General features: G+C 47.4%; 3 protein-coding genes across 3 annotated transcripts; 1 reads left to right on the forward strand and 2 right to left on the reverse strand.

Moving 5' to 3' along the window:
- Positions 1-15900: 15900 nt before the first annotated feature.
- CHRNA4 (cholinergic receptor nicotinic alpha 4 subunit) lies at positions 15901-38257 on the forward strand. Its single transcript, XM_054392079.1, has 6 exons — positions 15901-15961; positions 17460-17611; positions 19971-20015; positions 20108-20217; positions 31316-32702; positions 38132-38257. The coding sequence occupies exons 1-6, from the start codon at positions 15901-15903 to the stop codon at positions 38255-38257; spliced, it is 1881 nt and encodes a 626-aa protein (XP_054248054.1).
- Positions 38258-43508: 5251 nt separating this feature from the next.
- On the reverse strand, positions 43509-90377 carry COL20A1 (collagen type XX alpha 1 chain). Its single transcript, XM_054391978.1, has 39 exons — positions 90305-90377; positions 87872-87982; positions 85981-86124; positions 85602-85760; positions 84350-84550; positions 82287-82442; positions 81486-81605; positions 81160-81324; positions 79452-79616; positions 77998-78170; positions 77645-77774; positions 77001-77146; positions 75226-75349; positions 74107-74246; positions 73368-73497; positions 72710-72852; positions 71489-71621; positions 66760-66902; positions 65846-65975; positions 65285-65341; positions 62509-62547; positions 60240-60378; positions 57927-58069; positions 57441-57550; positions 56529-56687; positions 55507-55584; positions 54839-54925; positions 52285-52338; positions 51242-51337; positions 50695-50748; positions 50318-50371; positions 49924-49977; positions 48478-48549; positions 47956-47991; positions 46638-46704; positions 45953-46141; positions 44587-44664; positions 44258-44413; positions 43509-43531 (listed from the first exon to the last, which is right to left on the reverse strand). Exons 1-39 carry the CDS (start codon positions 90375-90377, stop codon positions 43518-43520), a joined length of 4422 nt encoding a protein of 1473 aa, XP_054247953.1. The 3' UTR covers positions 43509-43517.
- Positions 90378-97291: 6914 nt separating this feature from the next.
- On the reverse strand, positions 97292-119261 carry LOC128974985 (DEP domain-containing mTOR-interacting protein-like). The gene is given in 9 exon segments (XM_054391766.1): positions 97292-97417; positions 98430-98534; positions 99980-100050; positions 100365-100505; positions 100961-101146; positions 101775-101944; positions 103117-103249; positions 111616-111794; positions 119176-119261. Coding segments are annotated over 9 exon segments (1197 nt in total).
- Between the last annotated feature and the right edge of the window lie 12242 nt (positions 119262-131503).

A 131503-nucleotide genomic window follows, 5' to 3' on the forward strand; every position in this document is an offset into this window, starting at 1 on the left:
CACAGTGTGGCCAGAAGCCAAGAATTCCTGGGCTTTTACCCTGGCTTCATCCTTTCAGTCTGCACAGGTTTGGGGTGAAGGTTTTTCTTGGATCAATGGCTCATAGATGACTTAGCCCTCAAGGGGAGTAAGCAACTGCTCCACCACCATGGAGCCATTCATCCATCAGTGGTTGGCTATGCCTTCTTGTTGAGTGTTGAGCCTGGTTTTTCTCTCCAGGGTTCAATTAACATGCAATAGGAAATGTACCTAAGTGGGATGCTAGATTTGATAAGACTCTTAGTACAACCTGAGGCAGGTTTTGGCAGTGCTTTGGTTAATTTTATACTTTCCACTTTTTGTACCCAAGAGGACTGGGTTCTGCTCTCATCTCATTGGCAGGAACTAGCCAGGGAATTCCCTGTTCCTGCCTGCCAGAGGAGTAGTGCAGAACTTCACCAACTGTTGTTTCTGGAGGCTCCATTTCCACTTAAGTGCAGGTGGGTTGCAAGGAGAGAGGCAGTGCTGTTGTGGGACGTCACCAGATGGTGCTCTTACACATGGCCGCAGTGGGTTCTTGCCTCCTGCTGCTGCAGGAGAGGGCTGGTCTGCTGGCTAAAGCAAAACCATCCTTAGGATATGTAGATCATCTGTAGGATGACTTCACATTGTGGCACTTGTCTAAACTCAGAAGTTGTCTTCTCTGGCCAGATGCATGCTGTGAGCCCACAGACCTTTGAGATCACAGAATCAATAAGGTTGGAAAAGACCTCAAGAATCGTCAAGGTCCAACCTGTCACCCAAGACCTTATGACCACTAAACTATGTCACCATGTGCCATGTCCAACCCCCTCTTGAACACCTCCAGGGATGGTGACTCCACCACCTCCCTGGGCAGCACATTCCAGTGTCTAACAACTCTCTCTGTGAAGAACTTTCTCCTCACCTCGAGCCTATCCTCAAGTCCAACTTCTCACCTGGAGCTCACAATCCCACCTGTGCTGCTAAGCCACTGCCACTCAGCACCACATCCACCCATGAGTCTTTGAAATACCTCCAGGAATGGTGACTGCACCACCTCCCTGGGCAGCCTGTTCCAGTGCCTAAGAATCCTTGCCAGGAAGAAATTTTTTCCTAATATCCAACCTGAACCTCCTCTGGCACAACTTGAGGCCATTTCCTCTTGGTCCTGTCGCTTGTTCCTTGGGAGAAGAGCCCAAGCCCCACCTGGCTCCAGCCTCCTTTCAGGGAGCTGTAGAGAGGCAGAAGGTCTCCCCTCAGCCTCCTCTTGTCTAGGCTGAACACCCCCAGGTCCCTCAGCTGCTCCTCCCCAGCCCTGTTCTCCAGACCCTTCTCCAGCTTTGTTGCCCTTCTCTGGACTGCTCCAACCCCTCAATGTCCTTGGAGTGAGGGACCCAAACCTGACCCCAAGATTCAAGATGTGGCTTTAGCAGTGCTGAGTAGAGGTGGACCACCGCCTCCTTATAGACCTCTCTGTCTGGGGGTGTATTTATATAAATGCATAAATGGGTTTTTCAAATGAGACTTCAGAGAGTTTCTCCTGCCTGCTTAAAAATAAACAATCTTTAGGGAAAATGCCATCCCAGAATTTCTTCTGACAGTAAAGTTATGTTTATTTAGCCTATTTCCTGGGCTGACTTTCAAGTCTTATCCCAGAGAAAAAGCTCTGCCAATGTGATATAATTTTTTTTCACATCTTGGACATTAAAGAAAATGATCATCCCTGAGCTGGGGGGGAATGTTTGGGGGTTTTGTTCAGATCTTAAGCAACTTTAAATAGCATTTTTCTGCCTTCACCACAAACCCAGCTGAGCACAAGGAGCAGGAACACCTCATATGGCTCAGGCATTTAAACCCTCCTTGTCAACAAACGATCTGAGCATCTCTGCAAAGTGTGCTGGCACTTGGCTGCCATCTGTCATCTGTCACTCTTCCTCTCCTATACCCATGGAGAAATGTCAGCCCCTGAGTTACGTTTCACATTTTCCCTTGTAAAGGAAAATCCTGTTAGGATACAAATGAGTTTGGTGACTCCTGCTTAACTACAGAGGATATTACTTATTCCCTTGCAGTTCTGTGTAATTCCTTCCTACCAGCATGTTCTGGTTGTCTCTCTCTCTCTCTTTTTTTTTTTTTTTTCCTTAGCTTATTGTCTTTTTGTCTTAGTTTGCAGGGGGTTTTCCCTCCTTTGTTTGGGGACTGACTTTGTTTGTTGGGGGCAGTTCTTTGTTTGGGGGCTTTCTTGGTCTGTTTTTTTTTTCTCCTTAGTTTGGGGGGGTTTCTTTGTTTTTTGTTTGTTTTCTCTGCTTTTTGTTTTTTTCCAGAGCTATATCTTCTGTTCACTTTAAAGCAGAGCAAATGCAAACAAGATTCAGCAAAATTCCTAACTGTTTGTTGGTACTGGTGGGAAGATGCTCCTGTGGAATCAAAGGGCTGTGGATGAGATTAAATTGAAGCGGGGAAATATTATTATAATTACTCAAGGACAGCCTCATACTCCCAAGATTTGCTTTTGGCAAAAAAGTATCTTAAAAATTAGCTCCACTTACTGTGGGGTAAGAGCTTGCATCTGAGCAGAGCAGAGGAGCTGCTGTGTTCAGACAGAGATAGGCAGAATTAAGAGATCCTTTCCATTTTGAATCTAAGGAAGAAAAGATCTTTTTACAGCTGTATGTTGAAATTGATTCATTCATACAGCCACTGTCTGTCCCTTCAGGGAGTCTACCCGTGGAAAATGATGGCTGGCCTAGAGGACCTCCATCCCTGGAGGTGCTCAAGAAACCCATGGACATGGCTCTTTGGGATATGGTTTAATGGCCATGGTGGTCTTAGGCTGATGATTCAACATGATGATCTTAGAGGTCTTTTCCAACTAAAACAATTTTATGGTTCTGTCACCTCCTGCTTAGGAGCTTTTGGTTCCAGAAGTGTGATGATAATCTCTGACCTTCCCTTCTCCCTGGATGCTCCTGCTGAGCTCCCCATCACTTGGCTTCAGAGCCTTGTGGGATGAACAGGGGCAGAGAGAGACAATATGGTGCCAAGAGGGAAGCATCACAATGGCTGTATTGGAGAGGCAGAAAGAGTCTAAGCGTAAAGGAATGGTTAAAAACCTGTTTGAAACTCCTCCTGTTCTTATTGCCTTGTAAATGTGGAGGAGGCTCAGGTGGGGCAATGCTTTTGCAGCAAGGTACCTGACTGCAGTCACAATGCAAGAGGAGAGCAAGGCTGGTGGTGACAAGCAGTGACCTTTCCCTCTTTAAAGCAGGGAAAAAACGTTTGGGAGCTTCCACAAACTTGTGGTGAGAGTCTCTGCCTCACTGTCAAAGGAAGATTTATGCTTTGGTGAGACAAAAGCTTTGACACAGCAGGTAAAGAGCCCCATCTGCACATTTTAGTAGTCTTCATGTGCTTATTTCTCTTCCATGTGTGTTTGATCTTTGTTCTCAAGCTCTGGAGAATCTTCAACTGATGTTGAGTGTTTTCCCTTCAGCTTAGAGAAGGTGATGGTTTCAAGATGCAATTAAAAGTATCACTCATATTGATCTATGAAGTTTCCCTGTTGCACATGGCACCAGACTGCTGCTGTAGAGCAACTGGTGCTGCTCCAGCTTTGGCAAGAGCCTTGCTTTGGATCAGCAGCTCTGAATGTGGTTATGGGGTGGAATGTGCAGTCAAGAGCAACCATTCTCTCCCACCTCAGATTTCTACCTTTCTTGGAAAGTTCTGATTTATTTTCTTAGGAGATCCAATCTATCTTCTGTCTGAAGTGTTGGGATTCACTAGAAAAAGTCACCCAGTGCCCTGTAAGTCTGTTGCATTTCTGCAAGAATTATTTTTTTTCTACAAAACCAGGGCTGAAACTCAAAGGGAACTGAGTGTGCTGGTTTGAGGCCAGCCAGAACATCTCTTGCCCTGAAAGGGACAAAAGAATGACACACGCAAACGGATTGGAGAGTGATGGAAAGTTTAAATGGAAAAGCAATTGGTGAAGCTACAGAGAACTACAAACTACAAAGCATAGTGGAAAAAGAACATCCTAAAGCATACAGAGCCCCCTCACAGAATTCCCAAAAGCTTCCCAATCCTCCCTTCCTCCCACCTGAGGGTCTACCCAATCCCTCAGGGCTCTTCCTTCCCCCCCGTTCCCACTGCTAGGCAAGTCTCAGGCTGGCCAGGTCTGAGACTGCCCCCCCTCCCCCTCCATTCTCCTCCTGGCATTAGGCCTAGTCAGGCCTAAGAGGCCTGAGATACCCCCCCGGCATTGCCCGATAAGAGAGGACATCTCCCATGGGAGCAGAGAGGGAAGAAAGAGGAAGAGAATGACTCTGCAGATGGCTTTATAGGGCGCAGGATTTATGGGTAGAAATACACCGTTTCCTGTGTCCACGCCTTTTGGGCGGGCACCCAGGACACCAGAGGTGTATCTCATGCAGCAGTGGCAGGGGGCACCCAGCCTAAACTGCCACACTGAGCAAGAGGATTTGCGAGCTGAGCCTCTTCTGCAAAAGCAGGTGCAACGTGCAGCTAAATAACAGATGAATAATCTTAGCAGGAAAATATAACACATTGCCTAGAGGAGCCCTGATGATGATGTCATCACCTCATTTCTCTGTGCTCTTTCCAACAAAAGGTGAAAGCCTGCTTACCCCTCTGGATTCCTTGCACATTGCAAATTAGATCCAGCTGAAGCTGGCTTTGGTTTAAACACCCTTGCAGTAGGAACTTCAGCAAGCTTCAGCTAATTAAACCTGCAGCAGTTCACCTTTTGTGAGCTTAATTAGCTGAGATGCTGCCTTCTCTACATTTATCTTGTGTGTCTTCAGAGATGCACATTGAAAGGAGGTTTGATTTGCAGGGTGTGTAATGACAAGTGTGCAGAAGCTGTTCTGCTCTTCTCCCTGGAAGGGTAGCTGCTGTGTAGGGGTCAGTGGCTAAGTTATTGTTGCTACAAGGTTCCTTCCAGCCTAAACTATTCTATGAATCTATGAATTAAATCTGCAGCTGGTGTGACTGTGTGATGTATATCACTGTTTGACTTTCATCCTCTGGCTCCACAAGCCTGTCCCTTCTGAGAGGCCACTCTGACCACTGGCTTCCCAGATCCTGCACGGAATGCCACACGCAGCCCAGAGAGTAAAGGACACCTTAACTCTTCCACATATCCCCAAATACTGTAGAAATAGCTCCTATTAAGATCAGGTCACTTCTCACATGGATCCTTAGAGAAGTCATTGTCCTCTCCTGTAAGAGTTAAAAACATTATAAAAATCTTCTCAGTGCCACAGTACCCTGCAGTTCTGGCAAAGAAATGCTTTAAAAGGAGATAAATCATTGTCCTTCCCCAAAGCTGCCAGGCCTCTTGGAGGCTACCTGTGAGCTGCCACTACCAAGGCAATAAATATTCAGCAAGACTTTGGTGGTATGGCTTTGGAGGACTTGTAATTACCTCTAATTAGGCTTGCAAAGCCTCCCTTGTGTACACTTAACTAATTCAGACTTTTCTGGTAGTAGTTTATTTTTCCCTCCCCTGAAGGCCAGCTCTCTGCTCATGGCATTGCTGACACACAGCATCCCCTTCTAGGAGAGCAGTGCCAGGGAAAGGGAGATGGCAAATTAAAACTACAGGAGGGGGAGGAGATGGGGGGGTGGGAAAGGGACTGTCCTGCCAAAGATGGAGGGGGATTGCCAGATAGGGGATATGTAGGAATATCAAACTGCTTCCCAGCAGTGAGTGCTGGCAGGGGAGTGTGGCTGGCATCATCTGGGTGAAAACCACAACTGAAGTCATGGATCCTTGTGGACATTATTGCCCTGCTTTGCATGGGGTCTTATTTTGCCAGGAATTAAGTGTCCCTGGGTTGATGTTGTCCCCTCTTTGGAGTTTGAATGTTGGTTTGGTGGCAACAGCAGCCCAGATTCCCCAGGAGATGCTGGTTGGATGGTAGCAGCAGCAGCCAAGCTTCCCCAGGAGGTGCTGTCAGCCTTGGTTTCACTGGGGAATCTTTACTGGGTCCAGCACTTCCATTCAGGAGGATATGGTGGGCCAGGGCTCATCTACCCTGCAAGGGATGCTCCAAGCCAGCCGAGGGCTATCTCTAGACTTGGCTGCATTAAACACCCAACAGCTCCGCTGGAGATGGGATATCAATTTAAGTTTTTGGTGATGTGTTTCCCTACCTATGGCTGAAGTCTCCACTAAAGACAGAAATGGCATCTGAGGGGCAAGGAGAGTCTTCCAAAAGCTGCACAACTGAAGGTGAATAAAGGAAAAGGATGCAAGGGACAGTGTGGCTCTGAGCCACACGCTGGGACCAACATTGCTGACCCAGCTAAAGAGAGATCTTTGCAGGGAGCACTTTTTGCAGGCAGCTGCTTTCCCATTTAATCAATGGTCATGGGTGCCAGACAAAGTATTTGAGCAAAGATGTTTCTATCTTGGAATAAGCAAGAAGCTGAGGTGCTGCTCTAGGGTGGGCCATGCCTTCCAACAGTTGGGGAATTGCTTGTAATAAGTTGTTGCTGTGGCTCTGGACAGATTTTTTTTTTCTTGTATCCTAGCAATGATTGTCTTTGACTGAAGCATTAGTTGCTACAGCTGGGATCCTGATGGAAATATTCAGACTGCCAGCCCCTTGCTGCTCTTGCACCATCTCTTCCACCAGTGGTTTCCTGCTCCCCCTCGACAAAGCTGATGGCTTGCCTCAGGCAGCGTCACTCCTTACAGCCCAGCAATTCACACCTTGCCAGAACGATTCTGCTATTAGAATAACATCACTCCTGCGTGGCACCTGGCTGGCTTTTAATCATCTGCAGGGCTGATGTGATCAGTGCTTGTGAGCCACTGGCTGTAGCAGAGCTGAGCTGCTCTCTGCCCTCAGAACCACTTCCAGTGAATCCCCCTTCAGAAGTTTCATTGATTTTGTTGTCTGCATAATCTATACTTTTGTGTTTGCCTTCTGTGAATAAAAGAGCAAACAATGGCTGGGTCTGCTGACACAGGCAGTCCTTTGAAGCAAATGGCCCTCAATGAAACGCATGAATTCCAATGCTCCTTCACTCATGAGAGAAGAAAATAAAACCGGTGCAAAGTCCATCAACGACAAAATAATAATAATAAAACAATGCTGCTGCTCTGGGGGGGTGTCAAACCTAGAAAGCTTTCCACAGTTCCAGCAAGCAGCATTTTCCAGAGCAGAACAAGCCTCTCTGAAATGTGGCTGGGGATTGGACTTTCTAAGCTTGCTTCTCTCCTGTGTTAAGTGGTCAGCCCTTTCTTCCTCCCACAAAGCAAAGCTCAGCTCAATGATTTCAGACTTCATTAAGGACGAAGATGAGAAATCTCTCTCCAGCAGAAAGGACACACCACAGGAACCTCTTATGAGGGAGATGTTTGAATACAGAGAGCAAAATGACTCTTAGGTGCTGCCAGCACAGCCTTTTCTATTTGCTATTGTTGCACTCTGCTGTCTGCAACTGTCTGTCTGATTCTCATTTTAAAACTGGGTTGCTCAAGAAGTTTCTGTGTGTATTCTATGCCAGACATCCCTAAGTCATGGGAGCAAACCCAGCTGCTCCCACATGGGAACAGCTCTTCATCCACCTAAACGTTCATCCCATAATTTGAATGTGCTCTGTGATTTCAGTTGCATGGTTCCACTGCCAGTACCAAGATGATGAAGGAGAATATTTGAGATTGCAAATGCTCTCTTATGAGCACTTTCTGGACAGGCAGCAGGAATAATTTGCCCATGCCCATCTTTCCTTCCTCTGTGCCGTTTTTACTGTGTGCTGCTCTCTGACTGCACCAAAAGGATTTCATCAGAATTAGAAGAAAAGTAATGTTAGCAGAAGCCTAGCTGCTAAGAAGGAGGGGGTTTGTTAGCTGCTGCTCATTTATCCATACCTAGTTTTGTCTGGAATACTCTGGGGAGTCCTTTTGCATTTCTCTCCTTGTCCATGATGCCCAAATGTGGCAGCATGGATGGTCTTTTATTCCTGGTGGTCTGCATAGTGCTGAGGACTTCAAAGAGAGTAAGTAGAGATACAGCATTGTGGGGTTGGAGATGGTACACAGAAAGTGTCCATTCCTCCAAAGCTCTACCTCCACCCAATTGTCAAGACTTTGGTTGAGTTTCCATCACCACAGATGAGAGGAGGTGGTAGATCTCGTGTGCCTTAGATGTGGGTTTCAAAGCCATGCAGCAGGAGATTGTTCAGACCAAGAATTTTGTCCATAAAAGAAGAAGCCATTTAATTTGTAAACCCACAGGTCCAAGCTGGGAATGGATTTTGATTCCGTCAAGTTCCATTCAGGGCTGAATGTCTGTTCTGAAAGCCATTTCCAGTTAGAAAAATGCTACAGGAGATCAAGAGAGGATTATTTTATCCCTTTAGAGAATAAACTTTTCTGTATATTGCTCAGTGTAGAGAATGTCTTCTTCCTGTTGAACAGTGAAATACAAACGACAGCGACTCTTTCCCTTTGCCAAGAGGACTTGCAGCCTGAGCCAGCCCAAAAGCATAACTTGGTATTTTCAAGTGTCAATCAAAGACACTTTCCCTTCAGCTGCTGAGGGGTCCAACAATAAGCCATATGGGATATTAAACTATGCCAAAAGAAGAAGAATTGAATCAGAAATAAAATATGTCCAAGCAGCTTCATGCTAATTCCACACTCCACTGACATCACGGTGGGAGGGGATCTGTAAGCCCTTCCATCCCAGTCATCATCCCTGGCAGGACGAGCAGCAGCACAGCTATAGATGTTGCTGCTCTTCTGGATACTTAGAGTGGCAGGTTGAGGACTAAAGGCATCATGATAAAGTCTTTTTGCAGAAAACTGTCCTGGTGAGACCATATCTGGAACACTGGGTCCAGTTCTGGCTCCCTGGGTCAAGAAGGACAGGGATTTGCTGGAGAAGGTAAAGCAAAAGGCTACAAAGGTGTCTTTGGAAGTTAGTCCAGCTTTCTGAAATCAGTGGGAAATGGGTGTCTGCTTGAAACACTTCTTCCTTCATCAGTGAGACCCTTGTGATCCAGCCAACTGACCTGCAGTGACCAACTGACCACAGATGGGGCTTCAACCACCTCTGAAGAATCTGCCTCCATCTTTCTAATCTGCCTCTTTAAGCACTGAAAGGCCACCAGAAGGTCTCCCTGGAGCCTTCTCTCCTGCAGTCTGAACCCCAACTGTCTCAGCCTGGTCTTGTACCAGAGGGCTTCCAACCCTCTCATCATTGTTGTGGCCTTCTCTGACCCTTCACCAACATGTCCATGTCCCTCATATGCCGAGGACTCCAGAGCTGGTCCTAGCACTGCAGGTGGGGTCTCAGCAGTGTGGGGCAGAGGGACAGAATCCCCTTCCTCACATGGTGAGTCTGGCCACAGCTGGTCTGGAAGCCTTCAAAAGATAATTCTCTGAACATTTTTCTTTAAGTTTTTTAACTCTGAATGCGGACTGAACAGTAGGTACCAAAGGTCATCTCAACTGGCTTGATTATAGCAGGTGTATCAGACAGGGTGGTAGCATCTTTGCAACTTCCAGTTCCACAGATTTCCCGAAAAAAATCTTTCCTCCCTTTTTTTTGGACAATCCTTCTGAAGGTTCACATCCTGAGACTCTCTGTCTCATATAAATGAATCCAGCCAGCAGTAGGGAGACTGATGTCAAACCAAGAAGCTGGAATAGAACTATCACTACAACATCTACTGGCAGGATGCTTTCAGAGAGAGCTTAAGGAAATATGTTTTTTTTTTTCATCCTAGCTCTTCCAAATTCCAGAAGGACAAAATGCTGTTGAATTCTGGTAATCACCAGAAGTCAGTATTTCAGGGCTGCTGCAGGAGCTGTGGGAAAGCTGCCCTGATTTCCTGCAGAAGCAAGGCAGGACCTTGGTGCCAATGAGCGTGAGCCAGTTGCTACTCAACTATAATTGAGATTTAAGAGCTATCATTTCCTATTGGTTAAGCAAGGAAATATTTATGGCCAAATCTTGCTGCCAAGCACAATATTTATGACCAAGTTCTTTGGACTGACTGCATTTTTTTAATGCTGGGTTTTGCCCAGAGGACACAGACCACATTCACACTGATGTGGGCATGGAACTGAAGCCTAAAGTCATGAAGATGACACCTGGGGCATGGTCTGTCTCTGGGAAGTCTCCTCCTTGCCTTCACAGCAGCCTTGGTGAGAGCACTTGAAGTGCACATCTGAAAACCTGGATTGCTCTGCTCTGTCTCCACACCTGGCTAAAATGATCTCTGCTCAGCATGCCTATACCTGGCATGGATGCTGTTCTGGATCAAGTCTATGCACTGGGATTGAGGGCTTCAAATCAGGGTGGCATCTCCTAAGATCCACTAATTCAACCAGGAGGTATTTGGAGAAGCTCCCAGCTCCTGCTCTCCAGATGGATGGATGTTGCATGTACCAGTGAAGTTCACAGCCTGGGGTGTTCAGCAGGCTTAGTTCATAGTCATACATCAGACCAAGAGTTTAGGGGAGGTGCTAACTTACGGAGCCCCTTCATCTGGCTAATTACGCTGTGGATCTCATCAAGCCTTGCTTTGCTTGCTGCAGTCGTGCCCTTAGGTTAGTGCTGGCTGGGAAGATGAAATCTGTAGCTGTGCTGATCATGGATAGAAAAAGGAAAGGATTTGCCAATGAGTCAGCTCCAAATTTCTTTAGCGTATAAAGTGGGCAGCATTTGCCCTCTGGTGAGGAAGGACAAGAGCCTAATTTAGATCTACAAAGCTGAGCAGTGAAACCAAAGCTATCCTTAGAGAACGAACTTGTCTGGAGAAATGTGCTTCTGTTCTCTGATTTGAAATTCCATCTTCTTGGATCTCAAGGGAAGCAGAAGTTGGCTTCTTGTTCCTCACAGGCTCTTCACAAGAGAGTCTGACATTTACAAATAAGACGCAGGGGTTTCATCTGGTTTGTAACATCTGGGGAGTTGTAGAGCTGGGAGCTGTAATGGATCCATGACTTGCTGCATTGCTTCCTTTCTCTTTGCAGTGGTTGGTTCACTTTGTTGGGCTTTTTGTAGCATGGCCAAAGTCACAAGTCCTCCTGTTGCTTTATTAATTATGAACCTTATCCAGAAATTCCTGGGATATGTCTGAGTGAGAAACAGGAAGAGGAGAAATCCAGAGAAGAAGAAATGTCTGGCTTAGTGCTTGTTGCTGGTCAGAGAAGATGATGAAAGATGATAACCATGTCACACAGCTGGGGAGGAGAGGTGGGAACCAGCCAGGAGACAAAGGTAAATACAACTGGATGCTTCAGAGAGCTTCACTATGGAGCTAATCCTGTAATGTGCTGAGCTCCTTTAAGTCCCAGCTCAGTAATGCATGAGAATCAAAAGGTAACACAATAGGTTAATGCATCAGAGCTCTTGTGCTTGGATTCAAATCTTCATCAGCTCACAGAAAGGAGGGATAGATGCTGCACTAGCCATACCACCATGATGGGAAGTGTATGTGTGACCTGAGCATCTCTGTGTGGCTGAAACCGTGGGGGCTGTTCTGAGTCAGGGCTGTGGTGCCCTGGCTGGAGGACACATGTCTGTGGTGCACTTGAGTACCCAGGACTAGGCTGCCAGGCAAGGGGCTGCCAGTTTTGTCTGCTCACTGTGCGTGCTTCATGGTGGAAATCAGTCTGGAAAAGAACCATCAGGGTGATGCAGCTTTGGAGCATCTCACATCAAATGATCCTGCTCTGGCAGGGGGGGTGAACCTGATGATCTCTTGAGGTCCCTCCCAGCCTCTGATATACTGTGATACTGTGATGCTGTGATGCTGTGATACGATACTGTGATGCTGTGAAATGTGTTGCTCACCACTAGTGCACAGCTGGTTTCTTGCTGTGGATGCTGCAGTTGTTGTATAGCCATGACACTGCCTTTGTCACCAGAGTTTGATCATTGTTGTGAGGATGCTCCAGGAGATAATAAGGGGCTGCAGGAGTATGGTATGGCTGGAAACCCATCAGCCAGCTTCCAAGAAGGAAAAAAGCCTGGGAGAAGCCTGGGCTTCATAACCATGGAATCATCAGGTCTCCACTTGCTTTTTCCCTGTTATTTTCACTCCCACGCAGGTGTCTCAGCTTCCCTGTATGTTCAGAAGTCTCTTAGGCAGTGAAAATGTTTGATTTAGTTAAAACTGTCTTTCAAAATCTTCTGGCACTTCAGAGCCAAGCTGAAATCCATACGAATAAATCAGAGTCACTCTGGTGAGGCCAGCAGTACCTTGCAGATTTCCCCAGAGGCAGGTCGAGCTGAGAAACAGCTTTGCACATCCCTCCACTCTGCTCTGCTCATTCCAGTGCACATTTCACTGAAAGGAGATCTCTCCCCCTTCACTCTTGGGTTTCTTCCTGCTGATTTTGCTCCACCTGAAGTCCCTGTTGATGACAAAACAATTAGAAACGGGAGAGAGAAATCTTCTTTATCATGGGAATGGAGACAAGGGGGGAAAAGTCAGATCACCTCTGAATGGTGTTGCCCAAGCAATCCATCAGATGGCTTTGTCCCCTGTGCCAAACACAAAGAGGGAATGAGTAAGGAGATATTATCATTATTATGTCCCATGTCTGTAGATTCAAATATGCAGATGACATTTTACAAGATAAGCAGAGGCCAAGTGCTTGCCCTGGAGAGCTGTCAGTGACATCCAAGACAAGATCATGGAGAGAGAGGGCAAATCCAAAGCAGACAGGCAGTCCCAGGATTCCCGTCAGTGAAGCCTGACTCTGCCTCCTTCAGCACTTGGATTTTGCCCCTGTTGAGCATGACAGGGTCAGGCACAGTTTATATGCAGGCACTCAGCTCTCAGGGACCTTCAAACCCCTTCTGTCAGTGCCTTTATCATATAAAAACTCTTGGGAACAGAGCTAAAATAAGGCTGAGAATTCCAGGAGTGCAGAATGCAAGACAGGGGATTCAAGAGTCACCAGATCCTTGCAAAATGATGGAATTCTACTAAAACACTTGAACCTGAGCTTGTTACTGGCTTGCCCTTATTCCAAGGACAAGTCTAGATTTCACTGAACACCTTGGGGGAAACATTGTCTTGGTTCTGTTTGGGTCACCCTGCAGTCTTCAATAGCTGAGACGTTTGTATTCAGTTTTGGGAACATCTGGATTTCCCAATTTATCCACTTTTTTTTTTTTTTCTCCTCAGACAAGGGAAGATAATACTAATGAAGAGGCTCAGAGCCTGGTGCCTGAGAGTCAGGCTGGAGTCACAGCTTTCTCCTACAGTAAAAAAAAAAAAAAAAAAAAAAATCATTAAAACCTTTAAATGGCATCTTTTGTCTCCATGAGGCTGAGCCCCTTGCACATGTACCAGTGGAAGACTTTGCCTTCCAAATATACAGAGGAGCTGATGGAAATTTAGTTATGGCCCAATGATGCAGAAAGAAGCTGCCAGTGAGATTTAACAAGGTCACTTCAAGGCACAAAAACCTCTGCAAAATATGCTTATTGCCAGGGCCAGGGAGGTGAGGGATAAACCTTTCACTTAGAGGAAAGGATGATTTACAATTAATTTCCAAAAGAAGGAAATCCTTTTTTAATCAAAATTATTTATAGGGTTAATCTAGAGGCAGTATTTGTTCCCAGCTCCTTTGCTCACCAGCAAAGAGAGTGAGAAGGTGAAGATGGATGGGGTTTGTCCATGGGGCTGGAATCAGCTCTGCACGGGAGGCTCTGTAGTCAAGGATACCTGGATTATTTATGGCCAAGGGTTTCAAAAGGGAATAGCTGATGTTGGATCCCTTGGGTTTGGTTGCCCAGTGTGTGACCTGTGCAGATTACCAGCCTCCTCAGAAAAATGACCATTGAAAATCCCATTTCCCACCAGCAGCCTGTGGGAAATTGTAAGATTTCTTGTATCTGGTGGTTGTTGCTGGAACTAGAGAGGTTGAAACCCAGGATCCCGTCATTTAAAACTGCTGGATATAACCTGGACCCAGTGAGGAGTGGGGGAGTATGCAAACCACTGTGATGGCCTCCTCCCTCCAGATTCCAGAGAGCAAAGGGCTCTAAAGAAATGTGGGGCGAGTTCTGGTTGCTTTATGGGTGTTCAGGAACGTGGCTGCAGTGTGACTGAGTGATGCTGGTTTCACCCTGAGGAGAAAGGATTGCCCTTCTGTTACCCTCTTGCTGGCTGTGGAGAGCAGAGGTGCTCAGAGCTGTACAGCACCTGGCTATCAGGATGCAACCCCTGCCTTCAGCTCTAAGTTCGTTTGGTCTCACATCTGCTCTTTATTAAATTAATGATGGATGGTTCCCTGGAATGAGCACTACAGATTTTTACAGCATGTCACTGTGTTCAGGTGAGGTTCAGGACACTGCAAGCAAGGCAGGAAAACCATGGAGGAGTCCTTACACCCAGCAGAAAATACAGCAGAGTTTGTCACTCGAAGAGATGGCAGCTGTTGAGGAAGAGATGAGTCAAGGGAAGACAAGATAAGACAAGTTTGATACTACTCTTATGTTATTTATAATCTCACTACAGACAATTCCTCTGGTGGCTTTAACCCTCCCGCTCTTCAGCCAGCAGTCCATTATATTGGGAAATGCTTTGGAGAGAAGGGAAATTAGTCTACATAAAATATGTAGCTAGTATTATTAGAGCAGCCTTTGATAAATTTTGCAGCTGGCAACATTACCCCTGCCTGAAAATGAAATCCATTTGCTTTTCTTGTGGAAATAATTGTGTTAATATCAAAGCTAGTTTCTAAATGAAAGGGAGAGGGCTCTGCTCCATGCCTCCCATGTGGGGAATCAGGGCTAAAATGATAATTCCTTGCTAACACAAGGAGTTACCCTTTATTTTCATGATCATTTTCAAATTATCAATTATATCCAATTATCAATTCCTTGCTAACACATGGAGTTATCCTTTTCTCCACAAAAAGCCTTCATGAATTCGGTGGAGTTATTTGGGATGTGTTTATGGTATATTCAAGTCCATAGATACATGAGTGGCCTTTTGTCTTGGTCTCATCTTTGATTTACATATTGCCTCCAGGTAGAGACTAGTATTTGTGTTTGTACAGCACCAGGCACCACAGAGCCTGCTTCTCATGGGCAGCTTCATCAGCCCAATAACTATTGACAGCAAAGATATGTGCCTGGGCCAGAAATCTCTCTCTGGCTAATTATCCTGTTAGTCTACAGGAGTGATTTGGAGAAGCACTTGGACAGCATTAAACAGACAGTTTTCGTCAATTAAAAACCGTTTGGGCTTCAGGTGCTAGAGAGTTGCCAGATGGTGCCATCCGCACCGCCTCTGGCTGCAGCTGGGCTTTGCATCTCCCCCTTTATTCCCTTCTGCTAAAAGTTTTCCTCCCTACAGCCTGTTTCCTGGAGCGCAGGAGTTCTCTCCTCCTCCCGAGCAGGAGGTGGGCAGGTCTAACTCCATTAAATACACAAACACACTGTCCTCCCTCTCTGTTCCACTGAGGGCTGGCGTGGGCATTGGTGGCTGCCCAAAGGGCTGGGGGAAGGGTGAAAACAGCAAGCAGCAGCACCAACAAATACATCGAGCAGCCAAACCACTCCGTAGGAAAAGGGAGAGGAGCAAGTAGGAGAGCCCAGAGAGGTTCTGTGCATTCTCTTTCTCTTGACAGGAGCTTTCGGCAGCCCTCAGGCATCTCTTCCATCGGTGTCCCAGGGAAGAGCATCCTTCAGGAGGAGCAGCTGGAGACCAGACAGCAGAGAAAAGAAAAATCAAACAAACCACCGGCGATTATCCCTTCCCAGAGGCAGGTGGGAGGAAGGGAGAGAGAAAGGAGTTTAGGGGAATGAAGCTGGAGGATCCAGAGGCTCTGAGAGGAAAAGTTGCCCTGCCGGGAGACTCTGCATGCTAGAGCCTGAGCTCTGCTCCACAATGGGATCTCTCGTGTCTGAAGGAAACCTCCTCCTGCTGCTGTGTGCCAGCATCTTCCCCGGTAAGTTTGGGAAAGCTTTTCTACTCCTTGCTCTACGCTGTAGCCCTTTTCTCCCTTATCTCTCTTAAACGCATGCTGCAAAGCCCTGTCCCCGTCCACAAGGAATTTCCCCCACTCCTGCATCCTCCTGCCCCATCATGGTCAGCTCCTTTAACACCAGCCTCTGCTGAGCTCTGCTTTGCTTTTCTGCTCCTTGCCTTGTTTGATGGGGAAAGGGTTAAAGCCGCGGTGGGGAAGGGGACAGGAGGGAGAACCCAGACAAGGGCTCAGCATCCTGCTCCTTGCCGGGGCTTTTCTTCCCTGGGTAAAGTGTGTTAATGTGTCTCGGGGCTACAGCTGGGGCTGGGGAGAGCACAGACAGCGCTCAGCTAATGCTTCCCTTTGTACAATCCAGGGCAGCAAAACACTAAGTAGGAGCCATATTCCAGGAGGGATGCAGGGAGAGCCTCCGGCTCCCTCTCCCACCATCTCTCTCTGTGCCCCGGGCACAGGAAAGCAGCTCCCTGGCACCCCCTGGGAAAAGGGTGGCTTTTGATTTTTAATGACCAACAGGCAGCTCTGATGGTTCCCATGGTGTGTGTGCAGGGTCAGGGGTGCTCCCCACAGCCTCCAACTTTTAAAGTGATTGTGGAAAGAAACTGTGCTCTTGTTATCCAATTTGTGCTCACCCCAACCTCTTCCTCACTTATTGTTTTTGTTGAAAATCGACTCTGAAGGTTAGTTTGAAGACCTGAATTTTAATCCAATTTTTTTCCTAAATGATGCATTTAGTGTCATTTTTATGTGGAAATCTGACCCAAAATTCTCATCTCACATCCAGAGGCTGCTTTTTCCTTTTTGTCTTGCCCTTCCAGCATCTTGCTCACAGACTTCAGTGCTAGAAACTTACAGAGAAGTGGCCAAAAAAACACAAACAAAAAAACCTCCAAAACAAAACAAACAAAAAAACCCAAACAAAAAACCCCAGACTAAATTCAGGGTAGTGTTTTCCAAAATGTTCCAGTGATGCCCCACAGGATCATAGAATTGCTTCAGTTGTAAATGATCTCTAAGGTCAAGTCCAACTGTTAACCTAAGAGCAGCATGGCCATTAAACCATGTCCTGAAAAGCCACAGGTTTCTTGAGCACCTCCAGGGATGGTGACTCCCCCACCTCCCTGGGCAGCCTGTTCCAGTGCCTGATCACTCTCAGTAAGGAAATTTTCCCCAATATCCAACCTAAACCTCCCCTGGCGCAATTTCAGGCCATGTTTTGCAGACCAATCCTTTGCTCCACAACAGGAACCCTACACTGGGACTTGTTCCTGGTGCGGGAGGAGAGTGAAAAATACCTGGCAGTGCCTTTGGGTAGCAGGGAGGCAAGTCACCAGCAGGCATCACCCTCCCCTCTGATTTGCCCTTCGCTGGGTATAGCCTGGAGATCCCCAGCAGAAAAGGCTCTGCTGGTTCTTGGAGCTGTGCTGGTCTCATGCCACCATGCCCCATGATGTCCCTACAGCCCTTGGCCACGTGGAAACGCGAGCCCACGCGGAGGAGCGTCTGCTGAAGAAGCTCTTCTCTGGCTATAACAAGTGGTCCCGGCCCGTCGCCAACATCTCTGATGTGGTCCTGGTCCGCTTTGGCCTGTCCATTGCACAGCTCATCGACGTTGTAAGTGCCACAGGCAGCCAGGACAGATGGGATTGTGACTCTGGGAGAAGATTCTGGTGCAAGTGGGGTTTACTGGCTGGTCAGGGTTGGGTTGGGGTGACTTTGCTCTTGGCAGAGAAGAGTTATCATGCAGCCAGCTCTGCTGGGCTGAGGGATGACTCATGTGAGGAGCTGGTCATCAGAGTGATGACCAAGTGATGACGATTGAAGATGCTTTAGAGGTAAAATCCCAAATTCCTCTTTAAAACCTGTGGGACTGAGCACAACAGAGGAGTGGGGTCACTGGCACGAATGCCAGAGTCCTGGCTGAGGGAAAAACCAAAGAGCTGATTTGAAACGTGAGCCAGAACTGTTAACACTGATTTCCACAAGCTAATATCACCAGGGGATTCTTCCTCTCTAGAAGACAGCTTGCCTGAAGAGCCCTCTGCAAATGGAACTTTAGAGGATTTTTAGTTATTATGGATATTAGCAAGAAAATTGTTTCTGAATGTTTGCTCAAGTAGAAGTTGCACATCTGGTACCTGCGTGCAGTGTGTACAAAAGAGAGTGGTTTGCACTCTGGAATGGTGCCCACTGGCATGGTGTTTAGAGGATTACCCTGGCACAGCTTGTTGGGGTCAAGTGTGACACCCAGAGGAGATCCCTGCAGGGCTGCAGATGCTAAGCACACACACAGGCTTCTGGCTTGTGCAGACCTTGCTCCCTCGTATTTCTCTCTCCCATCCCTGTTTACTCACAGCACTTCCCAGGTCTGTGTGTTTGTGTATATGTCCAACTCCAGAGCAAGGATTGGCCACCTTTGGAGGCTCTTCATGTGTCAGAGTAGAGTCACAGAATCACAGAATGCATCAGGTTGGAAGGGACATTTGAAGGTCATGTTGTCCAGCTCCCCTGCAGTCAACAGGACAGTTTTAAACAGAGCAGGCAGCAGGGCCACATCAAGTTTGACTTTGAATGTCTCCAGGAATGGAGCCTCCACCACCTCTCTGGGCAACCTGTTCCAGTACTTCACTACCCTCACTGTGAAAGGAAATATAATGGGAAGTGTAATACCACTTGAAGACATCACAACCATAACAAACTGCCCTCTTATCTTTTGAGGAAACAGGGCCGAGGTGGTGAGGGAAGTGGACACTTTAAGACACCAGTTGCTGGAGAGTTTCCTCTCCTCGTGCACAAGCCATCACCTTCCAGCCTTGCAGCATGGAAATGACCTTCTGTTCCCCTCCTCTCTCATAGGTCAGCCTGAGGGATCCTGGGCTCTTTGCAGTTGCTAATGTTGAAGTTGTACAGTTCTCATCTGAATAATTGATAAGACTAAAGATGAGACATTAGTGACTGTGGAAGCATGAGAGAGACTTTCCATTATGCAGCTGCTGAATTGTGGACAGGGAGGGATCGATACACCTGCTGCCTAGTGATTGCCCTGTTTGCTTAAGAAGAATTAATCTTCTTAAAACTAGCAGGCAGTGCTGGGGCTGGTGTGTATGGCTGGAGGAGAGCTCTCATCTTCTCCTAGAATCACAAAATCATTAAGGTTGGAAAAGAACTCTAAGATCATCAGGTCCAACCATCAACCCAACACCACCATGGCCACTAAACTATGTTGCCAAGTGCCATGGCCACACATTTCTTGAACACCTCCAGGAGTGGAGACTCCACCACCTCCCTGGGCAGCCTGTTCCAATTCCTGATCACTCTTGCAGCAAAGAAATTTTTCCTAATCTCTAACCTAACCCTCCCTTGGCACAATTTCAGGCCATTACCTCTGTTTCTATCACCTGATACTGGAGTGGTCCAACACACAATACTCTGAGTTCATGTGTTTGGTAGAAGGAGGAACCCTGCTGAGCCTCATGCTTCCAGACCTGTGTCCATGGCTAGTGTGCCACAGCAGAAATACTCAACAGTTCTTGCAGATGAAGCTGAGTGTAATCATCCACACACACGTCTCAGCAAGAAGATGTCTCCTTCACTCCCCTTTGAGTAAGCGGTGTACCTCCATCACTCCCCTTCCCTCAGAGCTCAGGTCTTTGAGCTGTGGAGCTCTTTCATCTGCCTGCCCCCACTGTCCTGGGCTGGATCGATCAGCACTGAAGAAAATCCTGATAAATTCAAGCCCGTCTGCTCACAGGATTGCTTAGGTGCCAGCTCAGCTGTTCAGTGGGATCAGGCAGCTGTGCCCTGTCCCATGTTAAATGACACAGACATCTGCTTTTTATTTACAGGATGGAACTTGTATTTACTGCAGAGGTGGCTTATAATTATAGAAATGAAGGACAATTAAGAGAAATTTAATAAGTTCCTTGGGCTGTTTCATCTGCTGCTGTAACCAATACCTGATGTTGCATTTCAGGATGAGAAAAATCAAATGATGACCACGAATGTGTGGGTGAAGCAGGTGGGTGCACCAGAAATATGGCTTTTGCTACGTTTCCTTTCAGTTGTGCTGTCTGCCCCCTCCCAGCTTTGTAACCCCCTCCCTGTTGGCAGGAGTGGCACGACTACAAGCTGCGCTGGGACCCCCAGGAGTACGAGAACGTCACTTCCATCCGCATCCCCTCAGAGCTCATCTGGAGGCCAGACATTGTTCTCTACAACAAGTGAGTGTCAGCACTGCAGCCCGACGCCAAACCCAATCCTTGCAAGCCTTTTTCCATTCATGGGGTTAAGGGGCTCATTGCAATTATTCCTCCTTGTTTTGTTCTCTGTGGTTGAGTTCCATGCGGATGCTGATAATATCCACTCCAGATGTGCCTTAAATAACATGGCTAACACTCTTCACAAGGGCTTTGTCCTCCTAAGGATCCTTTCTCTGTCAGTTTTGTTGGGGGATATCAGGCATTGTCTTCTCTTCATATGTCAGATGCACAATGAAGTTGGATTTGAGCTTTCAGTCCTCTTCAGCTGCATTTCACCAAGGAGCTCCCCCCTAAATCATTACCATCAGCAGAAAAGCCAATTTCTGAGCCTCAACAAGGGAACTAAGCTGAAACATGTCAAACCTCTGTGTCTACAAATTCAGGTCAGCCCCAAATCATTCTAGAGTAGTTATTAAACAGATATTTGTTCCTAGTCCCAAATGTTTTAACTCAATTGCTTTAAACAACTAATTTCTGATATGGGCACTTCTTAAGGAGCTGGTGGTTGTTTTCTTTCCTTATTTTGGAGACTGCTGATATTCTTAGAAAGCCTATCCAAGTGCCAAGGCTGTTTTCTCCTCAGCTTATCACACCGGAGCTCTCCAGCCTTCTAGGCTGTAGGATGTCCGAGCCTCCCTTCCAGCACAGCTCCAGGGAGAACACTTGCCACAAGCATCGAACAAAAGTGTCTTTGTATGTGGCAAATGCTCCACTCCAGCAGAAGCCAGGTTCATTTGTAGTGAGCAGTTGCCTGGTTCTGGTTTGATAGGATATTGCTTTTCTTCACGAAACCCAAACGGCTGTGAGAGGAACCTGTCCAGGGGACTGTGAACTTTGGAGACCATGGAAATTGTCTTTCCCATTAGCTTGTCTCTGGTCCTCAGTGGTGTGGAGTGATTGCATACTTCTTGGAACTCACTGCATCCTCAAACAGACACATTTCAGAGATTAGAGCAGTCAAAATGACTAATTCACAGGACCCCACTGTCCTAGGGGACACTCTGAGCATGAACATTATCACATTGCAGCCAAGAAAGGTGTTCACAGCTCCTACTAGGGACGAAAAAAAAAAGTCCTTGTCCTTCTCATTGGTTAATTAATGGCAATGGTAAGGATTGTTGTTTTAGGAGCTTCTGGTCTTTGTTGTGGTAGACCACAGCACTAAAGGAAATAGTGCTGCACAGATCTCCTCTGTCTAGGGGACCTTTGTCTGTCAAACCATGCATTTGCTGGAGCTGTCATCTCTTCATCTGCTCCCCTGTGATCATCCCAGGATCTCAGCATGGTGAGGGTTGGAGGCGACCTCTGGAGAGCATCCAGTCCAACCCTCCTGCTAATGCAGGTTCACCTGAAGCAGGTTGTGCAGATTCTTGTCCAAGTGGGTTTTGAAAGTTTCCAGAGAAGGAGACTCCATAACCACTCTGGGCAGGCTAATGAGCATGGTCCATGCAAGGAGAGCCTTAGGAATAAAGAGGGAGCTCTCAATGGCCATTTGTGTTCTAGACGTTTCAGGAGTTCATGTTGAAAACAGCCCCTTCAAGGTCAACAGGCACCCAGACCTCTGAGCTGAGTCTTTTACTTCTGCCCCTCGCATTCTCTGCCCTTCTGTCCTGGCTCACTGTCACTGGAGCAACCAGAAGGACTTCAGGAGGCAGCTGGCTATCTGCTGGCCACAGAATGCCCTCCTTATCCTCTTCCAGGCTGTGAGTCTTTCAGTTGCACACCTTATTGCTTGACCCAGTTTGACTTGTAGGGGGGCATGTCAGGAAGCAAATCTCTGTACTGGTGAGCTGCTGCCATGCAAGGAGGTCAGCGCCCAGCTACCTACAGCCAAGCTGCTTCCCTCTCCTTATCCATACTTACCAGTAATAATCATGCATTCCTCTGATGGTTGTCATGAGCCTATCATACATTTTTAATTGCTTACTTTGGCCATGAATTAAACATGGATGTAGGCCCCAACCATTAGCCTGGCACTAATGGCTTTGCATTCATTCTATACCTCTTTACAGCTAGCTTTGTCCATGCTCTTCCATACGGTCTGATGTAAACTTTTTTTCCCTGCCCTGGGATATATTTCTCTCTTCTACCAGTCACTGCCAGACACTGAAGCTGCAGTCAATATTTTAGCTGCATTGCTCTAACAATCAGATTTCATGGGCTATAGAGGTTGCAGGGCAAACGCAATGCATGCAAAGCAGGGAGTCCCCATCCCTGGAGCTGTTCAGGAAATGTGGGGACATGGCACTTGGGGACATGGTTTAGTGGCCATGGTGGTGTTGGGTTGATGGTTGGAATGGATGACCTTAGATGTTTTTTTGCAACCTTAATGATTCTCTGGCGCTAAATACGATATTCCTGTCTGGGATGGTATCCTTTGGCAAAGAGACTTTCTGGGCAGGAGATTATACAAATACCTCTTCTGTTTTCATCTTGGATTATAGATACAAATGTTGAAATGTAAATTGATTGGAGATTTGCATCTTTAAGGTAACCTAACCCCTTGCTGTGGGGTTATTCTCATATCTAAACTCATTATTATATAAAATAACCCTTCCATTTATCCACTTGAGAGACCTAAATTGAATCAGTAGACTCAGCTGGTTTGACCTAGAGACTCTATGTAGTTGTCAACATTCATAAGGAATCTAAAAGCAAATTAATATCCTACAGGGAAATTAATATGCTGTTGAATTTTCAGCCTTGATGAGATAAGTTCCAAGGCTCTGTAAATAGTTTCCAGTGGATGTGACAAGGCCCATGTACAACAGGAATATGAGTTAACAGTGAAGTGACAAAACCTCTTGGTGGCTGCCAAGAAGGCCAGCTGCTACTTATCTGTGGCTGTAAAAGCTCTTCAGACACCACCAAATCATTTGTAAATGAATTACCTAATCCTCTGCACTGACTGATTTTCCCATTCATGAATGGACTTTAAGCACATTTCAGTTTTCCTTTGTAAAAAAGAAGAAAAGGGGGGGACAAAAAAGGGGGGAAAATTAAATTTAAAATAGCTTTTTATTTTTATTTTATTGCCTAATCAGGTTAAAAACTCTTGGGGCTACATTTCAATTTTTTTCACTGTATTGAGCCATTTGGACCCTGCAGAAAACAGAAACTCCACAGGAGAAAACCCTGAAGCTGCAGGGTTGCAGGCAGGTGCTGCAGCTGCTAAAAGCCACCATCAGTGCAAGACCACATCCTTGAGTCCAATGGATGGGCAGAGAACCTGAAATGTGAGCTTCATTGGCTAGCTTTCAAGAGGATATCCATCACAGCATTATAGCATTTGTCTTCTCTAGCCTGATGATCACAGAATCCCAGCGTGGTGGGGTTGGAAGGGACCTCTGGAGACATCCAGTCTGACACCTCTGCCCCCCCTCTGCTAAAGCGGGACACCCACAGCAGCCAGCCCAAGATCATACCTAGCTGGGTTTGGAACCTCTCCAGAGAAGGAGAATCGACCACCTCTCTGGGCAGCCTGCTCCAAGGCTCCAGCACCCTCACAGCAAAGTTTCCTCATCTTCAGATGGAACCTCCTGGGTTCAAGTTTGTGACCAGTGCCCCTTGTCCTGTCACAGAGAAGAGCCTCGCCCCAGCCTCTTGCCCCACACAGCTCCTTTAGCTCTCGCTGAGCATGGATCAGATCCCCTCTGGGGCTGCTCTTCTCCAGGCTCTCAGCCCCAGGACTCTCAACCTTTGCTCCTCACAGAGCTGCTCCAGGCCCCTCAGCAGCTTTGTAGCCTCTGCTGGACTCTCTCCATCTCTTAAACCTGGCAGCCCAGAACTGGACACAATACTCCAGCTATGGCCTCACCAGGGCAGAGTAGAGGGAAAGGAGAACCTCCCTTGACCTGCTGGCCATACTCTTCTTAATGCACCCCAGTAGACCATTTGACTTCTTGGCCACAAGGGCACGTTGATGGTCCATGGTGTGTAAAATCTGGGAAGAAGATACTGGGAACATTCAAATTTCTTTTTTCTCTATACTTTCTGATGTTAGCTGTTCCAAAAAGTAATCCCTGCTTTAGCCTCCATAGTCTCCAAAAGAAGAGATATTCAAACACAAATTCAAACATAAATTTCTGTAATTAGGAGTAGGAAACTATTTGAGGAATTCACCCAGAGGTAAGATGTACACAAGAGGTTGCTGGGCAAGCATATTTTGAACATCAAGAGAGGGCAAAGTGTTCCTCTGAAGTCAGTATTGTAGTCTTTGGAAATATGCTCTGCTGTTTCCATCCAGTGAAGTTATGAAGTCACACTGGTTTCCTGACTCATCCCAAAGCTGTTTGGAATAGAAATACCAAAGGTGCCCCAGTCTCACCTTTACAATATTGGAAACATTCCTGACATTTTCCTTTGTGTGTCTATTTGTGGACTTGCAAAATCTTGCCACTTTACACCAGATTGTCCTTACAATAGGTCCATAATTGTTACTTACTTCACACATCATAGAACGGCTCAGGTTGGAAGGGACCTTAGAGATCATCTCCTCCAACCTCACCACTGTGGGCAGGGACACCTCTCAACTAGACTCTACTGCTTAAGGCCTCATCCAGTCTGGCCTTAACACCCCCGAGGGAGGTGGTATCCACATCCACAACCTCCCTGGACAACCTGTTCCAGAGTCTCACCACCCTCATACTGAAGAACTTCTTCCTAAGATCAACTTCTTTCTAAGATCCAGTCTCAACCTTCTCTCTCAGCTTCAAACCATTCCCCCTTGTCCTGTCTCTAGACATCTTCATGAAAAGTCCTTCTGTAGCCTTCTCTTCTCCAGGCTGAACATCCCCAGCTCCCTCAGCCTGTGCTCATAGCAGAGCTGCTCCAGCCCTTGGATCATTTTTGTGGCCTCTTCTGGACTTCCTCCAACAGCTCTGTGTCCTGCCTATGATGAGGACACCAGAAGTGGAGACAGCATTGGAGGGTCCTCACAAGAGGAGAGTAAAGGGACAGATTGACCTCTCTTGCCCTGCTGGCCACACTCCTGTTGATGCAAGTCCAGGGCACAATTTGCCTTCTGGGCTGCATGAGTGCATGCCAGCTCACAGTGAGCTTTCCTGAATCTTCTGGGAGTTTAAATGACTGTTTCTGGAGAGGAATCCTATCTCTAGATGTCTTTGAGGCTTGCTGCCAAGCTATCCAGTAATGGAGGAATTGATAGGACGAAATCTACAAGAGGGATCTCTCTCACAGGCTGTTGCTATGTTAGCTTCCAAGGACTTCTCCTACTGTTATGCTGAGGACAGAGCCAGAGTTTTGCCTCCAAAGTGCTGATGAAGATGCAAAAGGAAGAATTGAAGCAAAATGAACAAATTCAGCACTCTTAAAGCCTTCTGAGAGAGTTGTGCTTAGTTCATCAGTGTAGCACAGACATCTCTGAGACAGACTCCTATTGTACTGAGGAATAATCAGGACCATGGATTTCTAAACATCTGAAGCAAGCAAAAGCTGGGATGTGTCCTTAAAAAGTCCACATTGGTGCACAGGCTTGATCTGAGCACACTGAGGTGCTAGAGCAGGTCCAAAGAAGGGCAGTGAGGATGATGAAGGATCTAGAGCACAGGTCCTGTGAGGAGCAGCTGAGGGAGTTGGGGTTGTTCAGCATGGAGAAAAGAAGGCTTGGGGGAGACCTGGCTCTCTACAACTCCCTGGCAGGAGGTTGGAGTGAGGTGGGGATTGGTCTGTTCAATCAAGTAACAAGTGATAGGACAAGAGGAAATGGCTTCGTGTTGCACCAGGGGAGATTTAGGTTAGATTTTTAGGAAGAATTTTTCCACTGAAAGAGTTATCAGGCTTTGAGCAGGGAAGTTGAACTGGAGCGTCTCCAGAGGTCCCTTTCAACCCAACCTGTGAATTTGAAGTTGCCATTTTGTCAGCACAAAAGAGGTGTGAAATAAAATATTCTAAGTTGCATTTTAATCTGAACATTGCAGTATCTCTCTAATGCTAAGGGGGCAGGGTGCATCCTTTTAAGGGGTCTTGAAATTCCAATTTATCTTGGTTACTGCTGCTCAATGAAAAATGCTTTAAATGAGGACATTCTAGCTATTTCCATATACATACATAACTAATTTTCAGGCTTTTAAAGCTCCATTTGGATTTAAATTGTATCATCAGAAATTAAAATAAATGTGTGCCTCATTTGCATGCATCCTGAAAACATTTCATTTGGTGAGATGATGTAGCTCCCAACTGCAGGGAAAATAGAAACTGGCAAAACAAAATACAAATTCTCCATCAGGAAAGGGTTTGTTTGGTTTTTTTTTTAATGAAATAGGGTTGATGGCTGCCAGTAAAACAATGGCAGTCTTGAACCCCTCTAAGCACAGCAGATTTTAGTAGAGCAGCCTTTCTTCTGGAAATGAGGAATTAGAGGCTTCAGAACCCAACAAGACCATAGAAAAAAAAATATAAATCCATGGTTGTCTTCTCTATTCCTGTGCACTGTTGTGCTTGATGTGAAGACTGAAGAGCTCCAGCACTTCATTACTGGCAGATTTTGAGGGTGTCAGGCCAGAGCGATCAGGAGAGCCTGGCTCTTCGTTCTCAGCTCTTCCTGTGGTGCTTACCTTGCACTCGCTCCTTCTTCCAACCCCTTTTGCACAACAGCTGTCACCACAGACCTGTGGTCTGGAGAGAAGATGAAAATGTGCTATCACTCTAAAGGGAGGGCTGCAGATTCTCTGGCCTGCTATAGCAGATCTCCCACCTTCTTCTCTTAGGTAACATTGGTGCCTGGCAGTCAGAGCTGTTGGCACAACTTGGCCAGGAAAGGGTTTCCCCCAGCAAAGAAAACAGGGTCAGCCCCATCTCCTCATTGAAGGCTTCATGTGCTGTCAGCTGTCTCACCTTCAGCCCCTGGAGGAGAGTGTAGAAAGGCCTTGGGGGCTGTCAACAGCTGGGTGACCTTGTTTGCTCCTTCTCTCATGTCAAGAGGAGCAGAATGAAAGCCTTTTCCAGGATGATAGCATCTCTCCAGTCTCACCATGCATCGGCAGGTGCCAGCAAGCATAGCTTCCAATCCATTAAGCACATGCTTTGAAGTCCAGTGTGGGTGGTAAGCTTGGGGAAGGAGACAAAAATGTGTGTGTATAAGTCATGGAAATACATAGGAAGGGCTAAGACCCCTGCAAATCCTGCCTTTGCAAGACAGAGCCATGCATGGCTAACCTGCCCTGCTTACAAATATCAAACAACTCCATGCTGAGCTGCAATGAGACCTTCAAACACACCCAGTAAAGTCAGGAATTACTTCAGAGCCCTGTTAGACTGGTGAGGGAGAAGCAGAAGAATCCCAAGGAAGTGATCATCCCTCTGTATTCAGCACTGGTGAGGCCACACTTTGAATCCTGGGTTCAGTTTCAGGCTCCTTACTCCAAGAAGGACGTTGAGGAGTTGGAGAGAGTCCAGAGAAGGGCAACAAAACTGGCAAAGAATCTAGAGAACAGGACTGGGGAGGAGTAGCTGAGGGACCTGGAGGTGTTCAGCCTGGAGAAAAGGAAGCTGGGGGGAGATCATCTGGCTCTCTACAGCTCTCTGGAAGGAGGCTGGAGCCAGGTGGAGATTGGTCTCTTCTCCCAAAGAACAAAAAAATAGGACAAAAGGAAACAACCTTAAGTTGTCCCAGGGAAGGTTTAGGTTGGACATGAGGAACAATTTCTTGCCTGAAAGGGTTATCGAGGCCTGGGAAACAGTGGAGTCTCCATACTCAGAGGGGTTCCAAAGCTATGGAGATGGGGTTCTGAAGGACGTGGTTTAGTGGTGGATCTGGCAGTGCTGGGTTAAGGGTTGGACTCCATGATCTGTAAGGTCTCTTCCAAGAAACAAAATGATTCTGTGATTCTTCAGCTCCTCAGTCATTAGCTGACTCAAATACCAGAAGCTATTCTGCTGTGGTTTCAGTCCTGCTATGGCACTGTGGGCAAAATCCAGCTTGGAAAGGCATTGCCAGGGTTGTTTGCAATAACACAAGACTCTGTGTACCAGGATGAAGTCAAGTTTGTTAGGCAAGCAACTAAACAGCATCATCCTCATCAAAGCAGCAGATTATTTATGGAAACAATTGCCACAGGAGACCTGTAGCACCACATCAGTTACTCTGAGGCGTGCAGAGGAGAGACGTGTGGCTAATCAAGCAGAGACTGCCAGACAAGACATTCCTGGGAATAAAATACAATTACAGGAACTATTATTGTTCCTGGGTGGATCTTTAGCAAGAGTTTCATGCCCTTTTCCAACAGTTTTCACAAGGTAAAACAAACCCTTGTGTTGTTTCCCCAGCCACCTCCACCCTTCTCCAGCTAAGAATGAAGCACTGGTGGACACTCATTACCCCGTCTCTGTAGCACGAAACCAATTATAAGCACATTGTTCCATTAATGAGTTATTTAATTGTTCCTCAGAGATTAAATCCAGAACTGGATTCCAAATTCCCATCAACAGTTAGAAAGAATCATAGAGTGCCTTGAGTTGGAAGAGACCTTAAAGATCATCAATTCCAAAGCCCCTCAGCACATGCAGGGACCACAAGGCTGCTCAGAGCCTCATGTGTAACAATTCCAGCTGTGAGATGTCCACAGCTTTCTGGGCCACCCCTTTCAGTCCCTCACCACCCTCACAGTAAAGAGCTTCTTCCTAATGTCCAATCTAAATCTCCCTTGATCTAGTTTCAAACCATTGCCTCCTGTCCTATCACTACAGGTCCTTACAAACAGTCCCTCAAAAGAAAACCACCCAAGAGCAGCAAAGACTGGGCTGGGACTTGCTGGCTGTGTTTAATGTATCATTCTGGCTGCACATTGCAGGCAAAACCCAGGAGATGGTTTTCAACCAAGCAAGTGGTCTTGGAATGTTAAATTAGATTTAAGAATGAAGAAACAGGAGAGGAGTTGGGTGGATGGCTGCATGGCATTGCTGGATTTGATTTGCATCAGAGTAAAACACAGTGGTGGCTTTGTCCTCACCCCTTTGAGACAGCAGTCTGGGTTTGAAGGTATTTTTAGCTTTCTTGTTTGAAAATAAAAACAAAAAAAAGACAGTTTAAAGCTTTAGCAAAGTCCAGTTCAGAGATCAAAAAGCAGTGTGTGCTTTTGTGTTCTTTTGTTTTTCCTAAATCTGCCACAAAGAACAAAGGTTTTCCATTAGATCAACAAAGCAGATTAGTAAAATCCTGGTTCTCCACCAAGATTCTGAATTTGTTTTTCCCCCAGCTCACAACCAATCTGGAAAATTGTCTTAAAACACAAATATCTGGGCTGTGATCCTGGAACCACATGCCATTGCTATCCAAATACTTTGTTAGCCAAGACAGCTCACCAAGGGCCAGATCATAGAATCATAGAATCAGTCAGGGTTGGAAGGGACCACAAGGATCATCCAGTTCCAACCCCCCTGCCATGGGCAGGGACACCTCACACTGCATCAGGCTGGCCAGAGCCTCATCCAGCCTGGCCTTAAACACCTCCAGGGATGGGGCCTCAACCACCTCCCCTGCACAATCCATTCCAGGCTCTCACTACTCTCATGGGGAAGAACTTCTTCCTCACGTCCAGCCTGAATCTCCCCACTTCCAGCTTTATTCCATTCCCCTAGTCCTATCACTACCTGATGTCCTAAAAAGTCCCTCCCCAGCTTTCTTGTAGCCCCCTTCAGTTACTGGAAGGCCACAATAAGATCACCTCAGACCCTTCTCCTCTCCTGACTGAACAGCCCCAACTCTTTCAGTCTGGCCTCATAGGAGAGGTGCTCCAGCCCTCTGCTCATCCTGGTGGCCCTTCTCTGGACACCTTCCAGCATGTCCATATCCCTCTTGTAATAGGGACTCCAGAACTGGATGCAGTACTCCAGGTAGGGTCTCACCAGCACGGAGTAGAGAGGGAGATCCTATTGGAAGCCTGTGTGGTCATAGGCTGATGAGGATGAACTGGAAGCCAGTGAGGTCATGGACTGACTCATGGACTGAGGGCAAGACAAAAATACTACAATGTCTATTTTTTTCCCCTTTTGCATACAAAGTAGTTGATGATCTCCTAAATTTCCTCTTCTTTAAGTAGCTGAAGGGGCCCCACTGGATCATCCTTGAGCTGTTTATCTTGCTGCTGGTGAGGAGGAGGAGAAGTGTGACCCCATGCACACTGTCACTGTACAGCTGCTGTCAGGACACATCTGGGCGCTGAAGCAGCAAAGCAGGACTAGGGGAGTTTGTCCGTTGCTGGGAAAGTGGCTGCAGGCTGGATCCGCTCCAGCTGGGAGGGCTGGGCAGGAGCAGAGAGCTTTCTGTCTATATTAGCCTGAATAATTCATCTCAAGTTTTTAGCAGAAGCTCTCCCTTCCCTGCTCAGCTTCCCTTTTGTTAGCCTTGCAACTCAGCATCACACACAGGCTTCTTTCTCTGCATCCTTCAGCTCTGCAGCAGCTCAGGCTGGGGCTGCAAGATGGTCCCCAGCTCCCTCCCTTCTCTCTGGATGCTCTTTCCTGTTCCTGTAGATAATTTTGAGGTCATTGCTCCACAAACAGACTCCACCTGCTTTTTTAACTTTGGGGTTTCAACTTTTCATGTTGTAGAGAAGGTAGCTGTGGACTTGGCCCCAGACTTGGAGTCTGTCCCAGGCCACATGGCCTCCTCACCAGGTGTTCTTGCTGGTTTTGATGGAAGAAGTTGAAGGAGTACTCAAACCTGCTTCATTGATAGCAGCTATCACAATTAATTCTACAAAGCCCACACATGGTAGTGGTTCCTCCCACCACTCCAAAGCAAACTCAACCCTTCCCAGGGTATTTATTGGCCCCTTTTGAGGAAATTTTGTGTACTTTGAGCTCAAGGACTTGACTTATGCAAGGTGAGGGCTGACATTTGCATGCTTGCCAACAGAGTTCAAAAGCCACTGGGCAGAGTGGATGGCCCAAATGCTGGCACATGTCATGCATCTTGCATCGCTTGATGCTCCAAGTGCAGTTTTGGGAGCCAGACACTAAATATCCTATTTCTTTAACATAGTTGAGGTGTTAGAGAAGCCTAGTCTTTTTTTTTTTTTTATCATCTGTCTCTCCCCAGTGCTGATGGTGACTTTGCAGTCACTCACCTGACCAAGGCTCACCTCTTCTATGATGGGAGAATTAAATGGATGCCACCTGCTATCTATAAAAGCTCCTGCAGCATCGATGTTACCTTCTTCCCCTTTGACCAGCAAAACTGCACAATGAAGTTTGGCTCCTGGACTTATGACAAAGCCAAGATAGACCTGGTAAGCATGCATAGTCACGTGGACCAACTGGACTACTGGGAGAGTGGAGAATGGATCATCATCAACGCTGTGGGCAATTACAACAGCAAGAAATATGAATGCTGCACGGAGATCTACCCTGACATCACTTACTCCTTCATTATCCGGAGGCTGCCACTGTTCTACACAATCAACCTGATCATCCCTTGCCTGCTGATCTCCTGCCTGACTGTCCTGGTCTTCTACTTGCCCTCTGAGTGTGGAGAGAAGATCACCTTGTGCATCTCTGTGCTGCTGTCCCTCACTGTGTTCCTGCTGCTCATCACAGAGATCATCCCATCTACCTCCTTGGTCATCCCTCTGATTGGAGAGTATCTTCTCTTCACCATGATCTTTGTTACTTTGTCTATCATCATTACTGTCTTTGTGCTCAATGTGCACCATCGCTCCCCACGCACCCACACAATGCCTGACTGGGTGAGGAGGATCTTCCTTGACATAGTCCCACGCCTGCTCTTCATGAAACGTCCCTCCACAGTGAAAGACAACTGCAAGAAGCTCATTGAATCCATGCACAAAATCTCCAATACACCAAGGCTTTGGTCCGAGATCGATGTGGACCCCAACTTCACTCCCTCATCTTCCCCCAGCCCCCAGAGTAATGAACCATCACCCACCACTTCCTTCTGTGCCCATCTTGAGGATCCCACCAAACCTCAGCCTATCTGCAAGTCCCCTTCTGGCCAGTATACTGTGCTGCACCCAGATCCTATGCAAGTGACCTGCTCCTCTCCACAACCCTCATGCCATCCCCTGAGGGACACCCAGACCACTTCCACCTTGAAAGGTAGATCACTAAGTGTTCAGCAGATGTACAGCCCCAACAAGGCAGAGGAGGGGAGCATCCGCTGTAGGTCCCGGAGCATCCAGTACTGCTACCTGCAGGAGGACTCCTCCCAGACCAATGGCCAATCCTCCGGCTCCCCAGCATCTCAGAGGTGTCACCTCAATGAGGAGCAGCCCCAGCACAAGCCCCCTCAGTGCAAGTGCAAGTGCAAGTGCAAGAAGAGCGAGGCAGCTGGCCCAGCAGCTCCAGGGAGCAAGGCTCACAGCAGCAAAGAGCAGCACCTGGTGCTGATGTCCCCAGCCCTGAAGCTGGCAGTGGAAGGGGTGCACTACATCGCTGACCACATGCAGGCAGAGGATGCGGATTTCTCGGTGAGTAAGCTGCCTGCCCCTGCTCTCCTTGGGTAAGTCAAAAATCACCTGCTAAGCAAGCCCCACCAATCCTGAGGCTTATACTGAGGGTGCTTGGTGCTGTGGGCTCAGCCACACCTGTGGCTTTTGAACATGTTGGCTGCTAAAGGCTGCGGAGTTTGTCCTTGCAGTCTTGGCAAGCCCAGGGGGTGCCACAACCAGACTATAGAATAGAACGATAGGATCCTGTTGGGTGGAAGAGACCTTTAAGATCAACAAGTCCAACCATGAACCCAGCACTGCCAATTCTGCCACTAAAACACGCCCCTCAGCACTGCATCTATGTATCTTTTACATCCCTCCAGAGAAGATGACTCCACCACTTCCTTGGGCAGTCTGTTCCAGGGCTAGGCAACTCTTTGGGGGAAGAAATTGTTCCTCATGTGCAACCTAAACCTCTCCCAGTGCAACTTGAGGCCATTTCCTCTTGTCCTGTCATTTGTTCTGGGGGAGAATAGACCAAACCCCACCTGGCTCCAGCCTCCTTTCAGGGAGCTGTAGAGAGCCAGAAGGTCTCCCTTCAGCCTCCTGACAACCTCCTAAACAACCTCAGGTCCCTCAGCCACTCCTCCCCAGCCCTGTTCTCCAGAGCCTTCCCCAGCTTGGTTGCTATTCTCTGGACCTGTTCCAGCACCTCAGTGTCCTTCTTGGAGTGAATAGCCCCTAACTGAACCCAGTGTTTGAGGTGCAGACTCACTAATTCCAGGTACAGAAGGATGATCACTTCCCTGCAGAGGTACAACCACCATGCTCAGGGCTGCTCCAGAAGAATAGGATTCTCCAGCAGAAAATTGAAGTTGTCAAGTAGGAAGGAAGCAACTAAGCCTCTGAAAGAGACTCCAAAAAGCAGTCATCTGGTGGGAATGTAGCAGCCATTCTTTGTAGAGAAGCCTCTGGCAGTTGGGTGATTCACACTGTGTGGTTTTGGTAAGCTTTGACTCTGTCTAGTGAGCCTAGGAAGGTCCCAAAATAGGTTGTGGCTGTGGGACGCCTGGGGGCACTGCGAGGTATCTTTAGCTCTGTGTTCCTGGTTGCTCATTAGTGGCCTTGCACTGAGGCAGTTGGCTTTGTGCAGGAAGTGGGTGTGCAGACACAGCTCACACTTCTAAAGGGGTAAATGCAGCTACAAATAGAGGAGGAAAAGGGAGGCTGGAAGAATTTCTTCTGATGGAAGTGGTGATGCAGATACAAATGCCACATCCCTTTCACACCTCTTGTAGATCTTCCCCTGCAATACTAGAGGTAGGCTATGCTGGATAATTAGGGTCATAACGAAGGAAGCCACAAGATGTCCTGAAATGAGGTGTTCTCAGTGAAGAAAAATCTTAGCTGACTTTTCTTAGAGGGATTCCTCAGCAAAAGGCAGTGCTTCAGCTGTGCTTACAGTTTGATTTAGAGTCAGTGCAAGTCACAGTGATTTTATGCAAGAGTTCCTGGGCATGAAGAGTGTCTCTACATTTGCATTTTTCACAGCACTGAGTACTTAGCAGCAGCAACACAAGATCGAGTGCTGCTGCTCATTTATGGACTCCTTAGGTACTGTAGTTGAAGAGGTCTCTGTCATGTTCTTTGCTTCTCAACAGTCCTTCTGAGGAAGCAGCTCTTCAGTCCTCGTGTTGAGGAGTGACAGCCAAAATAGAGGAGGCAACTTGTTCAAGGTCACAGAGCAAATCTGTGGCAGAGCTGAGCTGTGAACCCCATCTTCAATAGCTGACAGCCCAGCACTCTTGGCTGGGCTAAAGCACTTCACAAGCACATTAAACTGAGGGAATTAAACTCTGCTCCAGCAACAATCACAAGTCAGTCCATGGTGCAGATGAAGGAGTATGACACCAATAACACTTCCCATTCCGAGTAATTCTCTTTCTGCTGAGCTTGTTGATATCATCAGGAACTGAGTCAATGAGTATCTTGGGCTCTTTCCTTTTAATCCATGATTGCAACTGTCTTTAAAATGAAAACAATCTTCAGAAGCCACAAATTTTCTTCTTGTATCTTCCACTCCTCTCCCCTCTTGAAACACAGTGATTATACTGAGGAGAAAGATATTTCCAGCATTAAACATCAAAAGCAGAAGAAAAGAAGCAGCTTTGAGGGCTCTGAGCAGAGCTCCTGCCAGCCTAGCCTGCAACCAAAGGAACCAAGAAACTACCCAGGAACAGGCAGAGAAGGGTCACCCCCATGACCACCAACACATCAGGCTCTGCAGGCTATTTTCTGCTCTAGCGCAGCAGTTGTGGTTGGCATGACAGAAATGAGGTTTTTAGATGTAGGGGAATAAAATGCCTCAGATGCCAATCTAGAGATAATACTTTCTTTTTCTGAATGCAAATAATGCCAAGAATCAGTGAATCAGAGAATGGTTTGGGTTGGAAGGCACCCTAAACATCATCTAGTCTGGTCCCTCAGGAGGGAAAGCCTTTTGTTTCTCCAGGTGGAAGCAACAAAGAAAAAGGAAATGTGATCATCTGGAATTGAAATTCACTCCAAGGAGCAGAACTGATCTAATGAAATGAGAATTTATTGGGGGAAAAGGATCAGTGCTTCAGAAATATGCTTTCATCTTGAAATCAAATAGTGGCATCCATTTCTTCATGGATGCCTTCAACCAGCCTGTCAGCAGGCACCTCAGATGCAGCTGCAGCCCCTGAAACACAGCTCACTGTCTCCTAAGTAATACTTTCAGAGACAGGCACCTTTCCAGAACCAGCACAGAGCTTTTCTGAGGTTTTTGTCTTCTTCTTTTTTTTTTTTTTTTTTTCCTAAAGCACCATTGCCAGAGGGGCAGTTCTTCTAAATTAAAAGTAAATAGCTCATTTAATTAAGTGCTCCAGCAAAGAGAAAATGGGAAATGCAAGGGGCAGTGGTTTGTTACAAAAAGATATCTGCAAACAATAGAAGCAGAGTGGGACACTTGGGGGGAAATGCAAGATGGGATTGTCCCAGTGCATGGTAGAAATGCCATCAGCAATTAATTACAGACTGAAAAGAAACACAAGTTGCACATCACACACCAGCCAAAACAACCAGGCACCATCAGCTCCATCTGCAAAGCCTTACTGACCTCATGCCTGTGTGCATCTTCAGGCTACTCTAATAAGACTTTGAAGACAGTTTAAAAATAAAATGGGAGGGAATGGAGCTGGGGAGGGGAACTACAGGATAATCCAGCAGTTTATTTTTAACAAAGGACAATAAAACCTCCTGAGAATGCTCTAATCTGTGTTGCAGGCTCTGGGTCCTGGGGATCAGATATCACAGAGGTACCTCAAGCCTCCACTTGTCCCCTGGGGTAGAATGTTCTGATCCCGATGCCCAGACCTACAAGGAGCTGGGACAGGGAAAAGCTGCATATTCCTTCATTCTTCAGGAATTTGGGGGTGGGGGAGTCATGTGGCTCCTGGCCCTGATCCTTTCCCCAAAATAGTGAGTGAGCTTCTCAAAAACTAATCAAAACATGGCTCAGGACATGGACTGGCAGATGCTGACAGCTGCAGAGAGGTTGCCAGAGAGGCCTCTGTGGATCCTGCTCCACGTGAGGTGCTAGGCCCCAGGAAAATGCTACAGTGCTGTCAGAAAATAGAACAAAAGGGAAAAAATCCAGATAATTGTCTTTTTCTCCTCCTCTTTTGTTTTCATTGTCTCTCCATAATTCCCAATTTCATCCTTTATGCTCTCAGGCTAAAGCTGGATACTGATCTTGCAAACATCGGATGCACTCCCATCCATCCTTTTGGAGATGGATTGAGTGTTTATGCATAAGGTATCATTTTTGAAAGCAAATTCCTGATGAACTTTTCAAGTTGTTCTTCTCCCATTTCTTCCTTCTTTTCTCAAAGAGAAACTCATCTAGTTTTGTTTCACATGACCCAGCACTTGCTAGCAGGAGTACTCAGGCAAAGCTTATTCTGCCACTAGATAATCATAGAAACATAGAATTGTTTGGTTTGGAAAAGACCTCCAAAATCATCCAATCCAACTATCATCTTGAGATCACCATGGCCACCAAACCCTGTCCCCAAGTGCCATGACCACAAGTCTGTTGAACACCTCCAGGGATGGTGACTCCACCACCTCCCTGGGCAGCCTGTTCCAGTGCCTGATCACTCCTGCAGGACAGAAATTACTCCTAATCTCCAACCTAAACCTCCCCTGGCACAATTTAAGGCCATTTTCTCTCTTTCTAATACCTGATATTGAGGAAGAAGTGACCAACCCCCACCTCACTCCAACCTCCTCTCAGGGATTTGTAGAGAGAAATGAGGTCTCCTTAGCCTCCTTTTCTCCAGACTAAACAACCCCAGTTCCTTCAGCTTTACTGCTCTTCTCTGGACATGCTCCAGCAGCTCAGTGTCCACCCGCTCCATGCTGGGATTCTGTGGTTAGTGATAGATATTTTTCTACTGTGCTTTTCACTGGTGACCCAGGCCAACCTACCTGGCTGCTCTGGGCATGTTGAAGCCACTCTCTGCTCAGGGTCACAGGTTGGTGAGTACATTCAGGCAGCCCCAGCATGGCACAGTTCCCTTCTCCTTACCCCTCCACTCCTGGCTCGCTGCAATCACAGCCACCAGAGAGGTTCGAGCTGGCTCCTGCTGAGCTGTTTTCCCTGCAGAGTGAGGCAGTGTGCCAAATTTCAGCCTCCCTGGGCTATTAATCACCAAGTGGTGTATTGTAGAAAATTATAATGGGTGCAGCCATATCAAATAAAACCTTGCCATCTGATCAGTCCTATTCCTGGGAAAGGAATTGATAGCAGCAATGAAATAAAAGAGGTTTTCCTAAGTATATGGTTTCTCAATGAAATAACCATTTACAACTGATGGGATTAATAAATACTGGACCTCCCCAGAGAGGAATTGCTGGAAAATCCTCTCACAGAAGGACAAAACTAGGGAAAAAGCAGGGTGAGGAAGACCATTTCTTTTATTTGCTGGTTCATTTTCACTCCTGTCTGAGCCAAAGCTGTAAATCTCTTCACAGAGCTTGGCTTCATTAATCTGTAAGCAAATCTCTTTACAAGCACGGGGAGAAGAGTAATTTCTTTCTCTCCACCCTCCCCCAGCTCAAATGACAGCCTCATGTACACAGCTCTTGGAAAATGGGATAGTGAGTGTACAGAGGAGCTTAATTATCCAGGGGGTATATCCATGGGGAGGTGTTAACTCCACATGCACTTCCACACAGACTGGGAATCTGTCTCCCACATCAGGGATTTGTAGAATACACCTTTGTCGTCATCCAGGACCACTAAAAGTAAGTGAGACCTTCCCCTCCCACCCCTGGATTGAAATGAAAATATCCTGGTTTGGGATACAGCACCAAAAGGCTTCATAAGCTTGAATCTCAGCTCAGGATTAATAACCAGCCTTTGATCTCTGCGTTCCCAGGTGAAGGAAGACTGGAAGTACGTCGCGATGGTCATTGACAGGATCTTCCTCTGGATGTTCATCATTGTGTGTTTGCTGGGAACTGTTGGCCTCTTCCTTCCACCATGGTTGGCAGGAATGATCTGAATATAAAAGCCCTGAAGGAAGAGAGTATATCCCACTCTACAGATTTTAGTTCAGCTGTAAGGAGAGGACAGGAGCTGAGAAATGGAGGCAGCCCTTTGAATAATTCACTGTGTGTCTGTGCTTGAGTTGCTCCAGAGCTTCCTGGAAATACTTTCCGGGAATACTTTCCGAGGTCATGTCACTTTGCCAAGCCATTTTCATCTCCTCCATCTAATTTAGGGGGGAAAAAAGTTCTTATTAAAGTCTGTACATAGCATGGTGGCATTCATTGGCATCTCCTCAGCAGTGTAAGACCACGAGATCTTGTTCCCTAAACCAGCACAAGAAGAGGCTTCACATCTGCAAATCAGTTAGCTCCAGTTGTCTTCAGAGGTCTCAGTATGCCCTGCCCAATCAAATACTGAAGTGGTTCAGGACCCATGTGTCCCTGTATGAGTCATTTGCTAAATAAAGGTGCAGATCTGAGATACCTGTGCAGGATGTGGTCTGAGGTCAGCTGGTAAAGATGGACAGACTGGGAGGGCTGAAAGAATTGCTTAGGGTAGCTCAGCCCCAGAGGAACAGTGATCACTGGCATGGCAGTCATGGCCTTTCTACTGAGAGATTTCACCTTTGCCCCTTCAGAAGCCATGGAGGCCACATCTGAGGGTGGAATATGCAAATGAAGGGAGGATTTGGGGTTAAGATTTGGGCTGTGCTGGGTGCACTTTAGCATTTAGCATTTTAAAGGAAATTCCCTAGTTCCAAGTTATAGCTGATGAGGGTCATCCTGGGCTCTAAAACCCTTGCTGTAGGTGAAGAAGGTGCTCAGACATGAGGAAGCCACAGCAGAAATCCAGGGCAGCAAAATAAGGAGAGGTGCCATTATATGAGGAAACCCAAATGGGACACAAAGCCACACTTGGGACCTCACAGTGCTGCTTTGCCAAAATCACAGCTAGTGTGGCCTTGAATTCCACCAGATGTTCCAGCAGCTGGGCTCTTTCCAACTCTACCCAAACAAAACCAACCTTTTTTGCACATCTTGTCCTTGCAGAAGGGCTTCCAAACATGTGTAAACAAAGGCAGACAACAGTAAAATTACAGGTTTCCCCCAGGACCTGCCATAACCGTGCAACTCAAAGCCCAGGCTGGCAGCTGAGAGGTTCCGAGCTTCACCCATCATCTCCTTCACACCTCACAGGTGGAATCAGCATGCACAAGTCTGTCTGCCCTCTGTCAAGTGTACTGCTAGGCAGGTCTGGGTAGCTCAGAGCATTGAAGAGGTCACACTGCGAGAGGCAGGAGCTGCCTGGAGGCCAGCACAGAAGGCTTCCTAGAAGCCAGAACCTGGGGTAGGTGAGACCAGTGGCATCCCTACATGGTAGCCTGATACATGAGGCTTGCTCATACCAGGTGGCTCAGTGAGCAGCAGAGACCCGCACATGATTGTGACAGTAATGCTGGAAGTGAAAACCTCTGGAGCTCACCCAGTCCAACCCCTGCTCCAGCAGGGCACCCACAGCAGCTTGTCCAGGAGCACAATGGCTGGGGGGATTGGAAGCTCTTCAGATAAGGAGACCCCACAACTTCTCTGGGCAGCCTGCTCCAGGGCTCTGCACCCTCACACCAAAGAAGGTTCTCCTTAAGTTAAACCTCTTGTGTTCCAATTTGTGCCCATTGCCCCTTGTCCTGTCCCTGGGCACTACTGAGAAGAGTCTGGCTGCAGTCTCTTGCCCCCCACAGGTCCTTTAGCTCTTGCTGAGCACTGTTCAGATCCCCTCTGGGGCTGCTCTTCTCCAGGCTTAACAGCCCCACAGCTTTCAGCCTTTGCTCCTCATATTGCTGCTCCAGTGCACTCAGCAGCTTTGTGGCCCTCCACTGAACTCTCTCCAGTGTTTTCCTGTCCCTCTTGAACTGAGAAGCCCAGAACTGGACAAAATACTCCAGCTGCAGAAGCATAGATCAGAGGAGGAGAACTTCCCTCAACCAGCTGGTCATACAATTCTTCATGCACCCCACTGGCCTCTTTGGCCACAAGAACATGTTCCTGGCTCACAGTGAACTTGTTCCCCACCAGCAGTCCCAGGTCCTTCTCCCTAGAGCTACTTTCCACCAGGTCACCTGTACTGGTGCCTGGTATTGTTCCTCCCCAGTTCCAGGTATTGCCCCTGGCAGAGTCACCCTGCCACGCAGGAAGAGAAGGAAAGAACACTGTGCACCTGCTCCATTAACACATCCAAAAGACAGGCATGATTAGGAGTACTAAGGACCTGGTTGTGTCCTTAAGGACCTTGTTGTGTCCTCAAGGGGTCACCACAACCACAGGATCAGAGGGTGTGGCAGGAGAAGATGGTGACAGCTGAAACCAGTTACAAAGGTGTTATTGGTGCATGGGGAGAAGCTTGCGGGATGCAGATCAGGGGCAGCCTTGTTTTGTTAACATCAGAACATCTTCCTTACAGCAGCAACTCCCTTTCTTCTCCCTCCCATGGCATTGGGAGTTCTCCAGTTTGAAGTTCAAATAAAGTCTTACTTTCTGCTTCTGATGCACCTCCTTGTAAAATCTAAGGGGAGAAAGAGGAGTTGAGACCTGCTGCTCTTTCTTAGCCAGGTTATTCCACCATGGAGGTTGTGAAGGAGGATGCTTTCTGTCCATAGGATTCAATGATCAGAAACTGGAATAAAACTGGGACACAGACTAGAATATAACTGTAGAATAATGGATAATTCTGCAATTCCAAACCCATGAAACACAAAGAGGGAAGGTTTTAGCATATGAAAGACTCCAGGAAAATGCATGCAGCCAGGCTGCTAACATTTTCAGTGTTCTCAGCTCGGAACTGATTCCCAGGACTCGCCTAAGCAAGCTGACATCAGAAGAGAGGTGAGGAAGCAAGACTGGGATACAGCAGGAGCTCTAAAACTGCTTTGGGAGAGGCTCACAGCAAATCAGCTGGATTCAGGAGTGCAAAACTAATCTGAGAGATCCCAAAGACATCACAAAAAGCAGACACAGATGCTGATCTTCTGTTTTACTTGTCAAGGAGAGATTGTGTCCTCACCATGATGTTTCATGTTTCCCTACCACTACAACTCCATAGACCAGGAATGGAAGAAGGCCAAAGGCATAAGACCCTGAGTGAAATAACCTCAACACCATTTTCCTGGGTTTCCCTGCATTCTTTTTCTCCTGGTTGCCAGTGCTCCCTTTGTGCAGGTCATCTTCCTAGCCATAGGGCACACAAGATATTTTATCTGGCTGACCTTGAATAGCTGCAGGCAGGAGGCATCCACAGCCTCCCTGGGCATCCTGTTCCAGAGTTTCACCACCCTCCTACTGAAGAACTTCTTCCTCAGCTCCAGTCTAACCCTGCTCTCCCTCAGCTCCAAACCATTCTTCCTTGTCCTGTCTCTAGACACCCTCATGAAAACTCCCTCAGCAGGGAGTTCCTGTAGGATCCCTTCAGGTACTGGAAGGCAGCTTTAGGGTCCCCCCAGAGTCATCTGTTTTCCAGGCTGAACATCCCCAGCTCCCTCAGCCTGTCCTCGTAGCAGAGCTGCTCCAGCTCTTGGATCCTCACTAGCAGGGTCTCCCAAGCTCCCTGCATATCCAACTGTTGAAATCTTCTCCTTTTGCTGTTTAATAGCAAGCAACATTCGTTACTGGATTAGGACACTCTCAGTGACTAAAATCTCCCAGCAGAAATGCTCCTTGGCTTCCAGGAACTGGGTTACAAAGTCCTTGCACATATGCTCTGTGACAGCAGGTGGACTAAATACTGATGATTGCAGGTAAATAAAAGCTTAGTGATAGAAATGGAGAAGTTGTTTGTGTAGGTTGTCTGTCTCCTAATCAATCGCCCTTCTGGGATCCAGTTTCGTTAAAGCCTGACCCTTCACATTGTACCTGAAACCATCAGACAAAGCAAACACCACTTGAAATGCTACCAAACAAACCAAATCCCAAAGGCAGGCAGTGAGGTGATGTCAGTAACTTCCAAAAAAGAGTTGATCCAGGAAATTCAAGCAGCTCCATGTGAAGCAAGCTGCAGGTTGTGTGTTGGAACAGGCAGAACAGCAAGTTCAGAACTGGCTGTGCTTGTGTAAATCAGAGGGAGCAGAGTTACCCGTGAAATGCAGATGGTCCTCACTGAACATCTCACCTTCCCAGGCTATGTTTGCTGGGAACAGGACAGTGTTTTCTGTGGGCAGGGGACCTCTTTTACCTCCTTGCCTTTCCTGCCCACTGCTCTGCCCCTACCAGGCTGGGTTTGGCACTAACTGAAAGTGGACCTCTTTGCTGTGAGGTTTTCAATGGTTGGCTATCACCCTCTGAGCACCAGCTGCCAGTCTGCAATGAGCTGAAGGAATTGGCCACAATTGTTTCTGAAGCAGTTTAGGAGTGCTGCAACCAAGCACAGCCCAAAGCAAGGATTGCAGAGGTGGAGGATTTTTATCTGTATCTGTAGGGTTTGTTGTGATACATATTAGACACAGGCTCAGGCAAGGGAAGAGCTGTGACATGACAATTACCTCCATGTCACACAGTCAAAAGTCAGACCCAGAGCTATTCAGTATTCTCCCTGATAAAATGTAAAGCAGCTACTCAGGCTGCAGGAGGGAGAGATGGAAGAGGCCAGTAGGTTAATCCCCAGCTCCTCTCAGTCCATGGCTGTGCTCTGTCTGATCTAAGGCTTTGCTTGGCAGATGCCAAGCCCCAGAGCAGGAGGCTAAAGGGTGAGGTGTGTCCCATCACATTCGCTGGGGTGCTTATGTATGTCACAACCCTGCAGGGAAGCCATCAGCATTCTGCCAAAAGCAGAGATGGTCAAAATGGTGCTAGACTTTGTCACCTTGTCAACCAAGAAGAAGATGAGGCTTTGCTCCAGAGGATTTGCCTCTCGGGGATGAGGTTGCTGTTTGTCTCTGTGCTGGGGACCAAGAACAACAAGTGATGAAAATAAACCACGAGCAGCCAAATGGGCGAACATGATCTGTAATTTCTAAGAGCTCAATACATGATTCCTCCTCCTTCTGAGGCTGTCAGCCTGCACCTCTGACTCTTGTGGGGTGGGACACACAATGTGAGTTTGAACACTGTGGTTCTCTGGTGCTGCAAAGTAGATGAATGACTTTGGTGGCTTTATGTGTTTAGTTGACTTGTCCATACAGAAAGGATGGGGCAGTGTTCAGGTTGCTGCTTCTCCTGGAGTCAGTGGAGCTTTCTCCCAGAGGTTTTCAGGGCAAAGATACACCTTCAGCTTCCTGCAAGCAGCTGTCAGGGGAGGAAATCTGTGTGTGGAGAGGAGATGAGGCCACTGAGCAAAGGAATAAGTCAGTGTTATGTACTGAGAAGGAATCATAGAACAGTTTGGGTAGGAAAGGACCTTAGAGATCACCTAGTTTCAACCAGCTCTGCCATGGGCAGGGACACCTTCCACTAGCCCAAGCTGCTCAAGGCCTCATCCAACCTGCCCTTGGACACCTCCAGTGAGGGGGCAGCCACAACCTCCCTGGGCAGCCTGTGCCAAGTCTCACCACCCTCACTCTCAAGAATTTCTGCAAAGAAATTTATGTAAAGCGCTGTACAGAACAGCACAGACTCAGATCTTCCCCCTTGTTAATCTTCTGTTCAGTGCCACTGATCTTCTTCCTTGCCCAGGACTTTGCACAACTGAGCCTCCACGAGATGTGTGTGTAGGAACTGAGATATTGCTCCTCTCTATCCACCATGGAGACATTGTCCTGGGGACATTAAGAACTGAAGGTATCTCCATGATCACTCCACCTTCTCGACTACTGCTGCAATTCCGTGTGCATCCATGAAGGATGGCTGAGGAGCAGTCAATTGACCTGGCTTTTGTCCATGTGAATCATCCTGAGTGCTTAGCAAAGGAGGCTTCTGCAGGACTGACAGTGCCTGAAGGATGAACAAAAGTCTCTGCCTAGCATAAGAGGAGTAACCACATAGAACAGCTATAAAATAGTAACTTTAGTACTGAGATAGTCAGAACATACTTCTTCTACCTGCCCCGTAGCATCCAGAGATGTCACAACCCCCTGGATATCCAGACTGCCCAGGCTGCCCTCTGACACCAGGAAAGCCTTGAGGACCAGCATTCCCAAGGGAACCCTTTGGACCTGGTTTTCCCAGCATGACTTCTCCTGGTGGGCCTGAAGAAGGAATCAAAGAATAGAATCATTAAGGTTGGAAAAAACCTCTGAGATCATCGAGTCCAACCATCAACCAGGAGGTCTTTTCCAGCCTGAATGTTTCTGTGATTCTTTGAATCTGGAGCTCCAGATGGCCCCACTGGGTCAATACAAAAGGGTTGTATTCACTCTACCTGTTCTGCCTCTGGGTCCTTGGACGCCTTCCTCATTGACTCCAGCCATTCCTTTTTCTCCTTTGGGACCTGGAGCACCTAATCAAAGAGAAGACCTAAGTCTCACTTCACTGCATTTTACTTTTCACCCTGAATTCATGCTCCTACAGCCTCCCCTCCAGGCTCCTAGACATTGGAGGAGAGTGACAACCCTTGCTATCATGGAGAAAACCCCATTTTGTTGACTTCTCTCTGGTCACCCACTCCCTTTTCCAGAGCAGCCATTTGTCCATGACCAACAGAGTTCCAGCTGATTCATAGCCTGATATGGGTGAAAATAGAGATTTTTCCAGATAGAAATTCAGAGCACTGGTCTGAATGTTTGTGCCCTGGCCTGAGTGTAAAGTCCACTGCCCTGCTCCTCACATGGATCAGACCATTCACAAAGCTGAACTGTCTCCTCAGCCAAGCACTGTCCAGCTGGGATGGCTGTTTGCACATGAAACTGCTGTGAAAGGAGCACAGCTCAGGGAAAGAGAAGCATTTTGACAAATTCCATCGTTCACAGCTCAAAGATGAAAACATTTTGATCAGCTGTGTCCTTTAGGTTGTTTCTCAATGAGATCTGTCTTCTCCCATCTCCTTGCTCAGCAGGCTGGAATCATCTGCAGGTTGGTACATCCTTTTCAGCTGCAGATGCCAGCTGAGGCTGAACGGTGCCAGAGTAAGGAGTCAAACAGGAGGTCTCTAGTTACTGGGAGGTGTTGGGACTCTGCTGAAACCAGTGTTTGTCAATTTATTTTGACAGACAATTGCTTGAGCCACTGACAAACCCTGTCAGCAAAGCCAGGCAAATCCTATTCCCATCCTTCACTCATTCAGCTCGTGTGCAGTAACTGATGTTACTTTCTGAGAGGACATTCATTCATTTTGTTGGGGGAACTACTGCTCCAGAAACTTTCTTTCACTTTCAGTACTACTGCAGCTGCCTCAAGCCTTTCTTCAGTGTTTTCCAAGACTCATCATTTCTTCCCAGAGGTGATCTGTTCTACCATCATCCTCATCCAAGTGGCTGTTTCTTTTGATTTTCTGCAAGGAAAGCCTCCTGCCCCAAAAAATTCAATTATTCACCCCCCAAAATCTACACATTGTTGAAAACTGGCTTTGCTCTTAAAACAGAGCCTGCACAAGGAGTGAGCTGTGTCTGTCTTCTCCCTACTCTTTGAGCTATCTAACTTAGGTTTCTCTTCCTAGAAGGGAGAAAGCAATGAGGTGAGAAAATGTCATGGATTATCTTTGCAGTACTGCCTAAGGCACTGAAATATTTAATTAAAATAGCAAGAATATAGTTAAGAAAAAAACACCTCACAAACTCTTATGTCCATACCTCTTTCTCCAGGATACCCATCTTTGCCTGGCTGTCCAGGGATGCCACTTTCTCCTCTTTCTCCACTGCTCCCAGGTGGACCTGGAGGACCTGGTGGTCCTGGTTCTCCTGGTTTTAATCTTTCTTCCCAAAGAGGAACTGGCTTCCTTGCATGATCATGAATGAATGAGTCAAATTTTAACACATGAGCTGAGAAGGCAAGACAGCAAATGAATTGCTTGGCTGAGAGAGTCAGAAAAAAAGACACAACCAAAGGATGTTGTCTAAAAAGGTACTTAAAATGATCAGGTAGTGCTAAAAAGCTGTCAGTCCAAAGTGGGAAAGCCAGAAGATGGGCAGCTGAGTCATGATTGTGCTCAGGCAAACTCCTGCCTCTCGTGCATCACAGCACACAGAAAAGCTTTGATTCAAGAGGAGTCAGCACCAATCACCAAGAGATTCATTTCTTTCAAATTGCTTTCAAGCTTTTCCATCTCAGAAATAAAGCAAGCCTCTGCAAAGTGCAAAAGGGTTTTCCAAAGAAATGTTTTACTGTGTTAATGCCACCCACTAAAATGAAAGTAGCCCTGGAGCCTGTGGTGGGACATTTGTTCTTGGAGGAGCTCCTTGGGTCGCTACAACTTCATGCTATCACCAGTGATGGAGAGATGTGAGCACACTGGGGAGCTGGGCTGCTTATACTCACTTTGAATCATCCTCTCACAAGCCTGGCTAACAAGCTGGTAAATGGTGGCCAAGGACTGTGGCTCCCCCTGAAATGACATATTATTTTTGATTAAAAATCAAGGCAGTATTAATATCTTTTCAAAAGGATCGATACCACAACACTCACCAACTTTCTGCCCATTTTTTTTTGTCAGCTTGGGCTTCAAAGACATTAGTTACTGTGAAGTGCAGCATTATTTATCACCAAGCTCTGGAGCCATAAAATCAAAATTGGGAAACATCAATAATTGCTTTTCTCCTGCACATCAAAAAGCTCAGACCCAATCTCAGTAATTACCAAAGCTGCTAAAGAGGGGAGAGCAAAATTCCCTCTCCAGTTTTATCAGAAAAGATGCTAAGGCTGTAGCTCAGTGCTCTGTGATATGTAAAACATTTCATGTGATCAGATACTACAATATCCTATCTTTGCCCAAATCTTTAATGAATATTGATTGTTGCTGTATTCTGAATAACTCACATGTGAGGAGGCCTTAGGAAAGTTTTAGTAAAGTGATTAAAAAAGGCAGAAAAGCTGCTTAAAAATCAACACTGACCCTGTGGAAATCCCTAACTGACACACTGCACTTCCAAAAAATCTGATTCAATAGGAGTCTCTGGGTGGATCATCAGGCAGTTCCCTTCCAACCCATTGGGGAAAAAAAAAAAAAAAAGCCTAGATTAGGAAAAGTTGCTGGGAATGGAAGGAAAATGTTGTTAACAATGGTAATTCTTAAGTATTAACTGGAGACAAAAGAATCTCATCCCTGCCTGAAGCCTAATTCACGTAAATCAATCTTGGTGATGAGACTCAGACTGCTGGAAAAACAGAATTTCTTTTTTGATCAACATTCAGGAGGAGAAAAACTTCTTCTTGTAAGAAAGTCACCTTCAGAAGCAGCATGGATATCATGACCTCAAAGTCTCTGTGCTGGGTCATGCCAGATGATTATCACAAGTGAGTCCCCTTTAATGCAAGACATTAAAACAGAGCAACTCAGTGAAGCTGAGGGTTTGTTTTTTCCATCCCAGCAAAGAATGGATTTTCAGTTGGCATTTCTTCCTCATTGCTACAACTGATGTGAAGGACTCATCTTGGCTGCTGCAGGATTATTTATATCCCAGCAGTGCAGCCAGTGCAGCTGCAATGAAAGGCAACAAGCTGTAGGTACATGAACTTATTACAACACTAGGAAGGTTTGGGTGATGCTTGTAAGAATAGCATGCAAGACAGGGCACCACATCCTCTCTTTTGGGTGCAGGACACAGAGACAGCACTGCCTAGCACCAGAAAAACTCACTTTTTCTCCTCGTTCTCCTTTTGGACCAGGGAGCCCCTGTTAGGAAGGGAAAGAAATAATACAAGTAACAATAAAGCAGTGGCTGGAGCAGTGACATAAGGCACTATCAGCAGGGATGCAGAAATTCCTCAGAGGCAATCTTAGAACAGATTTCCCAACCTAGCAGGTGGGGTTTAACATGTGAGAAGAAAAAAATAACTTCAACACCGAGCCCTGTGGCTGCCCCTACAAGCCCAACACTGGTTACTCCAGCTCAGGACTGACTCTCTTGGCTTTATTCTAGAATCTTACTCCAGACATTTTTTTGGCCGTTGGATTTTGTGGAACTTGTGAATCCACAGAGAACAGAGGAGCTGGGGTTGGTTAAATGGTTTCTCAACAGTTCAGTAGCACAGGCTTTGCATATCCAGACAGTTCCTTAAGAAGAGTGAGCTTGAATTAAAGCTCTCTGAGGGAACAGTTTGTTTCCACTCAATTCTTACATGTCTTGGCCTTCTTTGAGTCTCAAAAGCAGAAACTTACTGTTGGTCCAACATCACCTGGAGGTCCCTTCTCTCCACTGCTGCCTCGAGAGCCTGCCACTCCTTGAAAACCCTGCAGACATTAATTATAAGACACAGATAAAGTCCAGTTACTTCCTAACTTTCTTCTTGTTCTCTTCAAGGCTGACATCTCCCCACAGCTCCAGGGGCACCAGCAGTCCGAGTTTAGAGGACTCAAGTAAGGTTACTGTAGCCCTAAGGTTTACCTCAGCACCTTGTCCAGCCACGAGTCCCCTGTTAAGAGTATATCACGCATGAGTCATGTCCACATCATTTCCTATTACTGTCTCAATTATGATCAAGCCAGCAAAGCTGAGCTCTTCCAGCAAGTTGCAGTGTGTTTTTTTTACCCTACAGGCTTTAGTTCCTTTATTACAGATTCATATTTAGGCATAGCCCAGAGCAGAATCCTTTCCTTCAGCTTCCTGAAGGAATCCCATGCTGATGCTTTGTTTTCCCTCCAAGACCTGTGTTTATCTCTAAGACTTTACAACAGTCACGACATCATAGAGAGTGGAAAGACCTTTCTTTGGCCATCTCCTTGTTGTGAAGTTTCTGTGCCCTTTGGACCCACAAAGGGAAGATAAAAAGAAGCCAAAAACAACCATTAGAGATACTTTCCTCTGTTATTTCCCAGCTATTATGTCTCAGCTCAATAGCAATGAGCAGCAATTCTGATCAGCGAAAATGAAATAAGTCTTCAAGGCAGCACCAGAGCAACTTTCAGAGCCTGCTCTGAAGGCTCCATTGTCTCCCCCCTGTTAGAAAGCTGAGGCTCAAACCTGTTGGTTCCATATCTTCCCAGGATGAGCAAGTCCAATTTATGAGTTGAATTGGATCTAAGCTTCCATTAGTATCTAACTTCAGCACAACTCTTCTGTCTCCATCTTATGCTATTCAGGACTGCCAAGTTCCTCAGAATTCAGCAGAGAGAATCAGTAACTATCAGCTCCACCACTCATCATCTAAACCCAAATTTGGGTCAGTTCCCCCTGTAAAATGAAGTGTAACTGTTTTACAGAGCTCAGAAGGGCTGTGGTGCCTTCAGATCAGCAGAGATGAACGTAAGCCAACAGGTTCTGCTACCCTGGGCACCCAGGGTGCAGACAGACTTATCTGGATGTTTTCTCTGACCTTTCTCTGGACCAACAAGTCCATGCTCTTGTGCTGAGGGTCCCAGAGCAAAACAAGAATCTCTTTGCAAAGTCAAAGCTTCCTCAGAACTTGCTAGAGGAAACCAAGGTTTTTCTTCTCACACTGCCAATGGCAGGAAAATTGGACACCTACTCAATGTGCCAGGTATTACCCATGCCACCTCAAGAAGAGCTTTTGCTCTGACACCTCTGGGTGACAGCTGGCCAGCAGAAACCACAAGCCCCTGCTGAGGAGGAGGTCTCAGTATGGCTCATTCAAAGTGAGTACTCACCCTTGGTCCAGGAGGTCCTGGAGGCCCAGCTGTTCCTTCTAGCCCCCTCACCCCCTGCAAAGCCAAATCCAGCCAGTTATTAAAGAGGAAATTCAAAGAGACCTAGGAAGCAGCCAAATGGCTTTTTCATGAGCCACTTTAAACAGAAACTTACTAGGAATGGGTAAAAAAATGCATCTGCCAAGCAAGCAAGAAGGGTGGCACCTGGTCCATGGCAGTGCCTGGTCCAGCTTGGCTAAATCTGAGGTGACCCCATGGGGTTTTTCCCCAGCTGCCCTGGCTTTGACCATTCGCATGGCACTGAGTGCGTTAGGAGGTTTCAGGTCTCTGCTGGTATGCTCACAGCAGAATTTTAGGCACCCACACAGGAAAACTCAGAGGAGACATATTTTACCTTTGCACCTTGAAGACCATCCTTGCCTGGAGCTCCCTGCATGCCCGGAATGCCCTGCAAGACAGAATAGCTGGGTAAAGCTGTCATCTGATTATCATTGCCCTAATTCATCTTGTTACAGGGGACATAAGCAAAAGGTAGAAGAAGAAACAGTTCTTCATCAAACAGAGTAATCCCACCTTTAATTTCATGGTATACAGCTTCCAGGTAGGTCTGTGTTTGTTTCACTAACAGATTCACTGATGTCATCACTTGGGAAAGTAACTCTCCAAAATGAAAGACAGTTCCCAAGCAGACAGCAGCAACAGTTCGGTGGCTTTCAGTGGGAAAGATGGCAGAATTCTGAGACAGGGAGAAGGCCTAGTGCCTATCATTACCTGCATGCCAGGGGTTCCAGTGTCTCCTTTCTCTCCTTTAATTCCTGGTGGTCCCTTGGATTAAAACAGAAGGCCACAGTTAGACCCACTGCAGCATCCCTCAAGACAAAGAGCTCCCTGCTGCTCCACATCCCCATCCCCATCCCAGGTGGTTCCTGCTAAATGTGGGGCTAGAGGATATTTTACAACCCCAGCATGTGTGTAGGGGTTCCACCATCCCATGCAGTAGCCTCCACCTCCCCTGCTTGTCAAGGAATAGTGATGACTGCAAAGAAAAAGGCCTGAATACTCCACTGGGTTGTTTTCATTTAAAACACATTAGGGAGAGTCTGGACAAAAGCAGGTTTGTGTCAGAATGACGAAGAGCAAGGTCTAGGCAGCATGAAGAACATTGTCATCACCTCTCTCTAGTGCAGCTGCTCAGCTGTCAGTAAGGATGATGAAAATGCACAGATCACAGGGGGCTGTCTGCAGACTCTGGTTTTTGAGGCATGTTTCAAGTGCACAGAGCAAGTGACCAAAGCAGGCAGTAGAAGAGATCACCTACCACAGGACCCTGAACTGTGATTCCTTGGGACCCTGGAGAGCCTTGCTGGCCACTGGGACCTTCTGGCCCTACTTGTCCAGGTGGGCCTGGTTCACCCTAAATCCAAGGCATGGAATCCAACAGGAGAGAAAGCAATTAGTGACTGCTCTCCACATGTGCTGCACTGTGTGACCTGGGTCGGAGTGAACCATCTGCAGGATTCAAGATGAAATCAGGACAGTGAGGGCATCTCTAGTAACCTCAGTGGCCTTTAAGTCCAAGGTTTTGGTGTATCTTTCATGGGAGAAGACAACAAAGCTGCAGATGGTGCTTTGTAAAGCATGGTTGACCTTCCCAAAGGAAGGAGTCATTGCTTGTATTCGAAGTGGCCAGAGAGCAAAGAGAAATGTTCCTCAAGCCGTGGCTGAGATCTGCATCCATTCTCATTACTCCCTCAAAACCATGCCCTTGTAATTATGTTGCTTTCCCAGATGTCATCCCAAAGAAGAAGCCCAGTGGGCTGGGCTGGCTCTGCCCTGTATTGATCACTGGAGCGGTGAACACTTGCACTCTACTCCCCAAGGTCTGGACATTCAGGCCCATCCATTCTCTATGCTCATCTCAGAGCTGCTTCTGAAGGCTTTGTGTGATTCTTGCTCTGATTTGCTCCTCACACTACTCTGCCCCAGTCCCAGTCTCTCTGGTTTGGAGGCTGGGCAGCCAGAACAAGCCCAGCACAAGCACTGACCATTTCCCAGCAAGGCTGCTGTCAGAGACCATTGCTGACCACACACATCACATCAGTTCAGCACAATCAAGCTCATCTTCTCTATTTGCAAAGCCCATCTGAGCATTTAATTAGTAATAGGTGACCCCATTCTTCTCAGTGTGTTGGTTTGAAGGCTCTGTTTCAGCTTTGCTTGGTGCAGTAGACAGTCCTCAGCCTAAGGAGTCCAGTTCAGCCCAGGAATGGACACATCCAGCTGCACTCACAGAGGAGTCTGAACTCCTGCAGCATTCATCTGACACAGCCTGAAGTAAATGAAGCCAGAGGTAGGACTCACCTTGGGTCCTGGCTGCCCCTGCTCCCCTTGAGGTCCTCTCCTCCCAGGGCTGCCCTACCAGCAGGACACAAAGCTGCTGTAATCAACATCCTTACAGTGGTGTAACCAGGAGTCTAGGGAACACAAGCTGGCATGCTCTGCTGTGCACAGGGAAAGATGCTCCCTGCTCCAGAGAGCTCACAGCAAATGGAGACAAGAGGAAAGCAAACCAAATCACCCAGGAAATGTTGGAAGGGAAGACTGGAACAGCCTCTCCATGACAGGCAGAGGATACACTGCACCCACTCCTACATTGAGATGAAGGTTCAACCTGCTCAACCTCCTCCCTCCAACCCCCAGTGAATCCATGCTGAGACAATGTCACTTAGGACATGGGAACACATTTGAGAAGGAAAAGAAGAGGTGCTCATATCTACAGCCTTTGGGACTACATGAGGGAAGAAAGCCATAGAATCATTAGGAATGGAAAAACCCTGAAAACCCTGAAGATCCTTGAGTCCAACCATCAACCCAACACTGCCAGGCCAGCACTAAACCATGTCCCTCAGCACCACACCTGCATGAGTTTTGAACACTTCCCAGGACCTTGCTGAGAGTGGGGACAGCAATCAGTTCTGGGGAGATCTGGTTTAGCTTTGCATCTGCATAACTGGTGGCTGGAGAGAAGAAACCAATCTTCTGGCCAGAAGAAATATTGTGTGAACATTTGATGTCTTAATCTGAAAGTTTCTACTCTGGAATCTAAAAAAACTCACAGGAGTTCAATTAACAAAGCACCAGCAGGGAGCTTTGGTCTCTTCTCCCAAGTAACCAGCAATAGGATGAGAGGAAATGGACTCAGGTTGTGCCAGGGGAGGTTTAGATTGGATGTTAGGAAAAATTTCTTTACTGAAGAAGTGGTCAGGCACTGGAACAGGCTGCCTAGGGAGGTGGTGGAGTCACCACCCCTGGAGGGGTTCAAGAAACCTGTGGGTGTGGCACTTCAGGATACAGTTTACTGGTCATGGTAGTTGGGTTATGATTGGACCTGATGATCTTAAAGGTCTTTTCCAGCCTTAATGATTCTATGAATCTAGGATTTGGAAAAGATGCTTCCAGAAAAGCCCAGAAGCTCATTTCAGAAGTCTTCTGAAGCTGGTCAAAAACACTTCTTAAGGCCAGTGATAAATACAAGGTGGGACATGAGCTTGCTAGGTGGAGTTTTAAAAACAGCAATGACTGCTCCTGTAACTGCAGCAAAGGAGCAAGGGTCAGTGGTGTGAGGACAAGGTTGTGTGTCAAACCTCTGTTTTCTCTGATGCTTCAAAGAGATGCTCTTGTAAGAGTTGTTCTGTGGGGATGTTCAAACCACAGGCCAAGGCAAACTGGTAATTATGCACTGAGGATATTGAGGCAAATGGGGGTGGTGGATTGTGCTGTGTAAATAAACTTCACTGGAAGGAGCACGTAATTACTTTGCAGTGAGGTCCTGAGCTGAAACCTTTTCACTTGATGGGGTTTTAAAGGTTATCTGCCAGGAGAAAAAACACCTAGGGTGGTGCTCTAGGCAGACTGTCAGGTTTCAGTTGAGTTGTGCAAATAAAATGTTGGGGTTTTCACCCAAAACTCCCAAAAAAGCAAATTTTTTTGGTAACTGCTTTGTGGAGTTGAACTGGAATATTTTCTCTTGCGGTTTAAGCCCACGGTGACTCTCCTGCATCCATAAGAGATCAAGCAAAGTATTGCGTTTGCCCCTTGCTCCTGAGCATGGTGCAGACTGAATGACTCTTACCACTTGCCCCACTCTTTCCTTCAGGGTTGTCTTGCAGGTCATGTTCACTATAAAGAGAGCTTGGGGGACAGACAGGATTGCAAAATGTCTGTTTTCTCTTTACCCTGCCCACCTACACAGACACTTGTAAGGCTCCCACTTAACCAGAGAGGAAGGGTTTGTAGTGGTTGGGGTTTGGGGGCTTTTTTTTTTTTTTATTTACAAAGAGTTTCAGAGCCTCCAACCCATGAAATCTCTGCAGACACTGAGGGTGACACGTTCTCCTCTCCTAAGAGGATTAATGTGGTACCAGGAACTGCACAGCCTGCTCCCAGCTGCAGCTGTTGTGTTGCCAACTCACCACCCCCCTATTTCATCAGCATCTGAAATCTGAAGGGCACCTCTCAGCCTTGCCCTGGCTCAAGGACAACAGCAAAGCTTCCTCAGAAAGGACAAGAATAAGCAGCCTCAAGTTGTACCAGGGGAGGTTTAGGTTGGATATTAGGAATAATTTATTCCTCAAAGGAGTTGTCAAGCCCTGGGACAGGCTGGCCAAGGCAGTGGTGGAGTCCCCATCCCTGCAGGGATTGGATGTGGTGCTGAGGGATAGGATTTAGTGGTGGACTTGGCAGTGCTGGCTTGATGATTGGACTTGATGATCTTAAAGATCTCTTCCAAGATAAATGATTCTATGCTTCTAAAGCCTCAGAGTCCCCCATGAGCATTATCCTCATGCTTGACACACCCAAACAACACAAAGCAACAGTAGTGTCTGCAAAATACTATGTGTAAAGGTGAACTTACAGGGGGCCCTGGAGGTCCTGGCAAACCTGGGTGACCAGAAGCACAGGAGCAGGCAGGAGCTAAGGTGGGGCAGGTCTCCTCATCCCTCTGAAATGAAAGCAAGCCAAAATGGCAAGGGCAGGATGGGTCACAGGTAACATTTTCAGTGTTTTAAAATCCAGTCTTTCAGCTGGAGAAAAGCAGAAAGTTTCTTTCCTCTACTGAGAGATTTCTGTGTGCAACTGAGTGAATTTTCTGTCAAACAACAAAGCGAGACAAAAAATACGAACAACCCCTACCTGAAATTTGCATAACACAGACTGGGAAATTATTTTCTGCTTGCTAAGTATTTATGCACCCCACATAGCAACTCTCTGTGTCAAGAAGAAAACCTGAACAGATGAGCAGGGGGATGATGTGACTCAGGGCTGGGGTCTCAGCAAAGCCATAGGGCTGCCAGGGCTGCTGTCACAGATGAGGTCATGACAGGAGGAACAGACACAGCACCAGGGTTTGGAGGCTTTGAAACAAACAGAGTTTTGTTCACTTCACCAAGAAATATGTAAATGTTGTTCCCCAGAGGGGAACATGGCTTCCCTCTTGAGTCTATCAAAATCATTTGCAGTGTCACTTCAATCCCATCATCTCCAGCTTCATATCAATTAGCAGAGTGCTCCCTCTTGCCTTACCAGTGCAGGGAGATCACAGCATCTGTCTTCTTCTGCCCCTACACTGCTACAGGTGATCTGCAACGACTGCAGCTGGAACTGTGGGGGGAAAAGAAATTGACATGAAAGTAGCATTGGCATACAGGGTCCTTCACCACACCTCATGATGGTCCAGTGCTAACAATCATAGACTCACAGAATGGGTTGGGTTGGAAGGGTCCTTCAAGATCATCCAGTTCCAACCTCCTGCCATGGGCAGGGACACATCCCACCAGCCCAGGTTGCTCAAGGCCTCATCCAACCTGGCCTTGAACACCTCCAGGAAAGAGGAATCCAACAGCCTCCCTGGGCAACCTGTTCCAGTGTCTCCCCACCCTCACTGTAAGAACTTCTTTCTAAATCTCCCCTCTTCCAGCTTAAAACTGGGCATGGCATACTCGTCCTTCTTCTCCTCCCTTGTAGGGATCAGGCTCTCTGCAGCAGTGTGATGCAGGGAGGAGATACCCACAAGGCTGGCCACAAGTGTCTGGGTTGGGTTTCTTTTCAAGCAGCAGCTGATAAAGAGCCCCTATACTGAAGATTATTTTCCTGTCATTTGCATGCAGCTCAGCCAGTCCCAAACAGGCTGGAGACAGAAACATCCAAGCCTGTCACTGGCATTTCCCAGTATCACTCAGAGGGAGCTGATGTGCTCAGCATCCTCTCGCAGAGGCAATTCCCAAACCCTCCTGTCTGCTTCAGCACCTCAGTGCAGGATCTGTGCTTCCCCAGTCCCCAGATGATGCAGCCAGCTGAAGGCACCTCTGGGACATGCTCCTGCTGCTGCCTCTGATCACAGACCGCCATGAGAGGTGGGAGGTGGAGGGGCAAAGCTCATTAAAGCACCAAGATCAGCGGGATCAGGACATGCGTCACAGCAGCGCTCAGAGCCACTCTGAGCCAGAGGGATGTGAGCTGCCTCTCCTCTCCATCTGCCAGCCCCAGCCAGCTCCAAATTGAAGCCTCCCTTCACTCTCCCGCAGCCTGTGCCTGGAGGGACTCACCGATGCAGACCCACTCCTGGGCCCTCTGGTCCTTGTCACTTTTCCCAGCATGATGAAGCCGGCGGTGGAGATGCTGCCGAGGCTCTGGATGTGCTTCTCTGCTACTTTCTTGCAGTCCAGATAGAGTTTGACCTTGAAGTGACTCACAGCCAAGTGCACCTGGGCAGGCGGTGGGAAAAGGTGGGTTGGAGCTCCCTGATGAGCTGAGGAGTCTTTTAAAGACAGCAATGCCTCTGCCCAGTTCCCAGACTGCTGCTCTTACTGGTGATGTGGTTTTAATGAGCAAATGGATCCAGGGGCTCAGGAATAAGTTTTGATATGTGCTGTGTCTGCTGGGCAGCACTGCACTTTTCCCTGATACTGCCCTCACCTGTCCTTGGGAGAAGCCTTGCTGGAGTTGTGGTATTGAATAATTCAGATTTCAGAACTAGTTAAATGATGAGACTGCCTACAGATACTGGTAGAAAGTGCTCATTTGGGGAATACCTTTGACATGAGGACACAGATAGCCAAAAACACCCATTGTGAGGGACAAGGTGGCTTTCTCATAGGGCTTGATATTTTTTCCATCCTCCCAGCACTAATTGCTCATCAAAAATCCCAAATTCTAAAACAAAATGGTGATTTTTTCAAATATTCCTGGTTATTAAAAACCCCACAGTTCTGGAGTTTCGGGGGGAGGGGGGGGAAGGAGAGTAACCAATAGCTGGATGTAACATTTTGAACACAGGATGAACCTTAATCCTTAACAATTACAAACTTCAGCCATCAAATGGGTTTTCCAGTCCCTAACAACCTGGATGCAAAGCATTTGTTCCATCACTCCTCACTTGGAATAACACCCACTGATGGCATAATACTCCCAAACTGGGGTGAGGTGGTGAGACATGTTTCTCCTCTCTTGATAAGGACCTTATGAAAGCTCCCATAGAATATCTTCTTCACTTCCTGCTGGTCAAAGGAGACTTCCTGTAAATCAGCCTTGTAGTCATGATTGAAATAGGTCAAGGTTTTCTTACTGGCTACAGGGAAAACAGACAAATAACAGCTTAGAATTAACAGAGAAATTGGTTTCACCCTCATATGGAATAATAATAAATAAATAGGCTGAAATAAGGTGAAAGTCTTCACATATCATAATGAAACACTTCTAAACAACGGAAAATAATAGGCAAAAATGAGGACTATATCACAAGTAGAATAAAAATGGCAATAAGTCTTTTAACTGCACTATGCAGTATTTAAAATGCAATGCTGGCACAGGGACAAAGCTCACCCAAAACCTCTGCTCTATAACAAACCCATTAAAACTTCCCAAGTGAAGGTTGAAATGAGCTCTGCTGCTGACAGAAATGCCTGCAAATATTTGAATTTAATGTGTTCAGCAAAAAAACTTACGGTCAAGGTTAACACCAAGAAGGGGCTGGAAGTCCTCATCTGTAACCTGCCACACAGCAAAGGGCTCCTTGGGGGTGTCAGGCAGGAGGCGCAGGAGGATGCTGATGGTGTGTTCAGGTGGGATTGCAAAGAGGTGGACAGCACTGGGAAGAGACACACAAGGAGAGCATCAGTGGCTTAAAGCAGTGAGAGCCAGCAGGCAACATAGAATCACAGAACCGCAGGGGTTGGAAGGGATGTCTGGAGACCATCGTGTCCCTGCTAAAGGAGGGTCACCTAGAGCAGGTTGCACAGGAATGTGTCCAGGTGGGTTTTGAGAGTCTCCAGAGAAGGAGACTCCACAGCCTCTCTGGACAGCCTGCTCCAGGGCTCCAGCACTCTCAAAGTAGTTCCTCGTCCTACAGACAGGGCCTATCCATGTGTGTCTTTGTTAAGGTTGCCTGGAAAAGTTTCACCCTTGGGAGCTAAACATGGTACACCAGGAGAGAGACCGACCTCTGTTTTGTGCACCTTTCTCAGACTGTTGAAGCTAGAGCTCAGTGATGAGCCCTCAAAGACCTTCCTTTCATGCCAGAGTGAAGAGCCAGGTGGAGCAGCCAGTGTCAGTCCATCACTGCCAGAGACGCCTTGGGGAATGCCAAGGCACACAGTGAGTGCAGCCTTAATGCTTTTCAAATAGACAGTGACAAATTACAAAACATCCCTGACAGGTTCCAAACCAGTCCCAGGTCTCCTTTTAAAGAAGGACGACCAGGCATCATGTGTCTTGGGGTGAGTCTTTGCTGAAATCAGTCCAAACGCCTTTCAGAGATACGCAAAGAGCCCACAGGAAGTCCCCTCCAGGCCTTCACACCCCAGCTGCAGAATCTAGGCTCAGCACTGCAACTCAGGGCCATGCAGTGATGCCCATCATCAGCTGCTGGTACAACCCAGCTCCCTCTTTGGCCATTGCCAAAGCCATCAGGGCACACTGGGCAGGAGCAGCTCTGAGAGGATGAGGCAAAGAGAAAGGTCACATTGGTTGTGCCTGAAATACCTCTGTGATCTGAAGCAGGACAGCTTTGCATGGGCACATACACAACTCATCAGGCATCTTTTCAGCATCCTTGGAGCCCTCCCTTGGACTCTCTCCGGCAGATCCCTGTCCCTCCTGAACTGGGGAGCCCAGAGCTGGATGCAATATTCCAGATGAGGTCTCAGCAGGGCAGAGTAGAGGGGGAGGAGAACCTCCCTGGCTCTGCAGGACACAGTCCACAGGAATGCATCCAGATGGGTCCTGAAAGTCTCCAGACAAGGAGACTCCACAACCTCTCTGGGCAGCCTGATCCAGGGCTCTGGGACCCTCCCAGTGAAGAAGTTGCTCCTCCTGTTGAGGTGAAACCTCCTGTGCTGTGGTTAACCACCCTGTGCTGTAGGGACACAGCATGCCCCAGGATTTTCAGCACTGATTCATAAGTAATGTCAGATTCTTAGTCCCCTCTCTGCTTCTGAAGGAGTAATGTTCTTGGAAAGGCATTATAGCAGCTGACCAAAAGGCTTTGTCCATCATTTTCCAAGTATTTAAACAAAAGGGTTCTCCGAATCTCCCCCACTGTGTTTACTGGAAGAAGATTTGCTTCTTTGACCCAGATCAAGCCAAGCCAGTGTCTCAGTAATTAGCTTTCAACAGTGTAGCACTGAATGTCAAGAGTCATTCCTGAGCAGAGCTGTAAAAAACGAGTGAGGTTCATGGGAGCTGCCTGGCCTGCTTGGGACCATGTGGAGAAGCTTGGTATGCAACAAAACAGGACCAAGTCACAACCCAGAGCTGGTGGTTATTCCCCCTCATTAACAAGGACCAAGTTGCAGAGTGCAGCTGTGAGACCATAGCATCATAAAGTGGTGGGAGTTGGAAGGGATCTCTGGGGATCATCTAGACCCTGGCAAAGCAGAGTCACCCACTGCCCAGGATTGTGTCAAGGAGAGTTTGGAATTTCTGCAGAGAAGGAAGACTCTACAACCTCTCTGGGCAGCCTGCTACAGCGCTGAACCCAGGTTTTAAGGTGTGGCCTCACCAGTGCTGAGTAGAGGGGGATGATCAACAACTTGGTCCTGCTGTCCACACTACTCCTGATACAGGCCAGGATGCTGCTGGCCTTCCTTGCCACCTGGGCACACTCCTGGCTCTCATAATATCCATGATGGCATTTTGAAGTTGGCAGTCGTCTACATCATTCACTTAGAGATCAATGATCCCCTTTTGCTGTGAGCATGGCTAACATGTATGTAAGAGGCTGGTGATGAAGATGCCACCAGTCACAACCCCATTCCCACCTGGTCCTCTGGGTGAGCTGGATGTCTCTGAAGAGGGTGAAGGTTCGGGAACCAGTGAATATGAACGGCTCCATAGCTACCCCTTTAATGGAGGCATATTCCTTCTCCACTAAGCCAAAAACTTCCATCATATCAAACCCTGAAACAAAGCAAAACAGAAAAATAACTGATTAGAAAAGAGTGCAGAAGTAGTGTGATTGAGCAGTGGGTAGAGTTAGCCTCTAGCTTGCACAAAGAAGGCAACCATGGTAACACAACAGTAAGGCTCTGCAAACCCACTGCAAACCTGGAGGGTACTCCACATCCAATGAAAAGAGTTTGTGTCTGTGCATTGTACACATTGCTGTAACTTCCTCCTTATGGAGAAGAGCAGACTAAGGATGGAGACTTTCACAACTGTGCTTGTAAGTCTTCAGAATGAGAAACAAATGAGAGAGAATTTACTCCAACCATTTCTCCTTTGCAGCTAGATGCAACATGTTATCTTCAAAAGCCGTGGAATCAGCCCAGTAATTGCTAGCAGGGAGAGAGAATTATTTCTGCTCTGAAATCTTTATATGTAAGAGGGAGAGAAATTAAAGGAGAGCTTTAAAGTATGAGCATCCCCATGACTCTGTTTTCACGTGGCACCCCAGGGTGACCTGCTTTATGTGGTCTACAGAGATTCTCCCCTGACATCGCCTCCCTGCACGTGCAGCCTCATCTGACTCTTTCAGCTCATCATCAAAGCTCCAAGTCATCTTCTCATTTCAGTTTCCTCTTCAGTAAGACAAGATCTTGCAAGTGGGATTCTTTTTTCTCAGCCTATCTGGGTTTGCAGCAGGCTGGGATGAAGGAGATAGCTCATTCTGCAGCAAATGGGAAAGCTACAACTTCATTACAATGTGGTGCTCTCAGTCTGCATTCCCTCACCCCTTCAATGGTTAGAATATTCTGCAGTTGCTTGGTTTGAGTTTTTATTTTGCCTGAGGCTTGGTCCAGGGTGATTGGAGGCTTTTTTGCATTTTCCAATAGTACTAGGGAGTTTGCCAAGAGAAAAGACATACTTGAGAGCCATTTCTCTCTGATATGGAGCTTCTGGACCTGGAACATCCTTCAAATAATGATGGAAACATTGTGTAAAGACTGAAAATAAATGACAAACATATTGTAATACAATTGTCTTATCATCAGGTGTGAATCTACCAGGGAATGGTTCAGTGAGCTGCTGAGGAAAAGGGCTGCTCTGCCATCTTTGCCAAGGAGGAGAAGGAGAGGTCAGCGTTTGTCATGGCTTTATGATTTGATTGCTTTGGCTTCTGCATCCACAGACAGGACAGCAGCCCAGGTGGGGATGCACATCCCTGTGAGCTCTGAGCAGAGCAAAGACAAAGTGGCTCAAATCACAGAGTAACAGCAGAGCTGAGAACTGAAGCCAGTTTCTCAATCTCACCCATGTCACAAGGTTCCCGGGGAAGGAGGAGGTGATACGAGCTCATAGGCACAACTAATTGCTTTCTAAGTAACAACACAGAACAACCCCAAAAGAGCAAGCAGAGACAGGAGAGATAGGAACTTTCTACCCTAGCAAAGTCACAGAAACACGGAGTGGTGAGGGTTGGAAATGACTTGTGGAGATCACCCAGCCCAACCTCTTGCCAAAGCAGGGCACCCACAGCAGCTTGCCCAAGATCACAATGGCCATCCCTGCTGCTGAGCACCACTGAAAGGAATCTGACCCCAGCCTCTTGCCCCTGACTCTTTAGCTCTTTCTGAGCATTGAGCAGATCCCCTCTCAGGCTGCTCTTCTCCAGGTTCAAGAGCCTCAGATCTCTCAGCCTTTCCTCCTCTAGAGATGCTCCAGGCCCCTCAGCATCCACAGCCTGACTACAGACAGCTCTTTGGGTATCTATACACCTTCTGGAGGATGCAAAGGTGATCTTGAGACAGACTGAGAGTTTTCCTTAAGGACCCTATATGAGTTAGGAACTGAAATCCTCTTGAAATTCAACAGCCATTTGAGGCCTGACTTCCTTAAGCCCAGTGAGAATCCCAGAATTAGGCAGTAACATCCAAGAGCAGGAGCTGAAGGAACAGCAGGAACATGCCAATGCAGTTAGTGCAGGATATTCTTCAACCTCATAAAGGATATTTTCCTATTGCAGTTCTCAGATTTCCCCCTTTTCCCTCAGGACAAGGAAACCATTTCCCTGCCCACTCAGATTCCTCAAAAGCCAGCCCCCGGGAGTGTGTCCATATCCCAGCACTGGGCTTTGCTGTGCCGCTGTACCTCGCACGGAGCCTTTGGTGGAGCTGATGATGGGGCAGGCTGTGAGAGAAAAAATAAAAGGGAAAAATTATTAAGGAAAAACAAGATACTAGTGGATTATGGAAGTAAAATGAAGACAGTTCCTTCAAGCAAAGCAATGGAAAAAGACACTAAAACTTAGACTATTCTATAGGCTAATTCAGAGCCTGGACTTTGACCTTGTTTCGATGGGGAGAGAGAGAATTTACATTTATGCAGACATAAAGGTTATTTCTTGGCTAGCTCATCACAAAAGTAAAAATAGTCTTTCATCATCAAACATCTTCACAATCACTTTCATCTAACTCACCTGGCACCTGGCAATGCAAAATACAAGAGAGCAGAATCCTGCAAGCTTCTCTTTCAAAAGAGACTTCAAAACACTCTCATTTACTTTTTAAAAACAGTGCTTTTACTGCAGCCTGTGTTTTAGTGGAGTTATAAAATCAGGAAGGATATCTGCAGGTCCAATTTGTGTCCCTGTTCTTGCACTGGGGGCACCAGAACTGGAGGCAAGTGAGGTCACACGAGAGCAGGGAGGGAGAATCAGCTCACTTCTGGTTAAGAGCAGTCCCTATTTCATAGGCTCAGGTGAGGGGGCTTAGCAAACAGCACAGGGACATGACTGTCAATTATCTGCTGCCATGTAAATCCCAGGCTATGGATGCCAGGTGGAGCTGGGGCAAAGGGAATGGTTGATGCAGAACGAGAGCCGTCCTTGAACAATCAAGGCCTCTTGACAAGATGAACTATTTCACAAATGCTTTTCTAGGTCACCAGGATAATAGAATCCAGCAGATCATTATACCTGAGGTTTCATCACAGCCCTGCTACTGCTATTGTTGCATCAATGCCATTTCATACCCCGCCAGAAAAGAAGGGCTTCCAATTTTCCATACCTAACTTTTGTGAAACATGAAAAAAGGAAAAGGGGGAAGTGTGTGTTTGTGTGACTCTCCCTCCTCAAGGCACCTGAGATTCCTATAGGGATTTCAGGCCATTCTTTATGATTGGAAGACACATCAAAGAAAGGAGTCCCAAAACTATGGCTTTGATGGCCATGGGCCTGCTGAAGTCAAGAGTTAAACCATAAAGCCTCACAAGTCCGCATGACCTCTGTTATTCAACCTGAGGCATAATTTTGTACATACACAGCAGATTCCTGTTGAGTTGGGTATAAAACTACTGAAGGGATTTATGGAAACTAGTGAAGAAATCAGTTACTGGAACTTCAGCCTCCAAATCATCTCTCTCAGCTTGACCAGCCCTTGGTTGAGGAGCAGTGTTCTGCATCCAGGGTGATCCCAGGCTCAGCAGGGCTCTGAGCAACATGATCTAGTGGAGGATGACTCTGCTCGCTGCAGCGGGTTGGACTACCTGACCTTTGGAGCTCTCTATAATTCAGTATCTACAAGCTGCTCTCTCCCTTCCAGAAAGCAACCAGCTCTCCAAAGGTGAATAATTGCTCAGAGCTGAAGGATAATAAAGAGAAATACAGAAATCCCTCTCAAGTCAGATAAGTAGGCTGTGAACTTGCCTCTTCACCAGGTGTCTAACTTCCCTGCTTGAGAGTCTGGGAGCACTTTCTGACTCCTGCCCAGACCCCCTCTTGCTGACATCCCTGGCAATCCTCACCTCCTCTCCCAGGCTGGAGGCACTTGGATTGCTCACAGCTCTTTGATCTGGCAATGCTCAACTTAGACAAAGCATATCAGAGTCAGGAACATTGACAGTTTGCACTTCTGCTTTGAAGATCTTTCCTAGACTTTCCAGCCTGGAATTCCTGCTGTATTCTTGTCTTTGTTATTTGTTTGTGTTTTGGGGTTTGGGTTTTTTGCTTTTGACCCCAGGTTCCAGCCAAATGCAGTTCTTCACTGTACAATAAACACTCACTCCTGCAACATCAGATCATTTCTCTACATAATTTAGTTACATCTGAGTATTTGAGTGGTTTATGGCACATCCAACACTCTTCTCAGCATCAGTACACTTCACCTCCAGTTCTTAAAGAAGTTACTTTCTAAAACACACAGAATTTAATACTTCTCCTATTGTCTTTTCAGCTCTCCTAGCCAAACAGCTATATTAAAGTCTGCAAGGTGAGTCATCAGCCTTAGGGGAGGATTGTTTTCTGCTTCAAAGTTCACAGGACTTTTCCACTCTGCTCTGAACACCGACACATTTCCTCATTAAGCCACTAGAAAAGTTTCTCTGCTGTGTTCTTTGTTGGGTACAAACTAAAATGTTCTCCTCTAATCTGCTTCATTCTTTCTTTGTAGCTCCCCTTGATACATTCTTAAAGTTTTGTTTGGAATGATTTCAAGCAGGCAGGGAAATGCATTAGAGCCCCAATATCTGTATTTCAATATTTGCTTCTTAACAACTTTTTATAACCCTGTTAATTCAACATTTCTGACTAATCTTTCCCACCGTTTGCTTTGTTTCAGTGTATGAGAACATATGCTCATTAAATTTAATAAGGGACTTTATAGAGAACTTTAATTTCCATAATCTTGTCACTGCCTTTGCTCCATTTTGGTCCAGTTGTGCAGAAAGCCTCTAACAATGCTATTGGTCTCTTTAGCAAGTGAATCTGATTTGAAGAAGTTCTGTGGTTTCTGGCTGTCTTTGGACAGTCCCCAAAGACATCTGTGAAGAAATTATATCTCCATTCCTGCCTGTGCTGCAGAACCCACCCTACATTATTTTTTAGTGATAAAAAACCCAGCAAAGTAAGACTTTATAGGAGGTGATTTACCCTCTGCTTTGGGTGGAATGAAACCTCTTATTGAAGGGAATTTAGACAACACAGGAGCTGAAAGAGAAAGCAAAGCATACATGAGCTCTGTTATTCAGCATGGTGATGCTTGGATAGTCACCAATTCTCCCAGGTCATCCTGGAATTGCAATAATGCACAGGAGGAGAGAAGTGGGGCAGAATTTTCCCTTTTCAAGGATAGTAGTCTGCCCTGATGAGCAAAGCCCTGGCCTTGGCCACAGTCCAGTGCAAGCGAGGACACTGCTGCCCCAATAGAGATTTCCTCAAGACTGATGAATCATAGAATCATTAAGGTTGGAAAAGAACTTTAAGGTCATCCAGTCCAACCATCAACCCAACCCCACCATGGCCACTAAACCATGGTCCCAAGTGCCATGGCTGGGCCACACATTTCTTGAACACCTGCAGGGGTGGTGGCTCCACCACCTCCCTGGGCAGCCTGTTCCAGTGTCTGACCACTCTTGCAGCACACAAATTTTTCTTGATCTCCAACCTAACCTTGTCCTGGCCCAACATGCACATCCTGGCCGGGGCACTGACCTGTCCGTCCCGTTGTGGGTGTGCTCTCGCTCTCTCCTGTGTAGTGGATGGCAGAAACCAGCACCTTGTAGGCTCGATCAGGCAGCAGTGACTGCAGGGTCACACTGCTGCTTTTACCAGAGGCCATGATCTACAGCAGGGTGGAAAAAGAGCCCAACATTTCATCAGGCTTCCTGTTATAGCCCTTAGTCATACCGCAGAGATACATGGAGGGGTTTCAGTGGTGAGTCCTGGGACTGTGGGGCTCAGGGCAGCATCCCTGCTTAGTTCAGCAAGCCAAGGAAGCGTGGCTGGGCATTGGCATCAGATCAGCCATGTCCAAGGAAGAATCACAGAATAGTTGGGGTTGAAAGGGACCTTAAAGATCCTCTAGTTCCAGTCCCCCGCCATGAGCTGTGCTGCCTCCACCAGCCCAAGTTGCTCAAGGCTTCATCCAGCCTGGCCTTCAACACCTCCAGGGAGGTGACTTCCACAGCCTCCCTGGACAACCTGTTAAGAGCCTTTCCCTATGCAAATGTAGCAGAAGTACCTTAGAACATGGTAACCAGTCTTAGCTTGAGTAGAAAAGCTGGGGTTTAAAAGGTTAATATTTAACTTCCCTAAATTAGAGGGGCAGTAGGTTCATCTTCAACCTCTCTACCTCTGAGAATTCCCCACAGCAGTTCAGGGAGGGGAGAAAGTTGCATTATTAGCAGCTTTGTTGGACACAAATATTTTAATCACAAAGAAACTTGGAGGTCTTCACAAAACAAAACAAAACACCAGCAAGTCAAGAAAACAGATTTGGTTTTGTAGTCTTTCAACCCAGCTCCCTGTATGAAAAACCCTCCTGGAGTGGGCAGAGGTCCCCTGGGCTTGAAACTGTCCCCTCTCTGCTCCAGTCCCTGTCACCAACAAAGGAGCTGGAGACTTACTGTTTGCTGAGCCCCAACATCAGAAACAGGGTTGTAGGTGATTTTGTAGTGCTGTACATGGCCGTCGGGAGGGGTCCAGTGGATCTGGAGGCTGGTGGGGGTCTCAGAGTCAATGAAGAGGTTGGTGGGTGGGCTCCTGGAATCTGCAATGGGGATTACAGCATCAAAAGCAGGTAGAGATGGACATGAGGAAGAAGTTCTTTACCATGAGGATGTGGGAACACTGGAACAGGTTGCCCTGGGAGGTGGTGGAGGCCCCATCCCTGGAAACATTCAAGGTCAGGCTTGATGGGGGTGTGAGCAATCTGCTCTAGTTGGGATGTCCCTGCTTACTGCAGGGGGTTGGACTGGATGGCCTCTAGAGGTCCCTTCCAAGCCAGTGCTTTGTATGAAATGCCCACACACAGGACCAGCAGCACATGCCTCCAAGCCCACTTCTGAATGCTTCAGTACTCTGCTGTGCTGTTAACCAATGCTCAGAGCAGAAGGGGGGACCAGGAAAGAGAAAAAACATATCCTGCCAGGATGAATTGACAAAGTATAGCACAGCACAACTCAAGCATTCCACAATTCAGTTCCTAGGACACGGGAAAAAATCTTGGAAGGAGAGAGAAATCCTGGAAGCACAAGGAAAAGAGATCCTTTGTATACATCATGGACAAACACTAAAGGATATCCTTCATGGAGACCCAAAATGCCATTGGGTTTCATCAAAGATCTGGAGGCATACTGGACAAACATCTTGATTGCTGGTTAGACTTGGATCACTCTTCAAAGTTAATCCACCAACATTTCTAAGATGTCCCATGTTTTTCTTTCTGTTTCTGAATTATTCTGAAACCTCCCCCAGAGCAGCCAGCACACAACAGTGTTGTCTGACTCTCCTCACACCAACACCCACAGCCCTAGGAAGGCACCACATCAGTGCCTGAGCTACTCTCCCTCTCCTGGCCCTGCATCATGACTTATGGAGGGGTCCCACACAGGTGATGGCCTGAGTTGTGGTCAGCCAGGAAAGTGTTTGCCAGAGACCAAAGTTGGCATCTGGTCATTTATATTTAATTATGTAAATGCATTTCCTTCCCTGGGGTCCTGCTGTGTGGAGCTGGTGGCAAAGGCTTGAGTGAGTCTCTAAGAGAAAGGCAGAGGGGGCTACATCCATCTGCTGTTCAAGAGAGGGGCTCAAGAGCATGGGGTCCTCTACTCCTGGAGTTTCATAGAATCATAGAATAGTAGGGGCTGGAAGGGAAATCTGGAGATCATTGGGTACCACCCCCTGCTAAAGCAGGATCACCTAGGGCAGGTCACACAGGAGCACATCCAGACAGGTCTTGAAAGTTTCTAAAGAAGGAGACTTGTTTGTTTAAAAGCAGTGTCTTGTTCTGCATAAATGTAACTGGACTTGAATCCATGCTAGTGTGAAGACATAGAAATCTTGGGGAGAGGAAATGGAAGCATTTTATTCAAAAGAGACTAAAAAAAAATGTGTGAGCCTTATAAAGAATCAAGGACACACACCCAAGCTATGAGATTTCTCTTCTGCAGTTTTACCTTTAAGGCTCTTCTGCCCACCCAGCAAAGTCTAGGGTGACCTTAGAGCACAGGCTGGAGGGAGATCATTTGTATCCTCATTGATCCTCCTTCCCTTTTTTGTATAAAATCAGCTTCTACTGCAGCTGAACCAAGACTGCTGGCAGCTGAATCAGGCTGGAGGCTGTTGCTGTGCATCACCTCAAGGTAAAGTGGAGAAGAAAACAAGTGTGGGAGGTGAAGCCACTTCAGCAGCACTATTGAGTGCTGTGCTGTACATCTGCAGCTTTGCTGCTGGCACTGGTTGTTTCCTTCAGCTGAGATAAGTGGAGCCTCTGCTAAAGTCAACTTGAAAGGGAAATTTAAGGCAAGTCTTCTGAGTTGGGTTTATTCTGGAAAGCTCCCAGGCCTGGAAGAATTTGATGGCATAGGTCTGACAGTCAGGGGTAAGGTCACCTCCTGAAGCTGCCCAGGAGGATAGAAGCATCTCTGACATGAAGGACACCATCTTTGTCTTCCATTACCTCTTGAACCTCTGCTCCTCCAAAGGAGGAATCCCAGCCTGCTTGCTCTTGGGTCTAACCAGCATCACAAGCATATTTTCAAATAAAAGTGAAACTCTGGGGTCTTATTCATCTGCAATGACTATATCACAGAATCACAGAATGGCTCAGGCTGGAAGGGACCTCAGAGATCCAACCTCCCCATCATTGGCAGAGACACCTCTCACCCAGACTCAGCTGCTCAAGGTCTCATCCAACTCCCAGGGGGGAGGCAGCCACAGCCTCCCTGGGCAGCCTGTTCCAGAGTCCCACCAGCCATGTACAGAAGAACTTCTTCCTCAACTGCAGTCTAACCCTCTTCTGCCACAGCTTCAAACCTTTCCCCCTTGACCTGTCTCTAGACACCCCCATGAAAAGTACTCTAGGCACTAAAAAGCCAAGGTTCACCATTAAAACATCAATTACAGCTGCAAATATTGGCCCTGAGAAGGATGTGGCACTCACCTGAGTGCTGTGCAAGCATCACTTAGGCACTGAGGCTCCAGTTTGGCTGCCCAGCTGCACACTCATTTCCTTGAGCACTTTACTTTCTTCATACAGTAAGACAAAGTCAGACATCCCTGGGGTATTCCTGTTCCTGAACAAGGACAGCAGCTGACAAGCAGAAGTCAAATTGGCTTCTGTGTCCCAGTGGGGTGCCAACACCAGCAAGGACTGGTTTGTTCAAGTATGCCTGGAAGGGCACCATCACATGTCACTGGCAGTGCTGAGGGAGCTCCTCTGACATTTTCTGATCCATGCCTTAACATACATTCATTATCTGAAGCCTCTGAACAGCTGCAACAGTCCATTTGTCATCACACACTTCTAGGATGCTTGCTCTCTTTTTTTCTTTTCTTTTTTTTCAGTATGAAGCACGTAGATACCTTCCTGAGGCAGCTTTCCATAAACAAATGTTATTGCTATTCATTACTAATAAAACCTCAGCTTCTTATTCCAAGGTTCTCATTTACTCTGAGTTTCAACAGCCCAACACCAGCCTAGAAGAGTTTATTTTGCAAAAGAGATTGAGATGCCAGTGGTATTCTGGGGTGCATTAAGAAGAGTGTGGCCAGGCTGAGGGAGGTTCTCCTCTTACTCTGCCCTAGGGAGGCCACATCTGGAGCACTGGATCCAGTTCTGGGCTCCTCAGTTCAAGAGGAACTACTGGACAGAGGCCAGCAGAGGCTACAAAGCTGCTGAGGGGCCTGGAGCATCTCTGTGAGGAGCAAAGGCTGAGAGCCCTGGAGCTGAGAGCCTGGAGAAGAGCAGCCCCAGAGGGGAGCTGAGCAATGCTCAGCAAGAGCTAAAGGAGCTGTGTGGGGCAAGAGGCTGGGGCCAGACTCTTCTCAGTGGTGCCCAGGGACAGGACAAGGGGCAATAGACACAGACTGGAACTCAGGAGGTTCCACTTAAACAGAAGGAAAAAAATTCCTTGGTGTGAGGGTGCAGAGCCTGCCCAGAGAGGTTGTGGAGTCTCCTCTGGAGAGCTTCCAGCCTCCCCTGGTCATTGTGCTCCTGGGCAAGCTGCTGTGGGTGCCCTGCTTTGGCAGGAGGATTGGACTAAGTGTTCTCCAGAGCTCCCTGCCAAACCCCATCATTCTCTGAGAGCTGAGAGGTGGAGGAGGAGAGGACTGCTGTTGTTGAATGAACTGCATTCCACTCACTGCCAACAAAGTCATTAAACAGGCAATATTAATTAAGAGGACCTCTGGGAGTGCCAATTTTTAACCTCATCTCCTGCCTGCACAAAGTGAGATTTAGATAATGCCTCCAAGGCAGAGGCTGCCTGCAGGATGCTCTTCAATTTTTGTGAGCACCCTTGGATGAAGCACAGCTCAGCAATGGCATAGCTGAAGAAATCCTCACCCTCCTTGACAGACAGTATTTTACCACCAGGAAATGCTCATTAGGCAGCAGAGTGACACCTTCAGCTGAACACCTCACAGAAAGCCAATTCATTTGCATCAGTGCACTGCACAGAAGATGGCAGGGGAGGGGGTGGTAGAAGGAAAGTCTTCTACATGAAACACCATAGAGTCATAGAGCTGTTGAGGTTGGAAGAGACCTTTGAGATCATCAAGTCCAAGTGCTCACCCAGAGCTCACAGCCTTACCACTGCTGCTAAGTCACTAATCCACATCCAGGTTCCTTTGAAATACCTCCAGGGGTGGTGACTGCAGCACCTCCCTGGGCAGCCTGTGCCAGTGCCTGAGAACCCTTTCTGTAGAGAAATTGTTTCTAATATCCAATATGAACCTGCCCTGGCACAACTTGAGGACATTTCCTCTTGCCCTGCCACTTGTTGCATATGAGAAGAGATCGACCCCCACCTGTCTCGAACTTCCCTTGAGAGAGTTGTAGAGGGCAATGAGGTCTCTCCTCAGCCTCCTCTTCTGCAGACTAAACAAGCCCAGTTCTCTCAGCCATTCCTCATAGGATTTGTGTTCATTGCAAGGGTATCAGGTTCACCATCCTGCTCACGTTTGGTCAGCCTGTTCTTCTCAGACAAATAAGACAGATGCTAAGTATCTCCAACCCCTCTTAGACATTCAGGTTTGGGTTTTCAGAGATGCAGAAGGAAGGATCCATGTTGGGATTTGAGGTATTCCTGTTTGTTATTCCTAGGCTGTGGATACCATGCATCAAACACTTACTGGTCCTGTGCTGAACAGAAACGATGTCACTTCGAGCACCATCTTTGTAATAGGCCCAGATGGATATTTTGTAGTCTGTGTTCTTCTGCAAGTCTGGCAGGACAGCAGTGGCCACATTTCCAGCAATGGAGAGCTGCAAGAAGGGAGCAAATGAGTCAGTCGAGATCCCAGGAAGCCTCAGGCTAGCTCATGACATGGAAGCGTCTGGCTCACAGGTTGTCCATAGGCACAAATGGGCTAGCTCTGGTCTCTAGGGACAAAGTCTGCTGCTCTTCAAGGTTGCACACATCTCATCAAGGCAAAATCCAAGCCCTGATTAATGCAGAGTAGATGCCCATGCGTTGCTGCCCAGTTCTGTTCAGCAGCTACTTCAGTACCACAGTGCAGTGCTCTGGCACAAGGCAGTCCACCTGCCCCCAGCATGAAATCCTTTGGCTCAGTTTCCAGCTTTGAGGTGTGCTGGAAACAGAAGCCCCACTACACACATTGGCCAGCCCAAATGTGAAGCACTGCATGAGAGACTCTTACATTTAAACCACCATTTAAACTGCTGGGGAGCTTGAAATGAAGTCACATGGTCCATCCCTCCCTGTCCTGCACCAGCTCTGTCTCTGGTCATTCTCCTTTGTGTGCTCCTCAGTTGGACCTTATGATGAGCTATATCCCAGTCCTTACCAGTACTGAAGAAAGCAGAAGTTGCTTCACGAGTCTTAGAGGCAATACCTCCAGCTATAAATACTGGAGTATTATCTCTGTCTTCTCCACAGCAACTTGACATTGGGGGCTGAAGAGTCTCTGCAACCACACATCTTTTTCTACTGCATTGCTTCTTAGCTATTTGTTCTACATACTGTAGACCTGCAGTTAATTATTCCTGCCTAAGCTTAATACTTTCTACTTGTCCCTATTGAATTTCCTCCTTGAGATTTTCTAGAACACTTCTGCAATCTTCCCAGAACACTTCTGCAGTCTCCCCAGAGCCTGTAGGACTCCCTCTGTCCCTCCTGTTTCCAGCACTCAAGGTGACTGCTCCATGAACAGAGCCAAAATCCAGGGCAGACCTTCTCTTATTCCTTCAGCTGGGTGCTGAACTGTTTAATTGCTTGTTCACTAACCTGAAGAGATTTACACCACCCTGTGCCACTCTTGCAGGTGGGTTCAGAGCCACCAAGCAAGTGCAAAGCCAACACAGCCTCCCCAGAGCTGCAGGGGGATCCATACCTCCTGAGGCTTCTCTCCACTGACTGTGCTCCACTTGATCTGATAGACAACCACATCAGAGGCAGCCACAGCTTCCCACTGCACTCGGAGGCTGTTCCCAGAGAGCTCAGTGACCTTCAGCGCACGCGGGGGGGGGACCTTTACTGGGAGATGCAAAAGGAAAATGAGTTGAAGTGAGGATGATGACAGCACCTTATCAGAGTCAAGGTGGGGAGCAGATGGCTGGGGAGCAAAACATCAACCAAGCAGATGTCTGAGACCAGCCTGTCTCTCACATCTTCAGGCCCATATGACAAGAGCCATCAGGACAGAGAGGGGTTCATTATTTTTATAAACGTTAATTAAGAAGGATTATCTCATTTGTAGAGAGGACACATATTACACTGGTACTGCAAAGGGGAGAGACTAGGAGGACACAGAGCTCAGTGATGCACCACACTTCTTCTTCATCTGCTTCCTTTCTTTGTTCCTTCTACCTCATTTTAAACATAACACAGCTGGACATATCCCACCCACAGACAACGACAGTCATTTGGAGTTTGTGCAAGGGTTGTGGCCATCAGCTGCTGGGACCAATCTTCAAATTACTCCAGTTCAGGCACACACCAATTTTGTCACCTCTTACTGGGACCAAAAATCATTTCCATTCCCTACTTACAGGTGGTAACATTGCCAGTAATTGGAAATGAGTCGCCTTCATCGTATGTAGATCTGACACTGATGAAGTATTGGGTGAGGGAGGACAAAGGTCTGAGGACAGTAGATGTTGCAGTGCCAGGAACCTCCATCTGCAGTGGAGGAGATGTGAGAGTATTGTGTGAGAAAGGCTGAAAGAGTTGGGGTTGTTCAGCCTGGAGAAGAGAAGGCTCTAGGAAGACCTTCTGGTGGCCTTTCAGGACTTAGAGTGGCCAATGAGAAAGCTGGGGAAAGGCTTTTGAGCAGGGCCTGTCACGCCAGGACAAAGGGTGATGGTCTGAACTCAAAAAGGGAGATTCAGACTGAAGCAAGAAATGTTTTACAGTGATGGTGGTGAGGCACTGGCCCAGGTTGCCCAGAGAGGTAGTAGCTGCCCCATGCATGGCATCAATTCATGTCAGATTGTTTGGGGCTCTGAGCAACCTGCTGCAGCTGCAGATCTCTCTGCTGGCTGCAGGGGGGTTGAACTAGATGACCTTTAAAGATTCCTTCAATCCAAACCATTCTGTGATTTGGAAGGGAGCATGGGAACAGCTGCAGAGGGAGCTGCCTGTGGATGGCAACTCCATCGAAAGTCTCCTTTTCAAAGTCAAAATACTCCCAGCAGATAAGCCCTCCCTGAACCACACAGCTGAAGGAGAACAAGACAGTATCTGACCTCCCAAGTACTTTTCCCTTCCACCAACCCCTTGAGGACTCACCTTCCCACCATTGCTCCCTCTGCTAGAAAGATAGGTGACATGGTGAGCTTTCACAGCCGGAGACGCAGCCTCCCAGCTGACGCGGACGGACGTGTGGCTGAGCTCAGAGAAGCTCAGGTATCTGGGAGGACTCAAGGCCACTGAAACAACAGTTAGTGACAGCACTCCAAGATTTCACAGGCTGCACAACAGTAATGCCATTGCTTGCCTCGTGTTGCTTGAACTAAAAGACTCATTCACCATGAGGGAAAATATTCTCCTATTACAGGAGATATAGGTCAATATCATACATCTACTCTGCCCTGGTGAGACCACATCTGGAGTACTGTGTCCAGTTCTGGGCTCCCCAGTTCAAGAGGGAAAGGGATATGCTAGAGAGTGTCCAATGGAAGCTGTGAGGTTGATGAAGGGACTGGAACATCTGCCTGATGAGGACAGGCTGAGAGCCCTGGGGCAGTTCAGCCTGGAGAAGAGAAGACTGAGAGGTCTTATTAATGTTTGCAAGTACCTGAAGAGTGAGGGGCAAGAGGAAGGGGCTAGCCTCTTTTCAGTGGTGTCCTGAGATAGGGCAAGGGGTAGTGGATACAAACTGGAACCTAGGAAGTTCCACCTCAGCATGAAGAAAAAGTTGTTTGCTGTGAGGGTACTGGAGCCTTGGAGCAGGCTTTCCAGAGAGGCTGTGGAATCTCCTTCTCTGAAGAATTTCAAGACCTATCTGGATGTGTTCCTGTGTGACCTGCCCTGGGTGATCCTGCTCTGGCAGGGGGTTGGACTCAATGGTCTCTGGTGGTCCCTTCCAACCCCTACCATTGTACAATTTTATGTCTTTGGGATGTCCTGGAAGGCTACCTGGGCTTTAGGTGAAGAAGCAGCAGATAATCACTTTTTCCCCTAGACAACAAAGACATCAGGGAAGAGATCTTTCAGTAGTCCTTTTTTCCCTGGGGAAAAAATCACTCTTTTTTTAAACAGCTCACCATGAAATTAGAGATCCCCTCGGGGACCTCAGCCCACTTAAGATCTGGGAGCATATTTAAAAGCCACATGCACAACATGGGAAGCAGCTCATGTAGCCCTTATGTTTCATAACCACGTAGCAAGCAGGGGAGCAGCACTCACGGGTGGTTTCCTGGATGCTGGCTGGGTCACTCACATCTTCCCCATGCATGGCGTATACTGCCACAGAGTACTCCGTGCCAGGGGACAGCCCTTCCAGCAGGACCTCAGGCTGGGCCACCTTCACCTGTCAACAGAGATGTCACAGAGTCCCAGGACTGCCTAGATCAGAAAAGACCTTTCAGATCACTGACTTCAATCATTAGCCCAACACTGACAAGTCCTTGACTAAAACATGAGCCCAAGCACTAAGTCTGCAGAACTACTAGACACCTCCAGGGATGGGGACTCCACCAGCTCCCTGGGGAAGGCTTTCCAATGCCTCAGACCCCTTTCTGTGAAGAAATTCTTAGAATCATAGAATTATTTCAGTTGGAAAAGACCTCTAAGATCAAGTCCAACAGTCAATCCCATACCATCATGGCCACTGAACCATGTCGTGAATGCCATGGCCACAGGTTCTTGAACACCTCCAGGGGATAGTGACTCACCACCTCCCTGAGCAGCCTGTTCCAGTCCCTGACCACTCTTGCAGTGGAGGCTGGAACAAGGTGGAGGTTGGTCTCTTCTCCCTAGTAACAAAGGGTTGGACAAGAGGAAATGGCCTCAAGTTGCACCAGGAGGTTTTCTTCCCCAAAAGGGTTGTCAAGCCCTGCAACAGGCTGCCCAGGGCAGTGGTGGATTCTCCACCCCTGAAGGGATTGAAAACCTGTGTAGATGTGGTGCTGAGGGCCATGGTTTAGTGGTGACCTGGCAGTGCTGGGTTAAGGGTTGGACTCAATGATATTAAAGATCTCTTTTAACTAACACGATTCTATGATTCTCCCACACTGTTCCATAGAGATCTAAGTCTCTTACAGAAAATCGCTGCTGCTGCTGTTGTTCTGGGCTGGATCAGGGGACCTGCTCAGACCGAGGGGAAGCTTTTGCAGAAGCGATGCCCGCTGCAAGCAGTCCCACAGCAGCCTGGCTGCTGCCACCTGCTGCTAACGCAGCGCAGCCACAGCTCTACTGACTGCTCACTGCAGAGCTCTGCCTGGAGACTTCTAGGAGCCTGCACACAACGCAGCCCAGCTTTATAAAAGGCTGAGAACATTTTAATGCTGGTTTTGCAGCCATCTTACAGTCTTTGGGCATTGTACCCTTGCAATGAGTAGGTCAAGTATCTGCTGAAATGTTCTAAGATGATAAAATGCAGCTTTGAATATTGGCCTCTCTTCAAGTGTTGTGAATCTTAACGAAAATCCTCAATTCTGCACTGAAAACAGAGGGTAAGCATCAATTGCTCTCTATGGAAAACTGGAACTGCTCCTCTTGCTGTACATTCATGGGGACCATCTGAGTCAGGGGCCATACGTGCTCCTCCCACCCCTTTTTTGGTTTTAATTCATGGAATCATAGAATGGTTTGAGTTGGAGAGGCCCTTAAAGCTCTAGTTCCAACCTGCCACTAGCCCAGGCTGCTCAAAGCCTCATCCAGCCTGGTCTTAAACACTTCCAGGGATAAGGTGTCTGCAACTTTTCTGGGCAGCCTGTTCCAGTGCCTCACCACCCTCATAGCAATGAACTTCTTGCCAATGTCCAATCTAAATCTATTCTTCTCTATTTTCAAACCATTGTCCCTTGTCCTTAAAACCATTACTCCCTGTTCTGTCACCACAGGCCCTTACAAAAAGTCCCTTTCCAGCTCTTCTGCAGGCCCCCCTTTGGATATTGGAATGCCACTATAAGGCCTCCTTGGTGCCTTCTCCAAGCTGGAGAAGTTCTCCTGAACTCTACCTCCATCATGTAGTCCTCTGCTCCATCAGGGTCTGCAGAGTAGAGCACCAGGTACTGTGTGGCTCCCTGGGCAGCCTTCCAGTTCAACCTCATGCTGTTGTGGCTCAGCTCAGAGACACGCAGGGAGCGAGGAGAAGACAAAGGTACTGAAGGGGAAAAAAAAAAAAGGCAGAAAGATATATTCAGTGCATGAGGTCTGTGAAAGGTCAAACCCTAGAAGAGATCTGGTTTTGCAACAACTGCTGCAAGCTGGTGGACGTCTACCGCACATCTACCACAGTGGAGCAGCCACTTATGCAAAGAAGAGGTTTAATTCCCTTGAAACCCAAGGATAATGAAGTGGCAAGAGGTAGGAAGATATTTCTGTCATGGTGTGTTGGTACCACACCAGTGGTCTCCTTTGAAGAATAAAAGGTGAAAAGGGGTCTCTGAAGGTCTCTGGTCCAACCTGCTGCTCAAAGAGCGGGTTGCTCAGGATCTTGTCTGGTCAAGTTCTGAACATCTCCATGGATGGAGATAGCTGTAGACAGACAGAACTTGAAGGAGGCGGGGGAAATACAGTGTCAAGCTCCAGTCTGAGCTGGTCACAATGAATGAGCTTTGTTCACCTATCACAGGCATAAATCTCTCTACTCACGACCTACATGTGGAGGTGACACCTCTCAGTCCATCCCCAACAGCTGTGTCATAAACAGGAAACACTGACACCAGATACTCCGTGTGTGAGCTCAGATTAGAAAGCTGCAAAGCGGACACTGCTCCATCCAAAACCACCTGGAAGCACAAAGGAGGGCTGTCAAGATGGGGAGCTGCCAGCTGCTCTTTAGCAAGGGGATGGCATCTCCTAGCAAGCACGGCTTCTTTGTGGCAGATCTGTTGATGTCCCACATGAACCACAGCTCTACCTGCATCTCTTTATCTACTCAAGTCTATTTCAATTCCCAGCCACCACCTGGAAGACACTGCAGTCTCAGGTGTCTGGAGAAAGTCCTCTCACCTCTTTGGGGACACCACCCTTAGATGGATAATACACAATCTGATATTTCTTTGGTGGTCTCAGAGGAGGACTCCAGGTCAAGTGCATGCTCTTGGAGGTCACAGCTGATATTTTCAGGTTGGTTGGACTCAGCTGGGGACCAGTGTTCACAGGGATATCTTTCACAGTGCTGCCTAGGAGTTCAAAACGTAGTTATTCATTTGGTTTCAGACTTCCCATGCCAAGTCTGCTTTCCAGCTCATAAATCTGAGTACATTTCTCCAATCAAATTACAATTTCCTTCCCTATAGAGTACAGAAACTGTTCCAAACTGCTCTGAAGTAAACACTTTTAAACCCAAGCATACAGAGAACATAAAGACTCCATGGAGAACAGGCTCTGCATCATATGAGGTGCTGGGAATAGTTTTTCTTCAACCCAAATATGCATTTTTACCTGTAACCAAAAGAGAATTTCTCAACCTGAACAAGCAGAAGTTAGTTTGATTTCTTCTTTGAGCAGCCTGATCTGTGCCTTTGAACAATGTCTGACTGTATCAAACAAGTACAAATTCATAAGGAGGAATCAACTGATTTCTATGCACCTCTTGAACATTAAAATAAAAGTGTGTTTCAAAGTTAGATTTTCCCATTCTCCTTAGGCAATGTTAGAGCAGAGAGAGACAGAAATATGTGCACATTATTCCTCCTGAGGATCTAAGCCAACACCTGGAGTGGTTCTTCATTCTCTTGTTCATCATATAAGCTACAGTCTAGCAAAGGAAAGAAAGAGGCTATTTGGTTTTAACTTGAAAATGTCTCAGAGCTCCATCATATAAGTGAAGCATGGAGAAGAAGAATGTTGGGATGTCCTCTTCCTTACCTCCATATTTCCTCCATATATCTCCCCCTAATATATTCTCTAATTAGCTCTTCTATTTTCTGTGCCTCCCCAGGGAAGAGCCTCAGAAAAGGAGATGGTTGCAACATATTTTTCACATCATATGATAATGGAAAAGGGAAAAGGTGTCCCCTACAATGGTAGCTATTATCATTAGGTGATTATATCCACCAAGAGTTATCCAAACTCCTGCTAGCATTGGCTGCTGTCTGTACTGGCTGAAAGCCAAAGGCAGATGACTAAACCAAGAGCATCAGAATGGAAACATCTACAAGAAAGGTCCTTCTGTCGCTTGTTAGAGACAGCAGGGAGGCTGCAGTGGAAGAGCTGCACCCAGAAGGCATTGCAGAAGACAATGATCACAGAGAAACTGGCCAAGATTTTGATGTGGCAAAGACCATTGTCAGGCAGCTGGAGAACTGAGCAAGATCAGCAGAGGAGCAGAGTTAGGTGGCGCTGACAGGGTGGTGGAGCTCATGGAGGGAAAAACACGAAAAAGGGTCAACCCTAAAGGCAAGGAAGGTGGGTAGTGAGCAGAAGGAAGCTCAGCCCACACTAAGGGGGTTACATTTCACCTGCAGCTTCCTTGTTGCTCTTCTCTTTGATCCTGGCACACAAGACCTGGGTGAGCTTGCTAACCAGAGAGCTCAGCAGAGGGAAATCCAGCACGTTGTACACGGTGAGCTCCAGTGGCTCCGAGGCCACCTGCTTCAGCTCTGCCTCATCTGCATTCTTCACCCCTGCAACCAGAGCAGAAAATGAGACTCAGAAAACTCCCACAGAGGATCAGCTTCTGCCTTCTGCTTCTGTCTTTATTCAGGGGCAGGATGTGTCCACCATCACGCTGCTCTCCAGGCAGAGTCCCTCAGTTGTTCCAGTGAGGTGGTGGCATCTGAGTATGGCCCTGGGCTTTCCTGCAACAAAAGCCTCAGTCCAGCCTGAAATGGACTTTCAACTCTGTGGGCTCAGGTCTTTTGTGGCCTGGAGGCAGCCTAATGAATCCTCCTTCTGTTTTCCTGCCTCCTCATCACTTGCAGCCTTTGCTACTAGGCAGGCAGGTATTTTTTCACCCTAAGAAGCAGTGGCATAAGGAAGGGAAATGAATGAATGAATAAACAGCAATTTTATATTTATGAGGTGCCAGCACTCCCCACAGAGCCTGTTGTTCATCAGAACACCACATTGCCTTTCAGGAGTGTCAAGGATGAGCAAAGAGCAGATAATTTATTTAGCAGAACTTTACCATCACAGCACTCCTCATCCCTACCCTTTTGCTCTGTACCCTTATGAACCCTCTGCAGGCCAAGCCCCACAGTATACAACTGATTTTGCTTCCCAGTGCTAGGTTCATGTTCACCCTACATTGTCCAAGCAGTTCCATCACCAGACAGGCATCCCACCTGGTTTCTCAAGTCCAGGACCACTATCTTATCAGCTCTGCTAGCCTTCTTCCTCCCTGCTCTAGCAGTGAGAACCAAAGAGCTCTTAAGATTAATACTCAGATCCTGATGTCTAAAGACCAAATCACAGGATCTTCCTCTAACGGGGGAGGAAAGGCAAAGACCCCACCCAGGAGCCAATGTCCAAGTGATTGCAGATGCTCAGATGTTAGCTTGTGGTGCTGCACAAGGTTCAGCTGAAATTCAGCAGCTCCATGGAGTCCATGGAATAAAAAACAACATCAACCACTTAGCTATAACCCCTAAGCTATAAACCTTTGCCGGTGCCTTCCTGACGTCAGTTAGCACTTCAAGGTTTGCATTTTAGGTGAGTTTTCTATGTAACTTTATTGCCCATCTATTAGTCCCTAACAAACTTGTTTAGTCATCAAGGCCAGTGCTGGTCAAGGCCATTTTGTTCTCGTTATTGGTGTCTCATTATTGCAAAGAGCAGATAATGTTATTATTCAGAGAAATGGAAAGCTGCAAGAGGCAGTAATTACAGAGGAGGTCTCCTGCCCTCCCCAAGACAATGTTCTCTTGCCTAATTCCACAGCTGAGAATATTGTTCTTCTGGCACAGGTCTCTGAGCCTCACAAAGGTCTTTATGAGGTGTAAGATGGGAGGTGTGAAGTATCTCCTGTGAAAGAGGATTTTTTTCTAAACAAAATTCCCTTTGAAGACACTGTGTTGAATAAATGAGTTAATTTTCGTCTCAGCCACAATAGAATGAGGTCCTACCCATCACCTGAGAGTGCCAGGACGCTCCTGTCAAAGCTGAGGGAACAGAACCTTCCATTTGGAGATCCAGAATAGGTTGTCTTACCAATAGCTGTGATCTTACCAACAGCAAATATTTCTATGCCCAGGTTTTTCAAGGTCTGAGCAGCCAGGTTTGCATCATCTTGGGATTTGCCATCAGTCAAGAGGATTACCAACTTCTCAGCCTCCAGCCGGGCACCAGCATCTGGTTTCAGGTTCTGCTCCAGGACGTGGGTCAGTGCCAGACCTGAGGAGGAGCAGAGATGGATGGGGAGCTGCAGCCTCATGGGCAACCTTTACTCTTCTCTCTGCCCCCCAGTGGCCTTGGTCTCCATGGAGGTGATCCCATGGGAACAGTTTCTTGCCCTGCAGCCACACAGATGGTGTAGGCTTGTGAGATGGAGTTACCTGTGAAAGTGTTGCCACCCTTGTACCGCAGGTTCCTCATGGCCTCCAACACTTGGTCCCTCGTTGAGTAAGTGCTCAGATCCCACTCCGTGTGGGGATCGCTGCTGTACTGGGACAGCCCTGTGGTGGGAAATGCTACCAGCATCATGCAAGCCAAGTGGAGACCTGCTTTGGGGTGGTGCTGTCAGGTTTGCCATGGGAAGGTGACACAAAAGGATGAGAGGGAGTGGGGGTGAGCAGATCTTGTTTCTAGCTCCACTTCTCTGCATGGTCATTATGCCTCGGTTCCCACCAGGTACAGTGGTACCTCCCCCTGTGGTGATGCTTTGAATTGTTTGATAAGTCTCAGTGTTAACTGGGGTCAAACTGGTTGGCTGCAAGGAGCAGGAAGGATTCCTACTGCCTTACTTCATCTAGGGCCTGCACATCACTTGCAACTGGAATCAGCCCCATGCTTAGCTGAGCTCAGAGGGGCTCCAGAGAGGATGTGCCACCACATCTGTCTATGCTGTGCTGTGGAGGCTGAGCACCTCCTCAAGGTAGGCAGCAAATCCTAGATGTGGCTCAGCACCAATACTCAACCTGGTACTGCCCAGAAGACATCACTTCTGCTCACTGTGCAGCTGTTGGCACAGCCACCAGAGGCCAGAGCTTGCTGTCATATGGGGAAAGGTGAAAAAGCAGCAAGAAGGACCCCACCTTAAAGGAATAAAAGCTCCTCAGAGGAGCACACAAGCACAGGAACAGAGACCAAAGCTTCTTTAAACATGGACTTCCCAAGGTGAGGACACAGTGTCCTACCTACTCTTATCTTGTCTTGGCCAATACTGAATGGGGAAATCAAATTGCTTAGAAACTCCTTAATGAGCTTGAAATTGTTGCGTCCGATGCTCCAGGATCCATCTACAAGCAGGACAACATCAGTCATTGCAGATGTGTCACACTGGAACTGGGAACCTGCAGGGTATAAGGTTGGAGGTTAAGAGAAGGAATTGTAAGGAGGAAAAAACTGCTTCAATTTTGAGATAAAATTGAAATCTGCAGTGCAAGACCTTGCCTGGGTGGTGCATTGAACCATCTGCCAGCCTGATGCATCCCAGCATCTCGTGACATTCTGCAGCCCAGGAGGCCAACTGTATCCTGGGCTGCATCAAAAGCAGTGTGGCCAGCCCGATGAGGGATAAAGCCTCCCTGCTTTGCTCTGGTGAGTCCTCACCTGGGAGTCCTGCATCCAGTTCTGGTGCCCCCAGCATAAGAGGAGCTGCTGGAGTGGGTCCAGAACATGGTCACAAAAATGATCAGAGGGGTGAAGAACCTCTCTGTAGGGACAAGTTGAGAGAGTTGGGGCTGTTCAGCCTGGAGAAGAGAAGGCTCTGAGGAGACCTTGGAGCAGCCTTCCAGTGCCTGTAGGGGCTACAAGGAAGCTGGGGAGGGACTTTTTCAAGGGGTTATAGTGATAGGACAAGAGGGAATGGATTGAAGCCAGAAGAGGGCAGATTTAGACTGGAGAAGAGGAAGAAATTCTTTCCAGTGAGGGTGGTGAGACACTGGGACAGGTTGCTCAGGGACATTGTGGCTGCCCCCTCCCTGGAGATAGTCAATGTCAGGTTGAATGAGACTTTTAGCAACCTGGTCTAGTGGGAGCTGTCCCTGCCCATGGCAGGGGGATTTGAACTGGATGATCTCGAAGGTCCCTTCCAAACCAAACCATTCTATGAATCTATGAAGACCACATGGCGTAGGGTAACCCAACTCAGTACCAAGAAATTGGGTGGTGTGCAGCTGCATTTCTTCCAAGAAAGGGTTAAAGCTGTCAGGAAGCATGTGTCTAACCCAAGCACTGCTCTCTGCAAGCTGTCAGCTCCACTACATCTCAGCCCCAGCCCAGTGCTTCCCTTCTACTGAGCCCAAGTCTCCAAGAATTGCAGCTGATTGCTCCATTCCATTCCATCAGGAGATCCCCTGGGGGCTATAACTATTTTGTGGCTTTATATTAAATCCAGTCTCGCTGTAAAAAACCTGCTGGCACCACAGATCCTCAAGCCCTGCCTTTCTCCCCAGCCCAGGCTTGCAGAGGATAAGACAGGACATGCTGCTCATCCAACACATTTCCCCCAAATATTTTTTGAATGGAGGAATTTTCATCTTTGGTGGAGGCCAAGAGAGGAACTCATCACGATAAAATGGGCTGCAAGAGGTTGGTCTTCTCTTTTCACAGCCACAGATTTCTACTGGTCTCAAGGGAACCAAATGAAGATGCTTTGGGCAATCTCATTCCCACCACCAAGAATCATAGAACTGTTTCAGTTGGAAAAGACCTCTGAGGTCGTTGAGTCCAACCATCAACCTAAGACCACCATGGCTGTTAAACTTCAACAATGCTTTGAGACATCTACCCTGTCATAGTCTCAATTCATGAATCTGAAGGACCATCATGGATCAGTTATCTGTGAAACAAAAACAAGTCCAGGAGCTCAAACAGGAACATCACTGTGCTCTTCTTCTGAAGGCTTGGGAAGGTCCATGGCTAGGGAGTCTATTGAAGACCACAAATTCTTATATGGATCCATCGGAAGCAGGGGGAATTGGCTGACATGAAGTGAGAGAACAGTGGCAAATCAATAAATTAAACCATCTGGAAGGAATTTTTGGCCTAGCTCCCATTTTCCTTAAATTCTGCAATGTTCTGCAGAACTCCAAACTTCTCCCTCAATTCCTGACAGTTGCACCAAGCATGGCCTAGCAATTAAATGGCCCAGCAGCATTTGTACTCTTGGCAACCTTGGTGACAAAGAGTGGGTGGAAGGCTTGTATTCAATGAGCTGTAGGGAAGGAGGACCAAGGCATGTTTGAACCCCCCTCACCTTGCCTCAGTGAATCCCTTGTAGGCTTTTGCTTCCCAGGAGTCTCTCGCTCCGTGTTTGCAGGAGAGCGCTGGGATGATCTCGTGGGTGTTGGTGCTGCTTCTGCCATGCTGGCCTCTGCACTGGGCTGGTTTCTCACAGCTTCTCCTGAGCCCTTTGTCTGAGTCCCCTTCTGCCTCTTCTTTTCAGTTCTGTTTTTTGCTGTGCTCCAACGAAAAAACAAACCCCATTGTCCTTATCTGTTTTATCTTCATGGAACCTGCTATGGTCATCAGCTGACTTCAGCCATGTTTGAGAGAGAATAAAAGTCCTACAACCTTTTGCAAATAGGTAGTTAGATGGAAGAGCCCACCTTTGTTCACACTCAAGAGGGCTCATGAGTCAATAATAATGGATCACATCAAAAGTTTATCCTGCCCATTATCTTTGGTGGCAAAAAAACCAATCATAGAATGTGTTGGGTTGGAAGGAACCTCCTAAGCTCATCCAGTTGAACCCCCCTGCAGTAGCAGGGACATCCTTCACTAGATCAAGTTGCCCAGAGTCCTGTCAAGACTGACCTTGAATATCTCCAACAATGGGGCCTCAACTCCCTCCCTGGGCAACTTGTTCCAGTGTTCCACTACCCTCATGGTAAAGAACTTCCTCCTAACATCCAACCTAAATCTCCTCTTCTAAAATGAATGTCTATAAAACATAAAACCATAGCATGGCACCTGATAACTCAGTAGACTCTCCAGACCTCAGCGATCTGAGACTCAGGAACATCCTCTGTTGGTGCCAGTCTCTTTGTCTAATGGCCCTGATGGATCTTTTATCCATCTACACATAGAAACACTTCTCTGAACCTTGTTTTAAGCACATGAAAATCTATGCAGTTAGTTGTCTGCAGTCCTCAATCACAAGGGGATCTCACACCTTCTTGTGACCATCAGCAGCCCAAGAACTCAGCATCATTAGCCCTCATGATTTGGGAGCATCTCGTTCTCAAAGATCTGCTCTTGGTTGAAGGATTTGAGTGTGTCTTGCTTAGCTGGAATAGCTGCCAGCCCCAGGAACACTCAGATGTGCTTTGTTGGGCTGAGCAGTTTGCCTGGCATGAGGGGCAAATATTTTTAGGTGGCTTCCTGAGTTAAGAAGCACACACATGAGAGGAAACTGGCCTAGCATGTCCCACTGAATGCACATCCCTGATGAAGCAGGGGGTGCAGGGAAAGGGTGGGTGTTGCTTTAGGGACATCTATGCACCCACCTGGTTGGGTCAAGATGGTGTTCAAGGGTGGTGGGTTGGCCTCTGCCACCACACTGTGCTCAGCTGCTGAGCTCCCTGCAGAGGTGAGATTCTTTCCCCGTGCAGCTCCTGAGTTTTTTCGGTTATTTCTAGTCTGGGATGCATTTTTTAGTTCTTCTACTGTAGAAAGACCAAAAACAAGGAGAGAATGTCAATATAGGCAGGTCTGTGAGTCACAGTCCATCCTTGATCTCCTGAGCCATCACTAACCTTCCAACCAAACCAGTGACAGACTCTGTCATTGCAGCATAATCTACACTGGAGGATGAGCTCTTAGGAACCGCATCTCCAAGAGCCTCAGGAGCTCTCTGGACGGGAAAATGTGGCCCCCTCTACTTACTCACGAATTTCCTCTTGGCAAACAGGACTTCCTGGGAGCCATTGAGCACGTAGACCTGCAGTGTGTATTCCTTGGTAGGGCTCAGCCCCCCCACTGTGACTTTGGGAGTCTTGGTTTTCAGCATGACTTCTTGCTCCGAGTCCCCTGAGGTGGGATGAAACCACAGTTCAGAGACTGTTAGAGCTTAAATTTAAGCTGTCAGTAGCAAAAGCACTGCTGAAGCACAGGGAATGTCTGCCTAGGGAGCTCACCCAACTCCTATTTCTCTTTTAATTTTGTAGATTGCTGATTTTTGCTCTTTTTTCTCAATCTAGAATTGAGAACATTTGGATTTGGGGTTTTTTTATATCTTTGATACATGCCCAAAATGGAAAACCAGTTCCCATCCAGACTTACTGGAGCTCTCCCCAGCTTCTCAAGGAGGTCTCCAGAGATTGGGCAATTACTAGTAAATGCTGCTTATGAAAACATCCAATCAATTGCTGTGCTTGAGGTCATACAAGACAGGGTGAGGAAGTGGCTTAGTGGTTTTGGAGGTCACCACTGGCACTTAGGACTGCTCTTATTTATCCAAGCCACTCTCTCTGGGCTGTCTCTGGCAAGCCCCATCTCTCCCTAGGGCAGCTGCTCATTTCTGGGGTCAGTACCACTTCCAGATCCCTCCAGCCATGTCCTGAGGCTGTGGAACCTGTCCTGGGGCTGTGCTGCCTTGACCAGCCAGGAACTAAGGCATTTCTGCACTGGCATGGCACTGAGCAGATGGAGCACCACCATCTCTGTGCTACACAAAACAGAGAGAGGCAAACCAGCTCCCTAAACCCCTCTGATTAAGAAAGGTCTGCAAGCTTTAAATGATGGATAAGGATGAGTTTCTGATCCAGCCATCCCTGTGCTCATGCTGATGGAGCTTCCCAGCCTCAGGGCATGTGCTGGGGATTCCCTGCATTCCCAGGATGCTCATCGATCTCCACAGAGCTGAGGCCCAGGGAAGAGCAGGGCAGGAAAGGAATGAGAAACCTCCTGCTCTAGCCTGGGAAACAGGTGGTGGCTGAGCTAAAAGTGGGGAGATGATCACAAGAGCTCTGCCGCTCGCACTCCTGCCTGGCAGCTCCCTTCTCTGGCTTGCTGGGAGTGACGGTGACTGACAACAAAATGCCAGCCAAGACTAAGGTTGCTCACTGCTCCCTCCCTATAACGGTAGCTTACTCTCTTCCTACACCTCCCAAGGAATGCTGTGTCCTTCCAACATCACCAACCTCAGTGTCTGAAGCCAGGGAGAGATGAAGCTTGGCTGGGGCAAGGCATGGAACTCAGCCCCACACAAATATGAGATCAAGGACTTCCCATCCTGCATCACGGAATCATACAATTGTTTTTGTTGGAAAAGACCTTTAGGGTCATAGGGTCCAATGATCAACCCAACACCACCATGGCCACTAAACCATGTCCCAAAGTGCCATGTCCACAGGTTCCTTGAACACTTCCAGGTACAGAAAGAGCTGGGAGCTCCTACAGAAAACTGGCAATGAACCTTTCCTCCTCATTTTCCTCACATAGTCTCAACAAGCAACAATTTCTGACTAAGATTTTCCCCTAGGATGAACAGGGATGAATTCTCTCTCCTCATGAATCAGTGATACAGGGACCATGACTGCACTATGGTGGTCAGAAAGGCTTCTTGTCCATACTGCATGTACACACCAGGGGAAAGTTTTGATCTGGGTAACCAACACTTGAAACCAGAACAACCAACCAGTGGCCAATTCCCACTGCCTCATCTCTAATAATGCTTTTGATGAAGTCCTGTTGTCCACCAGTCAAAGGTGGTGTTCAGACCTCCACTCATACACAGATCCCTGCTGGATCTGATGTCCAGCATGTTAGCACACACCTGCCATGGGCTTTATCCGAACCTTGTAGCCATTGATGCTCCCCTCAGACTCTTTCCATTTCATCTGGAGCCTGTCTTCCGAGAGGACAGTGAGCTTCAGCCGGCCTGACCCTGGGCAGAGGAGACAAGTCAGTCCTGTTATGGATGGGATTCTTCCCTTTGCATAGGCACCTACAAAACACCACATCTCATCCCCTTTATGGACACAGGAACAGCTCCACTGCAGAGGAGGCCTTCATCATCCCATGGAAGTCCTCAGCATCTCTTGAGCCTGAACAGCTGCTCCTGCAGCCTCCCTGCACCTCTGCCAGGAAACCTACCATGAGTCACTGCAGATCTGCAGCCTCTACCCTAAGCAAAGAGAAGTTTCTCAGCATCTGCTGCAGCAAACAGGGGAAACAGCCACAGAGGTGAGGACTTTGTCTGCATCCTTCATATCTTGCAGGATTATCCAAGGAGCTTTCATGGAGAAGGTTTTGTTTCAGCAAAGTGTGTTTAGTGCAAACATGAAATGGGAGGGCAGGAAACAGATAAAAGATCTCAGGAGGTTCTTCAGCAGGCTTGGGCCAGGTGATGGATTCCATATTTCTTCTGAAAGATCAGTTCAGAGGCAGCTCTAAGAACCAAATGCGTTTAGAATTAGGGAGGGGGAAAAAAATAACCTGATGAAGTGTAAATAACAGTTCTGGCAGGACCATAACTCATGGACACCAGCTTGTATCAGTTTGCTGCAGGGAGTAGCAAACTAAATGACAAATCCTGAGGGAAAAAAAATTAGTATCAGACAAGGAGGTAAAAAGAAGCAAGATCACAGTGCCTTATCATCTCCAGATTTCACAGATATCTTTTAAACCTCAGCTAGATGTCACTCCTGGAGTGTCAATCCTGGAGTCCATGGCTACTTGGGAAATCACATCCATGCTGGTGTACAAATGTACCCAGATGAAAGTTTTGCACTTCACTGGATACAGGATGGCAACTCAGCAGATTGATCTCCCCTCCCTCCTGACACCACTGTACCTCCAGCTGCTTTCCAGCTGGCTGCACTGATTTGCAATGAGTGAACACTTCCTCTGCCTGCTCTCAGATGCTTCCCTCCTTTCCAGCTGTTACTGCACTCTTTACCATTACTCATTCAAAAACCCAAGGGTGACCTGGAGTGTCTAGCTCAGTGCTGGTAAACTGTGCTGCACAGGACTCCCCAGGACACAAGACAGGTAACTGCTGGAGAGAGTCCAGCAGAGGCTACAAAGCTGCTGAGGGACCTGGAGCAGCTCTGTGAGGAGCAAAGGCTGAGAGTCCTGACACTGAGAGCCTGGAGAAGAGCCAGAGGGGATCTGAGCAATGCTCAGCAAGAACTAAAGGAGTTATGGGGGGCAAGAGGCTGGGGTCAGACTCTTGTCTGTGGTACCCGGTGACAGGACAAGGGACAATGGGCACAAATTGGAACCCAGGAGGTTGCATCTGAACAGGAGGAGAAACTTTTTTCCTGTGAAGGTGCTGGAACTCTGGAGCAGGCTGCCCAGAGATGTTGTGGGGTCTCCCTCTCTGGAGAGATTCAAACCCATCTGGACACAGGCCTGGGCAAGCTGCTGTGGGTGCCCTGCTTGAGCAGGGGTTTGGACTAGATGACCTCCAGAGCTTCCTTCCAGTGCCCACTATGCTGGGATTCTGTGACCCCTCTAGTCTCTAATCTGGCCTGACATGATGTCCTGACATCTCTGCCATGAAGTCAGAGCCCAGGAAAGCAACCAGAGCTGGCAGTGAGAACTTGTTTGTCTCAGCCCAACATCTGTGCCTTAATCGTTCTCTGTAAAGACTTCCTGCAGGCTGCCCAACAAGCAGATAACTATTTCGGGGAAACAAAGCTGAGATTCACATCTCACCCCAGGCAAATCTGAAGATGAAGAAAGAAAACATGGGGAAGAGGGGTGAGGGCCAAAATCAAATCCCAGAATCATGCCTAAGAGCAACGGTAAGGGATCACGGAACAATGAGGGGAATTCATAGTTGGATTGTACATGGAGCTGTCTTCTTTTGGCCAATTGTGGTCTAGCTCCTCAGCCATCACTCTAGGAGCCCAGAAGCTAAAAATACAAGAATTTCCTCAGACAAATCAGAAAGGACATCATCCTCTAAAGCACCATTATGTGCTGGATGCAAATGAACCCCAGCACCATGAAAGCTGCACTGTTCCCCTACACTTGTGCTGGATGTGAGCTATTTGATGCTGTAACCTTGCCTCTCCAGTTGATGGGCAGTTAAGCTCAGACCTAACTGCAGAGGTCTGGAAGGCACACAGCATGGAGACCCCTGAAATCCTGCATGACGTTGGGAATGGCCCTCACATGCAGTGCCACCACCAATGGAAATGGTTCAGGCAAGGGCTGGGCTAACCCAGGAGACACCCAAACCCCTGGGAATTGTCCTTACCTTGGCCAACTCGTCCCCAGACTTGGCTTGCCACAGGCAGGCAGGCAAAAAAGAAACAAGTGTGAATCAGCATGGTGAGCAGGACCTGCAAGGGGACAAACATGAGGAAGAAGTTACACTGCACAATGTTGAGCCCCATTGCTTTGCAGCCCCCAGCTAGGGTACCACAAGCTGAGATCTGCAGCTCTGTGTAACACTGAAAGGGTGGATGGAGAAGCACAGATGAATTTGGCTACGGTTCCTATATGTTATTTTAGATTCCTGGTCTCTCCAACACAGCTGCTCAATGCCTTGGACCAGCACTAATTGGTGTTTACACACCTGCTGGGGAGCAGGCTTGGAGCTGGCACTGCGCACAGACTGCTTTCCTGAAGAGTCTGCAGTCAGATGCAGTTACGGACTTCATCATGGCAAGGGAACAGTTTGACTTTCAAGTAACCAACCCCTGCAGCATCAACAAGTTTGCAGACTTCAGCCCACTGACCTCCAGCACCTTCAGTTACCTTTGCTGGCCTAGATTTCAGTTTATTCATAGAATCACAGAATGGTTTGGGTTGGGAAGGGACCTTTAGAGGTCACCTAAGTCCAACTCCCCTGCAGTCAGAAGGGACATCCTCAGCTAGAGAAGGTTTCTCAGAGCCCCAGACAACCTCACCTGTGATGGATCCAGAAATGGAGCATCTCCTACCTCTATGGGCAGCCAGGGTCAGTGTCTCACCACCATCAGCATAATAAATCTTTTTCTTCTTTCTAATCTGAATCTTCCTCTTTTAGTTTAAACCCAACCCCCCTTGTCCTGTCACAACAGGCCCTGCTACAAAGTCTGTCCCCAGCTTTCTTCTTGACCCCTTTAAGTCCTGAAAGACCACAATAAGGTCTCCTGGAGCCTTTTTTCCTCCAGGAGAAAATTCTTCTCAGTTTTGGGTCAGAAATGCTAGGTGGGCATAAACCCACCCTGATTCAAAATTGTGCCTCCCCCTCATCTCAGTCTCAACAGAGCAGGTTTCAAGCACCAGCTATTGGCCTTTTGCAACACATCCTTGGCATCTGTCATTTTTCTGCTCCACGTTTCAGCCTTATTGCTTTTGGCAGAACCAGACCAGGCACAAGCTTCCTCCTCTGCCTTCTGCAGCAACATTTCATTTCTATTCATTTTGATGGACAGGTATTCAGAGGCTCCTGGTGAATGCCTACTTCCCTTCACATACATGAGGGTTTTTTTTAGAAATTTCAAGGAAAAATAAATATCTATGTGAGTAACCCAGGCATGGCTCCTGAGGTTTCAAGCAGCTCTAAGTTGCTGCAAGAGTGAATGGAAAAATGTGCAAGTTCTAACAGGTGAACCACCCTGCTCAGTCTGGGATGTTTTTCGCTTTGATTTGAAGATCAGGTTATACAGAACAACTGCAGTGTAACTGAAGCCCTTAGCCATGCCCAACACTTGGAGATTTTTCCAGCTCATAAAATGAAGTCATTGCTTATTACAAACCAAACATTTTACAAGTGAGGTTCAGGAATTTGACTGTCTTCTCAAGAAAAGCAAAGCCTGTCCTGCCTGCAGGGGTACAGGAGCCAAACAACAGCAAGAATCACAGAATCACAGACTGGTTTGGCATGGGAAGGGACCTTTAAAGGTCCCTGCAAGCCTCCTGCAGTCAGAGGAATATCCCCAACTGGAGCAGGTTGCTCAGAGCCAGAACCAACCTGACTTGGAATGGTTTCAGGGGTGGGGCATCTAACAACTCTCTGAGCAGGCTGGACCAGGCTCTCACCACCCTCAGTGTAACTTTCTTCCTTCTCTCCAGCCTGAATCTCCCTGGTTTTAGTTATGACCTATCACAACAGGCCCTGCTAAAAAGCCTGTCCACAGCTTTCTGAGCAGCCCTTGTAAGCACTGAAGTCTAGCTTGTTGATAAATTCCCTGAATTTGAAGTTAACTTGGGCCATTTTGCAATGCCACCCAAGTGCCTTGATTGCATTCTGATTTCCTGTGGCTCTGCTGGCAAACAGGATGCCAAACTGGCAGAGGCACAGGACTCTGTGTGACCTGGGTATGTTACCCAGGGTTATGCAGGATCTGAAGTCCAGCCAAATGAAGACACCAGCTGCTCCATTCTTTACTGCACCAGGGTCACTGCCGGTTTGATTCAACTATCCTACTATGTCAGCAAGGATGTGTTCAGTGTTAAGCCAGGTTGTGGACCTTTACTGCAACTAAAACAAGAGGCAGGGACTTCATACCTTCTTCCTAGCTCTGGCAAACTCATCATTATTGTGCCTCTTCTCCAACGTTCCTTTTCCTACCCATAAAGCAGGAGTAGCAAATGCACCTGTCTGAAGTGGAGGAAGACACATGGATGGAGGAGCTGTCTCTACCCTACCCTACAGAGCTCCCTCTCCCCAGGTTACCTTCTAGACCCACTCTGGGTCTTCATGGTCCCTTTCACCCATTTCTGCCCTCCCTGGTACCACCAGCCAGCCAGGCCGAGATACGGACCTCAGGATGGAAGGAACCACAGTGACATCAGCGTGCTGGCAATCAGGGAGCCTCTGGCATATTGGTGTCTCTCTCCCATTAGTCACTCAGGGAAGGAAATTGGAGATGGCAACACATGAAGCGTGTGATGAGTATTTCCAGAGCCTGGAAAATGGGGTGGGAGACACACACACCACTTCCCACTTGCCCCAGCTGTATGCTCAGAGGGGATTTGGAGGTTAAGGTGATTGGAGATCCCCTTATTTACACAGGGAATTTAAAAGAAGTCACTTTAACTCCAGAAGAAAAAAACCAAACAATTCTATGCAAAAAACAACAACAACAAAAAAGATACCTGCCACATGTTTAAACAAGCACAGCTGAAAGTGGGCTTCAGAGGCACTGTGAATCATTTACATCCTTCACAGCCCAGTGTGGGGACTTTTCCTCATCCCAGAGGGTATCACCATCTCTGCACAGATGTGCTGGCAGATGCAGCGTCACCTCACTTCTGGACACAAGAGCAGTGCTAAGGACAGCAGATCACTGGATCCGCCCACTGCAGCCAGTGGCAGGGACTAAATCCACACCCCCCTGAGTGCTTTGCTAGTTAAAGAATCTTAAATAGACTAAAATCTCACATTCATCAAGCCCTTTCTCCTGGAAATCTCCTGGATTTCAGCCCCACTATTGAACAAAAAGTCTCCAGGCTCAAAAAAGTAAGGCACAAGTTTCACTTCTAGGATGAGCCTTTGCAGCTCCCCACTGTGACACGAGCTTGATGCAGACCTGCACCACACCTCCAGGTAGCAAAACCCCACCTGGACAACTGCCATGGCTAACAAACCCTTCCAAGCACTGTCCTCTAGCAGTTTCCTGCAGTTTTTTTTACTATCAAATACAAACTAGAAGTAAAAAACCCCAACCAACCAACAAATTCAGTGCATTACTGAAGCCATCACTTCAAAGGAAGCAGCCCCTGTGACATTTACACCTGCCCTTCACTGAAGGTGAGTCTTGAAACTACTTCACCTCCAAGTTTCCCAGAGGGCAAACCCCTGCAGAAGTCCCCTGCTCCATTGATCCCATCCAACCCAACCAAACACAGCCCCAAACCAACACAGCCCCTCCCCAGCACCCCTGAGAACTGAACCCCAAAGGATAATGAGCCACAGACCTCTGGCATGAAGCAGCTGTCCCTGGAGCCAGGCAGGAGGTGAGACAAATCCAACTACATTCTTAACCTATAGGAGCAACAGCCCGAGTGCCTCGTCTGCTCCTCGGTGTGGTCAGAGATTTCAATTCCCAGACATCAGGAGGGATAAGGAAGGGGAGGGAGAGCAGGGGGAGAGGAATGGTGACTCTCCCACCTCCCTCTTCCCACGCAGCCCAGAGCACAGCGTGGCCCCTAAAGCAGCTCAGTGAAGCGTGCACGGAAAGCAGGAGGCTGCTGCTGTGAAAACCAAGAACCAGCTCTTAACAGCTGCTAACTGGATGCTAACTAAAGACTAAACACACATCTAGGAAGCTGCATGCTCGTTTCCTAGAGTGCAGCAACAAGTCCTGGCTCCCACTCACTGTCAGGCTCCCAGGGATGAAGTCAGCCCAGCCCCACTCATGTTCCATCACGTATTAGGGATGAAGGCAAAAGGCTTTCCCTTTGTGTAAGGAAATGAAGTACATCTGTAAGCTTTACGTGGCCAGAGGCTGAATCACCAGCTGCAGCTTGATGCTGCTGCGGACTTCCCATCTGTGGGATGCAGCATTGACCTCCTCACCATGTGATCCCCAGCCCCAGGACAGCCTTGGAGAGCTGCTCAGACACACACCAAAACTGGTTTTGGAATGATTTTTGTCCTTGTTGACAGCAATGGGGCCTGGACTAGATGAACTTTGTAGAGTAGGGTTAATGGTTGGACTTGATTGTTCCAAGGGTCTTTTCCAACCTGAACAATTCTATGATCTTCAGAGGTCCCTTCCAACCCCTACCACTCTGTGCCTCTGTGAATAATAATTTTCAGGAGCAAATTCTTTGAATCATAGAATCATAAAATGGTTTGGGTTGGATGGGGCTCTCAAAGGTCATCTTGTCCAAATCCCCTGCAGTTAGCAGGGACACCTCCAACTAGATCAGGTTGCTCAAGGCCCCATCAAGTTTGACTTTGAATGTCTCCAGGGATGGGGCCTCACCACATCCCTGGGCAACCTGTTCCAGTATTTCACCACTCTCATTCTGAAGAACTTCCTCCTGATATCCAACCTAAGCCTACCTTGCTACAGTTTATCAACTGACCACAGCACTTCTCGTTACAGATGGAGGATAGATTTCCATTTGCATCTCTGAGGACTGTCAGCATCACTTTCCCATTGCAACAGAGAGAGCTGCAAGAAACTCACAACTGCCATTCTATAAGAAACACAGAAACCTCTGAAAGTGTCAAAGTTCCCAAAATAAAATCCCAGTTTTTAAATACTTGTGTACACTAAAGAAACATTTGGTAGCTCCTTGCTATTCTGATTATCACCTAAGTATTTAAAAGCATCACAATATACAGGCCAAAGGACACCACCAAGAGGAATCGCTTAAATCATGTTAAGACAGAACATTTGGAGCATTTGGTGGCCTGTGCAGGAAGAGCTGACATCATTCTATGTGTGAACACCACAAATTACCTCTTCTCTAATCCCTACTGGATTTCGGTAGTTGCTTGGGTTTGCTACAGTTTACTTTAAACTAGGAGGAGATGAGAAGGGAAAGAGAACAGCTGTCCTGCACTTCACTCTCAGGGAATTCAGATCTAGGGCTAAAACTCATCCTCTATTTACATCAAAATAATCTGGAGCTGCTTCCAGTGCTTATCTTCAGGTGGTTGCTTTCTGGTCTACCTTTCCCAAGGTACCCACATACTGTTGGATTTTCTTGGCTTTGACTTTAGTTCAAGCCCAAGACTCTGGATTCAACCTTGGAGCCACCACAGACACTCATGCAAGATGTCTCTGAACAGCAACACAAACTAGAACTGACAAAGTAAAAAGGCAGATGGATGTTGCTCTACTTGTGCACTGCAAGGCTGGAAAAGAACAACTGTGAGTTTGTTGACAGATGGTTTAAATGCTTGTCTGGTTCCACTTAGGGGCTGGAAAGACCCCAGTGAATCATCATTGCAAGCATCTTGCCTGGTCCATGTTCCAGGAATGTTGTGCTCCAAGTCGTTACCTCTGCAGCAGCACTGGGCAGAACACCTCCCTTTATACCAAGGGAGAAAAAGGCAGCCAGCAGTAATGCAAGTGCTAATATCCAGCTGACACTAAACAGTCCAAGAAAGTCAGATCCCACTTTAACTTGAGCCCAAATCAAAATGACTATTTTTTCTTTGGTTTTGGGTGGGGTGGTTTTTTAAGACTTGGTTGGTGGCCAAAAGAGCTTCAATGAGGGTCCCACCGGAAGCAGGAGTGCTGGAAATCATCCTGCCGCATGCACAGCACTGCAGGCTGATCACAAACAGGATGCTCTGTCAACTGGAAAAGAAGAAACCTCCCCAGTTTCTTGTCATTACCAGTTGTTGTCTGTTAATCAACATGGAGTTGACTTTCAGGGTAGTCTGCAGTCATCCTGGCAGCAGCAGGACTGCACTTTGGTGGCTTTCAGTCATTTCTGTTCCTTCCCAGAGTCAATCCCAGCCTTTGACACATTTTCTTTTGGGCAGACACCATTCAGGGTCTCCTCTTTCCCCTGCTGCTTCCCATCACTAGGTTGGTAGCAGCCTATGGTGTTTGGGACCTCTGCTGGGCTCTATGAATAGGGGAAGCTGATCAATAAATTTAAGCATGGTTAGGGAGGGGGTAGATGCACAAGAGGCTCAATCATGGAAGTCTCACCTTCTCCAGAAACAGCTGGGAAGAGCAACTAGTCCTGGCTGTGAGCACGGCTAAGCCAAGAGAGGAGCAGGGGCCTCAGACTTTCTCTACAAGGAAGCATACAGCACTGCATTCATGTCCTTTTCCTGGCTGTGGTGGGTTGAAATTACACCCCACCCCCCCTGCCCAGTTTTCTAGGCACAGCCTAAAACTACCACACTGGCTTCTTGGGCCATCAGGGACACACATTGTGATCTTGGTGCAGTGCACAGACAGCTCAGAGGGGCTCAGACATACTTTCTTGCTTGGTATTAAACGTCTTGCAGCTTACCAGCTTGTACCACCTGCCTTGCAGCTTGGCTGGATGAGTGGCATGTTCTGAGGCTTGGTTTCATGATGTACTAAACTCTCCCATCAGCAGTAAAAACAAACTGCAAGAGCTGCAAGAGCTGAGACCCTCTCAAGATCAGGGAGAACTGAGTATTTCAAAGACATCAAAATGTGAGACTCGTGCATCAGAATGTGTTTATTTGAAAATACATTAAAATACTTGGCCAGCACTTCACAGTGAATGGTCAAGCTTGGCCCTTCCTCACAGTCCATCCTTGCTGAGTGGGGTCTCCTCCCTTCCCACACACACTGAGGCTCTTCTCTCATTCAGTGGCTTCCATGACTTCCATCACAAGAGTTCGTGGTCCTGTCATGATGAGGCTTCTGATGGTCTGATACTCCAGGTGCAAAACATACAGACCATTCACTGAGTAGACAAACTGGCACACCTGCAAGGAGAGCAAGGGCAGGCTACCTTCATCTGACACCTTCATGGCAGCTCCTCCCATGGCTGACTAGATGCATTACAAATAACATGTTACACAATCCTGCAAACCCTCAAGCTACACTGATAATTACTAATAGGTAGAGCATTACAAGTACCATGTCATAAAGAAAGGGACCAAAGAGATTTAGTCTGTGAGCTATCAGAGAAAAAAAAAAGACTCATTTATGAGCAGTGGTTCATTTCACAGATGGAGACGAGGCACAATATTAACATCTAGCAATTTGGTAGAAAATGAGGTTAGGTAAGGAGAAATTAACTGGGCTCTTGAGTAAATGAAATTAATTCATCCACCCCCTTCCAGTTCTGCCTGAAGGAAACAGGGAGTCACGCTCTGCCTCTGAAGCATCCCACTATTTCAGCTCTCCACATGGCTTCAGACTTACATCAGCTTGTAGAAACTACTCCCTCACTCCTGGGGTTTTTGGAGGCAACTGGGAAACCTGACATTTCTTGCAGTCACAGCTAAAACCCTACATGCAGAATCCAGACATGTCTGGGAGTACATCAGTGTCACAGTATGGTAGAGGTTGGAAGGGTCCTCTGGAGATCATCTAGTCCAAATCCACTGCCAAAGCAGGTTCATCTAAAGGTCACAGAGGAACACATCCAGGCGGGTTTTGAATGTCTCCAGAAATGGAGACTCCACCACCTCTCTAGGCAGCCTGCTCCAATCCCTGACCACTCTTGCAGCAAAAACTTTTTCTTAATCTCCAACCTAACCCTCCCCTGGCAAAATTTCAGGCCATTTCTTCCCATTCTATCACCTGATACTAGGGAGCAGAGACCAAGTTCCATCTCACTCCAACCTTCTTTCAGGGAGCTGTAGAGAGCAATAAGGTCTCCCCTCAGCCTCTTCTTCTCCAGACTAAGCAATCCCAGTTTCCTCAGCCATTCTTCATGAGACTTGTTTTCTAGACCCTTCTCACCAGCTTTGTTGCCCCTGAAGTAAATACCTTCATCCCTGCAGCAGCAGCAGGTCCTCCTGGGTCCACTGCCTGGATGTGGCAAGGTCTTCCTCCTCGGACCACAAACCCCCAGCCCACTGCATCCCCCACAATCTACAAGGAGAAAAAAAGGATTTTACAAACCAAGGAATGGGTTGGGTAGAGGAGATGCAACAGTTCCTATTGAGATAGAGAGGTCTGCTCATGACCTTGATCTATCATGGGTGGGAGAGAAGGGGCCATGCACCAAGTGAGGCACAAAACCACAGATTATTTGCTCTCTGCAAAGCTGCTTTCTGATTAACATTCGCTGCCAGCAAGTGCAGAAGAGTGAAGCATGGACAGCATGAAGCTGAAGTAGAAGGCAGCCATCCAGAGCACGTTGAGAACATTTCCAGAGTTTGCACATATTGGCCCTTCCTTGGCACAGGAGAACATTTCCAGGGTGGAAGTAGCCACTTTTAACTGATCCCACTCTGATCTCAATCTGTCAGAGCAGTTTACTGTAATACTGTGGCCATCTGATGTGACTAAAAGAGAAAAGGAATTCCCAAAGGAGTTTGCACATCATACAAATAAATAACAGCAACTGCAGAGCTCAGCAGAAGGAAATGAGCCATGAAAGGCCCAGGCTGGCAGAGTTGAAGGGCAGGGCAAGAGCATTCAGGAGGAGAATGAACAGCATGTCCTCCGACACACTAATCAGCAGCTTTACTTTTCTTGCTCCTTCCCATTCATTTCTACTGCACACTTCACTTGGGAACCTGGTCCACAGCTCCTCTCCAGCCCTATTTGTGTCAAAACCAGTAAGGCAAGACAGTCCTCATGCTTCCTAAACTGGCCAGTGTGAGATTATCTCTTTCCAAGGTGGGCAAGAAAGGGCTGAAAAGTTGTACACAACAATAAACATCCATGGTAGGATCTGCAGGGCAGGAATTGTCCTGAAACATTCACACCCAGCACCCACCAGCCCTGCCCTGCCTGGTCCTACAGCTTTAGAAATAATTAGAAAAGCAAAAGCCAAAACTGAGCTTGTCTGCAGGCTGTCTGTGAAAAAAAAAAAAAAAAAAAACATCCTAAGAAAAGCAAGAGTGGACCTTGGATGCTTCTCATTCAGTGCTGCTCCATCTGATGCTGATGGGTCTTATCAACATCCTGGACCTGCAGTAGGACCCTGGGAGATGCATAAAGCTGCACATAAAGGTGACACCTGTGTGACAGAAGGTGAGTCTCCAAGGCTCAGCTGTCACAAAACCTAACTGATTCAAGTCAAGACATTTGCATGCAGCTGGATGAAACATAAATGGGAGTTCTTCTCTTCAGAAGACATTCTCTTTCCTGATCTACCCCTTTAATATACATCAAACTCAAGCAGAGGCTGTGCACAACCTCACCCACCTGAACATCTGCAGGCACTGACCGACTGAGACTCACCAAGACAGAGCCATGAGGATGTGACATGCAATCAAAGTCAGAAATAGGTCAGACAGAAAGCTACCAAAGAGCAGTCAGAGAGTTTATACTGCTGGGTTGGCAGATCCATCACTATGGCCACTTACAGTCAGCGTTTTCTTGATGTAAGGGGCCCCAGGGGACAGAAGCTCTTCGTTGGTGACAGGTCTCTTTAACACTAGAGGAGGAAGTGACAGATCCTATCAGAATCAAGGGTTTTGTACAGGAAAGCACATAACAAGGCAGCTTTGGGGATTACCATGGCTGGAGAGGAGATGCTGGAACCAGCCCCAGCACATGGAAACCTTTGCATTCATCTCAGTGCTTTTCCAAACACCTGCACCTCTCAAATCAAGCCTCAGAGGTGAGGCTGACCTCTTGCATATCACTGAGTTGACAGTGGATGAGTTTGGGCTTGAGACTTGCACTAGCCCATGCCCTGAAGGAACAGACATATCCTGTGCAACCACAGGGCACTGCAGAAGCCCAGACCTGATTTGGGGTTGCACTCAGCCACAGGAGGGAACACCAGTGTAGGAGTAGTGCTGAAGTAGGGGCTGCAGTTTACAGCGAGGGAAGTGATGCTGCTCCATTGCACCACTGAGACAATTATGATCTCCTTGTTGGTCTGGACTGAAAGACTCAGAAATAACAATTACTCAAAGAAGAAAAAACAAAATTCTCCCACCAGCCTGACCCAGATCTGAAAGGTCAGAGTGCACTGGAGATGGCATTTCAGCTTGGAAAGAATAAAACTAGCTTCAAAAAAGATCCAGACCTGAGCTGATGCTAAGTTGAGTTATTTTCTTGGGATGGAAAGCTGTGATCAATACTGCCCTCATGGCATCCACCACAAACCAGTGAGATGGGTGATCACTGAGCAGCCTGATCTAGCTGGGAATGTCCCTGCTTACTGCAAGGAGGCTGGACCAGATGATCTCTAAAGGTCCTTTCCAAAGCAGTGGATTCTGTGATTCTGTGATTCATGGAGGAACATCCTGCATTCTTCTGTAGCAACACCTTCAGCTCTGGGACACTGATAATGCAATCCTTGCTTTCCCCCCTTCCACAAGCACTTCCATAGTTACCAGAGAGGAAGCTGGTGTTGCCCAGGTCTAGGTTGAGCTTGTGCAGGCAGAAGGGACTGTCTGGACTCTCAGAGAGGGCGCAAGAAGAGCTCTCTCTGAGTAACTCTGTGAGGCGGTGCCGCCGTCGGAAGTTCCTCCAGAACTTGTAGAGGAGGTCGCTGTCAAAGAAGTGATGCCTGTTGGAGACTAGGAAAGAACAGGGGAGGAGGGAGAGGCTGAGAGGATGTAAAAAAAAAATGGTATACCAAGTGTTGTGAGGGCCCAAGGTGAAATGTCTTTAATGCCTCTGTGTTCTGCTGGAGTTTTCCTTACTGTTTGAGGATGCTGCCTGCAGGGAAAGAGGAACAAGCGGGGACACCTTCCCAGGAGATGTCATTCCCAGGGGCGCACCACCCAGTCACAGCCCTCCCTGCCTCTGTCCCAAAACACTCAGAGGACTCTTTGCCTTCTCAATTGAAATTAATTCCTGCAGATGGTTCTGATCCCCAGCCAGGCGGAGATGAGCGTTACATCCTCACACCCAGCCCTCCAGAGTCAGGGGTGGGTCGTGGTCCTGAGGCCGGAAGCTTTGATGAACTGAAGATCACCAGCTCAGATTTCAACTCAAAGCCTTTGTGGGTGGTGGAAGATTGCTCCGGTTTCAAAGGTCACCAGCTCCAAACATAGAACTAAAAGGCCCTGTTGCCTTTTCCAAATGGGCACTTGACCAGCACTTGTTGCATGACATGAATAGGGGGTTTGTTCCTGGCATGGCCTTCACAGCTATGCTCACCTCTCGCTTTCCATTCTCAGGGTCAGCCAGACTCTCACTCACCATGCTGAATGATGCCATGCTCCAGCAGCACCTGTCCCAGCTCCACCGCTTCCTGGCGGTTCTCCACTTCTCTCTCCTGAATGAGCCAGTCGATCATCTCACAGCCCAGGAAAGTCCTCTGGTACTTCATTGAGTTCTCCTCTCTCACCTTCAGAACTGACTCCTCCATGCTCACCAACCTGGCAGAGAGGTGGGACAAGGGTCCCGTGACCCTGTGCAGCCCTGACATCTTACATGGAGCTGCAGCCAGATGAAGCAAGGTCGACAGAAGCAGGCAAAGCATTGCAGCCAGCTTGCAGCAAAACATCACTGTCTGGGAGCAGAGGGAAGGGAGGGAGAAATGCAGAGCTGCAGTCAGGCAGCTTTGGACAGCTTCATCACCACCGAGGAAGCAGCTTCAGCAAAACCAGCTCAGGTGCAACTTCAGCTAAAGACCTCACGGGAAAGCCAAGCAAGCGACTGACTGCACGTCACGGCTGGCAGATGCTGCACACTGGTGGGGATAAACACATGCTCGGCTTGCAGCATGAGGGTGCTAAACCCACAGTGTCCACAAGAGGGTACAGTGGGCTCAGGCATGCGGTGTGCTGCTTGCGCTCCCCCGTCCCGCCGGCCATCGCTCCCCGGCCATAGAAAACCACAAAGGATGCACATCTGCAGAGGGGCGCAGAGAAAGCCAAAATCAGCCCCCGGCTGCCTGAGGGACTTCTCCCTTTGTGCCACTTTGTGAATCTGACTGCCAGGACTTGAGGCTGGAGAAGATGAGAAGAGACTATTAAAGGAAATGGCTCCAGAGGATTGTCTGTGGTTGAACTCAGTCTGGCTCTAGGGCCAGAAATAATCAGCACAAAGAAAACTAAACACTTGGAGGTGGAAGTTGTTTTCTTTAGTATCTGAGAAGTATTTTTTCCGTTACCAGTTTTGCAATTAGGTTAGGTAAGGTGCAGAGATCCAGGCCCCTGAGGGCACTGAAGATTCTATTTTCCTGTTGATTTTGGTGGGACTTAATTCCTAATAGTGCTGGTGGAATCAGCTCACCCAGGGAGGCTGGAGGAGATCTTTAAATGGCCCATCCCAGGAGAACTCAAACTGCAAACCGGACCCAGAACCTGCACTTGGGTTGGAGCCCTTGAAAGCATCCATGAGATCAAAGTACAGCTCCTGTCCCAGTCCCAAAGAAGCTGGTTGTGCTACAGCTGTGACAGGGTTCAGCATTCCCCAAGAGCACAGCACAGGGTACAGCCAGGGAAGAGAAGAGCTGTAGCCATGGCTCCCAGCATCATGCAGCCAGCATAGCACACTCCCAACACCCCTTTCTGAGCACTGGTTTGCCAGGGAAGGCCTCACTCATTTCTCATAAAGGCTCTGGCCTCTCATGAACACCTTCATGTCCTTGCTGAGCGTGAAGGTTCCATCGTCCTTGCGGAAGCGGTACAGCAGCTTGGTGTCCTTGTAGTCCGAGTGCTCATCACAAACTGAAAGGAGTCCAGAGCAGGGCTGTCAGTGCTGTAGGTGCCTACTGGTCATAGAATCTGGAGATCACCTACTCCAATCCCTCTGCTAAAGTAGTGTGCTGGTTTGAGGCCAGCCAGAACATCTCTTGCCCTGAAAGGGACAAAAGAATGACACACGCAAACGGATTGGAGAGTGATGGAAAAGTTTAAATGGAAAAGCAAATTGGTGAAGCTACAGAAAACTACAAACTACAAAGCATAGTGGAAAAGAACATCCTAAAGCATACAGAACCCCCCTCACAGAATTCCCAAAAGCTTCCCAATCCTTCCTTCCTCCCATCTGAGGGTCTACCCAATCCCTCAGGGCTCTTCCTTCCCCCCCCCCCCCCACTGCTAGGCAAGTCTCAGGCTGGCCAGGTCTGAGACTGCCCCCCCTCCCCCTCCATTCTCCTCCTGGCATTAGGCCTAGTCAGGCCTAAGAGGCCTGAGATACCACCCCCCCCCCAGCATTACCTGATAAGAGAGGACATCTCCCATGGGAGCGGAGAGGGAAGAAAGAGCAAGAGCATGACTCTGCCGATGGCTTTATAGGGCGCAGGATTTATGGGTAGAAATACACTGTTTCCTGTGTCCACCCCCAGTGGGCGTGTACCTGGGACACCAGAGGTGTATCTCATGCAGCACTGGCAGGGGGCACCCAGCCCAAACTGCCACAAGTAGGGACACCCAGAGCAGGTTGCACAGGAGCTCGTCCAAGGAAGTGTTGACAGGAAAGAAGAGAAGGAAACTCCACAACTTTTCTGGTCAGCCCGGGCCTGGGCCTGGGCCTCAGCACCCTCAAAGTAAATAAGTTTCTTACGTTCAAATGAAACTTCCTGTGTTCTACTTTGTGCCTGTTGTCCTTTGTCCTATTACTGGCCACCACTGAAAAGAGCCCAGGAGAGGTTTAGGTTGGATATAAGAAGAAACTTTTTCACTGAAAGGGTTCTCAAAGAGTGGAACAGGCTGGCCAAGGAGGTGGTTGAATCCCTATCTCTAGAAGGGTTTACAAGAGGCAGAGATATGGTGCTCAGGGACATGGTTTCGCACCAGACTTGGTTGAGTCAGATCATGGTTGGATTTCATGACCTTAGAGGTCAGTTCCAACCAAAATGGTTCTATGATTCTATGACTTAGAGCACAGATTCTATGATTCAATAGCATAGAAGACAGGAGGCAAAATCACCACACTGGATCCAAAATCCCGTAAAAATCACCTCTGTCCTTGTCAGATAGAAATGTAAGACAAAATATACAATGACACCAACTCATCTACATCATTTCTTGCCAACCCTGTTCAATTCATTTTCAGGTCACACTGACCTCCAGAGAGAATTTGATCTTCAAAGCTAGATGCACTCAACTGGAATAACCAAATCTCTATGAAAAGCCTCTTTTCCACCTTGGGGATGAGCATACAACCTGCCAACACCTGGCTGTTAAGTGCATGCAACATTTAGCAGCTAAATATTTGGGATAGAGCTTTGAGAGAAATTTGCCTGTAACACATTCCTAGACTACAATAAATGAAAATCACTGAAAACCATCCACAAAACTCATAGACCTGCTCTTAAATCAGTCAGAGTGCCTTTCTTCATGTCTACCCATCTGAAGCATGAAGGAGGAACTTAAGTGGTAAAGAAAAAAACAACATGAGAGTAAAAAACTGAACAAACAAACAATGAACATGAGTCAATGTGGAAAAACCCCACCAAGATTTCCACTCCCACCAAGATTTCCTCACTGCAGTAACACAATATATTAGATTGAGAGTCAAATGGTGTGAGAGTTTTCCTGGGATAATTTTAACACTTTCTGGCTCTTCTGAGCAGACCAGGAGAACTTCATTCCCCTTCCAGCGAGCAGCTCAATGTTAAAAGCTGCCAGATCATCTGGAGCTCATTGCTTCTCCTGAACTGTCTGCCTGTGAAATCAGGACACTAAAGTCCATGGCTCACCAAGCAAGAAGGCAGGTGGGGAAAGTTGTTTTCAAAGGTGAAAGTCTGCGTCTTCTTAACCCCAAGGAGCAACAATCTAGACATCATTGCAAGGAGAAACTGACCCTGACTGAACTGGTTAGGCACTGGAACAGGCTGTCCAGGGCAGTGGTGAAGTCCCCATCCCTGGAGGGCTTTCAAAGTGCTGGAGAAGCGATTCTGAGGGCCATGGTTCAGTGATGACCTCTCAGTGCTGGATTAATGGTTGGAGTGATGATCTTAAAGGTCTCTTCCAAACAAAATGATTCAGTGACTCTATGATTCTACGTGTCAGCATCCAGCTTCTACTTGTGCATGCCACAGATGTGAGCTAGACCAGCTCCTGCACATATATCCACCACTGTCTGCTAGAAGGATTGCTGCAGGGCAATGCAGGACAGGTGTTCATGAACTTGCTCTCAAGGAAGAGCCACTTCAGGTGGTGCTTTACCACTGTCCTATTTCCGTGGCACAGGGAACTGCATTGAAAAGGGCCAAGGTTGGATGGGGCTTTGAGCTGCTTGCTCTAGTGGAAGTTTGTTGAGGAATGGTTGGCAAAGAAAGGACATGAAGGCCTGATGGACTTTACTGAAGAAGATATACAGCGCCATAGGACAAGATGGGTTTAGCTGAATCATTGTGACTTGCAAACTTGCAGGGCTGCGGTGTCCTTGGGCGGAGGAGGGAAAAGCTGGAAAGTAACGGGCCTGAGAAAAACAGGATGTTGTGACTAAGCCGAATGGAATGTTTGACCTACAAGAGGTGGGGTTGACACCTAGCTGTAAATCAATCAGTAGTTGACTAGTAGGCATAATTAACTGTAAGGATATGTAAGTGTGAGCTTGGAACTCAATAAACAGATTCTGCCGATCATATTGGTCTGTGTGCAGCCCCGTCTTGCGACAAATGGCGCCCGAACAGGGACCCTCAGATTGGTAAAGAGGAGCAGACTGGCAATGCATCTGCTGCCACGGTCCAAGTCGTAAGGATTCCAGCCCGGTCCAGCAGCGCCGGAGGTGAAAGAACACCCAGAAGCGAGGAGAGTGTTCCGCACCTTAGAAGCCTTAAAGGAGGTTCTAGCTGAAGACGCTGCAAAGCCTGGGAGACTGCTTAGCGCACAACGGTGTAACAGGTATGGATAGGCAGGCAGCGTACGATTTATTTAAATGCTTTTTGGAAAAGCGTCGGGTAACAGGCATAGATCTGAATAAGGAACTTGCGGGATTGCTTACATACGCAACTGCTAAAGGATATTTTAAAGATCCAAATGAAGTGTTTGAAGCTGAGGAGTGGCGCAGAGTTGGAACTGAACTTTGGGAAAGGGTTATAGATGATGATAAAACAGCAAAGAAATTAGCAAAGCCATGGCGAGCTGTAAGGAATGCTTTAGAGCAACATCAGGCAGAGCAAAAAGCAGCAATGGCTGCAAGGTCGCGGCCCCAGCATGGCCTCGCCACCAGCCTCCGGCGGCTGAAGTCCAGCCAAGGGTAGGGCAGCACCGACCCACCGCTGCTGCCACGGGCAAGGGACCCGGGGGTCCCCCTGAGCCGAGAGAACTGCGCTGTAGCCCGCCCCCGAGGCGTGCAGCCCCGCAGGAGAAGCCCCCAGCCTGCATCATAGGAATCCACCTCAGCCCGGACTTGTACTTTGACACCTATTAAGGTGAGCCACCCCGAACATAATGGGACAGAATCTAATAAAAGAAAAGGGAATTGAGCTGGGTGTGGGAGAGATAACTGAAACTGTGGATGACATACCAGCAGTCTCCGCACCCCCCGCCCCTAGCTGCCCAGCTGCTCTGTCAGTGCCAGAAGAAAAGGTTGCTGGAGAGTAGAAAAATCCTCTTCCTAATGAGCAACTTAAAATCCTTATGAAGTGAAAAAGTCCCCGAGATTTTGTTATAGCAGCAGCATTCACAGCACTTGATTCTTTAAAGAAATGTCACAGTCTTTTCATCAAGAAATTAGTGAAAAAGCAACTTCGAAGCTGAAGGCAGTGCTCATGCAGTCAGAACTTTCACCTCAAAGCTTGAAAATCTGCACATTTTTGAAGATAACAGCATGCTAACAACGAGAAAAAAAAAAAAAAAAAAGAGTGTCTTCTCCACTGCCGTTTGACCCCCTGCCTCCTCCTCCCTCCCACCCCCCCCGCTTCTTTCCCATCTGCCTTTGCCCACCTCCTTCCCTCCTCCCTCCTTATCTCACCCCCTTGTTTTGCAGCTGTTGCAGGTCTGCGCAAACCTGTGTTCTAATTTTAAAGTAACAATATTAAGTTTTCTTAAGAAAGGTATCTCACCATTTTATGCAAACTTGATATATATGTATTGGTTTTATCATTATTTCTGATTGTAAGGCATTTGGGAAATTCATTATTTTAGTGTTTGCAATTGTTGTGTTTTCACAATGAGCATACATATGACAAATTTGGTACTTTGGTAATAAGGTATATTAAGTGTTATAGAAAATGAAGTTTGCTTATAAGCTTTTAGTTATTGTGTTAAAGTATTTTTTCTAATCAAGCATAATACTGTGTAAGTGCTACTGGTTTTATGAGTTTATAGGTTAAAAGGGTTTTTTTTTCCTTTTTCTGGTTCGAACCTTTTTTTTTTTTTTTTAGAGTCTGCCGGCAAATTTCAAAAAGAGCTCTATATATATGGTAAATAACTTTTCATTTTGAAAAGCGTGCATTATCCTTTTTTTTGTTGTTGTTGTTTTCTTGCACATTACATTGATGGTTTAATTCTCACGTAATTTTTTAAGTTTTTAGGACCTTTTTTCATATTAACAGGACATAAGACTTTATTTTAGGAATGTTATAGAGTGTTGTTTTGGTTTTTGTGCTTATAAAGGTTTTAAGATAAGGTTATAAGACTATGAAAAGCGACACAAACAAACAAACAAAAAAAAAAATCTTTTCTTTTTTGATACAGAGGTTTACCCTAGGGAAAACTCAGGGCTAGGAAAGGGATTCATCTTTTCCCACCTACAGGTTTTTCCTGATGCCAGCATGGTTAGGCCCAGCACAAGACTCAAAGGATGGGACAAACAGCAGTGCCCGTGAAGCTGACAATCAGCTGACCACTGAGTCCGACCACAGCGCCTGTTTAACTGAGATCAGAAGCATCGATCTGAAGCTGACTGCAAGAGTGTCCCCGGAGGAAACATTTCATTTGGGACTGAATGTTTCAATGTCTTAATGTTATGTAATTAGGGAATATGTTTATGTAGATTTACATGTTAACTCACCAGAATGTTATAGTTAAACAGTGGTTACCCAGGAATAGACAAATAGCCCAGCCTATTTATCTGGTAAAATTAATTCATTCTTGCAATTGTGGGGTATCGCTCATGTTCCCTGTATTTTTCATTCCCCCACACAGTATACTTTTGCAAAAACTAAAGACATATGTATTACATTTTAAAATTTAAAATTTTTACAGCTTGCTAATGATTCCCAGGAAACCCCAATGACACATCATTTTAATTGTTTGACTACCACCAGTGCATTAATAACCTCGGGTGGAGGATATGCTTGTATCTAAACAGATTTTGGACCATATTGGGTCCCAGTGCTTTCATCATCCTCTGGATGCTGACTCCAACAGACGGCCTTGCAATCCATAGCATCGTTGATTTCCTCCAAGAGTGTACATCGGCGGGTGATGGACGCGCCTCTTGATCTAATGATATTGTGTGGTCCACAAGCAATAATAGGGGCTATCACTCAGCTTTTAAAAACAGCGGGGGAAAATGGGAGGACTATAGTACTGGAGTGGTTGTTTCCACTTTTACAACCAAAACCAACAATAGTACAAAAAATTTCTGTTTTGGCTGGGTTGATCTGTAAAGGTCGGAACAGGTTATTACAGATTTGGGGAAAACCACCTGGTACTATTTATGTTCCCATGTTACAGGCTGATTTATAATGGTATTTATAGAAGTCTGAAGCACTTCAAACAGCATTGCTGGAAATAGGTGCCAGTATCAATGTGTCTCCTCTTAAGGACAAGGTTCTTTCTTGGATGACAAATCAGTCTTGGGTTCAGAAACCTAAATATAGTGTTAATCCACTTCCTGAGGCTGTGACAGTTTTTACTGATGCAGGCAAACGATCTAGACGAGCAGCTATTACGGGGGAAGATCAAGGGACTTGGAAACATCAAATATTAGAAGCAGAGGCCAGTGATTCATTGCAGACATTAGAATTACTTGCTGTAGCTTGGGCTTTGATGAAATGGATACATCTACCCCTTAATGTAGTATCAGACTCATTGTATGCGGTAGGAGTTGTCAGCAGAATTGAGGATGCAGAAATAAGAGAAGTTAATAATAAGAGGTTATATCAACTGTTTTTGCAAATACGTCAGGCAATCAAGCAAAGGACAGCAGAGTATTCGATATTGCATGTTAGAAGTCATCTCTGGGATGTAGGCCTAGGTGAAGGTAATGACAGAGTAGATCGTTTCGTTTCACTTGCAGTACCAGCATCAGCAATGCAGAAGGCTAAGGAAGTTCATGCAACGTTTCATCAAAATGCAAAAGGATTAGCCAAAGGCTTTAAAATATCATATGCTGATGCCAAGGCTATAGTCAAGGCCTGTCCGATTTGTAGTTTTCACAACAAAGGGCAAGGTCTTGGCCTAGGAGTTAATCCTCGAGGTCTGCAGGCTAATGAGATCTGGCAGATGGAAGGGTCCTGCAATGGTTATATTTGTAGGACGTGGGTATATGTGTGTTGATTCTGCTTCAGGACCTACGTGGATACCAAGTCAGTTGATAAGACCTGCGCCTGAGGAAGGAAGATCTGCGCGGCCACTGCCTGAAGATGACTAAAAGATGAAATGAACTTAATGGTGTTTTGTTTAATAGTTTTTATTGTATTAGAGATAGGGTTTATAGGATCATGGGGAACTTTTGTCCCTCTCTTTTTACCAAAGACTAATGTGTGGGTTACACTTGCTTAGCAAAATAACGCAACTAGTAGTGCACCTTCTAACTTTTTATTAGATGTTGATAGTGTTCGTCATGCTACGCTACAAAATAGAGCAGCAATAGATTTTTGCTTTTAGCGCAGGGACATGGGTATGAAGATTTTGATGGTATGTGTTGTATGAGTCTTTCTGATCATCTATCTATCGTAGTTTACAAACTTTAGAGGATGGATTTAAAAAACTCAAGAAGAATGATGGTCCTTGGGACTCATGGTTATCATCTTGGTTTGGATCTTGGTCAGGATGGCTGTTACCACTTTTTAAGGAAGGTTGTAGGTTGTTGTTAATAATTTTATTGTATTAATATGTTTAAGAATTGTGTATCAATGTATAATGAAACTAGTTGGTAAAATAACACAGAATTTTGTTGCCCTTAAAAACAACGGGGGAATTGTTGAGGAATGGTTGGCAAAGAAAGGACATGAAGGCCTGATGGACTTTACTGAAGAAGATATACAGCACCTTAGGACAAGATGGGTTTAGCTGAATCATTGTGACTTGCAAACTTGCAGGGCTGCGGTGTCCTTGGGTGGAGGAGGGAAAAGCTGGAAAGTAACGGGCCTGAGAAAAACAGGATGTTGTGATTAAGCCGAATGGAATGTTTAACCTACAAGAGGTGGGGTTGACACCTAGCTGTAAATCAATCAGTAGTTGACTAGTAGGCATAATTAACTGTAAGGATATATAAGTGTGAGCTTGGAACTCAATAAACGGATTCTGCCGATCATATTGGTCTGTGTGCAGCCCCGTCTTGCGACAGAAGTTGCCCTTACCCATGGCAGGGGGTTGGAACTGGATGAACTTGAAGGTTCCTTCCAACCCAAACCATCCTATGAACCTATGAAGAAGGAGGTCTTTGGGAGGCATTTTAAAAGCAGGAAAGGAGCAGACCTGTGCTAAGGGCTGGCAGCTGTGGGCAGGCTGCCCAGGTGGGGTGGCAGAGCCAGCACCCCCCACAGCACAGCTAAAGGAGATCTAAACAACCACACTTGAGAAGAAGCCTCAGAGAGCACAGAAGTGAGCTCAGTGGATTGTAACTAGTCCCTTCCCAGAAGACCCAGCGTGGTGACCACACAGGTAAAAGCCATTGCCAGGAGGACTGTGGGGACCTAGGCGGAGCTCCCCCACAAACATGGAGCTGCCCAAGTGTCCACTTGCAGGGAGTGTCTGAGTCTGGCACTCCCCAACTAGATCAGGTTGCTCAGGGCCCCATCAAGTCTGAATCTCCCAGCTCCTCTCAGAGCGCAGATGCCTACCACCTGCCAGCTCCCATAGAAGAATCATGAGCAGCAACCTGGCTCTGCTTCCCTGTAGTGGGCTGCGGGACACAGAGGGTGACCAGGTACACAGCCACCTGTGCAGGTGGCAGAGAACCCACACACCGTGGTGGATGATGTAGTGGTCCATCAGCTTCTGCATGAGGTGGATGCCTGTCTTCCTGTCGGGTGCTTCCTTGTGGTCAATCAGCCAGGCCGTCAGCTCCTTCGCCACGAAGCGGTTTGGGTATGTCTGGAGGTGGTGGCTCCGGTCCTTAACCAGCTTCCCATCGTGCAGGCGGAGCCTGAGGAGAAAGACTGCTACTGAGTACAGCTGGCAGCACAGGGGGATAACAGCCCAGTGTCTGCCCAGCCTGGAGAAACCACTGGGAGCCTCTCTGTCATCCCCTTCTCTCCTCCTGTCACTGCACAGGTTATATAAAAACCTAGACCAGACTTAGTCTGAACCATACCTGTCCTTCTGTTCCAAATAAGCCTCTAAAAACTACACTGGAGCTAACTGGAGCTTGTGAAGAAGAGTCAAAATACACATAAAAAATAATAGTACAGGTACTCAGGCCAATTGTGGCCTGAAATTGAGAAGGGGGGACAGGGGGAGGTGTTTTTAGAGTAGATATTAGGAACAATTTCTTTCCTGAAAGAGTGGTCAGGAGTTGGAACAGGCTGCCCAGAGAGGTGGTGGAGTCACTGTCCGTGGGGGGTTTCAAAAAACCTGTAGACATGGCACTTCAAGACATGCTTTAGTGGACATGGTTAGTTCAACAGATGAACTCAAGGATCTTCCAAGTCTTTTCCAATCCAAACAATTCTATGATTCTATGCATTTGCATGTGTTATGTGTACATACATTGTCATCTTGGTGTGATTCTGTGTCTAGTTCTCCTTCTCCATGACCATAAAGGCAGGAATGGAGCTGCCCGAGGACAAAATCTTAGCCATAGGTCAGAGTGGGAGCAGCAATGGGAGCATAGTTTCTTCTGTAGATGTCCAGATGAATCCCATTGCACTACCTGCTGATCCATGTACTCAGTAAAAGCAGTGATAGTGCATAAGAGCACTGGTATTTTCTGGTTCAAACTGGGAAAGACTGGGACAGACTGGGACAGTTTACCAGAATTCATGCATCCTTTCCTGAAATTCCTGAAGTTATAATTAGTTGTGATTCCAATGGAAGGATGTGTGAAGATTACTCAAGTGAGTCCAGCTTTGACTTTTAAAAGGATCTTAAGAACTGAACAAGCCACAGGGCACAGAGATCTTGTGTGTTCAAGCCAAAGCCAACCCAACTTGGCAGGAGATCTGTCCAGGAGCCAAACTTCTGCCCTGTAGCTATGACTGTTCCTACAACACTAGCCCTGGAAAATGCCCAGTGCATATTACAGCCTCAGAAGGAAGATGTTTAATTAATATCTCCTCTGTAACTCCAGGATATTTCTGTTTTCAAACTATTCATTTCAGCTCAGTTTTGCCCTGGCCCAGTGTATTTTACAAAGGAATTACTGCAGTCTTTCTGTGTTTAGTGCCTCACATTCTTCTGCTTTTTTGAAGAAGGTGTGTGTACACCACATCATAAAACCATACAATCATGGAATCATTTTGGCTGGAAAAGACGTCCAACATCACTGAGTCCAAGCATTAACCCAGCACTAAACTATGTCACTCAGCACATGGTACACAGGGACTTGGTTTAGTGGTAGTAGCTTAGCAGTAGGGATGGGACTGTGAGCTCTAGGTGAGCAGTTGCACTTGATCTCAAAGGTCTCTTCCAATCTCAATAGCTCTATGATTCTATCTCCACAGCTTTTAAATCTCTTCAGGTATGGGGCCAACAGTTTCAGGCACCATATGAGTAGTTTCAAAAACCTTAAACATCTATCAGATAATAATGGATTCTCTTGCCCTGCAGGATTTACACACATTAGGATCTCAAAACTCTTGAGATAAAGACTTTGTGGAATGAAGATGTAGTAATTGATTTGGCAGGGGTAGGGGTGGACTAGATGACCTTTCAAGGTCCCTCCCAATGCCTAACGTTCTGTGACTGATATAATTAATACTCAGTTACCTTCCACGTAACTAAAAAACTAACCTAACTAACCAACCAACCAAAGATTCATGCCGAAGTAGCTCCTGGTCTTGCCTTTGACTGGCCTCCAAACACTGAAGTCTATGTTTAATATTTTGCTCTCTTTACCTGGAAGGTTCATTCACAAATTGACCAGCAGTCATTCCACACAGAGATTTTACCTGAACAGAACACTCCACCCTACACCAAACAGCTGGCTGCCAGTTTTAGAGGTTTTAGCCTTTTCCTTCATTCATTTCATGGTACAGTCACAGTGCAGTCAGACACAGTCAGCAGCAACTGCAAACAGTGAGACTCCCACTCCGGCATCCCTCTGCTGCAGGAGAGGACAAGTAGTCACTTTTAATATGCTTGCTTCCCTTTGTAATTAACAAGGTGGATGCCACTTCAGAGGCATGTTTGGTAGAGATAAGAAATGCTTAACCAAGAGGTCTCTCTTCCTGTCAAGACTCTGTAGGAGTTCCTAAGTACTATATATATAAACACAAATGGGATAGGAATGGAATAAGAACAAGAATGGAATAGAATAGGAATAAGAAAGGAGTGGAATAGAATTAGGAGTAGAAATAGGAATGGAATAAAATTAAATCGAACAGAATTAGAAATAGACTGGGTTAGAAGGGATCTTCAAAGCTCATCCAGTCCAACCCCCTGCTGTCAGCAGGGACATCAGCAGCTAGAGCAGGTAGCTCAGAGCCCCAAACAGCCTGACCTGGAATGGTGCCAGGGATGGGGCAGCTCCCACCTCTCTTGGCAACCTGGGCCAGGCTCTCACCACCCTCAGCGTAGAAACGAAATACACAATAACTCAAATAAAAACTGGTTGGGTCATACTTCCAGCTTGAAAAAAAAAATAAGGAAGGATGTGTAATGCAATGTTTTGAGTTTTCTAGATGTCAAATCCTGCCCCATGTACTCACAAGTGCCTGCATCAAGTGGGAATGTCTCCCTAGGATGCTCTCCACCTCTTCCCCATGTAAACAGACCTTGACAATCTCAAATGACAAGGTGGATCTTTCAAGGATATTACCTCCAGTTCACATTCCCACAGCAGCGGAGTACAAATGAGTGAACCTGGAAAGCTTCAACAGCCAAAAAGATATTTTCTGTTCCTTTCTTTACAGGAAAACAAAACCAAACAACCACATAACAATAGGGAAAAAAAAAAAAACCACCCAAAAAACCAACCACAAAACCAGCCTCACAAACAAATAAGCCATTTCTCAGTAGAAGGCATCAACAGCCATAAGAAAATAGCTGTAAAATAGCTATTGGAGAGGCACATTCAGGTAAAACAACCACTGCAAATGAGCCAAGTAAAACCCAGTCTGCTGCATTCCCAGTCTGCAAAAGCACCAGTACCTTCTGGGGGAGAGAGAAGAGCTTTGCATGCCTATGGCACCACAAAGTGGAAAGTAGGAAAATAAAACATCTCAGTGCATTTAAAGATCTTACGAGACAAATCTCAAAAAGGAATGCCAGCCAGCATAAGTCTCCTTCCCAGTTTCACTGGTGCTGAAAACGCAATAATCAGCTTCTCAAGCTCCTCCTGATCCTCTTCCAAAGAATGTCCACCTGCAGTGTCCCAGGATTCCTCCTCAAGAGATCTGAGTTCAATAGAGAACCACAGAACTCTTGAACACCTTAAGGTTTCTGGTCAGGAGTACAAATGTAAGTGTATCCAGCTACCCCTTTCATTGACCCCAGTTTCCAGAGCATCTGATTTAGCAGCATCTCAGTTTGAGTACTGAAATAAAACACTCAGCACCACTGAGAACACTGAACAGTGCCTGAAATTACAGTTTTGTTCCTCTTAGGAGAAAATCCTCCATCTGCTCTCACTTTTTCTGCCCAAGGCATAAATGTACCAAGTATATTTTACGTTTCAGAATCATTAATGCAGCTTAAAAGAGATATTGGAGAAAAGCTGCTTCACTTGACCATGAAGAATACCCAGAAGAGAGTGCACAAGGGCTTGTCTGTACTTGAGAAACTCCAGATTACAGCATGGTGTGAACCCAAAGTGCGGTAGCTGTTCCAGAATCTCTCTGCAGATAAACCATTTGTTGCAATTAGAAATTACTAATTGGGCTTCTCTCCCAGCATGCCACCCAGGAACACACAATACTCAGTAAAATCAGTGTGATTTCCATGCAGGTTTATAGAGGATCATGGATTGGTTTGGGTGGGAAGGGACCTTTAAGAATCATCCAGTCCAACTCTATTGCAGTCAGAGGGACATCTGCAACTGGAGCAGGATGCTCAGAGCCCCAAACATCCTGAGCAATCTGGGCCAGGCTCTCATCACCCTCAAACATTTCTTCCTTCTCTCCAGTCTGAATCTCCCTCTTTTAGTTCAACCCATCCCCTCTTGTCCTGTCACATCAAGCCCTGCTCAAAAGTCTGTCCCCAGCTTTCCTTTGGGCCCCTTTAAGCACCCAAAGGCCACCAAAAGATCTCCCTGGAACCTTCTCTTCTCCAAGCTGAACAACCCCAAATCTCTCAGACCATCCTCACGGCAGAGGGCTTGCAGCCCTCCCTCCTTTGCTGTGGCCTCCTCTTGGCCCAGCTCTGACAGGTCCATGATTGAAACAAAAAGACCAAGAGGAAGCAAAAAGACACAGAGGAACAAGCCTCAGGCAGTAGTCCTTTCATACCCAAGACCAAAATACATGTGGAAATTAGCTTTGTCTTTATGATGGGGAGAGACTCACAACCCAAAACTCCTTTTCCCTCTCCATGGACTAGAAAGTAGCATTCCCACACTGGGGGTTGGAACTAGATGGCCTTTAAAGGCCCCTTCCAACCCAAACCACTCTATGATTCTATGACCCTGGCAGACAGACATCCCAGAGCACAATGTCCACTCTCTCCTCCATTCCTTTAGGAACCATTTTGTTCCCAGCTATCCTCAGGAAGCATTCCCTCACCCCTTGTCTGTGCAGCTATTTCTGGCTGGGAAATGTATCCTGACACTGAACAGACTCATCCCTCTGGCAAAACCAAACTTGGGTGGGTTTTGCAAACTTGCTGGGGAGCCAAAGAACTGTAAAGATGGAGCAAAGCTTTGTTTGGTTAAATACAATAGCAGGGAGGCAGGGGAGGAAGTGGAGAAGAGGGGAAAATAAATGTTTGAGATTTTGTGTAGATGCAACAGTGATATTTGCTGATGGAGGTTTGCAGAGACAGGACAGACCACGAAGTTCCCTTATATGTTCCTTTATTCCTCACCTGAATAAAAGCAGAGGAGCACAATGTGGACGTTTAGCCCTGCCCCATCTACTATTGCCTGAGATATCACCCAGCTTCTCCTCCTCAGCTTCCCCATTGGTACCTGTTGGACACCCAGGCCCCAGGAAGATTCACATCCTCTGCCAGGCTGTGAGATCCCCAAAACACAAGAGACAGAGTGGAGCACTCAGTCTGCTCTGCATCACTCCATTCTCCCCTCAGCCAGATGAGCTGCAGGGGAAGGAGCAGCCTAGATGCAGGCTGGTGTCCATCCCTCCACCCTCTTCCCTGTGCTTTACACACCGTGCTGGCCAGCAGTTACTTCCAGTCCTTCTGCACTGGAACAGGCTCCAGTCCATTCCAAAGCAGCAAGATGTGACTGCTCTGTGCCAAGTCACCAGCAGAAGGATCCATCTCTCCATCACTGCTGCCTACGCTGGAGTCCTTCCTTGGCTTTTAGACACATCAAATACAGCTGAAGAAGAGAGCAGTTGTGGTGGATGAAGTTCTCCTATTCCATGCAACAAAGAGCTGAGGGGAGGAGGGGGTACATTTAAAAAGACGGGTACCCCAAAATGTACAGAAATATTGGGGTTTTCTATTCAACCTTATCCCTGTCACACCCATGGAAAGCTATTCCACCCCTGCACAAACCCTGCCTCCCTTGAGGCTTTCAGCACCCTTTTTAAAAGCTTGGGCTATCTTCTCACTGACATGAGAAGTGAAGCTGGGGAGGGAAATGAGTTGATATTGTTGGTTTTCAGAAGAATGTAACGTTTGTGTTATGTCTTTACCTCCCTCATAAGAGCTAACTAACATGGTGTGCAGTATAAAGGAGCTCTGCTCACATTTATTGTACCTCCTTCTCCTTCTTACAGTCACAGTCACCACATGATCCAGGATCTGTCAAGCTCCTGCCCATCAACAGCCATGAGAAGCCCCTTGCACATGCACGGATCCATTTTAACACAGCTTGATTATTTTATTTTCTCTCTCAACACCTGACCATATTCTTTGTCCCAGGTTATAGGATCCACTTTAAACCTCAGTCACTCCAGAGGAGTGAAGCACTGGAAATATAAACAGAAATAAGCTTGCCCATGGGATGGAAAAAGTCCTAACTTTATGTCTCTCACTTTATGTCTGTCAGGCAAGTCACTCAGATCAGCTGCTGCTTTTCCCTATAGGAAAGTTAAGATCATTCCCAAAGCCTCCCTTACAACGTGGACTGAAATGCTGCAAAGGCGGAACGGGTGGTGCAGCCTTCACCCCCAACAGCAGCTCTCCCAGTCACTACCTAAGGAAAACACTCATTTCTGGAGCTAGAACAGTAGCATTTGACAGGCAATGGTCTGGAAACGGGTCTGGAAACGTGGCTAACCACCACTGTGGATTTAAATCCCAGCTACTTAGGACACTGGCTGTGTTTTCAGATAAGACCCTGATCCTCATCAGTCCTTGGTGCAGCGCAAACAATACAGCTCAGGTTGATGTGACTCGGCATGGACAACATAATGACACAGGGCTAATTTTAGGAATCTGACTCACTTGAACTCTGGGGTCTTTACATTACACAAAGATATTTTTCCTATTTTCCACCCACATTTCAAAAAACTCTAAGACTCAGATACAGTTTCAGATACAAGTGAACAAATACTGCTCAAGAGCTACAGAAACTTAGAGTTATGTGGTTAGAAGAAGCAAGAGGGGCATTCTGACCCCGGATACACAAGGAACATGTTTTCTCAGCCACACAGAAAGAAATATATTCTCTCTTTATGAAGAAAAAAACAAAAACAAAAATCTCAGGACTTGAAGAAGAACTGGGGCAACAAACCAGGAGAAGGTCCCAAAAGCAACTTTCAACAGAGGGAAGATCCTAGATGATCCTGTGCAAAACAATTCAGGTGCATGGCACCCATGGGATGACCTCCCAAACCACCCCCAAAAAGCCTAAATGTCCCCTGAGGTGGTGCTGTCCCCATACGAGCAGGGGCCTTTAGGAAGCTGCTGTCACCACATCAGACTCTGCACTTGGGAGAAGATGTTAAAGGGATTAAACAAACCTGTTGCCGTCAAAAGCTGCCTGCGCTTTCTCTGGCACCTGCAGGTGGAGGTCAGGAGAAGCCTAGGGAGGAGCAGCAGGAGAAGGCAATGTGGGAAATGTTTCACCACTGGCCTGGTGGGTGAAGGAAAGACCAGCAGATAGTGGGGAGAGGGACGCGCTAGCACCTGGGGAAATTGCTTGCTGAAGGATAAAACTTTCAGTCTCCTGCCGACAGGGGACAATTTAGAGCCCCAGCGTGCAGCCCTGCCTCAGCCTGGAGAAGCACACGGTCACCTCCTACTTCAGTTGCTCTCCAGCAATCATCACCTCTGCCCTGTAGTGCTGCTCCGTGGCTTTCTTCTTCAGGCTGTTGCTCAAGCTGTCCATGCTGGGCTGGAGGTGGATAGCGGTGGGAAGATGTGTCCAGGGCAGCAGGGAGAGATGCGGGACCCCGCACACCCCATGGGATGTGGCTGGAGAAGATGCTCACCCCCAGTACGATCCCCAGCCCGGCTGAAAAGGTGCAGGTAGCAGCCCAAAGTTGAAGACTCCAGCTCCCCGCCTTTCCTTCTGTGATGGTTTGAAACTGTCTTTTTAATTTTTCCTTGCAAAGTTCAGAACAGAGAAAGTGAAAGAATGTAAATAAGTCACTATTGGGTGTAAGAAAGCAAAATAACGATTGTTCTAAACACTTCCATTGGATAGATAGAAATGTTTAAGAACTATTACCCAAAACAAAGTAGGCATTTGGCACATTCTGCGTTCTGCAGTGGGGGCAGTTGCTGGGCTGTCTGGCTGCTGTTTTCTTCTTCTTCTCTTCTGGCCGAAGATAACACGTACTGACCTTGGCAGCTAAGTTAACAACTTTCTGCTCTAACTAACTGTGCTTCTCTGTCCAGGGGGGTCTGGGGGGAAGCTCCTGGGAGAGAGAGAGGCCCCTTTGGGAGGGTCCCCTTGGGGGGAAGCAAAGGGAGATCAGTTGTGCTTTTTCTGTTGATTGTATATATTTGTGAATGTCGTGAATTTTGTATATTTGTACATATTCATTGCATTTCATTGTAGATTTTAGACTCTGCTTGTAAATACAGCTTTTCATTTGCTTCCAGACTGAGCTAGCCTGGTTATTGTCGGTGGGGGGGGAATTTCAGCTCACACCGACACACCTTCTCTCTCTGGAGGAGGAGCCTGCTGCAATCCGATCCAGGTTTTGCTGGTTCTCACCCGGACCTGAGGGCCAGGAAGGTGTTGGGTCTGCCTTCCAGCAGGCTGAGGACAGTGTCCTGTCTGCTTGCTGCGCATAGATCATCGAGTCATAGAAGGGTTTGGGTAGGAAGCGACCTTCAAAGGTCCCCCTGCAGTCATCAGGAATATCTGCTACCAGAGCAAGTTGCCTAGAGACCCCCCACAACCTCACATGCAATGATTGCAGAGATGGGGAATTGCCCCTTCCCTTGGGCAACCTGGGCCAGGGTCTCACCACCATCACTGTAAAAAATGTCGTCTTCATTTCTAGTCTAAGCCTCCCTCTATTAGTTTTAACTCCTCACACCTTGACTCCAGCAGGCTCCATGCACACACAGGCTGTCTGAGAGTGGTTTGATTAGCAATCAGATGGACACAGCATCTCCTTCTTTATACTATCACTTTCCTGTGAAGGGTTTGAGATGTGCTATTCCCCAGTGCAAGCCAAGTGACTTTATCCCACCTTTTGCCTCAAGGACTTTCCACCTCTCCTCCAGGTGAGCTGTATCCAACACCTCAGTCCACACTTTAGACTAAATCTTTATGCTGAACTTTAATGCTAAAGGACTAAACCTTTATGCTAAAATGTGGGCGCAGAGCAGCTCAAGCCCTTCCTCCATGCAGCAGACATCACAGGGGTTGGATGGAGGAGCACAGGATTTGATAAACAAGAGCTGGCCCTGGTGAGCCTGGGGTTCTGCTGGTGTCAAGCTTTTTGCTTGTCTGGTGCTAGAGCCTTTAAAAGCTGGTCCTGTCCCAGTTTTGGCAGTCATTTCCATTATCTGAGGTATTTTCTGCAGGCCAGAGCTGACCTGAAAGTGATAAGGGTTCAGCAAAGAGCCAACCAGGCAGAGGAGCCAGGAGAGGGTTCATTACATCCATCACTACCAATGGCTGCAGGTGCAGTTAGATTTCCATTAGTTAAAGCAGGAGTGAAAAATCCTTCCTGGCGTAAAGGACTAAAGCTCAGAAATGCAAAAGAAGGAGGAAGCCTACCAAAGGGGTTCAATGTCCGTGGTGGTATTAGGCTGGTGGTTGGACTCCATGATCTCAGAGGTCTTGTCCAAGTGAAACAATTCTGTGATTCTACAATTTTATGAAAACAGAATGTGGAAAAGATGGATGTGAGGGAAGGGAAACAAATTCTCTCAGCTCAGGAGATTCTACTTCAGTTTAAAGCCTAATAAAACAGCAGCAAACTAAATGCTGTCTTTAATTAGATCATGGAGTCAATCATCCCTGGAGGTGTTTAAGAAATGTGTGCCATAGCACTTTGAGACATGGTTTAATGGCCATGGTGGTCTTAGGTTGACAGTTGGAGACAATGACCTTGGAGGTCTTTTCCAACTGAAACAATTCTATGATTCTATCATCTTTATCAGCAGTTCATCAGCCAGGGGTTAGCCAGTATCTCCAGCAGCACAAGCAGCCCCTCCAGGGTTACAGTCCCACTGCACACAGCATCTCCAAATTAAACAAGCTCAAGTCAGAGGTTCCAGAAGCACAGCACACAGCAGCCAGGGCCAAGAGCTGAAATCAAAGGCAGAGCTGTGTGTCTCCTGTCCCTGAGGAGCAACCAGCTGGCAGCAGACACCACACAGCCTTGGCACTTCCAAATGAGCTCGGTGTCCTAAAACACTGCTTGCTGCCTGTGGCTGTAGGATGGGTGGTTTACAGAGGAGCAGCTTTTCCAGCCTGCTTCCCATCCTGTTCCTGGGCTGTCTGTGCCTCCAGTGTCTTCCTTACCTTTTGTGACCTCTCTCCTAAAAGCAAATCTTTGGAAGACTTCTGTCACCGAGCCCTAAGAAGTGGGATTTCAGATGGTGACAGCTGGGCTTCTCAGTTCCTGAGAGGTGGATGAAGAAATATTTCTCAGAGGGAAATGGCTGCCTTGCAAGCTCCTCAGACTCTAGGCTGGGATGAAGAGCCCAGTAACAGCCAGCTGTGGGTATGGTCACTCACAAATACTGCTAATCATTGCCAGGGCATGAGTAGATCATCAGACCATCCCAGGTGAGACCCAGCTCTTGTGTTTGCTGTTCTGTAGGTGCCCAGACCCATCTTTACAAAGCCTGATTACATCCCATGCAGCTTAGGGTGCTGCCTGCAGAGTCACTCTGCTGAGGGCTGCAGGTGCTGATGATCTCTCATCTGGCAGCCACCTTCTCCTTGCTTGGACAGATGAGAACTTGGGTGACTTCATCTGATATCCTCTTGGTTTCGTGCCCCAGAGCAGAGCCCTTCATCAGACTTTCACTAGTTTGCACGAGTTTTTCCACCACATCCATATGCTTCCTGCTGATCATGATGCAAGCACAACCTTCCCTCAGAGGGTCCCACGGTCCACCTGGATGGGACAGACACTTGCCACCATGAGAGACATCAGCACTCCTGTGCAAGCATCCAGGGGGTGCATTACTCAGCTCCAGATACCCCATGCAGGGCAGGAGAGCCTGGCAGCAGAGTGAGATTCCAATTTTTCTGGCATCGCAGGCTGTCACTTGTGATGCCAGCAGAATGCAGCTGGCAATGACCATCACTCCTTGCCCCACTCAGTGACTTTGATTCAGCTTAGCAAAAAAAAAAAAAATAGAGTTGACAGCCAACAGCAACAAAATAAAATCCCTGATTTTGCAGGGCTTGCACTTCCTGTGAGTGAGAGAGAACTGAGACCTCCCCACACCCACTGCCAGCAAGCTGCTCCTGTCAAGAGACCATTTTCCCCACAGGGGAACCTCTTTGTTCCCAGCAAGGTGAGTTCACTTGGGCTGGGGCTCTGCCAGCTGGGCTGGGCAGCAGAGCTGAGTATTGTATGGGTGCCAGGCTTTCAGAGAACTTTATATTTGGCTGGATAGCTCAGAACCCACCCCTGGGGCTATTTGCTGCTTAAGTCATTGATGCCAGTGCCACAACAAATGCTGAAGGCCATCTAACAACAAACTATTCCAGCGATGAACAATTAAGATCAGCAATACTGGGGACATCTTAGAATCATTTTGGTTGGAAAAGACCTTTAAGATCATCAAGTCCAACCATCAACCCATCACTGCTAGGTCACCACAGAAGCAAGTCCCTCAGTACTACATCTCCACGGCTTTGAAACCCCTCCATTGCCCTGGACAGCCTGTCCCAGGCCTTGACAATCCCCTCAGTAAAGAATTGTTTCTCATGTCCAACCTAAACCTCCTCTGGTGCAACTTGAAGCCATTTATTCTTATCCTATTGCTTGTTCCTTGGGAGAAGAAACTTGGTTTTTGTGTTAGAAGGTGATAATGAGACTGGTCAGCAGCATTCTTAGAGCCTGTGAAGCTTGGAAAGATTTGTTACCTTTTAGTGGCAGAAAATGAGCAGTTACTCAGCAGCTTCTCATTAGCCAGTTATAAATCTAAGCTGTAGCTCTCATGTCATTGAATGTCCTTCTTTTTATTCCAGAAAATAAATCTTAATGTTAGAGCAATATGTATTGCTTCTTTCTACAAAAAAAAAAGGAACTGCTAACCCCAAAGCAATCAAATGTAGGTCAGAATAATCTGTCTGGCTTTAAAAGAGCAAATGAAGGGATCTTGTTTTCCCTTAAGATGTTAAACAATCACAGCTCAGTCGCAGTTCTCCAAAATGATAAAGAACAGAACTTTAGCTTGGACAAAAACAAACAAACAAACAAACCACCACCAACAAAACAAAACCACAACAAACACGACCAAACCACAAACACTCTGAAAAAGATTTCCTACAACTGCATTGCTTCAGGACCTGCAGCTTCAAGGAGCACCTCAATCCTCACCTTCATCGTCAATTAATAAAGGCTTTCGTTGAAAGAAAACCACAAAGAACAAAAGAAATCTGTTTATACAACAAGACAAGGAACCTGCCTTACCTTCACTTCCCCATTCCTCAAGTGAAGGAACATTAACAACTTTCAGTAGTCCTCAAATTTCAGCTCCCAGTGCAATGCTGGGGTGTGAGAACCTGAGCCAGCCGAACATATTTAACGCCCTCTGCTCATCCTAAGGATGAGGCTTTTCAACCTGTTTGTTACGATTAGAGCCAGACCACTGATGGGGACATAGAGACTTCCTGGTCCTTGTTCTGGAGGTCTGGGAGATGCCCTTCTGCTGTTTCAGCTCCACAAAAGCCTCCTAGGGAGGAACAGCCTGGAGAAATGCACTCACAGTGTGGTCTGGGATCCCTAAGGTGGGTCAGGGCCATCTCAGATGCTGCACAGTACAGGCAGTGGCAGATTCTAGATTCCTGTTTCTCCCAGAGAAGAGATGGGAAAGTCTCCAGCCTTATGTTGTAACCACAGACTTATTTGGGTTGGAAGGGACCTTGAAGATCATCTAGTTCCAAACCCCTGACCATAGACAAGGCCACCTTCCACTGGACTATGTTGTTCAAAGCCCTGTCCAACCTGGCCTTGAGAATGGGAATGCGCTGATTATGTTACAATCAGTCTTCACTGAAACAGCCAAAGGAAGGGCTACTGGCAGGGCAAGTGCAATGCTATCTGATCCATTAAAGAGAACTGCTGGCTCCTGCTGGGCTCAGCTGTACTGAGAGTGATGGAGAGGACAGCCCTGACCTGGCTCTGTACCATGAGACTGTAGCTTCTTGTGGTACAGCAAGGGCTATTAGACCAGTTAGCAGCAAGAGAAGGGCTAACAGGAGTTAACAGCCTAGGAGCTGGTGCTTTTTTATAGCCTGAGCCTTAGACTTCATCCAGCCTGGTGCACTTGGCTGGACAGGAGGAAGAGCCAAAATCCTCAGGCAGCAAAGTAAAATCAAAGGAGGGGGTGTGAGGCTGGGGGAGAGGAATTCATATCGTGCAGGCTTGATGCAGCATGAAAGTCAAAGGCAGAGGATGGGATGGGGCTGTGGGTAAGCAGACACAGGAGGAGGAACACATTTCTAATCCTGCAGCCAGCCAATCAAACCTCATTGGGGCAGGTTCCTTCAACAGCCATGCACTGTAACACAATCCCCTCTAGAGGAATGGGGGAGAAATGAAGCTCTTTACCGGTATCTTCCCTCTGACCACAAGCTCCAAGAGCAGCACCTCCTGTGTGAGTTGCAACAGTGCCCCAGTCCTTCACCACGACCAGTACAAGAGTGAGTTTGCACTGGAGCTGATCTGGAGGAGTTTCAGCCCAAGGCATGCACCCTGCAGAGCCCAGTTCAGGTTAAGGCTACACAAGCACATGGAAGACAACATCCCAAGGATAATTTACTGGTCCCAAGCTGGTGCCATGCAACAACTACTCACAACAGGAGTGTTTCCCACTGGCCTGATGCTCAGACATAATAGATCTGGACACAGCAGCTTCAGCTTTCCCACCACACCTCCTGTTCCAGCACCAGGGACCACCAATTATGGCTAAGTGGTTTCATCTGATGCCTCGTGGATTCTAGAAGAAGATGGGTCATGGACAGAGGAAGACAGGTGACTTTCTGGTTTTCTCACTGGTGTGCATGGCCTTTTACAGATGGCAAAATCCTTCAAAACCACTGTACTGGTTTGGGGCCAGACAGATCGTCTCTTGCCCCGAAAGGGACAAAAGAATGAGACTCACACAAACGGATTGGAGAGTGATGGAAAGTTTAAATGGAAAAGCAATTGGTGAAGCTACAGAGAACTACAAGCTACAAAGCATAGTGACAAAGAGTATCCCAAAGCGTACAGAACCCCTCACAGAATTCCCAAAGCTTCCCAATCCTTCCCTTCTTCCCACCTGAGGGAGGTCTGAGACTGCCCCCCCCACCCCTCGGGGCAATCGAGTCTGAGCAATCAGGCTCTTCAACTCGACTCCTTCCACCCCTTGCAGGCAACAGCACGCTGAGACTTTCCAAAGCTGCACGGACCTTTCCCAAGCCCAGTGCTGACCGCTTCCAGCCGCGGCCCGAGGCTAATACGGATGCACACCACGCACAGGCACACCGCTCCCCCTGAGCGTAAGCATGCTGAGGCGTGGAGGCATCCGGCTACACAGCCCTCCCCCGGAGAGGGAGTGGCTGCACTGCAACCCACCGAGAAGAGAGGCGGAGCCAGGTGCTAGGCGCCATTTTCGGAGCACGTCCGAAAATCAGGGGAGAGATAACAGCGAGAGCCGCCGTCACCTCTGCAGCCGCGGTACAGATCAAAACCGCCGCCACCCCTCGGGCCACACGAGCGGCTTTTCCAGCCAAAGCTATACTCGCTCCCTGGGTCCTCGGAAGCAGCTTTTGAACTGGAGCCACCGCCCGCCTTCTTGAGTTGCGGGAGCCACCGCTCACCGCCCCGCTGCGGCTAGCCCTCACCGCCGCGGGACAAGCCGACCCTGGTCTGCTTCCGACTGTCCCTCCCCCTTCCTCGGCTCCGCGGCGCTCTGCTCGCCGCTGGCGCCGCGGGGAACAAAAGGGAAAGGGACAGGCACCGCATTCTTAAGCTTTTCCCCAGTGCCTGCAGCTATAGAATCGCCGCTGCCGCTTCGGAACAGCAGGAGGGATTCTACGCCACGGCTACGCACCAGGGTGTCCCCTCGGAACCCATAAAACGCCCACACGGTCGCCCCAGCACAAAATCTTGAGCCCAGCCATCAAAACCCAACAACGCCCAGATACCATTTTAACTTTTCCACCCCTGCTCTTCTCCAATCCAATTTGCAGAGTTCAGCACAGGAACCATCCTCTGCTACCAAAAATCTCTATGCTGGTTTGGGGCCAGACAGATTGTCTCTTGCCCCGAAAGGGACAAAAGAATGAGACTCACACAAACGGATCGGAGAGTGATGGAAAGTTTAAATGGAAAAGCAATTGGTGAAGCTACAGAGAACTACAAACCACAAAGCATAGTGACAAAGAGTATCCCAAAGCGTACAGAACCCCTCACAGAATTCCCAAAAGCTTCCCAATCCTTCCCTTCTTCCCACCTGAGGGTAAACCCAAACCCCCCAGGGCTCTTTCTTCCCCCTCCCGCTGCTAGGCAAGTCTCAGGCTGGCCAGGTCTGAGACTGCCCCCCCCTCCATTCTCCTCCTGGCATTAGGCCTAGACAGGCCTAAGAGGCCTTGAGGATACTCCCCCGGCATTACCCGATAAGAGAGGACATCTCCCGTGGGAGCAGAGAGGGAAGAAAGAGGAAGAGAATGACTTTGCAGATGGCCTTATAGGGTGCAGGATTTATGGGTAGAAATACGTCGTTTCCTGTGTCCACCCCTGTGGGTGGGCACCCAGGACACCAGAGGTGCACCTCATGCAGCAGTGGCAGGGGGCACCCAGCCTAAACTGCCACAACCACCATCAGACAGGCACTGAGCAGATTTGGAGATGAGCAAGCCTACTCTGCAGAGGTTTAATTTAATAAGCAGGGCTATCAGTAGCAGCCTAGGCTACACCACAAGCTTATTCAACTTATTGGACATGCTTTGTGCTCTGCAACAAGTTCTATGAGCAGTGTAAGAGACGCACTTGGTGTGGGCAAGTAGATTAAGATACTCACAAGTGGATTTAGATTCAGACTCTCTCATCTTGCTTGAAAGGAGTATGGAGCCAGGTGGGGTGGTTTCTTTTCCCTAGTAACAGGATAATAATAGGATGAGAGGATCAGCTTGCACCAGGGAAGGTTTAGGTTGGATATTAGAAGAAAATTCTTCACTAAAAGGGTTCTCAAACCCTGGAACAGCTCAGTGAGGTGGTTGACTCCCCTTCCCTGGAGGAGTTTAAAAGATGTGGAGATGTGATGCTGAGGGACAGGGTTCAGCACCAGCCTTGGTAGAGTTAGCAAATGGTTAGACTCAGTGACCTTCAAAGGTCTTTTCCAACCAAAATGATTCTGTGATTCTTACACTGGGGAGCTTGAGTTGCACAGTTAAGCCCTGTCTAGGTGGCCTAAGTTTGTCACACAAGTGCAGTGTATTGGACAGAAGTACAGCCCAAAAGAGGCAGCTGATGGCTAGAATCAACAAGGAATGTCTGAAGACAGAGTTAGAATAGCAGCTTGCTCCTGAACTCCAGCAGCCTTCTATGGAATAACACCACACAGAAAGGTTACTGGAAAGAAGACAATCCCCAGTTGATCATAGCAGCTTCTATACAGCCTGGCACATCCATTTACAGATATTAACCATCCCTGGCAGCAGAGTGGGGGGGGTGGGGGGGTGTGAACAAACACACATATATCATAGAATCATGGAATTGTTTCAGTTGGAAAAGACCTCTAAGATCACCAAGTCTAACTATCAACCTGTGATGGGTTTGGTCCTAGGTAGTCAGTGTTCTCTTTAAGGCAGCTTGAGTGATGCAGTGAAGAGCTGCTGACATTAAACAGCAGCACCTCAATCAGAAATGGCCAAAAGAATTGATAACAACATCTGTGCTTTCTGTGCTTCCTGGCAGAAGCTGATGGATCCACTGTAAAATTCAACAGCCTCAGCCATGCTGAGTGGCCTCTCAGAGGGAGCACCTTCTGATAGAGCTTGAAGGCAAAGACAATCAGTTTACAAGCTATGGAGAGCTAGTAATACTGGATTTCCCTGCTGGAGCAGCAGTCATGGTGCTGGCGAGGTACAACACAACTGTATTTTTGGCAGTCCTCGTAAGCAGCCCTGCTGGAGAGACTTGGGCTCTCCCACTTTCCCACAGTGACTGCAAGTACAAGGAGGTTTCTCCTAGGAGATCTTTTCAGTATTTGTTTCATCTCTTCCATTTTTAGCCAGTTTAAACATGGTTGTGTGGCAGTGCTGGTGGAAGTCAGTGCTTGGCAGAGTGTTGTTTGAGGAGACACCATGGTGAAGCTGCACCTCACTCAAAGCAAACATCAATGAGCTGCTCAGACAAGGCAACCAACTTTCCTTCGCCTGTGTTACTGAGGAGATGCAGCTTCCTGCTGACACGAGCTCAAAGAGCTGGAGCCAAGACAGACATGCAGTGTCTTGGCCTCCTTGCAAATCAGTGACTTGCCAGATGATGAATGATTGTGCTGCACATTGGGCAGAGCTTTGGGGTTTACACCTCCATAGAACCGTGGAATTGTTTTGGTTGGAAGAGAGTCCAGTGCTGGAGACCAACCATTAATCCATCACTGCCAGGTCATTACTAAAAACCACATCCCTCAGCACCTCATCTATACAACTTTGAAATCCCACCAGGGTTCAGGACTCCACCACTGCTCTGGCAGCCTGTTACAGGCCTTGACAACCCTTTTGGGGAAGAAATTCTTCCTCATGTCCAACCTAAACCTCCCCTGATGCAACTTGAGGCCTCAAACAGAACATTTACCCAGCAGAAGCCAGTTGCACGCCATAACCATAGCAGGGAACTGCTCTCCCTCAAGTCAGTGACTAAGGTATTTTCTACTAGCTTTTTAGTGACCACACTCAGCTTGAAGTTTAGAATGCACCTTCCTGCCTTCCATGGCATCTTGTATGTTTCTAGGTCACTGGTGTCAGAACAGAGGCCAAAACCCTCCCTCCAGAACCAGCATATCCTATTCACTTGAAATAAGCCCAGCTGAAAACTCTGCATCCTACCTACAGAACATCCTTAAGGCAGGACATCATGGCAAGGATGGACACAGCACATCAGTGGAGTAACACCAGTGCTGTCACCCAACCCAAATGTCCACTTGTTTGTGTAAAAATCAGTGCAATTACTTCTGCAAGGCAAGCAGGATTGAGTCCTGGTGAGCAAGGACATAGTAAAAGGCATTTTAAACTCAGTCATCAGTCATCTGAAGGCTGTTTGAATGTGAAGCTTCAGCAGCAGCTGGAGGATTTGTCAGAGGAATCTCACCTCTTGGAAACTGCTTTAACAGTTACTCTTGAAAGTGCCTTTGTAGACAAGCTAATAAAATCTCTAAGTATATAAACCTCATCTCATTCACTCTATTTTCAGGTTTAGAGGTCTTAAATAAAGGAGGCAACCAACATTAACACTGCTCTTAATTCAAACAGATCTTAAATTAGCATTTATGCATAGATTCATAAAATGGTTTAGGGTAAAAAAGACCTTAAAGATCATGCAGTTCTAACCCCCTGCCCTGGGCAGGGACACCTCCCATCAGCCCAGGTTGCTCAAGGTCTCATCCAGCCTGGCCTTGAACACCTTCAGGGAGGGGGCAGCCACAACCTCCCTGGGCAATCTGTGCCAGTGTCTCACCACCCTCACTGTAAAAAAATCTCTTTCTAATCTCCAGTCTCAATCTGCCCTCCTCAAGCTCAAAGCCATTCAAAACACCAGAGAAATACAAAGATGACACATCTGGGTTTGGCTCTGTTTCAGCACTGGCAGCTTCCTTTCCCTCTCACTAACTGGCGGTGAAGAACATGCACCACTGTGGCAGTTTAGGCTGGGTGCCCCCTGCCACTGCTACATGAGATACACCTCTGGTGTCCTGGGTGCCCACCCAATAGGGGTGGACACAGGAAATGGCGTATTTCTACCCATAAATCCTGCACCCTATAAATCCATCTGCAAAGCCATTCTCTTCCTCTTTCTTCCCTCTCTGCTCCTGTGGGAGATGCTCTCTCTTATCAGGTAATGCCGGGGGAGTATCCTCAAGGCCTCTTAGGCCTGACTAGGCCTAATGCCAGGAGGAGAATGGAGGGTGGGGTGGGGGCAGTCTCAGACCTGGTCAGCCTGAGACTTTCCTAGCAGCGGGAGGGGGAAGAAAGAGCCCTGAGGGTTTGGGTTTACCCTCAGGTGGGGAGAAGGGAAGGATTGGGAAGCTTTGGGAATTCTGTGAGGGGTTCTGTATGCTTTTGGGATATTCTTGGCACTATCCTTTGTAGTCTTTTGTAGCTTCACCAATTGCTTTTCCATTTAAACTTTCCATCACTCTCCAATCCGTTTGTGTGAGTGTCATTCTTTTGTCGCTTTCGGGGCAAGAGACGTTCTGGCTGGCCACAAACCAGCACAACCACACCAGCACATCAGGATGTACATTCATGCTGTTGATGACAGTTACCCTCCTCCAACAACACCATTTTCGACTCCATCATCTTTGGTAGGTCATGGGCAACAGGGGAGGTGCCTGAGGTTTGGAAGGAAGCAAATGTCACTCCAGTCTTCAAAAGGGCAAGGAGGACCTGGGTAACCACAGACCCATCAGTCTCACCTCCATCCATGGAAAGGTGATGGAGCAATTTATGCTAGTCTCTAGGCACATTAAGAAGGGTACTGGGAGCAGTCTGCATGGTTTTACCAAGGGGAAGTCATGTTTAACCAACCTGATGGCCTTTGGTGAGGACATCACCTGGTGGACAGTTCAAGGAGCTCAGGGAACTGCTTGAGAGAGTCCAATGCAGAGCCACAAAGATGATGAAGGCAGTGGAACATCTCCCTGTGAGGACAGGCTGAGGGAGCTGTGGATCTTTAGCTTAGAGAAGCCTGACGGATGACTTCCTTAGAATCATAG

The sequence above is a fragment of the Indicator indicator genome, chromosome 24, assembly GCF_027791375.1.
Source record: "Indicator indicator isolate 239-I01 chromosome 24, UM_Iind_1.1, whole genome shotgun sequence".
NCBI lineage: Eukaryota > Metazoa > Chordata > Aves > Piciformes > Indicatoridae > Indicator > Indicator indicator.

Excerpts from the sequence above, each read along its gene's own strand:
- CHRNA4 (XM_054392079.1), top strand. The coding sequence starts at position 15,901 with ATGGGATCTCTCGTGTCTGAAGGAAACCTCCTCCTGCTGCTGTGTGCC. Across the intron at positions 17,612-19,970 it reads TTGCACAGCTCATCGACGTT|GATGAGAAAAATCAAATGAT; the intron begins GTAAGTGCCACA and ends GTTGCATTTCAG. Across the intron at positions 32,703-38,131 it reads CAGAGGATGCGGATTTCTCG|GTGAAGGAAGACTGGAAGTA; the intron begins GTGAGTAAGCTG and ends CTGCGTTCCCAG.
- COL20A1 (XM_054391978.1), bottom strand. The coding sequence starts at position 90,377 with ATGCTGATTCACACTTGTTTCTTTTTTGCCTGCCTGCCTGTGGCAAGC. Across the intron at positions 78,171-79,451 it reads GAGCAACAAGGAAGCTGCAG|GCAGCACTGTGAAAGATATC; the intron begins GTGAAATGTAAC and ends TTGAACTCCTAG. Across the intron at positions 60,379-62,508 it reads CACCAAAGGCTCCGTGCGAG|GGTTTGATATGATGGAAGTT; the intron begins GTACAGCGGCAC and ends GCTTTGTTTCAG.